This window comes from Thalassophryne amazonica, chromosome 4 (genome assembly GCF_902500255.1).
Source record: "Thalassophryne amazonica chromosome 4, fThaAma1.1, whole genome shotgun sequence".
NCBI lineage: Eukaryota > Metazoa > Chordata > Actinopteri > Batrachoidiformes > Batrachoididae > Thalassophryne > Thalassophryne amazonica.
Window position 1 is genome coordinate 70,374,514 of NC_047106.1, and position 121,896 is coordinate 70,496,409.

Consider the following 121,896-nt stretch of genomic DNA (forward strand, 5'->3'; position numbering starts at 1 on the left):
GAGTTCATCTCATACAAAATGGGAGCAAAACCAAAAGTGTTGCATTTATATTTTTGTTGAGTGTAGATTTAAATCTGATGCATTTGTTTTAAATGTTTTTTAAACGTAAGCGAAGGATCCAGGATAACGCCTAAGTATTTATATTCTGTTACATTTTCAATCTGTTCCCCATTTACATACACATTTGGAAAGTTACACTTTTTTGGTTTATTGTAAAAATACATGGTAGATGGTTTCTTTATATTTAAAGTTAATTTTGACTCTAGTAGCCACGCAGCTACCTGCTCAACGTCTCTCCCCCAAGTTGTCAACTGCGTACATTTGAATATAAATATCCTCCTGCATCACAGATGGCGAGTTGTTTACATATAGGGAGAAGAGCAGAGGGCCCAAATTGGACCCTTGAGTCAGCCCACTATCAGAGGCTAGATTTTGATAGCTTTCGTACTAATAGCGTGACATTATGATCACACATTGCTGTTAGGAGGTTATAAGTTTTTGTGATGTGGTCCGGCCTAGATGTGAAAATTAAATCCAATAAAGTTTGAGAGGTACTGCTTATCCTTGTCGGTTTATTCATTCATTCATCAAAAAATGAGGTGGGCTTCATAGATAATTGGCAAAGCTTCTGGGAAAACCTGGTCTTGTTAGGAGAGACGGCATCCATCCCACTTTGGATGGAGCACCTCTCATTTCTAGAAATCTGGCCAATTTTCTTAAATCCTCCAAACCGTGACTATCCAGGCTTGGGACCAGGAAGCAGAGTTGTAGTCTTACACCCCTCTCTGCAGCTTCTCTCCCCCTGCCATCCCCTCATTACCCCATCCCCGTAGAGACGGTGCCTGCTCCCAAACCACCAATAACCAGCAAAAATCTATTTAAGCATAAAAATTCAAAAAGAAAAAATAATATAGCACCTTCAACTGCACCACAGACTAAAACAGTTAAATGTGGTCTATTAAACATTAGGTCTCTCTCTTCTAAGTCCCTGTTAGTAAATGATATAATAATTGATCAACATATTGATTTATTCTGCCTTACAGAAACCTGGTTACAGCAGGATGAATATGTTAGTTTAAATGAGTCAACACCCCCAAGTCACACTAACTGCCAGAATGCTCGTAGCACGGGCCGAGGCAGAGGATTAGCAGCAATCTTCCATTCCAGCTTATTAATTAATCAAAAACCCAGACAGAGCTTTAATTCATTTGAAAGCTTGACTCTTAGTCTTGTCCATCCAAATTGGAAGTCCCAAAACAAGTTTTATTTGTTGTTACCTATCGTCCACCTGGTCGTTACTGTGAGTTTCTCTGTGAATTTTCAGACCTTTTGTCTGACTTAGTGCTTAGCTCAGATAAGACAATTATAGTGGGTGATTTTAACATCCACACAGATGCTGAGAATGACAGCCTCAACACTGCATTTAATCTATTATTAGACTCAATTGGCTTTGCTCAAAATGTAATGAGTCCACCCACCACTTAATCATATCTTAGATCTTGTTCTGACTTATGGTATGGAAATTGAAGACTTAACAGTATTCCCTGAAAACTCCCTTCTGTCTGATCATTTCTTAATAACATTTACATTTACTCTGATGGACTACCCAGCAGTGGGGAATAAGTTTCATTACACTAGAAGTCTTTCAGAAAGCGCTGTAACTAGGTTTAAGGATATGATTCCTTCTTTATGTTCTCTAATGCCATATACCAACACAGTGCAGAGTAGCTACCTAAACTCTGTAAGTGAGATAGAGTATCTCGTCAATAGTTTTATATCCTCATTGAAGACAACTTTGGATGCTGTAGCTCCTCTGAAAAAGACAGGCTTTAAATCAGAAGTGCCTGACTCCGTGGTATAACTCACAAACTCGCAGCTTAAAGCAGATAACCCGTAAGTTGGAGAGGAAATGGCATCTCACTAATTTAGAAGATCTTCACTTAGCCTGGAAAAAGAGTCTGTTGCTCTATAAAAAAGCCCTCCGTAAAGCTAGGACATCTTACTACTCATCACTAATTGAAGAAAATAAGAACAACCCCAGGTTTCTTTTCAGCACTGTAGCCAGGCTGACAAAGAGTCAGAGCTCTATTGAGCCGAGTATTCCTTTAACTTTAACTAGTAATGACTTCATGACTTTCTTTGCTAATAAAATTTTAACTATTAGAGAAAAAATTACTCATAACCATCTCAAAGACGTATCGTTATCTTTGGCTGCTTTCAGTGATGCCGGTATTTGGTTAGACTCTTTCTCTCAGATTGTTCTGTCTGAGTTATTTTCATTAGTTACTTCATCCAAACCATCAACATGTCTATTAGACCCCATTCCTACCAGGCTGCTCAAGGAAGCCCTACCATTATTTAATGCTTTGATATTAATTTGATCAATCTATCTTTATTAGTTGGCTATGTACCACAGGCTTTTAAGGTGGCAGTAATTAAACCATTACTTAAAAAGCCATCACTTGACCCAGCTATCTTAGCTAATTATAGGCCAATCTGCAACCTTCCTTTTCTCTCAAAAATTCTTGAAAGGGTAGTTGTAAAACAGCTAACTGATCATCTGCAGAGGAATGGTCTATTTGAAGAGTTTCAGTCAGGTTTTAGAATTCATCATAGTACAGAAACAGCATTAGTGAAGGTTACAAATGATCTTCTTATGGCCTCAGACAGCGGACTCATCTCTGTGCTTGTTCTGTTAGACCTCAGTGCTGCTTTTGATACTGTTGACCATAAAATTTTATTACAGAGATTAGAGCATGCCATAGGTATTAAAGGCACTGCGCTGCGGTGGTTTGAATCATATTTATCTAATAGATTACAATTTGTTCATGTAAATGGGGAATCTTCTTCACAGACTAATGTTAATTATGGAGTTCCCAAGGTTCTGTGCTAGGACCAATTTATTCACTTTATACATGCTTCCCTTAGGCAGTATTATTAGACGGCATTGCTTAAATTTTCATTGTTACGCAGATGATACTCAGCTTTATCTATCCATGAAGCCAGAGGACACACACCAATTAGCTAAACTGCAGGATTGTCTTACAGACATAAAGACATGGATGACCTCTAATTTCCTGCTTTTAAACTCAGATAAAACTGAAGTTATTGTACTTGCCCCCACAAATCTTAGAAACGTGGTGTCTAACCAGATCCTTACTCTGGATGGCATTACCCTGACCTCTAGTAATACTGTGAGAAATCTTGGAGTCATTTTTGATCAGGATATGTCATTCAAAGCGCATATTAAACAATATGTAGGACTGCTTTTTTGCATTTACGCAATATCTCTAAAATTAGAAAGGTCTTGTCTCAGAGTGATGCTGAAAAACTAATTCATGCATTTATTTCCTCTAGGCTGGACTATTGTAATTCATTATTATCAGGTTGTCCTAAAAGTTCCCTGAAAAGCCTTCAGTTAATTCAAAATGCTGCAGCTAGAGTACTAGCTTTCCTTTTTGCTAAAGCTTATAGTTAGGGCTGGATCAGCTGACCCTGAACCATCCCTTAGTTATGCTGCTATAGACTTAGACTGCTGGGGGGTTCCCATGATGCACTGAGTGTTTCTTTCTCTTTTTGCTCTGTATGCACCACTCTGCATTTAATCATTAGTGATTGATCTCTGCTCCCCTCCACAGCATGTCTTTTTCCTGGTTCTCTCCCTCAGCCCCAACCAGTCCCAGCAGAAGACTGCCCCTCCCTGAGCCTGGTTCTGCTGGAGGTTTCTTCCTGTTAAAAGGGAGTTTTTCCTTCCCACTGTCGCCAAGTGCTTGCTCACAGGGGGTCGTTTTGACCGTTGGGGTTTTACGTAATTATTGTATGGCCTTGCCTACAATATAAAGCGCCTTGGGGCAACTGTTTGTTGTGATTTGGCGCTATATAAATAAAATTGATTGACTGATTGATTAATTGTAGCATTTGATATTTATTTGTGATATCCTTAAGTTTTTTCCGGCGTATTTTATTGAACCAGTCCAAATTGAAATCACCCATGAGAATGAGCTCTTTACCACTGTACGATTTCAAAATATTTGCCAATGATTCAAAAAAATATCTGTAGCTGTAAGCGGTCTATATATAGCAACTGCAAAGAAGGACATTTCAGGAGATAATGTTATTTTCATCCCAACACACTCCAGACAATTCACTGGTAAGGCCATTTCTGTGCTATTAATGCTTTCCTTAACATAGATCATAATGCCAACTCCTCTGCCACTTAGTCTGTCATTTCTGTAGGTTTTATATCCTGGTATTGTAAACAAGGCAGGAGAAGTTGTTGGAGTTAGCCAGGTTTCAGACAGACATAAAAAGTCAAGATTAGCATCTGATAAGAGGAGCTGGAGTTGTTCTGATTTACAGACAGCACTTCTGATGTTAAGATGCCTCCCAGAAGGTTTTAACTTGGGGTCCCATAATATCTTTGCATGATTCACAGTTTGAAATATTTTACACATCTGTTGTTTCTGCATTGCAACGTTTAATTATTACCACATACGAGGTCTATTAGAAAAGTATCCGACCTTATTATTTTTTTCAAAAACTATATGGATTTGATTGATATGTTTTTATGTCAGCCAAGCTTGAACCCTCATGCGCATGCGTGAGTTTTTCCACGCCTGTCGGTTGCGTCATTTGTCTGTGAGCACGCCTTGTGGGAGGAGTGGTCCAGCCCCCTCGTCGGATTTTCATTGTCAGGAAATGGCGGAATGATTTGGGCTTTTTTTCCATCATCATTTTTTCAGAAACTGTTAGAGACAAGCAGCTGGAAACCATTCGAAAAATTTATCTGGCTTTCGGTGAAAATTTTACAGGCTTCACAGAGAATAAGGACTGTTACTACAGCTTTAAGGACGCCCCTCAATGGCGCACGGCGCGCTGCGCCCGAGCTGCCATCGAGAGGCAGAAACCACCACATCATTTCTAAACGGATGGTTGTGTGGAGATGGGACCATCGTGTGCAATTTCTCTGGTTATCACAAGAGCTGGACATCAGCAATTTTCTGGCAGATTTCACTTTTAACAAGAGATTTTGTCATGGAAAGCTGCGCAGAGGCTTCGCGCATCACGACCGATTCACTGATGGAGCGAGACAAAGGGACACCTCCGTTTCGGAGTGTTAAAGGACAAGTTGGGACACGCCCAGCTCTCCACAATTTCCCTTATTGTTAAAAGTGAAATCTGCCGGAAAATGGCCACACAATGGCCATGCGCCATTGTGGGGTGTCCATAAAGCTGTAGTAACAGTCCTTATTCTCTGTGAAGCCCGTACAATTTTCACCGAAAGCCAGATACATTTTTCGAATGGTTTCCATTTGCCAGACTCTAACAGTTTCTGAAAAAATTCTGATGGAAAAAAAAGCCCAAATCATTCCGCCATTTCCTGACAATGAAAATCCGACGAGGGGGCTGGACAAGTCCTCCCACAAGGCGTGCTCACAGGCGAATGACGCAACCGACAGGCGTGGAAAAACTCACGCATGCACATGAAGGTTTAAGCTTGGCTGACGTAAAAACATATGAATCAAATCCATATGGTTTTTGAAAAAAATACAACCCCTGGCAAAAATTATGGAATCACCGGCCTCGGAGGATGTTCATTCAGTTGTTTAATTTTGCAGAAAAAAAGCAGATCACAGACATGACACAAAACTAAAGTAATTTCAAATGGCAACTTTCTGGCTTTAAGAAACACTATAAGAAATCAAGAAAAAAATATTATGGCAGTCAGTAACGGTTACTTTTTTAGACCAAGCAGAGGAAAAAAATATGGAATCACTCAATTCTGAGGAAAAAATTATGGAATCACCCTGTAAATTTCATCCTCAAAACTAACACCTGCATCAAATCAGATCTGCTCGTTGACATTGACCCTGTGCCATGACATTGACCCTACGTGTCTTCTTGCAAGGAATGTTTTCGCAGTTTTTGCTCTATGGCAAGATGCATTATCATACTGAAAAATGATTTCATCATTTTCAAACATCCTTTCAATTGTCCAAAATATCAATGTAAACTTGTGCATTTATTGATGATGTAATGACAGCCATCTCCCCAGTGCCTATACCTGACATGCAACCCCACATCATCAATGACTGTGGAAATTTACATGTTCTCTTCAGGCAGTCATCTTTATAAATCTCATTGGAACGGCACCAAACAAAAGTTCCAGCATCATCACCTTGCCCAATGCAGATTTGAGATTCATCACTGAATATGACTTTCATCCAGTCATCCACAGTCCACGATTGCTTTTCCTTAGCCCATTGTAACCTTGTTTTTTTTTTCTGTTTAGGTGTTAATGATGGCTTTTGTTTAGCTTTTCTGTATGTAAATCCCATTTCCATTAGGCGGTTTCTTACAGTTCGGTCACAGACGTTGACTCCAGTTTCCTCCCATTCGTTCCTCATTTGTATTGTTGTGCATTTTTCGATTTTTGAGACATATTGCTTTAAGTTTTCTGTCTTGACGCTTTGATGTCTTCCTTGGTCTACCAGTATGTTTGCCTTTAACAACCTTCTCATGTTGTTTGTATTTGGTCCAGAGTTTAGACCAGGGGTAGGCAACCTGTTCCAGAAAGAGCCATGAGGGTGCAGGTTTTCTTTGCAGCCACTGACTCCACCAGGTGATTTCACTGATTAACTGATTCCATCTGCTCAAAGTGATATTAATCAGTAAAATCACCTGGTGGAGTCAGTGGCTGCAAAGAAAACCTGCACCCTCATGGCTCTTTCTGGAACAGGTTGCCTACCCCTGGTTTAGACACAGCTGACTGTGAACAACCAACATCTTTTGCAACATTGCGTGATGATTTGCCCTCTTTTAAGAGTTTGATAATCCTCTCCTTTGTTTCAATTGACATATCTCGTGTTGGAGCCATGATTCATGTCAGTCCACTTGGTGCAACAGCTCTCCAAGGTGTGTTCACTCCTTTTTAGATGCAGACTAATGAGCAGATCTGATATGATGCAGGTGTTAGTTTTGGGGATGAAAATTTACAGGGTGATTCCATCATTTTTTCCTCAGAATTGAGTGATTCCATATTTTTTTCCTCTGCTTGGTCTAAAAAAGTAACCATTACTGACTGCCACAATCTTTTTTCTTGATTTCTTATAGTGTTTCTTAAAGCCAGAAAGTTGCCATTTGAAATGACTTTAGTTTTGTGTCATGTCTGTGATCTGCTTTTTTTCTACAAAATTAAACAACTGAATGAACATCCTCCGAGGCCGGTGATTTCATAATTTTTGCCAGGGGTTGTAATAAGGTCGGATACTTTTCTAATAGACCTCATATGCCCGGATAGAGTTACAATTATGAATATTTGATGTTGTTTTGCGAACCGGGACATTAATTAACGTGTGACGACTTTTAAACACTTACTGAAGAACAAAGCAGAGAGTAACTCACCGAGATGTTTGTTGTCTAATCCGTTGTGCTTCTCTGTGCACCTTTAAAACAGACAGATTTATAGTGCACGCAAAACACTTTGGCATAAATTTAAAATGCATAAATATGCAAAAACGTGCAAACTAATTCTCAGTCCTACAGATGTCAATCAAAAGGGATTTGTTATGTGTCGGACGCAGCTCCAGGAGTAATAACCACAGCCGAGGTCCCTCTGGGATCCAACGTCACCCACGGGGACTCCCAGCGCCTCCCAGCGACCACTCGTCAACCCCAGGAGACGCCTCCCCTCATGACCAACGGACCCAGCCCCAGCCGTCTATGGCTAGATGGACCCACAGCCCTTTCCCCCCCAGAGGACACCACAGTCAAACCCTGAGGGCGGAAACTGGGGGGAAAAACAAGAAGAGAGAAAAAAAAAACATACAAACAAAACAACCCCAACCCCACCCCCTTGGCGCAGTGGAAACTGGAAGCACGTCCAGTGTCACCAACCGTGACTATACCCCAGAAGCCAACTGGAAGGAGTGGAACAGCGGTTACGGCAAACAGCACAAACCGGCGCCACTCCTCCGACTTCTACACCAGCCACTAGCTGCGGGTATATCCCACTGCCCCAAACCTCAGCCACGCCGATGGCAGACGGCCAAAGGTGTGCTGAAGCCGGAGGTGGAACAGGGAATCAAAAAACACCCCCCCCCCCAGGTGCAGAGGTTACCCGGGAAATGCCCAGTATAACCAAACTGCACCACTCCAGCAACGCCGACACTACGGCTCACCCGGCTGGAGCCAGAGGAGAAGAGAGGGAAGAAAAAGAAAATACCCCAACCCCCCCCCCCCCCCCCCCCCGCTCCCGGGTGCAGAGGCTACCTGGGAAATACCCAGCACAACCAAACTGCACCCCTCCAGCAACGCCGAGACTACGGCTCACCCGGCTGGAGTCAGAGGAGAAGAGAGGGCATAACAAAAAACAAAAAAAAAGAAAAAACAACCCAATTACCCCCCCATGACCCCCCAGGGGACCGTCCCATCAAACCCTGGAGGCGAAACCGAAAGAAATAAAAAAGACTAACAGACTAACATAAGGTTGCTTGGCTCCTTTTTTTTTTTTTTTTTTTTTTTGACAGAACTGCAGGGTCACGACCCAGACACTAAATAGTGTAAAACAAAAAATAAAATCCCACACAAAAACCAACTCAAAAAACACCCACACAAAATGAACTAACACAAACAAATCAGTGACGTATACCGTTAAGCTCAAACAAGTCGAACACACCTGTTCTAACTTAAGAGCTTAACGGTAATGTGACTAAGTCACCAAAAGAGGGAGCCAAAGTGCTAACAATGAAAAAAAAAAAACCCTTTGGTGACAAAAAACAAACAAGCTGCATCTCCGTGCGCAGCTGTGTGCAACACACAACCAAAATGTGCTCAACTAAATAACGCCGGAGCTGATACAACAGACGCAGTAGTTATCTTTATCCGGGGAAACGGGGCTACAACTGTAACACAGGAAGCTCAGCGACCCGTGCCACAGAACTCCGCCGAGCGCGTGCACCCATTACAGACACACTCTTGCAGCTCCCGTTTAAACCTCTTATCCGGTCGGAGCATGACGCGAAGCCGTCGCCAGTCACACTCCACCACGACCCACGGATAAGGCACAAATACAGGAACACGGCTGCAAGAGAGCACAAATCAGTATTCAGTAATGGGTCTCAAAACACGCACCATCCGGGCGGAGAGCACCCGCAACTGATCCGGATAACTACTGAACGCCTGCTGCCGCCTTCCCGGCGCGTTACCGTCTCTGCTACCGCTGGGTCCGTGATGTTTGGCCAGAGACTACTGTTATGTGTCGGACGCAGCTCGGAGAACCGACCAGCGTTTGAAGGACCCAGTATGAAATAAGCAGAGCACGGTACAAAGGCTAACTGAATTTAATACATAACAGTGATGTGATACAAAACAACAAAAGAATGTGCGGTCTGGCGTGGTGGTGATATGGTGCGCTCCCAGCAGCGCTAACGGTCCGGAGCCAGAAGCCGTTCGGACCCAAGGACCCCGCCGACACCCCCCAGGTGGCCGCAACAAACCGAGTCTGTGAAAGAAGGAACCATTATGTGAGTCCACACTCTACACACAGAGAGACCACTCAAAGGTGTACATAAACAGCAAACACTTCCTGGCTTAATTACTAATCAGCTTCCCAACCTGCAGGCATGGAACATCCAGTTCACAAAACTCCACTGCAGTGGAAGCCGATACATGACTAACGTACAGCTCAATATAATAAGGTGTGAGGGACACCACATTTACTGACTGTATAAACGTTAGTCACAAAATCTAACGTACCTCAGGAAGTGTGCTGACGAGTGTGAGACCTCACCCCCCTCCTCTTTCACAGACCGTGCATCAAACCCTGGACGTTCTCTGCATCCACTGATGATGAGATGGCTCCCGAGACGACGATCTCACCCGTCTGGTCACAAGGTCGAGTCTCTGGCAAATACACACTGTATACTCCAGTCTTAAATGCCACCATGTTCCAATCCATATAGATGCACCACAGCTGTGAGTCCTGACGAGCCGCAGGTGATCAGGGTGAGGTCCTGATAACCTCAGCAACACAGCCACTCAGTCCCAAATGCAAGCCACCTGGAAGGAAAAACAAAAGACAGAAACAAAAAGGCAGCCAGGCCCCCCAGCCATACAACAGTACCCCACCCTCACGGGAAGCCTCCTGGCGACCACACAAACCTGGCCCAGGAGAAACACCCCCCTCCAGGGACCATGGCTGGAAACCGCATCTGCATTCGTCTTCCAACAGAATGGTTGATGTCCTCTCCTCTGGCTGCATCCTTGCCTTTGTTTCAGTCAGTCACTTAGCACAGGTGTGGCCAGGAGTTCTTAAACCTGTGCGGTCAGCCTTTATCCAACCATGTGCGGTCATTAGTCATAAAACAAAAAAGACAAACACAAACAACCAAACCACCCCCCCCTCCCCAGGGGACCGTCCTATCAAACCCCGGGAAGAGGAGAAAAGAAAAACCCCAAACTTAAGCTTACAAATAAAAGCGCTAAAACACCCCCCCCCCCCCCCCAAACGACATGTAGGGACCAACACCCCCCAGAGGACTTCCCGTCAGCTCCAGGAGTAATAACCACAGCCGAGGTCCCTCTGGGATCCAACGTCACCCACGGGGACTCCCAGCGCCTCCCAGCGACCACTCGTCAACCCCAGGAGACGCCTCCCCTCATGACCAACGGACCCAGCCCCGGCCGTCTATGGCTAGATGGACCCACAGCCCTTTCCCCCCCAGAGGACACCACAGTCAAACCCTGAGGGCGGAAACTGGGGGGAAAAACAAGAAGAGAGAAAAAAAAAAACATACAAACAAAACAACCCCAACCCCACCCCCTTGGCGCAGTGGAAACTGGAAGCACGTCCAGTGTCACCAACCGTGACTATACCCCAGAAGCCAACCGGAAGGAGTGGAACAGCGGTTACGGCAAACAGCACAAACCGGCGCCACTCCTCCGACTTCTACACCAGCCACTAGCTGCGGGTATATCCCACTGCCCCAAACCTCAGCCACGCCGATGGCAGACGGCCAAAGGCGTGCTGAAGCCGGAGGTGGAACAGGGAATCAAAAAACACCCCCCCCCAGGTGCAGAGGTTACCCGGGAAATGCCCAGTATAACCAAACTGCACCACTCCAGCAACGCCGACACTACGGCTCACCCGGCTGGAGCCAGAGGAGAAGAGAGGGAAGAAAAAGAAAATACCCCAAACCCCCCCCCCCCCCCCCCCGGGTGCAGAGGCTACCTGGGAAATACCCAGCACACCAAACTGCACCCCTCCAGCAACGCCGAGACTACGGCTCACCCGGCTGGAGTCAGAGGAGAAGAGAGGGCATAACAAAAAACAAAAAAAAAGAAAAAACAACCCAATTACCCCCCCATGACCCCCCAGGGGACCGTCCCATCAAACCCTGGGAGGCGAAACCGAAAGAAATAAAAAAGACTAACAGACTAACATAAGGTTGCTTGGCTCCTTTTTTTTTTTTTTTTTTTTTTTTTTGACAGAACTGCAGGGTCACGACCCAGACACTAAATAGTGTAAAACAAAAAATAAAATCCCACACAAAAACCAACTCAAAAAACACCCACACAAAATGAACTAACACAAAACAAATCAGTGACGTATACCGTTAAGCTCAAACAAGTCGAACACACCTGTTCTAATTTAAGAGCTTAACGGTAATGTGACTAAGTCACCAAAAGAGGGAGCCAAAGTGCTAACAATGAAAAAAAAAACCCCTTTGGTGACAAAAAACAAACAAGCTGCATCTCCGTGCGCAGCTGTGTGCAACACACAACCAAAATGTGCTCAACTAAATAACGCCGGAGCTGATACAACAGACGCAGTAGTTATCTTTATCCGGGGAAACGGGGCTACAACTGTAACACAGGAAGCTCAGCGACCCGTGCCACAGCACTCCCCCGAGCGCGTGCACCCATTACAGACACACTCTTGCAGCTCCCGTTTAAACCTCTTATCCGGTCGGAGCGTGACGCGAAGCCGTCGCCAGTCACACTCCACCACGATCCACCGATAAGGCACAAACACAGGAACACGGCTGCAAGAGAGCACAAATCAGTATTCAGTAATGGGTCTCAAAACACGCACCATCCGGCGGAGAGCACCCGCAACTGATCCGGATAACTACTGAACGCCTGCTGCCGCCTTCCCGGCGCGTTACCGTCTCTGCTACCGCTGGGTCCGTGATGTTTGGCCAGAGACTACTGTTATGTGTCGGACGCAGCTCGGAGAACCGACCAGCGTTTGAAGGACCCAGTATGAAATAAGCAGAGCACGGTACAAAGGCTAACTGAATTTAATACATAACAGTGATGTGATACAAAACAACAAAAGAATGTGTGGTCTGGCGTGGTGGTGATATGGTGCGCTCCCAGCAGCGCTAACGGTCCGGAGCCAGAAGCCGTTCGGACCCAAGGACCCCCGCCGACACCCCCCAGGTGGCCGCAACAAACCGAGTCTGTGAAAGAAGGAACCATTATGTGAGTCCACACTCTACACACAGAGAGACCACTCAAAGGTGTACATAAACAGTTCCTGGCTTAATTACTAATCAGCTTCCCAACCTGCAGGCATGGAACATCCAGTTCACAAAACTCCACTGCAGTGGAAGCCGATACATGACTAACGTACAGCTCAATATAATAAGGTGTGAGGGACACCACATTTACTGACTGTATAAACGTTAGTCACAAAATGTAACGTACCTCAGGAAGTGTGCTGACGAGCGTGAGACCTCACCCCCTCCTCTTTCACAGACCGTGCATCAAACCCTGGACGTTCTCTGCATCCACTGATGATGAGATGGCTCCCGAGACGACGATCTCACCCGTCTGGTCACAAGGTCGAGTCTCTGGCAAATACACACTGTATACTCCAGTCTTAAATGCCACCATGTTCCAATCCATATAGATGCACCACAGCTGTGAGTCCTGACGAGCCGCAGGTGATCAGGGTGAGGTCCTGATAACCTCAGCAACACAGCCACTCAGTCCCAAATGCAAGCCACCTGGAAGGAAAAACAAAAGACAGAAACAAAAAGGCAGCCAGGCCCCTCAGCCATACAACAGGATTCAGCCTTTCGACGGATCATCCAATCATTATGCAGAACTCCAGTGTCCAGACCCGCCCACAGCTCCATTCACCACCAGAGACGCTCAGCGTCCGGGGGCAGGACAAAATCGTGGCTTTATCCAATGACCGTCGCGTTTTGTGGCAATGAAAAAAACTTTCCAGGCAGCTCCATTGAAGTGACCGGACGCTCGTCTTCTACAGGAAAATGCATTGACCACAGACCCACACTCTCACGAGCACCACTAGCTTGGCTTATGACCAACTAAAAGTGGATGCTCTCATGATGGCCGAACAACTGTCCAGTTTCTAGGTATTCTGTGCTAGTACATGCCCACGGTCCACGTGCTTGATGAATTCCTGCGCAAAAAGTTGTTCCCACATAATTGTGATATACTGTATATTCTTGCGAGATAATGAGTATATCTCATCTAAATTAATTTCAAAATTTACCAGTAATAAAATTATAAAGATAAATGAAGTTTTAAGTGTGGCTGTAATAAATATTTAAGAAACAAAGTTTATGAGCACTGTAAACATTGACACAATGAAGTTTGATGCGGAAGAGTTCAGAAAGATAAGATTGGAATGGTTTGATTACCATTTACAGTTGGCGATAAAAGACTTGGGTGTTAACTTTGTGTTAAAGTCAGAACAAGAAGCTGCACTGAAAGAGATCTATCTGGGAAGAGACACATTCTGTGTTGTCACCAGTGTTGCCACAGTTACTTTGAAAAAGTAATCCAATTACTGATTACTGATTACTCCTTGAAAAAGTAACTTAGTTACTTTACTGATTACTCAACTGTAAAAGTAACTAAGTTAGATTACTAGTTACTTTTTTAGTTACTTTCCCCAGCTGCCGACAACAACTCACTTTATAGTCACCCTTTCTTGACTTCAATGAAAATAAATACTTGTTTTATAAAAAGTAAAATAAAGACCTCTTTCTTGACCTCATATTTAACTGTTGACAGCACTGTAACAGTAAAACTTGCAATTTCAAACCTACATTGTTTAGAAATGTAACTATTAAATTCTAACTCTCTAAACATTTTACTTGTCGAAATTATTATTATTTTAAGCAATATTAGTAGTTGTAGTAAAAAACGGCTTCAAAACTGGACCTTTAATCTAGGGGTGTTGTGGGGGAGGGGGGCACATCCCTGCCCCACGCCCCCATTCCATCTGGATTCGCCCCTGCTTTGGCGTTTGAGCACAAGAATGGATAACGTTTATTTATGTAGAAAACAGGACCAGATTTACAGGTAAGAAAGTTTTATTGCGTTTTCACATCATGTGGTCCTCAGAAAGAGAGTTTAGGTGCATTTGAGTGGAAAATAGTGTTAGTTGTTGACGCGTCGTGGAGGATCAGCTGTTTTTAACGAGACGATACGGAGCGGCTCAGCTCAGAATTCTAAATAAAGGAGGAAAAAAGTATAAAAATGTCTTTGTAAAGCTCAGTGCAGGTGTGCTGATCACCGCGCTTTAAGAGGTGAGGACGAGTCCAGCAGCTGCAAAAAACCGCGGATTAAAAGCTCACAGCTCACTGAAAGTGGGCAGTTCAGTCGAACCCCGACCTCCTGCCCACAGACCAAGTTTAATGCTGTTATCGACCCACAATGAAAAATAATAGTAATGCACAGTGGACATGGAGAAGTAACTTTAATCTGATTACTGATTTGGAAAGATTAACGGTTAGATTACTCGTTACTAAAAAAAAGTGGTCGGATTAGAGTAACGCGTTACTAAGTAACGCGATACTCTAATCCGACCACTTTTAGGTTCCTGTAACCTCAGCATTCCGTCTGACTGTCGTCCAACTTCATCCAGTCTCCCAAGTCTGATATAATGCACGAACATTGACGATATCTGAACAGATCAATAACTAAAGCTCCAACGAGCTGAACGTAACAGGCTTGTATCGCTGATGACTTGTCTATGTGTGGGATGAAAAGCAACGCTGTCATACAGAAACAATAGCGGTAAGAATTTTTTTGTGAACTACTCTATTTACGGATGTTCCACTCGTTTGTGGCTGGCCTGCATGTGCAGACACATTGTGAAGATAAACAACATTTCTCACCTGATGTCAAGACAACCAAATCCTGCACTTGAAAGTACTGCAGACATGAGGACAGGACTGGCTGAGCTCAGTCTCATACCCGCTGTCAGTCACATCATCGTGAATATTTCCTTTTGATTTTGTTTAAAGCATCAAGGTTGAGGTTCGCTTCATTTTTCTTTTTGTTAGTTTTGGTTTTGTTTCATTCCTTTTTTCACACTTGATTCACAGGCTTTTTTTGTGATGTGGAAGGTGCAGGATCATTCGTCCACCTTTTCTCAATGATTTGTGACTATGACTTTTATCAGTTAGCTCAGAATAAGTGTATTGGAGTGTGTTTATTTGTTTTGTTTAGACTATTTTGTTTGTTTGCAGTGCAGGGCCCCATTACACAAACGTAGGATTCAGAGATCCAGGATAAATGACTGAGTTGAGTTCACTTAATTCAAAACAGGAGCATTCAGGCATTTTGGATGCACAGAGACCAAGCCAGGATGAAGAAACACAAATCCAACGAGCCAGATGTAACCAGTCCTGGATAAGTGTGCACATGTGGATCCCTCAAACAGACCCCGCCATCGATCACAGATTCACTGATGCACCATGGCAACCAGAGCAGCATACTTCTCCCAGGTGGAGGTGGAAGTGCTCATGGAGGCACACAAGGAGCCAATAAGAAACAAAAGCAACACCGCCATGGTGTCTTATGCTATAACATATCCCACTTTCCACTATCCCGCTTTTGTGCAACTGGATTAATTGAGCTAGGATAACCACGATATCCTGGCCCAGGTCTCATGTCTGTGCTGAGGCACCCTCTGACCTCCATATGACCTCTGTCCCTTATGGGCACAACATATGATCACTCCTATGCTGTTTTGCTGTTTCACTGTTTCAAAATTCCCTCACGACACTTCAAAGTCCAGCAGGTCTTGTCTGTTTGGGAACATGGGCAAATGTGGTAGGAACACAGACAGTTCTCATGACCGTATCAAGGGCCCCTTGAACTCTGTTACCATTGTTATATGACGCATACACACAGACATGACATGCACAATTTCACAGCTTCAAGACCACAATTTTCTTTGATTTGGCCCACACAGGTGAATCTAAAAATCCATCTAACAAGATATGGGTCAAATTTGACCCGGAACAACAAGACTTAATGGACAAATATATACCTCTAAAAATATATAAATGTTTTCACAGTTTTAATTTTTGTGTATTTTTGGTCACTTTGTGAACTCCTCCTATTTCAGGTGCAAAGAATGAGACATTTAGGGTATATTTTTACAGCTGTCAAATGTGAAAATAAGTCAAATTTGACATGAACAGTATGTAAGGGTTCAAAGGGAGCACTGGTATTTTTGAAACTACTGTAGGATCGATAGATGATTTGGGATTGTCTTTGCCTACTGAGGTACAAGAGTGCATATTTACTTCAATATATGTAAATAAATGTTCTAAGACCAAACAAGCCCTTCATTGGCAATGAACTCGCCGTACCTCAGTGGACAGCAGCGCCAGTTGATGGTTAGGAGTGGGGCCCGACTGATAAATCAGTTATCCGATAATATCGGTCAATCGGTCAAAGAATGTTTCACAAACATATCTGCATTGTTTTTGCCGATATTAAAACTTTTATTTATCCAAAAAAAGGAACAAAAACATGTTGTCTGTGGGAAATGGTGTCATTATGTAGTTTGTCCAGCAGAGGGCACTCAACTCCCATTGTTTAAAATGCTGCCAAGCATGGCTGGGACCCCCATCAGCCCTTGTTCACATTAGCAACAAGCGACAGAGGAACAGTGACCAGCTGCCACTCATTTTCAATCAGAGTGAGTGTTTTACAGCAACAAGTGGTCTCCAGATTTGACAAAAAGTCTATTTTATGGGTATCACCCCCCCCCCCCCCCCACCACCACCACCACCACCACCGCCACCAAATTTGTATCAGTTGGGCACTCATAAGAAGGTGAAGGTGTGGTGCTTACTGTATAATTGTTAATTTTAAAAGCCTTAAACTAAAGAATGGACTAATGAAAGACAAGATAGGTTAAAACCTGCAAGGAGCACTCTGTGAGCATCTGTCTCACCAGTCTGGCTTAAACTAACTATCCAGCAGGTGGCAGACACATCTATGGGATATCACATAAGCCGAACAAGGTTGATTTTAAATTAACAACTTTTTTTACACTTTATATATATATATATATATATATATATATATATATATATATATATATATAGGGGTCATTCCATGTCAATTCAACGAGTATTTGAGGGGCCTCACACACTTTGTCTTAGATTTTCTTTCAGTTTTAATCAAATATTCCCAGACTATTCAGAAACAACAAATCTGAAGTTTGAGGCCTGTAGGCCAAGTAGTTTCTGAGATATGGCCAATTTAGTGTGCATGGGGTCTGCCGTTTTTTTTAGGCAAAATTATGGCCATCATTTCTGGAGCTATGGTCAAGGTAGAATTCTCAGCAAATAATGGACTTAGAGGCCTGAAATTTTCTGTGGCAGTTGTCATGGACACCCAGACTTGGACTATAGTCAAACAACAGACATTGACACTAAACTGTGAAGTTTATGTATGCTTAAACTATGGAAAATATTACATTGACTATTGCGATCATCCATGTTTGAGACACTGAAGCATACTATTACACCCAAAGAAGCCTTTCCATTTCTTGGCTCCTTAATGCTAGCTATACTGGCTGTGAAATCTGTAAATTGGTAAACACTTATTGTGGGAGAAACCTGAACAAAAAAAAAATTTGTGGTCGAATTTTATTAGAAGAAAAGCATGGGCAGTAAATAAAACTCTTCAAACCTATTCCATTTTCAAGGTATTGATATCTAATTTATGTGTTATAAATATGGCCTTCTTTATGAAACTCCTTCTTGGTTTATTTAAGCATCCAAATACAGCTAATTTGTGCACTCGCAAATGTATTTCTAGTGCTGAAATGACAATTTCATTTTAATTGTGTGCACACACTGCATTCATATGATTCATGGCACAACCCCAGAATGCTTGCACATAGATCTGCCAGGGGGATTCTCCAAAGTTCCACAGTTACTAGGCTTATATCCACCTGCATGATGAGCAATGCAGTGAATGGGGTTCTGCATGTCTGGACATGTTCAAAGCTGCTACTGTCAGTGTGGTTGGAGTAAGAATGGCTGCACATCTTCCTCCCTGTTCTTTTTGGTCTGATGAAAGTGAATGTCATCACACTTCTTTCTGCAGGTGAATATTTTGATGATCTACATTTCAAATTTCTTTAAACAGACCAATAAACACTGAATCCAATTTTTCTATTGGTATTGATCAGTCTTGTCAGAGTCATGTAATGCTTTGGAAAAACACTTTTCAGTTTCATGGTTTCTTGTAGGAAACAAGGGGTCAAGCCCATCACAGACTTAGATGATGCAACAAAAGAACTTCTGCTTTGCAGAACAGGCACGTCACACCTAGGGCTTAATTTTGGGTAGGGACGCTAGGGTCACGTCCCTACCAATATTCAACCCCCTACTGTGTAATCACGACCAATAAAACCACTGTCCTCCATTATTGTGGTACATAAAGGGTTAAATGTATGCCACTGCTCGAAGCCCCCCTCAGCTAGGCTACTGCACAGTTGCAGGGAACTTATTAAAAGACTGCGCGGGCAGAAACAATAACAGACAGACAAATGGGAATCAATTCATTCACGAATAGGGATGGGTATCGAAAACCGGTTCCTTTCGGGTATCGTTAAGAAATGATTCAATCCACCGACATCAATAAGCTTTTTGCTTAACGATTCTGTCACTGAGAAGGTTGACAAGATGCAACAGGAGGTGCAGCTCCAGCGCTTCGAACTCGACCGGCAGGAGCAGTACTCCAGGAAGGAGAACGTGAAGATCTACGGGCTGCTGGAGTCGGAGAGAGAGGACACCACAGAGAAGGTCGTGGAACTTGCGCAGAAGATCGGTGTCAACATCGACAAGCGGGACATCAGCATCAGCCACCGCCTCCCCGCCTAGCTCGCAAACCGCGACCCATCATCACCAGTTCGTCAGACGCGAGACGAAGGCAGCGGTGATGAAGGCGAAGAGGGAGCTGAGGAGGAAGGAAGACTGTCGAGACGTCTTCATCAACGACAACCTGACGCAGCTCCGCACCCAGCTCATGAAGACGCTGAAGGAGGATGAGCGTGTGATCAGGAGTTGGTCTATTGATGGAAAGTTATTCAGTGTGGTGAAGGAGAGTGATAGAGAGGTGTGGAAGGTAATTGACTCTCCCGAGGATCTCCACAAGCTCGGATGGAGTGAGGACAAAGTGGATAGCCTTGGAATATACTTCAAGTTTTAGGAACTCGAGGCTTTAGCCACAGACTTATCCAACAACACGGATATATCCCCGGATTATGCGATACTTGATCATGACTACTGTGCAAAATATGACAATGATAACCAATTAGTTTTATTGGACTAATGTTTGTGGATTACACTCAAAGTGGAATGACAGATTTTTTGAAAAGTAATAGATAAATATGACTTTATCGCCTAACCGAAACAAAGACAGACAATTTTACACACGTTATCGAAAGGTACAAATGTATTCAACTCGAGAAAAAAGTCAAGGACCATCCCTATGGCGGTATTCATGGAATCGCCTTTTTATATAAACAGCATTTTCTAAGTATATAAAGCAAATCGAGAATAATAGTGAATGTGTGTTATGGCTAAAGCTTGAAAAGGAAGTCCTTGGTTTAGAACTCATTGTTGGTGTTGTGTATATCCCCCATGAAGGCTCTAAATATTTCAACCCTGATGCATTTGACTTACTTGCTAATGACTGTCTTGATTTACACGTTAAATATGGGTTACCGTTTTCTTTTATTAGGTGATTGAACTCTCGCACAGGTTTACTACCTGACTTTCCAACTGTGGATGAACATCTTACAAACGTGTGGCTTAACAGAAATGTCGAATGAGATTTGCCATGTTAAAACCGACCTTAATGCACTAGATATATGCACTGACAGATATATATAATGAATATAATGAAGATATATAATGAAGATAAACAAGTCAACAACAATGGTTGTAAATGATAGATTTCTGTCAAAGTGTAGGAGTAAATATTTTTAACAGCCGCTTTGGTGCAGACCAAGGGATTGGCCGACAACATGCCATAACAAAAGTACAATTGATTACGCTGTAGCAAGCCCAGAGCTAATGCCATATGTTCTATACTTGTAGTAGACTTGTTCAATAGTTTCCTATCGGACAAACACAGGCCGATAATAATCAAATCAAGAAACATACCTTTATTGACACGAATGGCACAACAGAACTTTGTATCAGTAATGAAATGACCATGAATCCGACTATATTAAAACTAAATGGTTTGATGGTTGTAAACAGAGATATCTAGATTCTTTTAATATTAATCATGTGCATGACATAACTGGAAACTATTGCTAACTTTGATGAACCAATATGTCACAATCCAAAATGGACGAATTTTCACAAACGCTGTGTGATTTGTACCTGCTCCCTGCCAGATCTGAGAATATAACCAGAGAGACGAACATAAGTAACATGAAAGAAAAAAGGTTAGGACCAACCACAAACCTTGGTTGGAAAGGAAAATGAAAAATTAAGAGCAGAGTATTTTAAACTTAAAACGAATACAGAAAAGCCCTAACTGAATACCTGAAAAGTAAAAATGAAAGCTAAATGCAAAGAATTAAAGAAACTTAACCGTAACAAAGTAAGAATTCAGCCACGACTTTGAAAAACGCTTAAGAGACTTAAAACGCAGCAAACCCAAAGACTATTGGAATTTGCTAAAACATGCCCAAAGAAGTAAGGAAACAACGGGTAAAATATCAGTTGAAACTTTTAAAGCACACTTTGAAGAACTAGGACAGAAGCATGACGGAAACAATTCACCAGAATTTGATCAAGGAATATATGCCACTCTATAATGAAGATTTTGTTGTGTGGGCCGCCCGAAGAGGAGGTACTGCTGGCTCACCACCAGAAGGCACCCTGCCTGTTGTCGGGTTTCAGGCACCACAGGGCGCAGTTGCCGGAGGAGTCCACCAGGTGCTCAGAGCTGACAGCTGTCACACATCATCCATCATCACAACCATCCATAAAAACCTGGGAGAGACATCAGAACTCTGCCAAGTTATCTGCTTACCCTAAAGGTAAACCTACTCAGCCGCTTTGTGCCGTTCGCACATTTATTGCTACTGACCTTTGCAGTCGCAACCTCTGGTATACTTGCAGCTTGGTGCTGGGTTTGTGGAAGTTTGGAGGAGCTGGCGTTTCCACTCCTCACTTTCCTTATCTCAGAGTATTACTGTTGGTACTGCACGTTTTCAGTGTTCCTGTTTTCTGGGAGTGGTGGATTTTTTCCCTCAGGAAGGAACTGTGATTATTGCTGACTGTTTGCTGGGTGTACACACACCCACCTTAACCTATGTCCTGTTCTGCCAGCAGTACCCCGGATCTGACAGCTGGAAGCGGTGGCCACCTGGGACTCAGGACTTGGCGGCTAAAAGCATATTTGGTTGTTTGTGCACATTTGCAGATAAATTATTTATTCGGACTTCCTATTGGCCGTTTCATGTCACGCCCCCTGGCGTGGGTCCGTGTACTTCACTTTTCCAACAGGAATAACTCGGCCATGTCATGGACTCCGGGGGCGTTTTCCACCAGTTTGAACCAGCAATGGAAATGCAAGGTGCACAGGCTCCACCAGGAGGTGAGTTGGGTGAGCTGCAGCACATACTCACCAACTATCCTGCTCGGTTGGATCTATTAACCGAGCAGGATATTCACCTCACCCGTAGGATGGAGGCTCTCACCGCTCAGGTGGAGGCGCGCGCGTCAAGTGCGGCTGCAGCCACTCTCCTGCGGACCTGTCGCTAATATTGAAAATCCAGTGGTAGTTCAAAGGTCCCCCCCGTCGCCCGAGGCTTACATCAGTCCCCCGGAACCGTACGGGGGGTTGGTCGAAACGTGCGCGGACTTCTTGATGCAGTGCGCGCTCGTTTTTTCACAACGTTCCGTGATGTACGCGGTCAGACCACAGCCGGGTGGCTTATGTGATTAATTTGCTTTGGGGCAAGGTACGCGCCTGGGCTACGGCGCTCTGGGAGCAGAACTCACGGCTCCTGTCGACGTACACTGGGTTTATCAGGGAGTTTGACAGGTGTTTGATCATCCTTACAGAGGCGAATCCGCTTCAAATGTGCTACTGTCAATCCGACAGGGGCGCCGTAGTGCAGCCGAATATGCAGTCTGCAGGCTGCTCTCGGGCCTAAAGGAGCACCTGGTGGCGAAAGATCAACCGCGGGATTTAGATGGGCTGATGGATCTGGTTATACGATAGACAATTGATTAGCCGAACATCAACGGGAGCGAGACGAAGGACGTGGTTGGGTGTGTGCCGTCCCTCCCTCCTTCCCGGGTCCGAAGCAGGCCCCGCCCTCTTCCCGCTTCAAGGCCAGGGCTCGCCACGTGACACCAGCTCAGCCTGCTGACATTGCTATGGAAACGAGCAGGGCCAAATTGAGAAGGGAGGAACAAAGGAGACTGGCACGTGGAGAGTGTGTTTACTGCAGCTCGAATGAGCATGCGCAGAATCCGGGGCCCCAGGCAGTCCAAACAACAAGACTCAACCTTAGAGACTGGGTTAAGAGTGAGTCATACAAACCACACGGGTGTCCCACGCAAATGCCATGACTCCCAGTCACGATCCTCTGTGGGGATTTAACTCTTAATGCCCCAGCACTGATCGACACGGGTCAGAGGAAATTACTAGACAGTAGATGGGCTAAGGAGGTAGGGCTCCCTCTGGGGCCGTATCCTTCACCATTGAAGGTCCGGGCCACTAGATGGCACCCTCCTCCCAGTAATCACACACCAGACACAGCCTTAACCCTGGTTGGCTCTGTAATCACAGGGAGGAGGACTTGTGTGCTTAGTAACACCTTCTACCTCCAGGATTATTTTGGTTTTCCCTGGATGGTGAAGCACAATCCCCGGATCGATTGGCCATCCAGGTAGTGGCCAATGGAGCGAAACCTGCCACCGGGAGTGTCTAAGATCCTCGGTGCCAACCGGTGAGACTGCTAAAGAGGAGGTCCGAGTCCCCCCCAATCTTACAACGGTGCCGGCTGAGTACCATGATCTTGCTGACATTTTCAGCAAAGATCTGGCACTCACGCTTCCCCACACCGACTGTATGATGTGCCATTGATTTGGTTCCGGGCGCTGAGTATCCATCCAGCAGGCTGTACAACCTCTCACGTCCTGAGCACGAATCATGGAAACCTACATCCGGGACTCTTTAGCTGCCGGGTTAATCTGAAACTCTTCCTCCCTGTTGGGTGCGGGTTTCTTTTTGTGGGCAAGAAGGATGGCGGATTCCGTCCATGCATTGACTTTAGAGGGCTGAATGAATCACGATTCGCAACCGATACCCCGTTTGCCCTTATTGGATTCAGTGTTCACACCCCTGCATGGAGCCAAAATCTTCACCAAACTAGATCTGCGTAATGCTTATCACCTGGTTCGGATCCGGAAGGGAGACGAATGGAAGACGGCGTTTAACACCCACTTAGGGCACTTTGAGTACCTGGTCATGCCGTTTGGCCTCACTAACGCCCCCACGACATTTCAAGCATTTGTTAACGACGTCTTGCGGGACTTCCTGCATCAATTCATCTTCGTATATCTAGACGATATCCTCATCTTCTCCACGGACCCTGAGACCCATGTTAAGCATGTACGTCAGGTCCTGCAGCGGTTATTGGAGAACCGGCTGTTTGTGAAGGGCGAGAAGTGCGAGTTCCACCGTACTTCTTTGTCCTTCCTGGGGTTCATCATCTCCTCCAACTCCGTCGCAACCTGATCCGGCTAAGGTAGCAGCGGTGAGAGATTGGCCCCAAACGGCAAGCCGTAGGAGCCTGCAACAGTTCCTCAGCTTCGCAAATTTCTACAGGAGGTTCATTAAGGGCTATAGCCAGGTTGTTGGTCCCCTCACTGCCCTGACCTCCACAAAAGTCCCCTTCACCTGGTCGGATCGGTGCGAAGCCGCGTTTAGGGAGTTGAAACGCTGGTTCTCGACTGCACCAGTTCTGGTGCAGCCCGATCCCAAACCGCCAGTTTATAGTTGAAAGTGGATGCCTCTGACTCAGGGATAGGAGCTGTGCTGTCCCAGAGCAGGGAGTCCAACAAGGTTCTCCACCCATGTGCCTATTTCTCCCGCAGGTTACCCCCACTGAACGGAACTACGACGTTGGCAATCGGGAACTCCTGGCGGTGAATGGAAGAGGCCCGTGAGGAGTGGAGACACTTGATGGAGGGAGCTGTGGTCCCATTTATTGTTCTCACTGACCATCGGAACCTGGAATACATCCGGACCACCAAGCGTCTGAACCCCAGGCAAGCCCGTTGGTCACTGTTTTTCGGTCAGTTCAACTTCAAGATCACCTACCACCCCGGGACAAAGAACAAAGGTCTGACGCACTGTCCCGGGTGCACGAAGATGAAGTGGACCAAAGCTGTCGGATCCACCTGATACCATCCTGCCGGAGTCCCTATCATCGCCACCTCACGTGGGATGTCGAGGGAAGTGATCAGGGGACGCCCTGACCCGACATCCTGATCCCGGCGGTGGGCCACCAAACCGGCTGTCGTCCCACCAGATTGCTGGGACTGCAGTTTTGGACTTCTTTCAGGTTCCAAGCTCTCCTGCCATCCAGCGGTGCAGCAGAACCGTGGCAGTGGTCCGGCAGCGGTTCTGGTGGGCGTCAGTTGAAGTCGACACCCAGGATTACGTCAGGCATGTACAACCTGTGCCAGGGGCAAAGGCGGATCACAACCCGAGAAAGAGGACTCCTCCAGCCGCTTCCCGCTGCCTCATCGCCCCTGGTCCCACATCGGCCTGGACTTCGTCACGGGCCTCCCTGCGTCCCAGGGAAATGACCCACCATCCTGACGATAGTGGACCGGTTTTCCAAGGTGGGCCCACTTTGTGGCCCTCCAAAAGCCTCCCGACGTCCCAGGAGACCGTGCAGACCTCCTGGTCCACCACATCGTGGTGCGTCTGCAATTGTATCCCAGCGGACATCATCTCGGATCGTGGTCCCCCGTTCTCCGTGCAAGTCTGGAGGAGGTTTTCGGTAGGGAACGGGGGCCACCGTGAGCCTGTCGTCCGGGTACCACCCCCAGAACCAAACGGCCAAGCGAAGCGGAGCAAACCCAAGATCTGGAACAGGCCCTGAGGTGTGTTGCCACCTCCATGCACCCGACGGCCTGGAGCCAACATCTGGCCTGGATCGAGTATGCCCATACAGCCAGATCTCATCGGCGACTGCCTCTCCCCCCTTCGAAGTCTGCTTGGGGTACTAGCCCCCATTGTTCCCAGCCGTAGAGGAAGAGGTCGAGGTCCCCTTGGTCCAGGCCCATCTCAGGAGATGCCGTCGGTGTGGAAGACAGCCCGCTCTGCTCTTAATGAAGGCCCGATAGCGGCGAAGAGCCATGCAGATCGCCGACGAGCCCCGGCCCCAACTTATCAGCTCAGTCAGGAGGTGTGGCACTCAACCAAGAACATCCTTCTGCAGACGGACTCACCAAAGCTCACAGACCGGTACATTGGACCCTTTCCCATCACCAGATCATCAGTCCCGCCCCGCAGTGAAGCTCCAACTCCCAGCTTCACTGCAGATACATCCGGTCTTCCACGTTCAAAGATCAACCACACCACACCTCGGACCTCTGCCCCCACGGACCAGTGCCGCCTCCTGCCCCGCATCATTAACGGCGAGCCGGCCTGGACAATAAGAAAGCTGTTGGACATTCATCGGAAGGGTCGGGGCTTCCAGTATCTGGTGGACTGGGAGGGTTACGGACCAGAAGAGCGCTCCTGGGTGAAGAGGAGCTTATCTTTTATTACAGAGATTAGAGCAGTCATAGGTATTAAGGGCACTGTGCTGCAGTGGTTTGAATCATATTTATCTAAAAGATTACAATTTGTTCATGTAAATGGGGAGTCTTCTTCACAGACTAAGATTAATTATGGAGTTCCACAAGGTTCTGTGCTAGGACCAATTTTATTCACTTTATACATGCTTCCCTTAGGCAGTATTATTAGAAAGCATTGCTTAAATTTGCATTGTTACACAGACGATACCCAGCTTTATCTATCCATGAAGCCAGAGGACACACACCAATTAGTTAAACTGCAGGAATGTCTTACAGACATAAAGACATTCTAATTTCCTGCTTTTAAATTCAGATAAAACTGAAGTTATTGTACTTGGCCCCACAAATCTTAGAAACATGGTGTCTAACCAGATCCTTACTCTGGATGGCATTACCCTGACCTCTAGTAATACCGTGAGAAATCTTGGAGTCATTTTTGATCAGGATATGTCCTTCAATGCGCATATTAAGCAATATGTAGGACTGCTTTTTTACATTTGCACAATATCTCTAAAATTAGAAAGGTTTTGTCCTCAGAGTGATGCTGAAAAACTAATTCATGCATTTATTTCCTCTAGGCTGGACTATTGTAATTCATTATTATCAGGTTGCCCTAAAAGTTCCCTGAAAGCCATCAGTTAATTCAAAATGCTGCAGCTAGAGTACTGACGGGGACTAGAAGGAGAGAGCATATTTCACCCATATTGGCCTCTCTTATTGGATTCCTGTTAATTCTAGAATAGAATTCAAAATTCTTCTTCTTACTTATAAGGTTTTGAATAATCAGGTCCCATCTTATCTTAGGGACCTCTTAGTACCATATCACCCCAACAGAGCGCTTCGCTCTCAGACTGCAGGCTTACTGCAGGCTTACTTGCTTACTTGGTTGGCTCTCACTGCGGTACTGTATCATTTCCTGCTCCGGAGCACAGCAGTGTTTTGCTGTATCTGTTAGCTGTTTAATCTGCGCAGTTAGATTGATCTAGTTAACTAGATAATGATTTGTTTCACAGTGTAATCTTCATGTGCCTTAACTAAAGCACTCCCTCTGCTGAATCACCTCTAAATTATTTACACATTATTCACTTTGTGTGTTTTTAGGAATCCGCTAGCTTAGCGCAGCTATTAGCTCTTAGCCGGTTTAGCATGGCGGCTTCTCCTGTCTCTCCCGCACTTTTCTGCTCTGGGTGTGAAATGTTTAGTTATTCTTCGGCCTCCTTTAGCATTAATGGTACTTGTAATAGGTGTAGCTTATTCGTAGCTTTGGAGGCCAGGCTGGGCGAATTGGAGACTCGGCTCCGCACCTTGGAAAATCCTGCAGCTAGCCAGGCCCTTGTAGTCGGTGCAGACCAAGGTCGCTTAGTTCCCCTCCGGCAGATCCCGAGCAGCCGGGAAAGCAGGCCGACTGGTGACTGTGAGGAGTTCTAAACAGAAAGCCCCGTGTACACCGCCAACCCCGTTCACATCTCTAACCATTTTTTCCCCACTCTGCGACACACCCGCCGAGGATCAAACTCTGGTTATTGGCGACTCTGTTTTGAGAAATGTGAAGTTAGCGACACCAGCAACCATAGTCAAATGTCTTCCGGGGACCAGAGCAGGCGACATTGAAGGAAATTTGAAACTGCTGGCTAAGGCTAAGCGTAAATTTGGTAAGATTGTAATTCACATCGGCAGTAATGACACCCGGTTACGCCAATCGGAGGTCACTAAAATTAACATTGAATCATTGTGTAACTTTGCAAAAACAATGTCGGACTCTGTAGTTTTCTCTGGGCCCCTCCCCAATCGGACCGGGAGTGACATGTTTAGCCGCATGTTCTCCCTGAATTGCTGGCTGTCTGAGTGGTGTCCAAAAAATGAGGTGGGCTTCATAGATAATTGGCAAAGCTTCTGGGGAAAACCTGGGTCTTGTTAGGAGAGACAGCATCCATCCCATTTTGGATGGAGCAGCTCTCATTTCTAGAAATCTGGCCAATTTTATTAAATCCTCCAAACCGTGACTATCCAGGGTTGGGACCAGGAAGCAGAGTTGTAGTCTTACACACCTCTCTGCAGCTTCTCTCCCCCCTGCCATCCCCTCATTACCCATCCCTGTAGAGACGGTGCCTGCTCCCAGACCACCAATAACCAGCAAAAATCTATTTAAGCATAAAAATTCAAAAAGAAAAATAATATAGCACCTTCAACTGCACCACAGACTAAAACAGTTAAATGTGGTCTATTAAACATTAGATCTCTCTCTTCTAAGTCCCTGTTAATAAATGATATAATAATTGATCAACATATTGATTTATTCTGCCTTACAGAAACCTGGTTACAGCAGGATGAATATGTTAGTTAAATGAGTCAACACCCCCGAGTCACACTAACTGCCAGAACGCTCGTAGCACGGGCCGAGACGGAGGATTAGCAGCAATCTTCCACTCCAGCTTATAAATTAATCAAAACCCAGACAGAGCTTTAATTCATTTGAAGGCTTGACTCTTAGTCTTGTCCATCCCAAATTGGAAGTCCCAAAAAACAGTTTTACGAGGTGTATTAGATAAGAAACCAACACTTTTATTTTTTTTTTAAACTATATGGATTTGAATGACGTGCGATTACACCAATCATGCTTGAACCCTCATGCGCATGCGTGAGTTTTTTTCACGCGTGTTGGTGACGTCATTTCCCTGTGGGCAGGCCTTGAGTGAGATGTGGTCCAGCCCTCTCGGCTGAATTCCTTTGTTTCACACGCTGCTTGAGACGGCGCGCGTTGCTTTATCAAAATTTTTTCTGGACTTGTGAGGAATATCCGAGGTGGACACTATTCGAGAAATTAAGCTGGTTTTCAGTGAAAAGTTTAACGGCTGATGAGAGATTATGGGGTGTTTCTGTCGCTGTAAGGACTTCCCACGGAGCGGGACGTCGCGCAGCGCTTCCAGGCGCCGTCGTCGGCCTGTTTCGACCTGAAAAACATCCTAATTTAAGGCTTAATTCACCCAGGACATCGTGAGAGAACAGAGAAGATTCAGAAGAGGCCGGCATGAGGACTTTATGTGGACATTCCACTGTTTAAGGACATTTTTTAATGAAAGACGTGCGCGCAAATTCGTCACGGAAACGACTCGGCGAATCTGTGTGCGCCGCGACAGGAAAAACACCTCCGTGTTGAAAACCATTTGTAAAATTCAGACGGCTTTTGATGGCTTTCAACAAGTGAGTAACTGAGAAATTGTTTAACAGCTTGGGCATATTCCAACTTGCCCGTTAAGGTTTCCAACGGAGGTGTTTTTTCCTGTCGCGACCCCCCGCGGTCGGGTCCGGCCCCGACATGCGACTCTGCCCGCACGTTCTTTCATTACAAAATGTCCGTTAACAATGGAATGTCCGAATAAACTCCTCATGCCGACTTCTTCTGAAAGTTCTCTGTTCTCTGACGACTTACTGGGTCAACAGAGCCTGAAATGTGGAAGTTTTCAACTTGAAATGGCGAGACGCTGCCGCCTCGAAGCGCAGATCGCCGTCAGGCGCCGTGGGCCGTCCTTAAAGCGACACTTACAGATTAAAATCTCTCAGCAGCCGTTAAAATTTTTACCGAAAACCAGCTGAATTTATCGAGTGGTGTCCACTCAGTTGTGCCTTACAGTTTTGAAAAAATTTTGATCAAACAAAGCAGCAGTCTCTGAGCCATTCCTAAACAATGAAAAAATTGACGAGAGGGTGGGCGACTCCTCACTCAAAGACTGCCCACTGGCGAATGACGTAACTGACAGGCGTGAAAAAACTCTCGCATGCCCACGAGGGTTCAAGCATGTCTGATGTAATCACACGTGATTCAAATCCATATGGTTTTTGAAAAAAATAATAAGGTCAGATACTTTTCTAATAGACTTTGTATTTGTTGTTACCTGTCGTCCACCTGGTCGTTACTGTGAGTTTCTCTGTGAATTTTCGGACCTTTTGTCTGACTTAGTGCTTAGCTCAGATAAGATAATTATAGTGGGCGATTTTAACATCCACACAGATGCTGAGAATGACAGCCTCAACACTGCATTTAATCTATTGTTAGACTCGATTGGCTTTGCTCAAAATGTAAATGAGTCCACCCACCACTTTAATCATACCTTAGATCTTGTTCTGACTTATGGTATGGAAATTGAAGACTTAACAGTATTCCCTGAAAACCCCCTTCTGTCTGATCATTTCTTAATAACATTTACATTTACTCTGATGGACTACCCAGCAGTGGGGAATAAGTTTCATTACAGTAGAAGTCTTTCAGAAAGCACTGTAACTAGGTTTAAGGATATGATTCCTTCTTTATGTTCTCCAATGCCATATACCAACACAGGGCAGAGTAGCTACCTAAACTCTGTGAGTGAGATAGATTATCTCGTCAATAGTTGTATATCCTCATTGAGGACAACTTTGGATGCTGTAGCTCCTCTGAAAAGAGAGCCTTAAATCAGAAGTGCCTGACTCCGTGGTATAACTCACAAACTCGCAGCTTAAAGTAGATAACCCGTAAGTTGGAGAGGAAATGGTGTCTCACTAATTTAGAAGATCTTCACTTAGCCTGGAAAAAGAGTCTGTTGCTCTATAAAAAGCCCTCCGTAAAGCTAGGACATCTTACTACTCATCACTAATTGAAGAAAATAAGAACAACCCCAGGTTTCTTTTCAGCACTGTAGCCAGGCTGACAAAGAGTCAGGGCTCTATTGAGCCGAGTATTCCTTTAACTTTAACTAGTAATGACTTCATGACTTTCTTTGCTAATAAAATTTTAACTATTAGAGAAAAAAATTACTCATAACCATCCCAAAGACATATCGTTCTCTTTGGCTGCTTTCAGTGATGCCAGTATTTGGTTACACTCTTTCTCTCCGATTGTTCTGTCTGAGTTATTTTCGTTAGTTACTTCCTCCAAATCATCAACATGTCTATTAGACCCCATTCCTACCAGGCTGCTCAAGGAAGCCCTACCATTAATTAATGCTTCGATCTTAAATATGATCAATCTGTCTTTATTAGTTGGCTATGTACCACAGGCTTTTAAGGTGGCAGTAATTAAACCATTACTTAAAAAGCCATCACTTGACCCAGCTATCCTAGCTAATTATAGGCCAATCTCCAACCTTCCTTTTCTCTCAAAAATTCTTGAAAGGGTAGTTGTAAAACAGCTAACTGATCATCTGCAGAGGAATGGTCTATTTGAAGAGTTTCAGTCAGGGTTTAGAATTCATCATAGTACAGAAACAGCATTAGTGATCATTACAAATGATCTTCTTATGGCCTCAGACAGTGGACTCATCTCTGTGCTTGTTCTGTTAGACCTCAGTGCTGCTTTTGATACTGTTGACCATAAAATTTTATTACAGAGATTAGAGCATGCCATAGGTATTAAAGGCACTGTGCTGCGGTGGTTTGAATCATATTTATCTATCCATGAAGCCAGAGGACACACACCAATTAGCTAAACTGCAGAATTGTCTTACAGACATAAAGACATGGATGACCTCTAATTTCCTGCTTTTAAACTCAGATAAAACCGAAGTTATTGTACTTGGCCCCACAAATCTTAGAAACATGGTGTCTAACCAGATCCTTACTCTGGATGGCATTACCCTGACCTCTAGTAATACTGTGAGAAATCTTGGAGTCATTTTTTTATCAGGATATGTCATTCAATGCGCATATTAAACAAATATGTAGGACTGCTTTTTTGCATTTGTGCAATATCTCAGAGTGATGCTGAAAAACTAATTCATGCATTTATTTCCTCTAGGCTGGACTATTGTAATTCATTATTATCAGGTTGTCCTAAAAGTTCCCTGAAAAGCCTTCAGTTAATTCAAATGCTGCAGCTAGAGTACTGACAGGGACTAGAAGGGGAGAGCATATCTCACCCATATTGGCCTCTCTTCATTGGCTTCCTGTTAATTCTAGAATAGAATTTAAAATTCTTCTTTTTACTTATAAGGTTTTGAATAATCAGGTCCCATCTTATCTTAGGGACCTCATAATACCATATCACCCCAATAGAGCGCTTCACTCTCAGACTGCAGGCTTACTTGTAGTCCTAGGGTTTGTAAGAGTAGAATGGGAGGCAGAGCCTTCAGCTTTCAGGCTCCTCTCCTCTGGAACGAGCTCCCAATTCGGATCAGGGAGACAGACACCTCTCTACTTTTAAGATTAGGCTTAAAACTTTCCTTTTTGCTAAAGCGTATAGTTAGGGCTGGATCAGGTGACCCCGAACCATCCCTTAGTTATGCTGCTATAGACTTAGACTGCTGGGGGGTTCCCATGATGCACTGAGTGTTTCTTTCTCTTTTTGCTCTGTATGCACCACTCTGCATTTAATCATTAGTGATTGATCTCTGCTGTCTTCCACAGCATGTCTTTTTCCTGATTCTCTCCCCTCAGCCCCAACCAGTCCCAGCAGAAGACTGCCCCTCCCTGAGCCTGGTTCTGCTGGAAGTTTCTTCCTGTTAAAAGGGAGTTTTTCCTTCCCACTGTCGCCAAGTGCTTGCTCACAGGGGCTCATTTTGACCGTTGGGGTTTTTCTGTAATTATTGTATGGCTTTTGCCTTGCAATATAAAGCGCCTTGGGGCAACTGTTGTTGTGATTTGGCGCTATATAAATAAAATTGATTTGATTTGATTTGATCTTGGATCCCGCCCTCCTGGCGGACTTCTACCAGCGTCACCCGACAGTTGAGGGGGGGGTCCTGTTGTGTGGGCCGCCCGAAGAGGAGGTACTGCTGGCTCACCACCAGAGGGCGACCTGCCTGTTGTCAGGTTTCAGGCACCAGTGGGCGCAGTTGCCAGAGGAGTCCACCAGGTGCTCAGAGCTGACAGCTGTCACACATCATCCATCATCAACCATCCATAAAAACCTGGGAGACTCAGGACTTGGCGGTTCCGGCGTATTTCAGGTGTCCGTTGGCGGTGGAACATCGTGGGTCCCGGCTCTTCTCTGGTTAGGCGTCTCCTACCCTCGGGCCTGCCCACGCGTCACTGAGTTTTGTGATTGACAGACTAAAAGCATATTTGGTTGTTTGTGCACATTTGCAGAATAAATTATTTATTCGGACTTCCTATTGGCCGTTCATTCACGCCCCCTGGCGTGGATCCGTGTACTTCACTTTCCCAACAGATTTAAACCAACCTTTTACAATTGATGAAGTTCGACGCCAAATAAGAAAACTCAAAAACAATAAAGCACATGGAATAGACCATGTAACAAACTAGTTCATAAAAACAGTCCTGAATGCATGGAACTACTACTTGTAGATTTTTTTTAACCTTGTGTTAGAGACAGGCTGTATCCCATCTGATTGGACGATAGGCCTCATTAAGCCTCTATATAAAAACAAGGGATGTCCTAACAGTCCTGATAATTACAGAGGTATAACCCTACTTAGTTGCATTGGTAAATGCTTTACAGCATTTGTTAACGCTAGGCTAACCAGTTACCTAGATGCTATCGGGATTATTGGGGAGGAGCAGGCTGGTTTCCGCGAAGGCTATTCTACAATGGACCATATCTTTGTTTTACATTCTATCATCAGTCTCTACCAGCAAAAAAATCAGAAGGTGTATTGCACTTTTATTGATTATAAAAAAGCCTTTGATTTAGTCGACAGATCATCTCTGTGGTCTAATTAATTGCACATATAAACGGGAAGCTTATCTCTGTGATATATAATCTTTATGAAAATGCAAAGTCATGTGTACTAAATAACCATGTCAAGTCTGAGTTCTTTTCATGTAACATTGGAGTAAGACAGGGTGAGAACTTATCACCATTATTGTTTGCTATTTACCTGAACGATTTTGACTATTTTATCAGCAGGAGATATAGCGGTCTAAAGGAGCTCGCAGGCGACTTTAGGACGCATCTTAGTGATGATGACATTGAAGTTTATTTGAAAATATTCTCATATGCTGATGACACCATTGTCATGGCAGAAAGTGCCAAAGAACTGCAAAAAGCCCTAGATGCAGTGTCTTTGTACTGTAATGAGTGGCATCTTTCCGTGAATACAAGTAAAACCAAAATAGTAATTTTCTCGTGGGGCAAAGTAAGAAACAAACCAGAATTCAATCTTGGTGAGGGTAAACTAGAAATAGTGGATGATTATACATATCTGGGATGCAAGTTTAATTACAACCATTTTCAAAAAACCATGGCCAAACAAATTTCTCAGGCAAGGCGAGCAATGTCAGTTTGTTGAGCAAAGCCCAGGCATTAGAATTACCTATTGATATCCTTTCTGAACTCTAATCAACTTGTCCTACCTATATTAACATATGGCAGTGAGATATGGGGCCACGAAAATTTCCAAGCCATTGAAACTTTTCACCTCAAATTTTGCAAGCATATTCTCAAGGTACATAGTATAACCAAACTGCACCACTCCAGCAACGCCGACACTACGGCTCACCCGGCTGGAGCCAGAGGAGAAGAGAGGGAAAAAAAAAAATACCCCAAACCCCCCCCCCCCCCCTCCCGGGTGCAGAGGCTACCTGGGAAATACCCAGCACAACCAAACTGCACCCCTCCAGCAACGCGAGACTACGGCTCACCCGGCTGGAGTCAGAGGAGAAGAGAGGGCATAACAAAAAACAAAAAAAAAGAAAAAACAACCCAATTACCCCCCCATGACCCCCCAGGGGACCGTCCCATCAAACCCTGGGAGGCGAAACCGAAAGAAATAAAAAAGACTAACAGACTAACAATGGTTGCTTGGCTCCTTTTTTTTTTTTTTTTTTTTTTTTTTGACAGAACTGCAGGGTCACGACCCAGACACTAAATAGTGTAAAACAAAAAATAAAATCCCACACAAAAACCAACTCAAAAAACACCCACACAAAATGAACTAACACAAAACAAATCAGTGACGTATACCGTTAAGCTCAAACAAGTCGAACACACCTGTTCTAATTTAAGAGCTTAACGGTAATGTGACTAAGTCACCAAAAGAGGGAGCCAAAGTGCTAACAATGAAAAAAAAACCCCTTTGGTGACAAAAAACAAACAAGCTGCATCTCCGTGCGCAGCTGTGTGCAACACACAACCAAAATGTGCTCAACTAAATAACGCCGGAGCTGATACAACAGACGCAGTAGTTATCTTTATCCGGGGAAACGGGCTACAACTGTAACACAGGAAGCTCAGCGACCCGTGCCACAGCACTCCCCCGAGCGCGTGCACCCATTACAGACACACTCTTGCAGCTCCCGTTTAAACCTCTTATCCGGTCGGAGCGTGACGCGAAGCCGTCGCCAGTCACACTCCACCACGATCCACCGATAAGGCACAAACACAGGAACACGGCTGCAAGAGAGCACAAATCAGTATTCAGTAATGGGTCTCAAAACACGCACCATCCGGGCGGAGAGCACCCGCAACTGATCCGGATAACTACTGAACGCCTGCTGCCGCCTTCCCGGCGCGTTACCGTCTCTGCTACCGCTGGGTCCGTGATGTTTGGCCAGAGACTACTGTTATGTGTCGGACGCAGCTCGGAGAACCGACCAGCGTTTGAAGGACCCAGTATGAAATAAGCAGAGCACGGTACAAAGGCTAACTGAATTTAATACATAACAGTGATGTGATACAAAACAACAAAAGAATGTGTGGTCTGGCGTGGTGTGATATGGTGCGCTCCCAGCAGCGCTAACGGTCCGGAGCCAGAAGCCGTTCGGACCCAAGGACCCCGCCGACACCCCCCAGGTGGCCGCAACAAACCGAGTCTGTGAAAGAAGGAACCATTATGTGAGTCCACACTCTACACACAGAGAGACCACTCAAAGGTGTACATAAACAGTTCCTGGCTTAATTACTAATCAGCTTCCCAACCTGCAGGCATGGAACATCCAGTTCACAAAACTCCACTGCAGTGGAAGCCGATACATGACTAACGTACAGCTCAATATAATAAGGTGTGAGGGACACCACATTTACTGACTGTATAAACGTTAGTCACAAAATGTAACGTACCTCAGGAAGTGTGCTGACGAGCGTGAGACCTCACCCCCTCCTCTTTCACAGACCGTGCATCAAACCCTGGACGTTCTCTGCATCCACTGATGATGAGATGGCTCCCGAGACGACGATCTCACCCGTCTGGTCACAAGGTCGAGTCTCTGGCAAATACACACTGTATACTCCAGTCTTAAATGCCACCATGTTCCAATCCATATAGATGCACCACAGCTGTGAGTCCTGACGAGCCGCAGGTGATCAGGGTGAGGTCCTGATAACCTCAGCAACACAGCCACTCAGTCCCAAATGCAAGCCACCTGGAAGGAAAAACAAAAGACAGAAACAAAAAGGCAGCCAGGCCCCTCAGCCATACAACAGGATTCAGCCTTTCGACGGATCATCCAATCATTATGCAGAACTCCAGTGTCCAGACCCGCCCACAGCTCCATTCACCACCAGAGACGCTCAGCGTCCGGGGGCAGGACAAAATCGTGGCTTTATCCAATGACCGTCGCGTTTTGTGGCAATGAAAAAAACTTTCCAGGCAGCTCCATTGAAGTGACCGGACGCTCGTCTTCTACAGGAAAATGCATTGACCACAGACCCACACTCTCACGAGCACCACTAGCTTGGCTTATGACCAACTAAAGTGGATGCTCTCATGATGGCCGAACAACTGTCCAGTTTCTAGGTATTCTGTGCTAGTACATGCCCACGGTCCACGTGCTTGATGAATTCCTGCGCAAAAAGTTGTTCCCACATAATTGTGATATACTGTATATTCTTGTGAGATAATGAGTATATCTCATCTAAATTAATTTCAAAATTTACCAGTAATAAAATTATAAAGATAAATGAAGTTTTAAGTGTGGCTGTAATAAATATTTAAGAAACAAAGTTTATGAGCACTGTAAACATTGACACAATGAAGTTTGATGCGGAAGAGTTCAGAAAGATAAGATTGGAATGGTTTGATTACCATTTACAGTTGGCGATAAAAGACTTGGGTGTTAACTTTGTGTTAAAGTCAGAACAAGAAGCTGCACTGAAAGAGATCTATCTGGGAAGAGACACATTCTGTGTTGTCACCAGTGTTGCCACAGTTACTTTGAAAAAGTAATCCAATTACTGATTACTGATTACTCCTTGAAAAAGTAACTTAGTTACTTTACTGATTACTCAACTGTAAAAGTAACTAAGTTAGATTACTAGTTACTTTTTTAGTTACTTTCCCCAGCTGCCGACAACAACTCACTTTATAGTCACCCTTTCTTGACTTCAATGAAAATAAATACTTGTTTTATAAAAAGTAAAATAAACCTCTTTCTTGACCTCATATTTAACTGTTGACAGCACTGTAACAGTAAAACTTGCAATTTCAAACCTACATTGTTTAGAAATGTAACTATTAAATTCTAACTCTCTAAACATTTTACTTGTCGAAATTATTATTATTTTAAGCAATATGTAGTTTAGTAAAAAACGGCTTCAAAACTGGACCTTTAATCTAGGGGTGTTGTGGGGGGGGGGCACATCCCTGCCCCACGCCCCCATTCCATCTGGATTCGCCCCTGCTTTGGCGTTTGAGCACAAGAATGGATAACGTTTTTATGTAGAAAACAGGACCAGATTTACAGGTAAGAAGTTTTATTGCGTTTTCACATCATGTGGTCCTCAGAAAGAGAGTTTAGGTGCATTTGAGTGGAAAATAGTGTTAGTTGTTGACGCGTCGTGGAGGGTCAGCTGTTTTTAACGAGACGATACGGAGCGGCTCAGCTCAGAATTCTAAATAAAGGAGGAAAAAAGTATAAAAATGTCTTTGTAAAGCTCAGTGCAGGTGTGCTGATCACCGCGCTTTAAGAGGTGAGGACGAGTCCAGCAGCTGCAAAAAACCGCGGATTAAAAGCTCACAGCTCACTGAAAGTGGGCAGTTCAGTCGAACCCCGACCTCCTGCCCACAGACCAAGTTTAATGCTGTTATCGACCCACAATGAAAAATAATAGTAATGCACAGTGACATGGAGAAGTAACTTTAATCTGATTACTGATTTGGAAAGATTAACGGTTAGATTACTCGTTACTAAAAAAAAGTGGTCGGATTAGAGTAACGCGTTACTAAGTAACGCGATACTCTAATCCGACCACTTTTAGGTTCCTGTAACCTCAGCATTCCGTCTGACTGTCGTCCAACTTCATCCAGTCTCCCAAGTCTGATATAATGCACGAACATTGACGATATCTGAACAGATCAATAACTAAAGCTCCAACGAGCTGAACGTAACAGGCTTGTATCGCTGATGACTTGTCTATGTGTGGGATGAAAAGCAACGCTGTCATACAGAAACAATAGCGGTAAGAATTTTTTTGTGAACTACTCTATTTACGGATGTTCCACTCGTTTGTGGCTGGCCTGCATGTGCAGACACATTGTGAAGATAACAACATTTCTCACCTGATGTCAAGGACAAACCAAATCCTGCACTGACAAGTACTGCAGACATGAGGACCGGACTGGCTGAGCTCAGTCTCATACCCGCATGTCAGTCACATCATCGTGAATATTTCCTTTTGATTTTGTTTAAAGCATCAAGGTTGAGGTTCGCTTCATTTTCTTTTTGTTAGTTTTGGTTTTGTTTCATTCCTTTTTTCACACTTGATTCACAGGCTTTTTTTTGTGATGTGGAAGGTGCAGGATCATTCGTCCACCTTTTCTCAATGATTTGTGACTATGACTTTTATCAGTTAGCTCAGAATAAGTGTATTGGAGTGTGTTTATTTGTTTTGTTTAGACTATTTTGTTTGTTGCAGTGCAGGGCCCCATTACACAAACGTAGGATTCAGAGATCCAGGATAAATGACTGAGTTGAGTTCACTTAATTCAAAACAGGAGCATTCAGGCATTTTGGATGCACAGAGGACCAAGCCAGGATGAAGAAACACAAATCCAACGAGCCAGATGTAACCAGTCCTGGATAAGTGTGCACATTGTGGATCCCTCAAACAGGACCCCGCCATCGATCACAGATTCACTGATGCACCATGGCAACCAGAGCAGCATACTTCTCCCAGGTGGAGGTGGAAGTGCTCATGGAGGCACACAAGGAGCCAATAAGAAACAAAAAGCAAACACCGCCATGGTGTCTTATGCTATAACATATCCCACTTTCCACTATCCCGCTTTTGTGCAACTGGATTAATTGAGCTAGGATAACCACGATATCCTGGCCCAGGTCTCATGTCTGTGCTGAGGCACCCCTCTGACCTCCATATGACCTCTGTCCCCTTATGGGCACAACATATGATCACTCCTATGCTGTTTTGCTGTTTCACTGTTTCAAAAATTCCCTCACGACACCTTCAAAGTCCAGCAGGTCTTGTCTGTTTGGGAACATGGGCAAATGTGGTAGGAACACAGACAGTTCTCATGAACCGTATCAAGGGCCCCTTGAACTCTGTTACCATTGTTATATGACGCATACACACAGACATGACATGCACAATTTCACAGCTTCAAGACCAACAATTTTCTTGATTTGGCCCACACAGGTGAATCTAAAAATCCATCTAACAAGATATGGGTCCAATTTGACCCGGAACAACAAGACTTAATGGACAAATATATACCTCTAAAAATATATAAAATGTTTTCACAGTTTTAATTTTTGTGTATTTTTGGTCACTTTGTGAACTCCTCCTATTTCAGGTGCAACAGAATGAGACATTTAGGGTATATTTTTTACAGCTGTCAAATGTGAAAAATAAGTCAAATTTGACATGAACAGTATGTAAGGGTTCAAAGGGAGCACTGGTATTTTTGAAACTACTGTAGGATCGATAGATGATTTGGGATTGTCTTTGCCCTACTGAGGTACAAGAGTGCATATTTACTTCAATATATGTAAATAAATGTTCTAAGACCAAACAAGCCCTTCATTGGCAATGAACTCGCCGTACCTCCGTGGACAGCAGCGCCAGTTGATGGTTAGGAGTGGGGCCCGACTGATAAATCAGTTATCCGATAATATCGGTTCAATCGGTCAAAGAATGTTTCACAAACATATCTGCATTGTTTTGCCGATATTAAAACTTTTATTTATCCAAAAAAAAGGAACAAAAACATGTTGTCTGTGGGAAATGGTGTCATTATGTAGTTTGTCCAGCAGAGGGCACTCAACTCCCATTGTTTAAAATGCTGCCAAGCATGGCTGGGACCCCCATCAGCCCTTGTTCACATTAGCAACAAGCGACAGAGGAACAGTGACCAGCTGCCACTCATTTTCAATCAGAGTGAGTGTTTTACAGCAACAAGTGGTCTCCAGATTTGACAAAAAGTCTATTTATGGGTATCACCCCCCCCCCCCCCCCACCACCACCACCACCACCACCGCCACCAAATTTGTATCAGTTGGGCACTCATAAGAAGGTGAAGGTGTGGTGCTTACTGTATAATTGTTAATTTTAAAAAGCCTTAAAACTAAAGAATGGACTAATGAAAGACAAGATAGGTTAAAACCTGCAAGGAGCACTCTGTGAGCATCTGTCTCACCAGTCTGGCTTAAACTAACTATCCAGCAGGTGGCAGACACATCTATGGGATATCACATAAGCCGAACAAGGTTGATTTTTAAATTAACAACTTTTTTTACACTTTATATATATATATATATATATATATATATATATATATATATATATATAGGGGTCATTCCATGTCAATTCAACGAGTATTTGAGGGGCCTCACACACTTTGTCTTAGATTTTCTTTCAGTTTTAATCAAATATTCCCAGACTATTCAGAACAACAAATCTGAAGTTTGAGGCCTGTAGGCCAAGTAGTTTCTGAGATATGGCCAATTTAGTGTGCATGGGGTCTGCCGTTTTTTTAGGCAAAAATTATGGCCATCATTTCTGGAGCTATGGTCAAGGTAGAATATCTCAGCAAATAATGGACTTAGAGGCCTGAAATTTTCTGTGGCAGTTGTCATGGACACCCAGACTTGGACTATAGTCAAACAACAGACATTGACACTAAACTGTGAAGTTTATGTATGCTTAAACTATGGAAATATTACATTGACTATTGCGATCATCCATGTTTGAGACACTGAAGCATACTATTACACCCAAAGAGCCTTTCCATTTCTTGGCTCCTTAATGCTAGCTATACTGGCTGTGAAATCTGTAAATTGGTAAACACTTATTGTGGGAGAAACCTGAACAAAAAAAAAATTTGTGGTCGAATTTTATTAGAAGAAAAGCTATGGGCAGTAAATAAAACTCTTCAAACCTATTCCATTTTCAAGGTATTGATATCTAATTAGTGTTATAAAATATGGCCTTCTTTATGAAACTCCTTCTTGGTTTATTTAAGCATCCAAATACAGCTAATTTGTGCACTCGCAAATGTATTTCTAGTGCTGAAATGACAATTTCATTTTAATTGTGTGCACACACTGCATTCATATGATTCATGGCACACCCCAGAATGCTTGCACATAGATCTGCCAGGGGGATTCTCCAAAGTTTCCACAGTTACTAGGCTTATATCCACCTGCATGATGAGCAATGCAGTGAATGGGGTTCTGCATGTCTGGACATGTTCAAAGCTGCTACTGTCAGTGTGGTTGGAGTAAGAATGGCTGCACATCTTCCTCCCTGTTCTTTTTGGTCTGATGAAAGTGAATGTCATCACACTTCTTTCTGCAGGTGAATATTTTGATGATCTACATTTCAAATTTCTTTAAACAGACCAATAAACACTGAATCCAATTTTTCTATTGGTATTGATCAGTCTTGTCAGAGTCATGTAATGCTTTGGAAAAACACTTTTCAGTTTCATGGTTTCTTGTAGGAAACAAGGGGTCAAGCCCATCACAGACTTAGATGATGCAACAAAAGAACTTCTGCTTTGCAGAACAGGCACGTCACACCTAGGGCTTAATTTTGGGTAGGGACGCTAGGGTCACGTCCCTACCAATATTCAACCCCCTACTGTGTAATCACGACCATAAAACCACTGTCCTCCATTATTGTGGTACATAAAGGGTTAAATGTATGCCACTGCTCGAAGCCCCCCTCAGCTAGGCTACTGCACAGTTGCAGGGAACTTATTAAAAGACTGCGCGGGCAGAAACAATAACAGACAGACAAATGGGAATCAATTCATTCACGAATAGGGATGGGTATCGAAAACCGGTTCCTTTCGGGTATCGTAAGAAATGATTCAATCCACCGACATCAATAAGCTTTTTGCTTAACGATTCTGTCCACTGAGAAGGTTGACAAGATGCAACAGGAGGTGCAGCTCCAGCGCTTCGAACTCGACCGGCAGGAGCAGTACTCCAGGAAGGAGAACGTGAAGATCTACGGGCTGCTGGAGTCGGAGAGAGAGGACACCACAGAGAAGGTCGTGGAACTTGCGCAGAAGATCGGTGTCAACATCGACAAGCGGGACATCAGCATCAGCCACCGCCTCCCCGGCCTAGCTCGCAAACCGCGACCCATCATCACCAGGTTCGTCAGACGCGAGACGAAGGCAGCGGTGATGAAGGCGAAGAGGGAGCTGAGGAGGAAGGAAGACTGTCGAGACGTCTTCATCAACGACAACCTGACGCAGCTCCGCACCCAGCTCATGAAGACGCTGAAGGAGGATGAGCGTGTGATCAGGAGTTGGTCTATTGATGGAAAGTTATTCAGTGTGGTGAAGGAGGAGTGATAGAGAGGTGTGGAAGGTAATTGACTCATCCCGAGGATCTCCACAAGCTCGGATGGAGTGAGGACAAAGTGGATAGCCTTGGAATATACTTCAAGTTTAGGAACTCGAGGCTTTAGCCACAGACTTATCCAACAACACGGATATATCCCCCGGATTATGCGATACTTGATCATGACTACTGTGCAAAATATGACAATGATAAACCCAAATTAGTTTTATTGGACTAAATGTTTGTGGATTACACTCAAAGTGGAATGACAGATTTTTTGAAAAGTATAGATAAATATGACTTTATCGGCCTAACCGAAACAAAGACAGACAATTTTACACACGTTATCGAAAGGTACAAATGTATTCAACTCGAGAAAAAAGTCAAGGACCATCCCTATGGCGGTATTCATGGAATCGCCTTTTTATATAAACAGCAATTTTCTAAGTATATAAAGCAAATCGAGAATAATAGTGAATGTGTGTTATGGCTAAAGCTTGAAAAGGAAGTCCTTGGTTTAGAACTCATTGTTGGTGTTGTGTATATCCCCCATGAAGGCTCTAAATATTTCAACCCTGATGCATTTGACTTACTTGCTAATGACTGTCTTGATTTACACGTTAAATATGGGTTACCGTTTCTTTTATTAGGTGATTGGAACTCTCGCACAGGTTTACTACCTGACTTTCCAACTGTGGATGAACATCTTACAAACGTGTGGCTTAACAGAAATGTCGAATGAGATTTGCCATGTTAAAAACCGACCTTATGCACTAGATATATGCACTGACAGATATATAATGAATATAATGAAGATATATAATGAAGATAAACAAGTCAACAACAATGGTTGTAAAATGATAGATTTCTGTCAAAGTGTAGGAGTAAATATTTTTAACAGCCGCTTTGGTGCAGACCAAGGGATTGGCCGGACAACATGCCATAACAAAAGTACAATTGATTACGCTGTAGCAAGCCCAGAGCTAATGCCATATGTTCTATACTTGTAGTAGACTTGTTCAATAGTTTCCTATCGGACAAACACAGGCCGATAATAATCAAAATCAAGAAACATACCTTTATTGACACGAATGGCACAACAGAACTTTGTATCAGTAATGAAATGACCATGAATCCGACTATTATTAAAACTAAATGGTTTGATGGTTGTAAACAGAGATATCTAGATTCTTTTAATATTAATCATGTGCATGACATAACTGAAACTATTGCTAACTTTGATGTAACCAATATGTCACAATCCAAAATGGACGAATTTTCACAAACGCTGTGTGATTTGTACCTGCTCCCTGCCAGATCTGAGATATACCAGAGAGACGAACATAAGTAACATGAAAAGAAAAAAGGTTAGGACCAACCACAAACCTTGGTTTGGAAAGGAAAATGAAAAATTAAGAGCAGAGTATTTTAAACTTAAAACGAATACAGAAAAGCCCAACTGAATACCTGAAAAGTAAAATGAAAGCTAAATGCAAAGAATTAAAGAAACTTAACCGTAAACAAAGTAAGAATTCAGCCACGACTTTGAAAAACGCTTAAGAGACTTAAAACGCAGCAAACCCAAAGACTATTGGAATTTGCTAAAACATGCCCAAAGAAGTAAGGAAACAACGGGTAAAATATCAGTTGAAACTTTTAAAGCACACTTTGAAGAACTAGGACAGAAGCATGACGGAAACAATTCACCAGAATTTGATCCAAGGAATATATGCCACTCTATTAATGAAGATTTTGTTGTGTGGGCCGCCCGAAGAGGGAGGTACTGCTGGCTCACCACCAGAAGGCACCCTGCCTGTTGTCGGGTTTTCAGGCACCACAGGGCGCAGTTGCCGGAGGAGTCCACCAGGTGCTCAGAGCTGACAGCTGTCACACATCATCCATCATCACAACCATCCATAAAAACCTGGGAGAGACATCAGAACTCTGCCAAGTTATCTGCTTACCCTAAAGGTAAACCTACTCAGACCGCTTTGTGCCGTTCGCAAATTTATTGCTACTGACCTTTGCAGTCGCAACCTCTGTATACTTGCAGCTTGGGTGCTGGGTTTTGTGGAAGTTTGGAGGAGCTGGCGTTTCCACTCCTCACTTTCCTTATCTCAGAGTATTACTGTTGGTACTGCACGTTTTCAGTGTTCCTGTTTTCTGGGAGTGGTGGATTTTTCCCTCAGGAAGGAACTGTGATTATTGCTGACTGTTGCTGGGTGTACACACAACCACCTTAACCTATGTCTGTTCCTGCCAGCAGTACCGGATCTGCAGCTGGAGCGGTGGCCACCTGGGGACTCAGGACTGGCGGCTAAAAGCATATTTGGTTGTTTGTGCACATTTGCAGAATAAATTATTTATTCGGACTTCCTATTGGCCGTGTCATTCACGCCCCCTGGCGTGGGTCCGTGTACTTCACTTTTCCAACAGGATAACTCGGCCATGTCATGGACTCACGAGGGGCGTTTTCCACCTGTTGAACCAGCAATGGAAATGCAAGTGCACAGGCTCCACCAGGAGGTGAGTTGGGTGAGCTGCAGCACATACTCACCAACTATCCTGCTCGGTGGATCTATTAACCGAGCAGGATATTCACCTCACCCGTAGGATGGAGGCTCTCACCGCTCAGGTGGAGGCGCGCGGGGCGATCAAGTGCGGCTGCAGCCACATCCTCCTGCGGACCTGTCGCTAGATATTGAAAATCCAGTGGTAGTTCAAAGGTCCCCCCCGTCGCCCGAGGCTTACATCAGTCCCCCGGAACGTACGGGGGTTGTGGCGAAACGTGCGCGGACTTCTGGTGATGCAGTGCGCGCTCGTTTTTTCAACAACGTTCCGTGATGTACGCGTCAGACCACAGCCGGGTGGCTTATGTGATTAATTTGCTTTGGGGCAAGGTACGCGCCTGGGCTACGGCGCTCTGGGAGCAGAACTCACGGCTCCTGTCGACGTACACTGGGTTTATCAGGGAGTTTGACAGGTGTTTGATCATCCTTACAGAGGCGAATCCGCTTCAAATGTGCTACTGTCAATCCGACAGGGCGCCGTAGTGCAGCCGAATATGCAGTTGCAGGCTGTCTCCGGGCCTAAAGGAGCACCTGGTGGCGAAAGATCAACCGCGGGGATTTAGATGGGCTGATGGATCTGGTTATACGATTTAGACAATTGATTAGCCGAAACATCAACGGGAGCGAGACGAAGGACGTGGTTGGGTGTGTGCCGTCCCTCCTCCTTCCGGGTCCGAAGCAGCCCCGCCCTCTTCCCGCTTCAAGGCCAGGGCTCGCCACGTGACACCAGCTCAGCCTGCTGACATTGCTATGGAAACGAGCAGGGCCAAATTGAGAAGGAGGAAACAAAGGAGACTGGCACGTGGAGAGTGTGTTTACTGCAGCTCGAATGAGCATGCGCAGAATCCGGGGCCCCAGGCAGTCAAACAACAAGACTCAACCTTAGAGACTGGGTTAAGAGTGAGTCATACAAACCACACGGGTGTCCCACGCAAATGCCCATGACTCCCAGTCACGATCCTCTGTGGGGATTTAACTCTTAATGCCCCAGCACTGATCGACACGGGGTCAGAGGGAAATCTACTAGACAGTAGATGGGCTAAGGAGGTAGGGCTCCCTCTGGTGGCCGTTCCTTCACCATTGAAGGTCCGGGCACTAGATGGCACCCTCCTCCCAGTAATCACACACCAGACACAGCCCTTAACCCTGGTTGTCTCTGGTAATCACAGGGAGGAGATTGTGTTCTTAGTAACACCTTCTACCTCCAGGATTATTTTGGGTTTTCCCTGGATGGTGAAGCACAATCCCCGGATCGATTGGCCATCCAGGGTAGTGGCCCAATGGAGCGAAACCTGCCACCGGGAGTGTCTAAGATCCTCGGTGCCAACCGGTGAGACTGCTAAAGAGGAGGTCCGAGTCCCCCCCAATCTTACAACGGTGCCGGCTGAGTACCATGATCTTGCTGACATTTTCAGCAAAGATCTGGCACTCACGCTTCCCCCACACCGACTGTATGATTGTGCCATTGATTTGGTTCCGGGCGCTGAGTATCCATCCAGCAGGCTGTACAACCTCTCACGTCCTGAGCACGAATCAATGGAAACCTACATCCGGGACTCTTTAGCTGCCGGGTTAATCTGAAACTCTTCCTCCCTGTTGGGTGCGGGTTTCTTTTTTGTGGGCAAGAAGAGGATGGCGGATTCCGTCCATGCATTGACTTTAGAGGGCTGAATGAAATCACGATTCGCAACCGATACCCGTTGCCCTTATTGATTCAGTGTTCACACCCCTGCATGGAGCCAAAATCTTCACCAAACTAGATCTGCGTAATGCTTATCACCTGGTTCGGATCCGGAAGGGAGACGAATGGAAGACGGCGTTTAACACCCACTTAGGGCACTTTGAGTACCTGGTCATGCCGTTTGGCCTCACTAACGCCCCCACGACATTTCAAGCATTTGTTAACGACGTCTTGCGGGACTTCCTGCATCAATTCATCTTCGTATATCTAGACGATATCCTCATCTTCTCCACGGACCCTGAGACCCATGTTAAGCATGTACGTCAGGTCCTGCAGCGGTTATTGGAGAACCGGCTGTTTGTGAAGGGCGAGAAGTGCGAGTTCCACCGTACTTCTTTGTCCTTCCTGGGGTTCATCATCTCCTCCAACTCCGTCGCACCTGATCCGGCTAAGGTAGCAGCGGTGAGAGATTGGCCCCAACCGGCAAGCCGTAGGAAGCTGCAACAGTTCCTCAGCTTCGCAAATTTCTACAGGAGGTTCATTAAGGGCTATAGCCAGGTTGTTGGTCCCCTCACTGCCCTGACCTCCACAAAAGTCCCCTTCACCTGGTCGGATCGGTGCGAAGCCGCGTTTAGGGAGTTGAAACGCTGGTTCTCGACTGCACCAGTTCTGGTGCAGCCCGATCCCAACCGCCAGTTTATAGTTGAAGTGGATGCCTCTGACTCAGGGATAGGAGCTGTGCTGTCCCAGAGCAGGGAGTCCAACAAGGTTCTCCACCCATGTGCCTATTTCTCCCGCAGGTTAACCCCACTGAACGGAACTACGACGTTGGCAATCGGGAACTCCTGGCGGTGAAAGAGGCCCTTGAGGAGTGGAGACACTTGATGGAGGGAGCTGTGGTCCCATTTATTGTTCTCACTGACCATCGGAACCTGGAATACATCCGGACCACCAAGCGTCCTGAACCCCAGGCAAGCCCGTTGGTCACTGTTTTTCGCGTCAGTTCAACTTCAAGATCACCTACCACCCCGGGACAAAGAACCAAAGGTCTGACGCACTGTCCGGGTGCACGAAGATGAAAGTTGGACCAAAGCTGTCGGATCCACCTGATACCATCCTGCCGGAGTCCACTATCATCGCCACCCTCACGTGGGATGTCGAGGGAAGTGATCAGGGACGCCCTGACCCGACATCCTGATCCCGGCGGTGGGCCACCAAACCGGCTGTCGTCCCACCAGATGCTGGGACTGCAGTTTTGGACTTCTGTCACGGTTCCAAGCTCTCCTGCCATCCAGCGGTGCGCAGAACCGTGGCAGTGGTCCGGCAGCGGTTCTGGTGGGCGTCAGTTGAAGTCGACACCCAGGATTACGTCCGGGCATGTACAACCTGTGCCAGGGGCAAGGCGGATCACAAACCCGAAAGAGGACTCCTCCAGCCGCTTCCCGTGCCTCATCGCCCCTGGTCCCACATCGGCCTGGACTTCGTCACGGGCCTCCCTGCGTCCCAGGGAATGACCACCATCCTGACGATAGTGGACCGGTTTTCCAAGGTGGCCCACTTTGTGGCCCTCCCAAAGCTCCCGACGGCCCAGGAGACCGCAGACCTCCTGGTCCACCACATCGTGCGTCTGCATGGTATCCCAGCGGACATCATCTCGGATCGTGGTCCCCAGTTCTCCTTGCAAGTCTGGAGGAGTTTCTGTAGGGAACTGGGGGCCACCGTGAGCCTGTCGTCCGGGTACCACCCCCAGACCAACGGCCAAGCAGAGCGGGCAAACCAAGATCTGGAACAGGCCCTGAGGTGTGTTACCTCCATGCACCCGACGGCCTGGAGCCAACATCTGGCCTGGATCGAGTATGCCCATAACAGCCAGATCTCATCGGCGACTGGCCTCTCCCCCTTCGAAGTCTGCTTGGGGTACTAGCCCCCATTGTTCCCAGCCGTAGAGGAAGAGGTCGAGGTCCCCTTGGTCCAGGCCCATCTCAGGAGATGCCGTCGGGTGTGGAAGACAGCCCGCTCTGCTCTTATGAAGGCCCGGATGCGGGCGAAGAGCCATGCAGATCGCCGACGAGCCCCGGCCCCAACTTATCAGCTCAGTCAGGAGGTGTGGCACTCAACCAAGAACATCCTTCTGCAGACGGACTCACCAAAGCTCACAGACCGGTACATTGGACCCTTTCCCATCACCAAGATCATCAGTCCCGCCGCAGTGAAGCTCCAACTCCCAGCTTCACTGCAGATACATCCGGTCTTCCACGTTTCAAAGATCAAACCACACCACACCTCGGACCTCTGCCCCCACGGACCAGTGCCGCCTCCTGCCCGCATCATTAACGGCGAGCCGGCCTGGACAATAAGAAAGCTGTTGGACATTCATCGGAAGGGTCGGGGCTTCCAGTATCTGGTGGACTGGGAGGGTTACGGACCAGAAGAGCGCTCCTGGGTGAAGAGGAGCTTAATCTTTTATTACAGAGATTAGAGCATGTCATAGGTATTAAGGGCACTGTGCTGCAGTGGTTTGAATCATATTTATCTAAAAGATTACAATTTGTTCATGTAAATGGGGAGTCTTCTTCACAGACTAAGATTAATTATGGAGTTCCACAAGGTTCTGTGCTAGGACCAATTTTATTCACTTTATACATGCTTCCCTTAGGCAGTATTATTAGAAAGCATTGCTTAAATTTGCATTGTTACACAGACGATACCCAGCTTTATCTATCCATGAAGCCAGAGGACACACACCAATTAGTTAAACTGCAGGAATGTCTTACAGACATAAAGACATTCTAATTTCCTGCTTTTAAATTCAGATAAAACTGAAGTTATTGTACTTGGCCCCACAAATCTTAGAAACATGGTGTCTAACCAGATCCTTACTCTGGATGGCATTACCCTGACCTCTAGTAATACCGTGAGAAATCTTGGAGTCATTTTTGATCAGGATATGTCCTTCAATGCGCATATTAAGCAAATATGTAGGACTGCTTTTTTACATTTGCACAATATCTCTAAAATTAGAAAGGTTTTGTCTCAGAGTGATGCTGAAAAACTAATTCATGCATTTATTTCCTCTAGGCTGGACTATTGTAATTCATTATTATCAGGTTGCCCTAAAAGTTCCCTGAAAAGCCATCAGTTAATTCAAAATGCTGCAGCTAGAGTACTGACGGGGACTAGAAGGAGAGAGCATATTTCACCCATATTGGCCTCTCTTCATTGGATTCCTGTTAATTCTAGAATAGAATTCAAAATTCTTCTTCTTACTTATAAGGTTTTGAATAATCAGGTCCCATCTTATCTTAGGGACCTCTTAGTACCATATCACCCCAACAGAGCGCTTCGCTCTCAGACTGCAGGCTTACTGCAGGCTTACTTGCTTACTTGGTTGGCTCTCACTGCGGTACTGTATCATTTCCTGCTCCGGAGCACAGCAGTGTTTTGCTGTATCTGTTAGCTGTTTAATCTGCGCAGTTAGATTGATCTAGTTAACTAGATAATGATTTGTTTCACAGTGTAATCTTCATGTGCCTTAACTAAAGCACCTCCCTCTGCTGAATCACCTCTAAATTATTTACACATTATTCACTTGTGTGTTTTTAGGAATCCGCTAGCTTAGCGCAGCTATTAGCTCTTAGCCGGTTTAGCATGGCGGCTTCTCCTGTCTCTCCCGCACTTTTCTGCTCTGGGTGTGAAATGTTTAGTTATTCTTCGGCCCTCCTTTAGCATTAATGGTACTTGTAATAGGTGTAGCTTATTCGTAGCTTTGGAGGCCAGGCTGGGCGAATTGGAGACTCGGCTCCGCACCTTGGAAATCCTGCAGCTAGCCAGGCCCTTGTAGTCGGTGCAGACCAGGTCGCTTAGTTCCCCCTCCGGCAGATCCCGAGCAGCCGGGAAAGCAGGCCGACTGGGTGACTGTGAGGAGTTCTAAACAGAAGCCCCGTGTACACCGCCAACCCGTTCACATCTCTAACCATTTTTTCCCCACTCTGCGACACACCCGCCGAGGATCAAACTCTGGTTATTGGCGACTCTGTTTTTGAGAAATGTGAAGTTAGCGACACCAGCAACCATAGTCAAATGTCTTCCGGGGACCAGAGCAGGCGACATTGAAGGAAATTTGAAACTGCTGGCTAAGGCTAAGCGTAAATTTGGTAAGATTGTAATTCACATCGGCAGTAATGACACCCGGTTACGCCAATCGGAGGTCACTAAAATTAACATTGATCATTGTGTAACTTGCAAAAACAATGTCGGACTCTGTATTTTCTCTGGGCCCCTCCCCAATCGGAACCGGGAGTATGACATGTTTAGCCGCATGTTCTCCTGATTGCTGGCTGTCTGAGTGGTGTCCCAACAATGAGGTGGGCTTCATAGATAATTGGCAAGCTTCTGGGGAAAACCTGGTCTTGTTAGGAGAGACAGCATCATCCCATTTTGGATGGAGCAGCTCTCATTTCTAGAAATCTGGCCAATTTTATTAAATCCTCCAAACCGTGACTATCCAGGTTGGGACCAGGAAGCAGAGTTGTAGTCTTACACACCTCTCTGCAGCTTCTCCTCCCCCTGCCATCCCTCATTACCCCATCCCTGTAGAGACGGTGCCTGCTCCCAGACCACCAATAACCAGCAAAAATCTATTTAAGCATAAAAATTCAAAAAGAAAAAATAATATAGCACCTTCAACTGCACCACAGACTAAAACATTAAATGTGGTCTATTAAACATTAGATCTCTCTCTTCTAAGTCCCTGTTAATAAATGATATAATACTTGATCAACATATGATTTATTCTGCCTTACAGAAACCTGGTTACAGCAGGATGAATATGTTAGTTTAAATGGATCACACCCCCGAGTCACACTAACTGCCAGAACGCTCGTAGCACGGGCCGAGACGGAGGATTAGCAGCAATCTTCCACTCCAGCTTATAAATTAAATCAAAAACCCAGACCAGAGCTTTAATTCATTGAAGGCTTGACTCTTAGTCTTGTCCATCCAAATTGGAAGTCCCAAAAAACAGTTTTACGAGGTGTATTAGATAAGAAACCAACACTTTTATTTTTTTTTTAAACTATATGGATTTGAATGACGTGCGATTACACCAATCATGCTTGAACCCTCATGCGCATGCGTGAGTTTTTTCACGCGTGTTGGTGACGTCATTTCCCTGTGGGCAGGCCTTGAGTGAGATGTGGTCCAGCCCTCTCGGCTGAATTCCTTTGTTTCACACGCTGCTTGAGACGGCGCGCGTTGCTTTATCAAAATTTTTTCTGGACTTGTGAGGAATATCCGAGTGGACACTATTCGAGAAATTAAGCTGGTTTTCAGTGAAAAGTTTAACGGCTGATGAGAGATTATGGGGTGTTTCTGTCGCTGTAAGGACTTCCCACGGAGCGGGACGTCGCGCAGCGCTTCCAGGCGCCGTCGTCGGCCTGTTTCGACCTGAAAACATCCTAATTTAAGGCTTAATTCACCCAGGACATCGTGAGAGAACAGAGAAGATTCAGAAGAGGCCGGCATGAGGACTTTATGTGGACATTCCACTGTTTAAGGACATTTTTTAATGAAAGACGTGCGCGCAAATTCGTCACGGACACGACTCGGCGAATCTGTGTGCGCCGCGACAGGAAAAACACCTCCGTGTTGAAAACCATTTGTAAAATTCAGACGGCTTTTGATGGCTTTCAACAAGTGAGTAACTGAGAAATTGTTTAACAGCTTGGGCATATTCCAACTTGCCCGTTAAGGTTTCCAACGGAGGTGTTTTTCCTGTCGCGACCCCCCGCGGTCGGGTCCGGCCCGACATGCGACTCTGCCCGCACGTTCTTTCATTACAAAATGTCCGTTAACAATGGAATGTCCGAATAAACTCCTCATGCCGACTTCTTCTGAAGTTCTCTGTTCTCTGACGACTTACTGGGTCAACAGAGCCTGAAATGTGGAAGTTTTCAACTTGAAATGGCGAGACGCTGCCGCCTCGAAGCGCAGATCGCCGTCAGCGCCGTGGGCCGTCCTTAAAGCGACACTTACAGATTAAAATCTCTCAGCAGCCGTTTAAAATTTTTACCGAAAACCAGCTGAATTTATCGAGTGGTGTCCACTCAGTTGTGCCTTACAGTTTTGAAAAAATTTTGATCAAACAAAGCAGCAGTCTCTGAGCCATTCCTAAACAATGAAAAAATTGACGAGAGGGTGGGCGACTCCTCACTCAAAGACTGCCCACTGGCGAATGACGTAACTGACAGGCGTGAAAAAACTCTCGCATGCCCACGAGGGTTCAAGCATGTCTGATGTAATCACACGTGATTCAAATCCATATGGTTTTTGAAAAAAATAATAAGGTCAGATACTTTTCTAATAGACTTTGTATTTGTTGTTACCTGTCGTCCACCTGGTCGTTACTGTGAGTTTCTCTGTGAATTTTCGGACCTTTTGTCTGACTTAGTGCTTAGCTCAGATAAGATAATTATAGTGGGCGATTTTAACATCCACACAGATGCTGAGAATGACAGCCTCAACACTGCATTTAATCTATTGTTAGACTCGATTGGCTTTGCTCAAAATGTAAATGAGTCCACCCACCACTTTAATCATACCTTAGATCTTGTTCTGACTTATGGTATGGAAATTGAAGACTTAACAGTATTCCCTGAAAACCCCCTTCTGTCTGATCATTTCTTAATAACATTTACATTTACTCTGATGGACTACCCAGCAGTGGGGAATAAGTTTCATTACAGTAGAAGTCTTTCAGAAAGCACTGTAACTAGGTTTAAGGATATGATTCCTTCTTTATGTTCTCCAATGCCATATACCAACACAGGGCAGAGTAGCTACCTAAACTCTGTGAGTGAGATAGATTATCTCGTCAATAGTTGTATATCCTCATTGAGGACAACTTTGGATGCTGTAGATCCTCTGAAAAAGAGAGCCTTAAATCAGAAGTGCCTGACTCCGTGGTATAACTCACAAACTCGCAGCTTAAAGTAGATAACCCGTAAGTTGGAGAGGAAATGGTGTCTCACTAATTTAGAAGATCTTCACTTAGCCTGGAAAAAGAGTCTGTTGCTCTATAAAAAAGCCCTCCGTAAAGCTAGGACATCTTACTACTCATCACTAATTGAAGAAAATAAGAACAACCCCAGGTTTCTTTTCAGCACTGTAGCCAGGCTGACAAAGAGTCAGGGCTCTATTGAGCCGAGTATTCCTTTAACTTTAACTAGTAATGACTTCATGACTTTCTTTGCTAATAAAATTTTAACTATTAGAGAAAAAAATTACTCATAACCATCCCAAAGACATATCGTTCTCTTTGGCTGCTTTCAGTGATGCCAGTATTTGGTTACACTCTTTCTCTCCGATTGTTCTGTCTGAGTTATTTTCGTTAGTTACTTCCTCCAAATCATCAACATGTCTATTAGACCCCATTCCTACCAGGCTGCTCAAGGAAGCCCTACCATTAATTAATGCTTCGATCTTAAATATGATCAATCTGTCTTTATTAGTTGGCTATGTACCACAGGCTTTTAAGGTGGCAGTAATTAAACCATTACTTAAAAAGCCATCACTTGACCCAGCTATCCTAGCTAATTATAGGCCAATCTCCAACCTTCCTTTTCTCTCAAAAATTCTTGAAAGGGTAGTTGTAAAACAGCTAACTGATCATCTGCAGAGGAATGGTCTATTTGAAGAGTTTCAGTCAGGGTTTAGAATTCATCATAGTACAGAAACAGCATTAGTGATCATTACAAATGATCTTCTTATGGCCTCAGACAGTGGACTCATCTCTGTGCTTGTTCTGTTAGACCTCAGTGCTGCTTTTGATACTGTTGACCATAAAATTTTATTACAGAGATTAGAGCATGCCATAGGTATTAAAGGCACTGTGCTGCGGTGGTTTGAATCATATTTATCTATCCATGAAGCCAGAGGACACACACCAATTAGCTAAACTGCAGAATTGTCTTACAGACATAAAGACATGGATGACCTCTAATTTCCTGCTTTTAAACTCAGATAAAACCGAAGTTATTGTACTTGGCCCCACAAATCTTAGAAACATGGTGTCTAACCAGATCCTTACTCTGGATGGCATTACCCTGACCTCTAGTAATACTGTGAGAAATCTTGGAGTCATTTTTTTATCAGGATATGTCATTCAATGCGCATATTAAACAAATATGTAGGACTGCTTTTTTGCATTTGTGCAATATCTCAGAGTGATGCTGAAAAACTAATTCATGCATTTATTTCCTCTAGGCTGGACTATTGTAATTCATTATTATCAGGTTGTCCTAAAAGTTCCCTGAAAAGCCTTCAGTTAATTCAAAATGCTGCAGCTAGAGTACTGACAGGGACTAGAAGGGGAGAGCATATCTCACCCATATTGGCCTCTCTTCATTGGCTTCCTGTTAATTCTAGAATAGAATTTAAAATTCTTCTTTTTACTTATAAGGTTTTGAATAATCAGGTCCCATCTTATCTTAGGGACCTCATAATACCATATCACCCCAATAGAGCGCTTCACTCTCAGACTGCAGGCTTACTTGTAGTCCTAGGGTTTGTAAGAGTAGAATGGGAGGCAGAGCCTTCAGCTTTCAGGCTCCTCTCCTCTGGAACGAGCTCCCAATTCGGATCAGGGAGACAGACACCCTCTCTACTTTTAAGATTAGGCTTAAAACTTTCCTTTTTGCTAAAGCGTATAGTTAGGGCTGGATCAGGTGACCCCGAACCATCCCTTAGTTATGCTGCTATAGACTTAGACTGCTGGGGGGTTCCCATGATGCACTGAGTGTTTCTTTCTCTTTTTGCTCTGTATGCACCACTCTGCATTTAATCATTAGTGATTGATCTCTGCTGTCTTCCACAGCATGTCTTTTTCCTGATTCTCTCCCCTCAGCCCCAACCAGTCCCAGCAGAAGACTGCCCCTCCCTGAGCCTGGTTCTGCTGGAAGTTTCTTCCTGTTAAAAGGGAGTTTTTCCTTCCCACTGTCGCCAAGTGCTTGCTCACAGGGGCTCATTTGACCGTTGGGGTTTTTCTGTAATTATTGTATGGCTTTTGCCTTGCAATATAAAGCGCCTTGGGGCAACTGTTGTTGTGATTTGGCGCTATATAAATAAAATTGATTTGATTTGATTTGATCTTGGATCCCGCCCTCCTGGCGGACTTCTACCAGCGTCACCCGACAGTTGAGGGGGGGGTCCTGTTGTGTGGGCCGCCCGAAGAGGAGGTACTGCTGGCTCACCACCAGAGGGCGACCTGCCTGTTGTCAGGTTTCAGGCACCAGTGGGCGCAGTTGCCAGAGGAGTCCACCAGGTGCTCAGAGCTGACAGCTGTCACACATCATCCATCATCACAACCATCCATAAAAACCTGGGAGACTCAGGACTTGGCGGTTCCGGCGTATTTCAGGTGTCCGTTGGCGGTGGAACATCGTGGGTCCCGGCTCTTCTCTGGTTAGGCGTCTCCTACCCTCGGGCCTGCCCACGCGTCACTGAGTTTTGTGATTGACAGACTAAAAGCATATTTGGTGTTTGTGCACATTTGCAGAATAAATTATTTATTCGGACTTCCTATTGGCCGTTCATTCACGCCCCCTGGCGTGGATCCGTGTACTTCACTTTCCCAACAGATTTAAACCAACCTTTTACAATTGATGAAGTTCGACGCCAAATAAGAAAACTCAAAAACAATAAAGCACATGGAATAGACCATGTAACAAACTAGTTCATAAAAACAGTCCTGAATGCATGGAACTACTACTTGTAGATTTTTTTTAACCTTGTGTTAGAGACAGGCTGTAATCCCATCTGATTGGACGATAGGCCTCATTAAGCCTCTATATAAAAACAAGGGATGTCCTAACAGTCCTGATAATTACAGAGGTATAACCCTACTTAGTTGCATTGGTAAATGCTTTACAGCATTTGTTAACGCTAGGCTAACCAGTTACCTAGATGCTATCGGGATTATTGGGGAGGAGCAGGCTGGTTTCCGCGAAGGCTATTCTACAATGGACCATATCTTTGTTTTACATTCTATCATCAGTCTCTACCAGCAAAAAAATCAGAAGGTGTATTGCACTTTTATTGATTATAAAAAAGCCTTTGATTTAGTCGACAGATCATCTCTGTGGTCTAATTAATTGCACATAATATAAACGGGAAGCTTATCTCTGTGATATATAATCTTTATGAAAATGCAAAGTCATGTGTACTAAATAACCATGTCAAGTCTGAGTTCTTTTCATGTAACATTGGAGTAAGACAGGGTGAGAACTTATCACCATTATTGTTTGCTATTTACCTGAACGATTTTGACTATTTTATCAGCAGGAGATATAGCGGTCTAAAGGAGCTCGCAGGCGACTTTAGGACGCATCTTAGTGATGATGACATTGAAGTTTATTTGAAAATATTCTCATATGCTGATGACACCATTGTCATGGCAGAAAGTGCCAAAGAACTGCAAAAAGCCCTAGATGCAGTGTCTTTGTACTGTACTGAGTGGCATCTTTCCGTGAATACAAGTAAAACCAAAATAGTAATTTTCTCGTGGGGCAAAGTAAGAAACAAACCAGAATTCAATCTTGGTGAGGGTAAACTAGAAATAGTGGATGATTATACATATCTGGGATGCAAGTTTAATTACAACCATTTTCAAAAAACCATGGCCAAACAAATTTCTCAGGCAAGGCGAGCAATGTTCAGTTTGTTGAGCAAAGCCCAGGCATTAGAATTACCTATTGATATCCTTTCTGAACTCTAATCAACTTGTCCTACCTATATTAACATATGGCAGTGAGATATGGGGCCACGAAAATTTCCAAGCCATTGAAACTTTTCACCTCAAATTTTGCAAGCATATTCTCAAGGTACATAAAAACACCCCAAATTACATGGTACTCTGTGAATTGGGTAGAACAAAAGTCCAACAAGTAATTGAAAACCGAATGTTAAACTTCTGGCTAAGGCTGAAGTCAGGCAAGATTTCTAAACTTTCCTGCACTGTTTATCGCCTTTTATTTAATATGTCAAACAGTGATGTTTATACCACCCCATGGATATCAAATCGCTGTTAGATAATTTTGGTATGACCTTTTATGGCATGAAGAAGATATTAATCCCTCTTGGTTCAAAAAAAAGTAGTTGCACAAAAAAAAAAAAATCTAACATTTTTGAACAAACCTTGTCTGAAATTAATTCAACTGCCTACTTATACAGAATATTCAAGCATACCCCAAGGTTAGAGCAATATCTGCGTTTACTAGATTTTAAGGAAAGGATAAATTTGACCAAATTCAGATGTAATAACAAGTTGCCATAACAGGCTGTTACACCAATATTCCTAGACATGAAAGGTTGTGTCCACTTTGTGTCAGGCATCAAATTGGTGATGAATTCCATTATATTTTTGAATGTATTTTCTTCAAAGCGGAACGTAAAAAATTTCTTAAATATTTCTTTAAGAGACCCAGTACCCTGAAAATGGAAGAACTATTTAACTCAAATTGCACCTCAGAGCTTTCAAGCCTTGCTAAGTTCTGTCCCATTATTATTAACAAATTTAATGTTGCCCTAAACTAGTCCTATCACCTCTCTAGAGATAATCTCAGCTGTTGGTTTTGTCTAATCTCACCCAAATGGCTCCTTTTTTCTGTACATAGTTTACTATATATGCTTAGCTCTCTGTAAATACTTTGGCTAGAGTGTTGCTAGTTATTTGTTGGGAAAGTGTAGTGACACGGACCCACAACAGGGGGCGTAAATGAACGGACAATGGAAATACAAAAAGATAATTTAATGTTGTGAAATGTGCACAACGGTATACAGATACGATCTTAGACAACAGTCAATTAAACAGTCGGTGACGTGTGGGCAGGCTCGAGAATAGGAGACGCCTGTCCAGAGAAGAGCCGGGCCCCCACACGATTTCCACTGCCAGCGGAGACCTGAAAAACACCGGAGCCGCCAAGTCCTGAGTCCCCAGGTGGCCACCGCCTCCAGCTGTCGGATCGGGTACTGCTGGCAGGAAGCACAAATAGATCAAGTGGGTGTGTGCACACCCAGCAAACAGTTCAGCACAGATAAAGTCCCTTCTGGTGGAAAACCTCCACCTCCTGAACACAGATATTCAGAGTACGTGCAGATCCTTCTGAAACACTCAAGTTTTTGATTGAGGAGCGGGAACGCCGACTCCTCCAAACGTCCACAAACTCAGCAACCAGCTATGTGTTTACAAAAAGGTTTCAGCTGCAAAGACTCAGATGCAAAGAACATACAACTACGGTTCAGATGTAAAGACGTTACAACTGGCAAGTTTAGCTGTACAAAGGCGCGCATACGGCACTGAACGGCTGAGAGTTTACCTGTCGGGTAAGACGAATTCTCGGCAGGGATCTGACGTCTCTGCCAGGTTTTTATGGTGGGCTGATGAGGGGTGATGAATGACAGCTGTTGTGATGACTGACAGCTGTCTGAAGGTGTTCCAGGGAGGCGGCTCTGCCCTCTGGTGCCTGAAGCCCGCTTTCAGGCAGGGCGCTCTCTGGTGTTGGGCCAGCAGTACCTCCTCTTCTGGCGGCCCACATAACATTATTTCTGGTCGTGCCATCTCCTAAACCCTGATTATGTGGCTAAAGCCCATAAAAACACTAATTCTCTGACCTATTTCTTTTTTTTTCCTTTCTTTTTCCCCCTTGTATAAAGTTCTTCGCACAGGCATAATCTACTTATATTTTATTATTATTGTATATTCTGAAACCGTACTTTATGTAATTAACATCTACTTGAACAAATTTGGTTCCCCCTATAGAAAGTGTAAACTAAATATTATTATTATTATTATTATTATTATTATTATTATTATTATTATTATTATTATTGTTGTTGTTATTATTATCATTATTATTATTATTAATATTATTGTTATTATTTTATTTATCTATTTATTATTTTATTTATATTTATTTTATTTTAATTTATTATTACTATTATTTTAATTTTTATTATTACTATTATTTCCTTTTTTCATTCCTTTTATTTTTTATTTTTTTATTTTTATTTTTTTATTTTATGTTTTCTATTTTATTTTATTATTGTGTATGTCTGAATCGCCTGTACCCTCTGTGATTGCATGCTTCTATTTGTTATTTTATATGTATGTACAGTATTGTGTACCTTATGTAGTTCTCTCATACCCCACGAGGGGTGCCTTTCTAGAGAATAAATCATTGTCATTGTCATTGTTATCGGTCCTTCAGAGTCGCCGTTATATTGGGGGGTGTTTGTCAGAAAAATGATAATTTCTCTACATTGATTACAGACCCTGTAGTATATTGTTGGAATGATCTGGGATCATCATTGATCGATTAGTTCACCTGAGGGGGCGCATCAGTATTTGATATGTCGAGTCTGTTCTTCAATGTAGTGTGTGCGCGGCAGAATAAAGGTTACATACAAAGTGTTCACCCAAAAATACGCCTCACCGTTTAATTTTATAGTGTAACAAGTACATAACAGACCCTGCAGCGATGCGGGTCCGTAATCAACTTTTCTGCAGCGCGGCTTTGCTTTGAACCTGGAACCAATCGAAGCAGTGGTTCGCAGATTGAAACAGTGCTTCGATTGCTGCGTTTATTCATTCTTTCGCTTAATTTTCCCCCGCTAAAACCCTAAAGAGCATACGTCTGTGAGTATTATTGACCTTTTTTATGTTAAACCGACCTGTTATGGTCTTCTGAAACAGTTGATAGATGTATTTTATAACTTAAAACGGGAGCGATGCTAACGCGTTAGCATGTCTATGGCATTTTCAATGTTAAAAGAATTAAGCAGTTGCAGCTGTCATCACGTTTGGGTGCATTTGTTTTCAGATTGTAATATTTTTTAAATTTATTTTTGTTTATATATTAATAATCTAATGATTATTATATACAATATATACTTATTATATACAGTTTTAGAGAAAGAGACAAAAAGAACCTGAATAGAAACACAACAGAAAATATAAAACCAACTAACAATGAACATACATAAATAAATACATACATACAGAAATAAATTGTTTCCTGTGAACACCTAGTGACTCTTACACCTCCACTTCATCTCTGTCTTATTTAAGTTTAATGACAATTTGTTTTGGTCAAACCATGTTTTCAGTTTGTTAATTTCTTCAGTGGTTTCCTCCAGAACTATCTGCCAAGCTAGAAAACTGCTGCATCCTAGTAAGAGCAGAATACTACTAGAATGAATTTGAATAAGGAAAGTTGGGGGTTTTTTCTCACTAAATGGATGCTGCACTCACTGCAGTTTATTATCTGGAATAGTCCCAGATTGCATTTCACAGCTTCTAGAATTCATTTTCGTGCAGGTGGTGTTGGGGGGTAATTTGGGGTTTCAGCTTTTTTGTTTTTCGTCACTTTCATCCCTGAATATGTCAATTGTGAGTCACTTTTGTGCGGAATAAAGTTACTAACTGGGACTCCTGTCTTGTTGCGAGAAAGAAACGAGAATCGTCCTCCGTTCTGTTCACACAGCTCCAAACGCTGCGCGGCTGTCTGCCAAGTCAAGTTAGAACGATAGAGTCCAGTCGGAATTAATAACTTCAAAGCGAAACACCGTTTTGTTTATTTTTATTTATGTCCAGAGATAAAGGATACAGTGACCAATTTCATATTTATTTACTTTAAGACTCAATGAAATACATAGAAAACCTGTAAAGCCTACTTTTAGTACAAAATTCACGAGGTATCGATAAGGAATCGGATCGATAAGCAGAATCGATAATGGCATCGATAGATAAAATCTTATCAACACCCATCCCTATTCACGAACATCACAACACTAGCAGATAGGGTCATTGCAATACTTCGTGTTAAATATCCATCCTCTATGAATTCAATTTAAATGTATAGCTGGAGCAATGTTGGGTTAGTTGCTTTGCTCAAGGTCACTCCAGTCATGGATGGAGGTGTAAAGAGAGGTAAGGTTGGGATTTGAGCCTGCAACCCTGTGATTGAAAGGACAACTCCCTAACCATTGGGTTGGCTCGTTAACCTATAACATCTGCATGACATGAACTTATGATTGGTAATGCAAAAAAAAAAAATCTTTGTCTTGGAGCACTTTTGTGTCCCCACCAATATCAAAATCAAAGTTACTCCCTTGCGTCACACAACACCACACTCATGCACTGTAGTTATCAAGTTAATACATGTGAGAAGATGAACTTAAGAGGATCTGTTCCTTAGCTTTTCCAAATCAAAGGAAAAATAATTAACACATTCTTACGTTCTACTTCTTTCAATAAGAAAAATATTTCCGTGAAATGTCATTTCTTTTAAGCTTATTTATTTTTCGAGTCTTGAAAAGCTTTCAGGGCGGAAGTTACTATGTGAGCGTCTCTTATTTTGTAGGAAATAACTACGCGTTGTGTTGTGGTTAGCTTGACGGCGGCGCAGCAGCGAGACTTGTTGCGGCAGAAGTGGAGGCGCAGCCAAAGTTTGTTTTCTGCGTGGGTTAGACTGTTTTATCTGAATGCTCGGCTTGTTTTTGGCGTGGCAGTGTTTCTACCATGGCTTTTGTTTCAGCTCACACGTTACTAGGTGGACATTCGAGGAACAAAAATTGAAGACATTGCAGTCTTTTCCGTCGAGCTCTGACGTTAGTACTTGACGTTTTTGAAAGTTAAAACGATGGCGTTTGGCATTTCTCTCTTCGTTTGGGTGTCCACTTTTTCTTTGTTCTTCTGCCCGTCCAGTTGTCACTTTTCTATACCGCTGAAGGTCTCCTCGGGACAGTATAATGTGTCGACGTCGAACCTGACTGGTCTTCAACAAGAACAGACTTCTGATGGTAACGGCCTCTCTTTGGCCTCTGATCCTGCCGGCAAAGTTAACTTTTTAGACATGGTCAGTAACCTGCAAGGTGATCCTGGACGAGGCTACCACATAGAAATGTTAATTGGCACTCCCGGTCAAAAGGTACTGTATCCTGTCTGGATTTATTTATACACGTAGTTGACGTATTTGATCAGTTTCTGTATCACTTTATGTCACTGTCTTTCCTTTATCTTTAATCTGGCTCCATTAACTTTACACACGCATGTGACCCATTAGGAAACTAGGCGGGAACTCAGAATGTACTTAGGCCAGGATCCAACAGTCCTCTGTGTCCATGTTGGCATGTCCTTCTATCTCAGTCTTTTGCACATCTCTCTCTACTTCAGACTTTAACACCTCACCCCTTGAGTTGAGCTCCCCCATATAAGTTTTGTTTTTACATAAAAATGCAGTAATCAGTGTCTTTTCAATTTAAAAAAGAAAAAAGTGAAGATTTGCATGTACACACTATGTTTTAAAGCAGAATATTGTCATTAGATGTCGGTGAGTTCTTCTCGACAGGACAATGTGTATGTGCAGTTGCGCGGTAAAGAGAGGTAGCTCAACTCGACGGGTGAAGGCGTTAAAGTCCGAGGTAGTTAGATGTGTTCATCTCCACGGGACACCGGTTCAGTAACACCTGTGTTAACTCATGTTAAAGTTAATTAGGGCTGAAATGATTAGTCGAGTAACTCGAATAATTTGTTTACAAAAAAATGATCGAGGCAAATTCTGTGCCTCAAAGCTCCATTTAATGTTGTAGTACATATGCCAGGCCTGTGTGTGTCGCTGTAACAGAAAAAAAACAAAAGACTAGAGCATGCGCATAAGCTGTGTAATGCTGCGTTCACACCGGGCGCGACACGAGCAACTGCAGCCACAGGTTGCCATGTAATCCCTATGTAAGGACGCGTTTTGGCGCCAAACCGTGCAGCGCGACGCGAGTGAAGCGATTTTGAGCATTTTGCGCGTTTGTGGCGCGATATTGCGCTGCGTCACGTCGTGTTGCCCTCCTCGCCAAGTTGAAAAATCTGAACTTTTTTGTCGCGCCGCGATGACCAATCAGGCACTGAATATGTAGTGACGTGGAGATGTCTGGAGTTTGACTGAAGATGTGAACATGTCCTGTATCTGGTAGCAGCCTGTGAGCAGGACTTATGTCTCTTTTGTCCTTTATTTCACAATCATGACAGAGTTTTGAGTTTTGCTGTGGTGTTGCAAAACACCACAGCAGCGGGAGCGGAGTTTCTTTTATTTTTATTTTACGTGCGCATGCGAGTTAATCATCTGTGGAGATTATTTTACTTATTAACTACACAGATGTATAATAAAACAAATGGTGACTGGTTTCTAAATACAATTATGACAGAGTTTTTTGGGGGAAGAGCGAGCTGCAGTCCACAGCAGGCAGCAGAGTTTTTTTTTTTTTTAAGTGTTTACATGTGCGTGCGTGAACGGGACAGGAGGTCCTCAAGCTGGGTCCCGCAGAGGAGGAAAGACCGCTGAAAGCAGCCGTCATCCAGACGCAGCTCCTGCAGCAAATACTCCCTGTATTGGGAGCTTTCCACAACAACTCGCTCCGTGTGATCAAGGTCCGTCATGTTAACTTGACTGACAACCGGAGCCGGCGAGCGGAATGGAAGCTCCTCCTATTTGATGACGCACCGGGGCGAATTTTTGTAGCAAAAGCAGAGCGACACACCGAGCGAAGGAGGAGCGTCCGTTGCCTGGCGACCCACACAAATTTGTAGTGTCTGATCGCGCCCGGTGTGAATGCGGCATAAGAACTAACCTGTAGCACCAAAAACTACACCTTTCCAACTCGACACACAGAGTAAAATAAAGCCTTTTAAGAGAAAGAGGATCCACGTTGATCATCTGAAATAGACTGACTGCGGTTCACTTATAGGCAATACACATTTAAAGCAAACTGTGGTCAGTTGTTTAATCGGCACTCGCCTTTGCAGACATACAGCGGGACGCACTGCTGCCTCATCAGGGCTCATAACGTGAGATCTTAAAGTTCAGAGTCTGTTGTATGTTCCCCCTCCCCATCTTGAATGTGATGTTATGATGACAAATAACAGAGAACATTTGAAATGTCTGTAGCTAAAAATGTAAACACCCTTGTTGCAACTTATGGACTCATGGTTTGGTATAATTGTATCTAGCTGAGTCAGAAACAGCATTCGGCAGGGATTTTTATTTTGGTGGTCCATGAATCCCCCCCAGATCTCCAGATCTGCCCCTGCACTCCGTGAAATATCTGTCAAATACTTTTTATACCAAGGTAACTTGCTTTAATAATTATCATTGTTGTATCTTAAAGCCGAACCAGCATTTTATGCAAAAGCCCGCATTGAACAATCTTTAATTAATTTGGCACAGGTTTATACTAGATGTCCTTCTTAACACAACTCCAGTACATGGAGAATCAGGCACATGTGGCATTGAAGCAGTGACCTTCTGTTTGGGATGCAAGCACGCTAACCCTTGAGCCACAAGGCTGCCCATATTGTCCTAAAACAAATATTACCTTTATTTTATTCTTATACGGCAGCACGGTGACTTAGTGGTTAGCACTGTTGCTGTTGGGAAAGTGTAGGGGCACGGACCCACAACAGGGGGCGCAAATGAACGGACAATGGAGGAAGTCAAATGCAATGCTTTTACTGTTGTGAAACACGCACAACAAACACAACAGATTACAATCTTGAGATCAAGTCAAATTACAGCGGTGTCGTGTGGGCAGGCTCGACGATAGGAGACGTCTGTCCAAGCCGAACCGGAACCACCCGATTTCCTCTGCCACCGAACCCCGGGAATACTGGAGCCGCCAAGTCCCGAACTCCCAGGTGGCCACTGCCTCCGCTCGTCGGATCCGGTACTGCTGGCGAGGAACAGAAACAGTCAGGTGTGGGTGCGGATGCACCCAGCAAGACGTAGGGTGGAAACACCACCTCCACCTCTCGTCAGAAAAACAAATACTGTAGTGTAAGAACGTGAGTACTTATCCAAAAAAAGTCCAACACAGTCTTCAACTGTACTACTGTCTGCAAACAAGCAACACAGATTTTACTGTCAAAACGACAATTCAATTGGCTGAGCACGTTACCTCTTTGGTAGAGCGATATCTCGGCAATGAGGTGGAGATGCCGTCCTGCTGATATACCTCCCTGGTGATTGATATCAGCTGTCTCAGGTGATGGGTGACAGCTGTCACCCTGGCTGCTCCTGTGAGGCGGCAGCGCCCTCTGATGCCTGGAGCCCGCACTCCAGGCAGGGCGCCCTCTGGTGGTGGTGGGCCAGCAGTACCTCCTCTTCAACGGCCCACACAACAGTTGCCTCAGCATGAAGGTCATGGGTTCGATTCCCACCTGTGGCCTTGCTGTGTGGAGTTTGCATGATCTCCTCGTGTTTGCGTAGGTTTCCTCCCACATTTAAAGACATGCAGGTTAGGTGAATTGGAAACTTTATAATTGCCCAGGTCTCCCTTGCAAAAGAGGTCTTGATCTCAATGAGACTAACCTGGTTAAATAAATAAAATAAATTATAAGACTGTTTTATGTCTTTTATATTGGAATTGAAAAGTGGAAAAATATGAAAGTATCCTAAATACATAAATATAAACAAACAACCAATGTCGTGCAAAAATTGCACTTAAACAGCCGGCATACCAGCTTGTTCATTTGAATGTGGTCTTCTCTCTCATTCAGTTTAAAGCCAATACATGGACTTACAAACAAGGATTTTTCCGTTTTAGAGGTGCTCAACTGGTTTGAGACAGGTTTTTTTACTTCCTGCATCCTGGCAAATACTTGTAGAAGGTCTAAAACCCAACCCTGCTTTTGTGTAACACAGAGAAAGCACCAGTTTATCACATTTTAGAAGCAAGCTGTGTGGCATTTGTATTTTTCATGATAAATTAGTTCAGCATTGAACTGATGTTAAATTTTATGGTGGTTTCAGTCATAAAGTAGAGAAAGGAGGCTGTGGTCAGGAGCTGGCTCGATTGGGGTTTGTAAAGTTGACTGAACTGCACTCACATGCACTCACATGATGTGTGTGAGGTTTCTCACTGGGCATCTGATGAGGATTATAACACTCCCAAAAAGCAAAGAGCATCCCCTGAGTTCTGCGTAGCTGCGATTCAGATGTCATATTTGCTACATCCATACTCATGAAGGCTCTGAAAGTTGCATGTGTTTTTTAAGTTGCACATTATGTAAACTTTCTCACAAAATATACTGATTAAGAAGGATTAAATATTCCCTGAAGGATTAGGAAATTGTTCCTTGCCACTGTTTAAAAAGTCCTTGAAATTTTATGATGATGTACGTTTAAGCCTGTGGTTTACCATTGTGTCTGAAATAAAGCTTAAACCACAGGTGACTTAACTAGTTTGTTTCTTGAGCTCCTGTTCTTCAACCTCTAAAGGTTTTTAAAAGACAGAGTTCTTAACTCTTGGGCAGCACTGGTGTTCTCAGGCTCATGCAGGCTTATCGGTCTTGGCTGCCATTCCAATGGCCTTTGTTAGCCTGTGAGAGGGATGTAGCAGCACTTGCCAAAATACACTTTACAAGAAAGGATACTTGGAACAGTAACATGTATGGATATGTGAAATATACAGCCCCTGGAAAAAATTATAGACTCACCACATGCTGAGGATGTTTCATAGCAAATAAATCACAGGTATGACCAGGGCTGGTATGATTCAGATCATAAGACTAGGGCTGCAGCAATCGATTATTTTAGTAATCAAGTATTCTATTGATTATTCTGGCGATTAATCGAGTAATCGGATAAAAAGTACTTTTGCGTTTTTAAACATCAGTAGTCCAGGGCTCTTCCTAAGCAATGTCACTGTGCCAAAGTCTTGACATTTTGCTGAAATGGCGATGGGATGTGGCTTTCTGTTGTTGTTTTTTTCCCCCAACTTGTAAAATTTAACCATTTTGAGTTTTTTTTTTTTTATTATTATTATTATTATTTTTAAAGGTTGGTGGACTGAGTCCCTACGTGATTTTTTATTTTTTTTATCTCTTTCTCTTTGATCCAGCAGATGCATTTCAGCTGGAGGTTGAACATGCAAGCCTCGCAGTCACTGTTTTTTTTTTTTTTTGTTTGTTTTGTTTTTTAAGTTACCGTGTTTGTGAAGCATTGTGTGTTGCCCAAAAAAAGTGAAAATTAAAAAGTGAAACACTCAGTCAGCGCAAGTCTGAACAAAACAGACAGCAGCCGGCTTCGACTGTGGGTACCCGGCCGTCACTCACCACATCGAGCAGACTGTGTGTTTTTTAAAAATAGACAAACACACTGCTTCACTTTAAATGTGCAGTAAGTCTATTTCAGATGATCATTGTGGAGCCTTTTTCTCTTAAAAGGCTTTATTTTACTCTATGTCGCATTGGAAAGCGGTAGCTTTAAGGGCTAAATTATTAGCTGTTACACGGCCTGAGCGCATGCTCTAGTCGTCTTCAGTTGTTTTTCTGGGGACGTTACAGCGCCACACACAGGCCTGGCATATGTACTACAATGTTAAATGAAGTTTCGGGCACAGAATTTGCCTCGAACATTTTTTTGTAAACGAATTATTCGAGTTACTCGACTAATCGTTTCAGCCCTAATTAACTTTAACATGAGTTAACACTGGTGTTACTGAGCTGGTGTCCCGTGGAGATGAATGCATCTAACTACGTTGGTCTTTAACGCCTTCAACCGTCGAGTTGATCATTTTTTGTTTTGTTCGTTTTTTTTCTATTAATAATAGAAAATGTGAAGTTTGAAAATAACTGTAAAAATTTGTTTTATTTAACACTTACAATGACACTATTATACTAAAGATTTTTTAAAGAGGTCTGTTTTTAATTGGTAATTTTAGAATTAATAGTATAATTTTTTGGATATCAAGTAGCAGAAAAAATTATGGAAACACTGTTAAGGAAAATATTATGGAAGTACAATGTAATTTGCACTTCTAAGACAAATAGAGACACGAGTCTAAAAATCCAAATCCATCTGCAGGTAAGGCCCCGTTTCCACCAAGCTTTTGTGTTTGCATCAGTGCAGGCATCGGCATTTGAATCACTTCTATGTTGAGACACTTGAGTGTTTCCACCAAGCATCCGTGTCAGCTTCAAAGTCAGTGTAGGATGCGACTGACGCGATCGCAAGGAATTATAATCTCAACGTGAATGTTTTCTGTGTTGTGACACCATCTGATTGGTCAGCTTCCGCTGAAAGTCCACGTGCCTGTTCATCAGTAGTATAGTAGTAGTAAACTATTCATGTGCTTAGCACGTAGCAGAAAGTTTGTTCATCCTGCAGAAAAATGAGCAATACTGTAGACACAGGAAAACTAATTCAAGTTGTAAAGATGGCGTGCCAAACCAGTCGATCGCAGTCGACAGATCGATCGCCGGCTGAGTTCTAGACGATCGCATAACACTGGTGCTGTAATGGACAGTGCTACTATAACAGATTGATGCAGAAGGTGGCAGCACTGCACCAATAAGGATGCTGGCTGCCATTAAATGCCATAAAAGAAGAAGAGGGTTCTCCTCTTTCTTCTTCTGTGGTGCAGGATGCAGAAGAAAAAAAAATGAAAACGAGAAAAAGCATTTTTTTTAAGCAACATAACAGCTTAAAAAGCCAAAATAAATTACACTGTGGCCAAAATGGTATGTAAATTGTTCAAAAGTCAGTATTTTTATTAATTTATTTTTTGTGCATTTGTTGAAAATATTGAGCCCTGAGCTCAGTTAAACTGTGACTATTAATTCTGTGATTTACTGCTTTTGTTAAAGATGATGACCATGTTTGGGGTTTTATTTTTTATTTATTTATTTTTTATGCATTCATTTTGTGTAATGTTTGTGAAAGCGACATGGGTGAACCGTTCCTGTAACAGTTTATAAATACAACACAGAGATAAATTGTGACTATTAATATAATGATGGGTCTTTCAGTGAGCCATTTGTTTTTTTGTTTGTTTTTTTTTTTTTTTTTTTTTTTTTTTTTTTTCTTCATTTTTTGCAACTTCATCGGTGACTGCAGCTGAAAACAAAACAGTACACCATTTTTCCGTTAGACCTGATGCTGTTTGTGTGGAGAGACTAATCCCTGGGCAGAATGTGGGCGTGTCGGCACAGACCATTCGGAGGATGGGGGTTTCAGTGGAAACCATTTTAAACTGGCTTGTCTTCAGCTGACATGTCTTAAACCAGCACATCCGTTAGGTGGCAGCGAGCATGCTTTTACGCTTACCGAGCTGGGCCGAATGGGGATTAGTCTCTCCCATGTTGGTGCAGGCTGTCCCCGGATGTGGTCAAATCCCGCAATATCACGCAGGGGTTTAAATGAGACTGTACTACCTTATGCTTCGGCCTTTCCATATCCTTGGGATGTTAAACCTTTGAAATTTAAACATTAACGTGTCAGTTAGGTGTGTCACAGATAATACAAACCGTGGTTCCAATTGGATGTGGGTGTTTTTAAGCCCTGGATCCTATCATTTTTCAGATAGACAAAAAACAAAAAAGACTACTATTATTTTTAAAAATAGAAAGCACTTTCTATTTTTAAAAATAACCCAATAACTTATGAAAATAATTAACTTTTGCCCGTGGTCCTGGATGAAAACAAGCTGTCCAGTGTTTTACAGGATATTTAAAAATACTTTAGTTGTATGAAATTGCAATATTAACAGTATCAATGAATTAAAAAAACTGCATTTGTCAAAATCATTAGAAGTACAAAAAAGAGAAAAGAAGCAAAACTGATCTGAGTTCACAAATTTTAAGAGTTATTTATTACCATGAGAACATGTGATTGGAAAAGGTTATCTGATCACAGCTGTGGAGTTTCAGCCAGGAAAATCATTCAAAACCAATCTTTGTTTTATGGGATCATTTAAAGTGTGTGTGTGTGTGTGTGTGTGTGTGTGTGTGTGTGTGTGTGTGTGTGTGTGTGTGTGTGTGTGTGTGTGTGTGTGTTGCGATTTTATTATAGTTAGAAAAAAAACGAGTTAATAGTGAGAAGACATTGTCTTTTTTATCTTGGATTTAATAGCTAACATCCTCATTAGTATGAGACAGTGGTGGGCACAGTTCAACTAATCCGATAGACAATTATCGAAGCAAATGTTTTTGCTAGCAGATTAGTTTTTTAGATAAGTTTTAAAGCCATCATCATCATCTTCCGATGAATTTAGTTTTTTGGTAAAGTGAGCAAAGTTTAACGGTCAAAAACGTTTGTATCAGCAGGTCGAAGTACTTTCTGATATTGTGCTGCTTTTCGGTGAATTAGCCTGAGATAAGTCTGTCCATTTCCACTAAGACCTCTAAATCCAATCTGAAGATGCATCTGTTAAAACACATGCACATGTAATTTAAAAAAATAAGTACGAGGCAAATAATCATTTGATCCAATGTAAATTTTGTAAGTTTTCACATCTACAGTAAATGGAGAGGTCTGGCATTTTTATCATAGGTACACTTCCAACTGTGAGAGAGACTCCTTAAAAAAAAAAAAATCAGAAAATCACATTGTATGAATTTTAAATAATTAGTTTGCATTTTATTGCATGAAATAAGTATTTGATACAATAGGAAAAAAGTCCTTAACATTTGGTACAGAAACCTTTGTAATTACAGAGGTCAGATGTTTCCTGTAGTTCTTGACCACATTTGCACACACTGCTGCAGGGATTTTGGTCCACTCATCCATACAGATCTTCCCCACATTTTTCAGGTTTGGAGTTTCAGCTCCTTCCAAAGATTTTCTATTGAGTTCAGGTCTGGAGACTGGCTCAGTCACTCCAGGACCTGCAAATGCTTACTGGGCCACTCCTTAGTTGCCCTGGCTGTGTGTTTGGGGTCATTGTCATTTGCCAAAATCTCACAATACATGACCTCATCCATCCTCCCTTCAATACAGTGCAGTCGTCCTGTCCCCTTTGCAGAAAAGCACACCCAAAAATAATGTTTCCACCCCCATGCATCACAGTTGGGACGGTGTTCTTGTGAGTGGAGTTGATACCAAAAAGCTCTATTTTGGTCTCATCTGACCACATGACCTTCTCCCATGCCTCATCTGTGACAGCGTAGTGTGTTAATAATGTAATCTTTGCAACTGTGGTCCCAGCTCTCTTCATGTCCTTGACCAGGTCCTCCTGTGTAGTGCTGTGCTTTCTGAGAATCATCCTTATCCCATGAGGTGAGATCTTGCATGGAGCCCCAGACTGAAGAAGATTGACAGTCATCTTGTGTTTCTTCCATTTTCTAATAATTGCGCAAACACTTTCTCACCAAGCTGCTTGCCTGTTGTCCTGTAGTCCATCCCAGCCTTGTGCAGGTCTACAATTTTGTCCCTGGTGTCCTTAGACAGCTCTTTGGTCTTGACTATAATGGATAGGTTGGAGTATGATTGATTGTGTGGACAGGTGTCTTTTATACAGGTAACAAGTGCAATCAGGTGCAATTAATACAGGTAAAGGGTGCAAAATATGTGTTAAAATAGGTCTGTGAGAGCCAGAATTCTTGCTGGTTGTTAGGTGATCAAATACTTATTTCATGCAATAAATTGCAAATTAATTATTAAAAAAAAATCATACAATGTGATTTTCCATTTTTTTGTGTTTGTTTGTTTGTTTTGTTGTTTTTTTTTTTTCTTATAGTCTGTCTCTTAGACTTGAAGTGTACCTACGATAAAAATTACAGACCTCTTCCATTCTTTGTAGGTGGGAAAACTTGCAAAATCAACAGTGGATCAAATACTTATTTACTTCACAGTATGTACAGAGATCAAGGATCCAGTGACCAATTTCATATTTATTTACTTGAAGACTCAATAAAATGTTGTTGACATAGAAAACCTGTAAAGCCTATATTTAGTACATAGAAAATTTGCAAGAGGCATTGATAAGGGAATCGATAAAGAATCTGAATGATAAGCTGCATCAATATCTCTAAAATTTTATCAATACCGTCCCTAATCACAGCCACAGAAGCCTACAACGTCTTCTGGGTTGTCTGGGTGTCTTGGCTTTCCTCACTCTTCTCCTTCTTGCACAGTCACTCAGTTTTTGAGTCTGTCTACTCCATGCGGATTTACCATAGAGTACCATACTGTTTGTATTTCTTCATAATTGATGTAAATAAAGTCCAAGACATAGTCAGTGACATGGAAAATATTTATGTATGAAGAAAAATGGCAATAAAACTGATTATTTACAGGTATTATACCAAAGGGGCCCATTACATATGCAACCCATCATCTTGGCTTTTATATTTTTAATTAATTTCTATGAAGTTGTAGAGAACTACTTTCACTTTGAGTTTAAGGAAGATAATTTTAGAAAGTTTTATTTTTTGTGTTTGAAATGTTTAGTTATTCCTCGGCCTCCTTTAGCAGTAACGGTACTTGTAATAAGTGTAGCTTATTCGTAGCTTTGGAGGCCAGGCTGGGCGAATTGGAGACTCGGCTCCGCACCGTGGAAAATTCTACAGCTAGCCAGGCCCCTGTAGTCGGTGCGGACCAAGGTAGCTTAGCCGCCGTTAGTTACCCCCTGGCAGATCCCGAGCAGCCGGGAAAGCAGGCTGACTGGGTGACTGTGAGGAGGAAGCGTAGCCCTAAACGGAAGCCCTGTGTACACCGCCAACCCGTTCACATCTCTAACCGTTTTTCCCCACTCGACGACACACCCGCCGAGGATCAAACTCTGGTTATTGGCGACTCTGTTTTGCGAAATGTGAAGTTAGCGACACCAGCAACCATAGTCAATTGTCTTCCGGGGGCCAGAGCAGGCGACATTGAAGGAAATTTGAAACTGCTGGCTAAGGCTAAGCGTAAATTTGGTAAGATTGTAATTCACGTCGGCAGTAATGACACCCGGTTACGCCAATCGGAGGTCACTAAATTAACATTAAATCGGTGTGTAACTTTGCAAAAACAATGTCGGACTCTGTAGTTTTCTCTGGGCCCCTCCCCAATCAGACCGGGAGTGACATGTTTAGCCGCATGTTCTCCTTGAATTGCTGGCTGTCTGAGTGGTGTCCAAAAAATGAGGTGGGCTTCATAGATAATTGGCAAAGCTTCTGGGGAAAACCTGGTCTTGTTAGGAGAGACGGCATCCATCCCACTTTGGATGGAGCAGCTCTCATTTCTAGAAATCTGGCCAATTTTCTTAAATCCTCCAAACCGTGACTATCCAGGGTTGGGACCAGGAAGCAGAGTTGTAGTCTTACACACCTCTCTGCAGCTTCTCTCCCCCTGCCATCCCCTCATTACCCCATCCCCGTAGAGACGGTGCCTGCTCCCAGACTACCAATAACCAGCAAAAATCTATTTAAGCATAAAAATTCAAAAAGAAAAAATAATATAGCACCTTCAACTGCACCACAGACTAAAACAGTTAAATGTGGTCTATTAAACATTAGGTCTCTCTCTTCTAAGTCCCTGTTGGTAAATGATATAATAATTGATCAACATATTGATTTATTCTGCCTTACAGAAACCTGGTTACAGCAGGATGAATATGTTAGTTTAAATGAGTCAACACCCCCGAGTCACACTAACTGTCAGAATGCTCGTAGCACGGGCCGGGGCGGACGATTAGCAGCAATATTCCATTCCAGCTTATTAATTAATCAAAAACCCAGACAGAGCTTTAATTAATTTGAAAGCTTGACTCTTAGTCTTGTCCATCCAAATTGGAAGTCCCAAAAACCAGTTTTATTTGTTATTATCTATCGTCCACCTGGTCGTTACTGTGAGTTTCTCTGTGAATTTTCAGACCTTTTGTCTGACTTAGTGCTTAGCTCAGATAAGATAATTATAGTGGGCGATTTTAACATCCACACAGATGCTGAGAATGACAGCCTCAACACTGCATTTAATCTATTATTAGACTCTATTGGCTTTGCTCAAAAAGTAAATGAGTCCACCCACCACTTTAATCATATCTTAGATCTTGTTCTGACTTATGGTATGGAAATAGAAGACTTAACAGTATTCCCTGAAAACTCCCTTCTGTCTGATCATTTCTTAATAACATTTACATTTACTCTGATGGACTACCCAGCAGTGGGGAATAAGTTTCATTACAGTAGAAGTCTTTCAGAAAGCGCTGTAACTAGGTTTAAGGATATGATTCCTTCTTTATGTTCTCTAATGCCATATACCAACACAGTGCAGAGTAGCTACCTAAACTCTGTAAGTGAGATAGAGTATCTCGTCAATAGTTTTACATCCTCATTGAAGACAACTTTGGATGCTGTAGCTCCTCTGAAAAAGAGAGCTTTAAATCAGAAGTGCCTGACTCAGTGGTATAACTCACAAACTCGCAGCTTAAAGCAGATAACCCGTAAGTTGGAGAGGAAATGGCGTCTCACTAATTTAGAAGATCTTCACTTAGCCTGGAAAAAGAGTCTGTTGCTCTATAAAAAAAGCCCTCCGTAAAGCTAGGACATCTTTCTACTCATCACTAATTGAAGAAAATAAGAACAACCCCATGTTTCTTTTCAGCACTGTAGCCAGGCTGACAAAGAGTCAGAGCTCTATTGAGCTGAGTATTCCATTAACTTTAACTAGTAATGACTTCATGACTTTCTTTGCTAACAAAATTTTAACTATTAGAGAAAAATTACTCATAACCATCCCAAAGACGTATCGTTATCTTTGGCTGCTTTCAGTGATGCCGGTATTTGGTTAGACTCTTTCTCTCCGATTGTTCTGTCTGAGTTATTTTCATTAGTTACTTCATCCAAACCATCAACATGCTTATTAGACCCCATTCCTGCCAGGCTGCTCAAGGAAGCCCTACCATTATTTAATGCTTCGATCTTAAATATGATCAATCTATCTTTGTTAGTTGGCTATGTACCACAGGCTTTTAAGGTGGCAGTAATTAAACCATTACTTAAAAAGCCATCACTTGACCCAGCTATCTTAGCTAATTATAGGCCAATTTCCAACCTTCCTTTTCTCTCAAAAATTATTGAAAGGGTAGTTGTAAAACAGCTAACTGATCATCTGCAGAGGAATGGTCTATTTGAAGAGTTTCAGTCAGGTTTTAGAATTCATCATAGTACAGAAACAGCATTAGTGAAGGTTACAAATGATCTTCTTATGGCCTCGGACAGTGGACTCATCTCTGTGCTTGTTCTGTTAGACCTCAGTGCTGCGTTTGATACTGTTGACCATAAAATTTTATTACAGAGATTAGAGCATGCCATAGGTATTAAAGGCACTGCGCTGCGGTGGTTTGAATCATATTTGTCTAATAGATTACAATTTGTTCATGTAAATGGGGAATCTTCTTCACAGACTAAAGTTAATTATGGAGTTCCACAAGGTTCTGTGCTAGGACCAATTTTATTCACTTTATACATGCTTCCCTTAGGCAGTATTATTAGACGGTATTGCTTAAATTTTCATTGTTACGCAGATGATACCCAGTTTTATCTATCCATGAAGCCAGAGGACACACACCAGTTAGCTAAACTGCAGGATTGTCTTACAGACATAAAGACATGGATGACCTCTAATTTCCTGCTTTTAAACTCAGATAAAACTGAAGTTATTGTACTTGGCCCCACAAATCTTAGAAACATGGTGTCTAACCAGATCCTTACTGTGGATGGCATTACCCTGACCTCTAGTAATACTGTGAGAAATCTTGGAGTCATTTTTGATCAGGATATGTCATTCAAAGCGCATATTAAACAAATATGTAGGACTGCTTTTTTGCATTTACGCAATATCTCTAAAATCAGAAAGGTCTTGTCTCAGAGTGATGCTGAAAAACTAATTCATGCATTTATTTCCTCTAGGCTGGACTATAATAAAAAAATAAAGCTTGAACTTGATTTTAAGGTACTTGAGCAGTTCTTGTCATAACTTAAGACTCTGACATTATCTTTTACAGAGACTGAAAAGCTTTGAATTTGCTGAATTTACATTCTCAGACTAAAATACCATGGTCATTAGGGGTGTCATAGTTCACATATTTGTATTGAACTGTACAGTACACATGCAACAGTTTGGTGCGCAAGACTGCACACAGAATACATGGTACGATGCTGCGCATTATGATTATACACACGTGCGTATTTACATTTCAGCCATAGAGTTACATTATTTCAGCTCATTTCACTGGCCTGTGTGTCACTCTAGTTTCATGATCTGTGCAGGCAGGCGGGGCAGGGCTGGTATGATTTAAATCAATGTAGGAAAAAGAATTTAACAGAAATCATCAAAATAATTTTTTTTTAGTACTTTAAAACTCGGGCTGCAGCTATCGAATATTTTTGGAATTGAGTATTCTATCAATTATTTTATCGATTAATCGAGTAATCGGATAAAAAAAGTACTTGTATTTTTAAACAATATCAGTAGTGGCAGGGCTCTCCCTATGCAATGACACAATGTCGCTGTGCCATCATGCAGATTTTTAAGTTTAGAATGTTCCCTCTCTCTGCTTTTCCAGGTAATTATTTTTTCACATTATTAAGTTTTGGAGCTTTGCCAAACCATAAGCCCAGGCGCTCTGTGAAATCTTCAGTCTGTAGAAATGCCATTCTTCTTTTTTTTCTTATTGCACATTTCATTTGCACTTTTTATTACTCTGATTTATTTAGTGTTTAGTGTATATTTCTACATGCTGTACAGAGCAGCTCAAACCGAAGTCAAATTCCTTGTTTTCTACTTGGCGAATAACAAAGCCTTTGAAAAAACGTCTGTGGAGTGCAACATTTCCACAACAGCTGCACTGATAAATTAACTCTACAGCCTGTTGATAAAAACGCTTATCAAATGTGAAAAAAACAATTTTTTTTTTTTTTTTTTTTTTGAATAGTTAATTTAAAGTGTGCTTCCTTTCGCTTCATCTGTGGAGGTAGAGAGCAGCCAATGGAGCAAACCACATTTAAAAACAATATATATATAAACACACTGCTTCACTTTAAATGCATAATAAAGCTGAGTCTCAATTCTACCCCTTGGCCCTTCCCCTTCCCCCTTTCCCTCCGTTTTGCGTGGGCACGAGAGACAGAGGGGTGTCTCAATTCTCTTTTTGAAGCGAGGCGGAGGGGAAGGCGGAGGGCTTCAAACCCCTCCGTTTGGAGTGAATCTGGATGCACACTATGAAGGGGTAGGAGGAGCTTACTGCTGTCTCAGAAAAAACAAACATGGCGCCGAAAGAGCCACACAAATGAAGCAGCTTTCATTACAAATTACGCTGTTTAGAAAGTTATAACTTGCCAAAAAACTTTACAGATAGTTGTCTATGACAGCAACATGTATGCTGCTGGATGCATGTTGCATATATTGTCGTTCTGAAGAATATCATAACTTCGCTCGTGCGCTGAGGCGTTATAATGCACACGAACGCTACGATAATATACTTTTATATCTCACAACGGAGAAAATCATGATAAAGGATAACCACGTTAATTTGTATGTTCATAAATCCTTGGATAATATTGATCCCTGCTGTTGGATTTCAAGGTCTGTAATGTGTGTGTATTTTGTAAACAAACAGGGAGCCCTGAGCAGACTCATCTCCTAATAAGAAAATGAGGCAGAAAATGAGAAGTTTCATCAATGGGAATAAGTTGGAAAATATATACAGTGGTCCCTCATTTATCGCGGGAGTTACGTTCTAAAAATGGCCCGTGATAGGCGAAATCCGCGAAGTGGCCAGCGTTATTTTTTACAATTATTATAGACGTTTTAAAGCTGTAAAACCCCTCACTACACACTTTATACACTTTTCTCAATCAGACATGAACATTTTCTCACTTTTCTCTCATGTGTAAACACTCAAAGTTCAAACCTTAGTAGAAAAATAAGACCAACTTGTTTTCAGGCCCAAACATTTGTTTGACAAATAAAAATAGAACGTTTTCCTATAAATAATTATGATGGCTTTTAGAACTAACAAATTTAATTTTAATGATCAACGTACGAGGTTGGACACATAAGAAATTATTAATAGTGACTCACCAGTATTTCACAGTTCCTCTGATCGCGCCTCTTCGTCCTGGCGCCGCTGCGCTGTCACTTCTTTTTCCACTGACTCACACCTCGCTGCAGCTGTCTTTTTCCGAGTGTAGAACACAGTTATGGGTAGTTGTTGGCGCTCTTTTTTCTTCTGGGTGAGAAGATTCTTATAAACAGACATGCAGAACACAATACGCGTGCTCTCCCTTCGCGGTGTCGCGACCGGCTGCTTGATGAGGCCGCGGAACACAATGCACTGTTAAAAAAAAAAAAAAAAAAATCTGCGAAATAGCGAGGCCGCGAAAGGTGAACCGCGTTATAGCGAGGGACCACTGTACACACACGTATATGTGTAACACATAACCTGATGTCCTAATAGACTGTTATTATTTGTCAAGGAAATTTCTAAAGGAAATAGTGCTGGATGGAAAAAAAAATGGGAGAATTTGAAAAAGAAATATAAGGTTAACAGAACTAGATGCAGCCCATAACATACATACAGGTGCTGGTCATATAATTAGAATATCATGAAAAAGTTTTATTTCAGTAATTCCATTCAAAAAGTGAAACTTGTATACATTCATTGCACACAGACTGATATATTTTAAGTGTTTATTTTAATTATTAATGAATTACTAATCAATCAATGATTAATCAAAATTAATTATTACTAATATTGATTAATTATTATTCGTATTAACATTAACCAGTTACTAATTAATTAATTATTAATGCCATTAATTATTATTATTATAAATTACAAATTAATTAAATTAATTAACATGACATGATTGCGATGCGTAGAAGAAATCTGCGACTTCTATTTCTTTGCATTTACGCAGAAAGGCAAGAAAATAAAAAGAGCAACCAGACTACTGCAACAAGTTGTTTCGGTTGCCATGTTAACAAACAGTGAAGACGGCAGTTTGACACGGGCAGTTTTTTTTTTTTTTCTTCTTCTTCTAAGGTGGAGGGGTGTCTCAATTCATAGGGCTAGAGGCATACCCCTTCGCCTTACCCCTTGTTTTAAAGGGGTAAGGCGCCCCCCCAAACTTAAAATTGACTAAATATTAAAGTTAATCTGGCTCCACACATCGCGCGACATTAAAAAAACAAAAACAAAGCACTTAACACGATGCACAGTAAATGAATCCCAATGCAAGTGACAAGAGAGTAACTACAATTTACAAAGGTTTCATGGAAAAAAAGTTTATATTTACACTGTCTTGGTGTTAGTGTCTCGCGGTAGCTCTCATGCTGCTCACTGATTGAAGCTACTGCATGTAAAAACTGAACTCGTATTGAAGCGTGACATCTAACCACAAAAATGAACCAAACTGTGACTTCTGTGTACTGTAGCACCTTTTTAAAGGTCATATATCCATATAACCCTGTGGAAAGGATTTTTATTTGTTTTTCTGCAAAAGCTAATTTCTTCTTTCCCTGTCTGTGTCAGTCAGAACTGCCCAATTTGGTCCAGTAATGGAATAATTATTTAGAAATTTTATTTTATGTTTAGAATATAATGCAATTAATTTTATCATATGGTAAATGTATGTACGTAATTACCACAAAATCAACATTTATGTTTTGATTGTGGTCTTCAACAGGGTTTGCCTTTTAGAATAAATAGTTGTGTGCCTTAAGGGCACCAAAATCTGAAAAGTTTGGTGCCCCTCAGAAAAGTTTGGTACCAAACCTACCGCTACGCAGCATAGCGGCAAAGCAACTAGGGGGTCTGGGGGCATGCCCCCCACAAAATTTTGATATAAAAGGATGCAAATTGTGCATTCTGGTGATATCTGGGGCAGATTTGGGGTGAAATTATGGAAGAACAAAAAACGAAAGCTTCTTTGCTTTTATTATACATCTGTGTAGTTAATAAATAAAATAATCTTCATGGATGATTTGCTCGTGCGCGGACGTAGAGAAATATAAAAATTCTCCGCTGGCTGCTGTTCGCTCTTCCCTCAAAAACGCTCCATTTGATCTGTGTATAATAAAACGCAGCATTACAAACAGAGGAGAAGAACATTTTTTGATGACGTTTTGTGTATGTGTCGGTCTCAGAAAGTCAAATTCTGCGCAAATTTTGTCCAAATTTGATAGATTTCTGTACAGTTATGAAATAAAAAAGGTGGGTTCCAGTCGGGAATGCAAGTCTAAAGAGTTGTGTGCCCGCCCCCAAAGTAGGGTGCCACGGGTTCCCGGGTAACCGCTAAAATCGAACCCTGGTCTTCAAGAGATTAATCTGTGCGTCTTTAAAGGAAAGGGAAATAAATACTCAAACATTTGCAGTTTTGTTACTTCATTGTGCCGGAAAATGAGCAGTACACTCTAGTTCTGCCCAAGTTGGAGAGGATTAAAAAGGTAGGGCTGAGCGATATGACTTAAAATTCATATCACAATATAAATTGAATCCCTTCACGGTAACGGTATATATCACAATATAAACGTAAGTGTAAAAGTTATAATGGAAGGGTTTCTAAATGGTTCATATAGTCCTTTTGCAAATCTAAATTGAATAAAATAAACAAATAAAAAACATAAACAGATGTAATTAATTCTGAGCACCTGATTCTCTGACTTGTTAGACATGTATTTTTGTGCATTGGAATAGTGTCATTTTGCCATTCCTGCTTCTGTCCAGCAGGAGGCAGTGTTAGTTTGTCTGCTTTTGGTGCCGTTTTGTCCAGAAAGACACCCCCATACCTCACAGATGCTGGCTTTTGAACTTTGCGCTGGTAACAATCTGGATGGCCTTTTTCCTCTTTTTGTCTGGAGGACACGATGTCCAAAAACAATTTAAAATGTGGACTCATCAGTCTACATCACACTTGTCCACTTTGCCTCTGTCCATTTGAAATGAGCTCAGGCCCAGAGACATTAAAAATTACGTAATTAACAGGAAATAAAAGGGCCGAGTTCTTCTAAAAACTGTTGAGGTCTAATGTTCTAAAAACATTCTGGACTTGTACCATTCCAACTCGTTCTAGAAACTTTGCACAATTTATTATCACCCTTGAAAAATGACAGCTACCTGTTTTATAAACACTACCCAATCTAGAGCCCATGGATCCCCACGGGCAATGCGCTAGTTGACATTTATTCTTTTATTATGAGATTATTTTGTTTGATTTGTTTGTTTGAGAGAGCTCTCTTCCTCAGTGTTCTAGCTGCGGTTAGCGGGAAATTTCTGCTCGGCTCTTGGGTTCAAATTGCCTGTTCGTGGAGCAGATTAATTTTCTGTCACGCTTTGGTCCTGTTTGGGTTCCTGTTTTATTTGTCCCCTTTTCTTTTCCTTCCGTTTACCCCGGTCTTGACTTTATTGTTGTTTTTTATTTTTGACATTTGATTATTTCCATTCTTGTTTGGTTGTGATTATTCATCTTTATGTATTATTCTGTGGTCCCTGGTTTGGTCCTTTATTGTATTCTTTGTTCACTAATGTACTGCATTTTCAGTTATTCATTATTCTCTCGTCTCTGGCTTTATTTTCTGTTTAGTGTGTATTTTCGGTTGTCATTTAATGCTTTTCTTTCGGTATGCTTAAGTCACTAGGTTCGTTCTCAGGTATCTTTTGTTTTATTATCCTCTATGTTTTATTGTCCTCTGTCTTATTATTCTGATTGTTCTGATAGTCATGAGTTTTACTTTCTGTTACAATTCAGTTTGTATTCAGTCTTAGTTTAGTCTGTTTCACATTGTTTGCATTATGCTTTAGTCACAAGTTTAGCTTATGGTTTATCTTCAGGGTGTCATATCTAATTATGTTATTTATAGGGATGGGTATCGAGAACCGGTTCCTTTCGGGTATCGCTAAGAAATGATTCGATCCACCAACATCAATAACCTTTTTACTTAACGATTCCCTTATCGGTCCTTCAGAGTGGCCGTTGTTTTTGGGGGTGTTTGTCAGGAAAATTATAATTTCTCTACATTGATTACAGACCCTGCAGTGGGTCTGTAATCAGCTTTTCTGCAGTGCAGCTTTGCTTTGAACCTTGAACCAATCGAAGCAGTGATTCGCAGATCGAAGCAGTGCTTCGATCATTGCTTCATTGATTAATTTTTTCTTTCGCTTTCCCCTGCTAAAACCCTAAAGAGCATATGGCTGTGAGTATTATTTACCTTTTTTATGTTAAACTGACCTGTTATGGTCTTCTGAAACAGTTGATAGATGTATTTTATAACAAAAACGGGACCGATGCTAACACGTTAGCATGTCTATGACATTTTCAATGTTAAAGTTAGCATTAAGCAGTTGCAGCTGTCAAGAGTTTGTTGTCGTAAAAGAGTCAAATGTATTACAAATTGTAATATTTTTTTAATTTATTTTTGTTTATATATTAATAATAGCAAGCACAACAATAATAGTAATAATAACTAATCTAATGATTATATACAATTTTAGAGAAAGAGACAAAATAAACCTGAATAAAAACAGAAAACACAAAACCAACTAACAATGAACATACATACATACATACATACATACATACAGAAATAAATGTTTCCTGTGAACACCTAGTGACTCTTACACCTCCATTTCATCCCTGTCTTATTTAAGTTTAATGACAGTTTGTTTCGGTCAAACCATATTTTCAATGTGTTAAATTCTTCAGTGATTTCCTCCAGAACTATCTGCCAAGCTAGAAAACTGCTGCATCCTACTAAGAGCAGAATACTACTGGAATGAATTTGAATAAGGAAAGTTGTTTTGTTTTGTTTTTTTCTCACCTAAATGGATGCTGCACTCACTGCAGTTTATTGTCTGGAATAGCCCCAGATTGCATTTCAGAGCTTCTAGAATTCAAACATTTTTGTGCATGTGGTGTTGCGGGTAATTTGGGGTTTCAGCTTTTTTTTTGTTTTTCTCCACTTTCATCCCTGAATATATCAATCGTGAGTCACTTTTGTGCGGATTAAAGTTATTAACTGGGACTCCTGTCTTGTTGCAAGAAAGAAACGAGAATCGTCCTCCGTTCTGTTCACACAGCTCCAAACGCTGCGCAGCTCTCTAGTGAGTCAAGTTAGAACGATAGAATCCAGTCGGAATTAATAACGTCAAAGCGAAACACTATTTTGTTTATTTTTATTTATGTCCAGAGATCAAGGATACAGTGACCAATTTCATTTTTATTTACTTTAAGACTCAATGAAATACATAGAAAACCTGTAAAGCCTACTTTTAGTACAAAATTCACAAGAGGTATCGATAAGGGAATCGATAAGGAATCGGATCGATAAGCAGAATCGATAATGGCATCGATATCGATAAAATCTTATCAATACCCATCCCTAGTTATTTATTGCATTATCTGTTTATCACTTATTTTGTATTGTCATCAGCCATTGCATTTACTTTTATACTTTCTTCACTGTCAGTTCTAGTCCAGTTTCCATTATTATTATTGATCTCCTACTTTCCCACTTTGTAGATTAGTCACATTTTTCCCCCTTTCTTGTGCTCACTTTAATTATTGTCTGCCTTAAGCACGTCACATTTTCCACTGTTAATTTTCCATTCACTTAGTTCTCTTGGTTCTGTTTGCATTGTTTTGCTTCCCTCACTCTCTTGCACCTGTTCCTCATCTGTCAGCCACGCCCTCTTTCCAGATCCTTCATCCTCACATGCGTCTTGTTTTCTTGTCACCGCCTTCCTTATTTAAACTGCGTCTGTTCACTCCCTCATTGCTCGTTTGTTGATTGTTATCACTTACCAGCACTCCGTCTCCACTCTGTTTTTGCCAAGCCATGTTTTGACTCCGCCCTGTTTTCCGGATCCTACCTTTAACCTCAGCTCTGATAACCCAGTTTGCTTGTGTACTGACCCTGCTTGTTTATGACCACCTCCTCTGTCTCGCCCCTGCCTGGTACTTTTGCTCCGCAGACTGCCTTCCTGTTTACCGGAGCCCCGCCTGTAATAAAAACCTATATTTTTACTCATACGTCCTGCTTGAGAGCCTGCATTTGTGTCCAGCCTCTGTCTGTGCCTCACCTCCACTCAGCCTGACATTTCCCGAAAAATTAACTGAATTGTTGATGAAAATGTGTGCTAAAAGGTTAACCGCTTCACTGTCCCGAGGCTGTAAAACGCCAGCTCAGCGTGTAGCCACGGAGGAGAAGCCAAACAGAGATTCTATTCGCTGAAAGGGAAAAAGTCTCCATTAAAATTCTGTGCGTGATCATTGATAATGATACATTTATTTTACAGGCTTTGTTCTTCCAAAAAGCTCAAATTTTCTGCAGCACGAAAACCGCTGTCTACCATGCAAAGCGAAAGCCATACATCAACAACATCCAGAAGAACAAGAGAGAGACACGGAGGGAGAGAAAGCAAGTGAGAGAGACAGAAAGAGAGCAAGCAAGCGAGAGACAGACAGAGAGAGAGTGCTGTCTTTTCTCTTTAAGTCTATAAAAATAAGTCTATAAAAGTCTAAAAAATTAAAGTACTTAATTCTTTCACCAAAACATCAAATCTAGGCTTTCATTTTAGATACACCTTCTGGCAAATTGTAGCTGAACTTTCAGGTATCCTTTTTTAAAAGTCCTCATATAAAATCAACAGTAATGATGATGATAATAATATTAAAACAAACAGAGCTCTGGTATCGGATCGGAAATCGGTATTGGCAGATATCCAAATTCAGGTATCTGGATCAGATTGGAAGTGAAAAATTGTGGATCGGTGCATCCCTAACTCACAGTTCAAAGAATCTATGACAATAAAGTGACATAGTACTTGCTATCAAAGTTCTCAAAAACACAGAAATTATGAAAATAATCCAGAAATAATACAGACGGTTGCCCAGTTCCGGATCACCTTCTGTAAAGTCCCGCTATACGGAGCCATAATGCAACTGAATGTCCTTTAATTGTGTATTGTTGTATTGGGTATTTGGATGTTATATAGCTGAAAAAGTCTGGGTGGAGTAGCCCTTCTACTTAAAGTGTGAAGCTACATTATGTGTAGTGCAAACATTTGCCAGAAATGGATCACTTTTGCCAGTTCCGGATCACGACACTCTGCGTCACTTTTGGGGCATTCCTGGCATCTGGCTGGAGCCCTTCTAATACAGAATGATACACACTGTGCCCGAGAATATGTTTTGAACACAAAATGATATAAATTATACTTATTAAATGAGAATTTACTTCATTTCGAAAAGCGCCGTTATACGTTTTTACAAGCAAAAAATGAAGTGTGGAGGTGAGATTTCTCCCGATTTAAAAAGTAAAATCCCCATATTCATGCCCATTCGTGATTTTGAGATGACCTCCAAAGTACACATGACTCACAAGTACTGACACGAGGCTGCTGCTTCAGTGACCCACAACCGGCAAATTTTTGCGTCGGAGATAAATGTGCGCAGCAATTAAACAGCAAGACATAACACACTGACATTTTCTACCCAAGTAAGTAAGTATTTTCCCACTCTAGAACCAAAAACACCGAACGGCTAACTCACCTTTGCTACGTTTTAGAGATCGTTACTTTAAAACTTGCAGGAATGAGTGAGTCAGAAAAGGCGCGCACATCGCAGACACCGGGATGTTTTGATTCTTCTGCTGGTCACAAGGACGGCTGGATCCGGTCGAGCTTGTGGTCGTTTGTAGACAAAACATCAGTCTTTCCATTGGTACCAAGTATTAGCTTATTCGTGCTGATTACGAGAAACGGCGGCGCAAAAACTACAGCAGTGATCTGGAACTGGCCATGATCCGGAACTGGGCAAGTGACTGTATTTTCTAATAATCATTTAAACCCTTAGTAACACATCTGGGAGAAACTGATACAGTTGGGTTATAAATTGTCTTCCACAGAATAAGTTCAAAGTGTGAAATTAAACTTCTCAAAGTAGATCCCCCCTCCCCCCCCCCAAAAAAAAAAAATCACAAATCCATGACCACCATGTCATATCTAGTCTCATGTCATATAACAAACATATATGTATCATCCCTATCAATTCCAAGGGCCTGTTTGAGGCCGTATCAAGAAGCACAGTATGGTCTCGCCTGCCGCCGAGCTTGCTCAGTCCCTATTACAGGCATCGACATTAACGCTTGTCCGATTGTCCGGGACAAGTGTAAAATCAAATCAATTTTATTTATATAGCGCCAAATCACAACAAACAGTTGCCCCAAGGCGCTTTATATTGTAAGGCAAAGCCATACAATAATTACGGAAAAACCCCAACGGTCAAAACGACCCCCTGTGAGCAAGCACTTGGCGACAGTGGGAAGGAAAAACTCCCTTTTAACAGGAAGAAACCTCCAGCAGAACCAGGCTCAGGGAGGGGCAGTCTTCTGCTGGGACTGGTTGGGGCTGAGGGAGAGAACCAGGAAAAAACATGCTGTGGAGGGGAGCAGAGATCAATCACTAATGATTAAATGCAGAGTGGTGCATACAGAGCAAAAAGAGAAAGAAACACTCAGTGCATCATGGGAACCCCCCAGCAGTCTAAGTCTATAGCAGCATAACTAAGGGATGGTTCAGGGTCACCTGATCCAGCCCTAACAATAAGCTTTAGCAAAAAGGAAAGTTTTAAGCCTAATCTTAAAAGTAGAGAGGGTGTCTGTCTCCCTGATCTGAATTGGGAGCTGGTTCCACAGGAGAGGAGCCTGAAAACTGAAGGCTCTGCCTGCCATTCTACTCTTACAAACCCTAGGAACTACAAATAAGCCTGCATTCTGAGAGCGAAGCGCTCTATTGGGGTGATATGGTACTATGAGGTCCCTAAGATAAGATGGGACCTGATTATTCAAAACCTTATAAGTAAGAAGAAAAATTTTAAATTCTATTCTAGAATTAACAGGAACCCAATGAAGAGAGGCCAATATGGGTGAGATATGCTCTCTCCTTCTAGTCCCTGTCAGTACTCTAGCTGCAGCATTTTGAATTAACTGAAGGCTTTTCAGGGAACTTTTAGGACAGCCTGATAATAATGAATTACAATAGTCCAGCCTAGAGGAAATAAATGCATGAATTAGTTTTTCAGCATCACTCTGAGACAAGACCTTTCTAATTTTAGAGATATTGCGCAAATGCAAAAAAGCAGTCCTACATATTTGTTTAATATGCGCATTTTTTTTTTTTTTTGCCAGCTTGCACTCGACCGAGACGGACGCACTTTTCTCCTCTCCCTCCCTCCTTATCTTTCCTGCTTTTGTGGCGTGTTGTCTGTGAGGCTGCAGCTTTGCTCTTCTGGAAACGACAAAATGGATCTGTTAAAGTGGTCTCTGAACGCAATTGACACTATTTTTTCTACAAGACCTTCGGGAGCGGAGGACCCGACCTGTCCTGCTGGGACGCATGTGATGGGTTACGTGATGGACTCGTGGAGGAGATGGCAGGTCATGTGCCTTTACATGCTTTATGTGGAGGACGTCGAAGATGTGTACATATTCGGCTTGGTGGTGACCGGCTTTCTGATGTGTGGAGCGGGCACTCTGCTGGTTTACCGGAAAATCAAGAAAGTGGAAGCAGCTTTGATTGGTCGTTCCAAGCTGCCCTATATGATTGATTCGATAGGGAAGGCAGTGGCTGCGCAGTCGGCGGGGGTTAACCGCGCGTTGGAAGACATCTCGAGGAAGATCGCAGCCCTGGAAACCCGCTATGACCGTCTGTGAAGACCACATTCTACATTTCAGATGCATTGAGAGCCACTCTGTTCTCAGAACTGTGGAATCTTTCAGGCGTCTGTTAATCTGGCTATTCATTTGGCTTCCCCAAATACAGCTGCACTTCAAGGTCGCTGTGATAAGAACCTCCTCAGAAGATCAACACTTAAGCCTCGCTCCCTGGTCTTCCCCCCCTCCCCTCAGCTTCTCCAGCTCTGACGTGAACTGTGTTAGAACTGTCCAGGACTTTCTCAGACTGCGCAGGGCTGCTCCCTTCCCCCTCCAGACTGTCGGACAAGGCCGTTGACGGCGCCGAACTGGCTGCCTTCCGGAGTGTTCTGATAAAGTGGTCCTTTCAAATCTCGGTTGTCGTCCTGTGTCCTTGTTTTGTCTCTGTGATTATTGTTTTTTTTTGTGCTGATGGGATTTTTTTTTTTTCCTCATTGCCGCTGTGTAATGCAGCAGCTATGAGGGTTTTTTTTTTTCTTCTCCTTTTCCCTCATGTTTTGCTTTCATATATGTTTTATTTACCGGGCCGGCCTATGTGTTGTGTGTGTTGTTTATGGGTCGGTGTTGGTTTGCTCAGCCCTGCTGTTGACCAAGGCAGGCATGTACATCTGGAGCTGGTCCCCGGGCGCCTAATGGCGACCTCTGCTCCTACTGGCAAATAGGATGGGTTAAATGCAGTAGCCACATTTCATTATGCAGGAAAGATGTTCTTCTGTTCTGTGCATATGACAAAATTTCCTTGATTCCCTTGATTCCTTGATGACATATCCTGATCAAAAATGACGCCAAGATTTCTCACAGTATTACTAGAGGTCAGGGTAATGCCATCCAGAGTAAGGATCTGGTTAGACACCATGTTTCTAAGATTTGTGGGGCCAAGTACAATAACTTCAGTTTTATCTGAGTTTAAAAGCAGGAAATTAGAGGTCATCCATGTCTTTATGTCTGTAAGACAATCCTGCAGTTTAGCTAATTGGTGTGTGTCCTCTGGCTTCATGGATAGATAAAGCTGGGTATCATCTGCGTAACAATGGAAAATTTAAGCAATGCTGTCTAATAATACTGCCTAAGGGAAGCATGTATAAAGTGAATAAAATTGGTCCTAGAACAGAACCTTGTGGAACTCCATAATTAACCTTAGTCTGTGAAGAAGATTCCCCATTTACATGAACAAATTGTAATCTATTAGAAAAATATGATTCAAACCACCGCAGCGCAGTGCCTTTAATACTTATGGCATGCTCTAATCTCTGTAATAAAATTTTGTGGTCAACAGTATCAAAAGCAGCACTGAGGTCTAACATAACAAGTACAGAGATGAGTCCACTGTCTGAGGCCATAAGAAGATCATTTGTAACCTTCACTAATGCTGTTTCTGTACTATGATGAATTCTAAACCCTGACTGAAACTCTTCAAATAGACCATTCCTCTGCAGATGATCAGTTAGCTGTTTTACAACTACCTTTTCAAGAATTTTTGAGAGAAAAGGAAGGTTGGAGACATGTTGATGGTTTGGAGGAAGTAACTAATGAAAATAACTCAGACAGAACAATCGGAGAGAAAGTCTAACCAAATACCGGCATCACTGAAAGCAGCCAAAGAGAACGATATGTCTTTGGGATGGTTATGAGTAATTTTTTCGCTAATAGTTAAAATTTTATTAGCAAAGAAAGTCATGAAGTCATTACTAGTTAAAGTTAAAGGAATACTCGGCTCAATAGAGCTCTGACTCTTTGTCAGCCTGGCTACAGTGCTGAAAAGAAACCTGGGGTTGTTCTTATTTTCTTCAGTTAGTGATGAGTAGTAAGATGTCCTAGCTTTACGGAGGGCTTTTTTATAGAGCAACAGACTATTTTTCCAGGCTAAGTAAAGATCTTCTAAATTAGTGAGACGCCATTTCCTCTCCAACTTACAAGTTATCTGCTTTAAGCTGCGAGTTTGTGAGTTATACCACGGAGTCAGGCACTTCTGATGTAAGGCTCTCTTTTTCAGAGGAGCTACAGCATCCAAAGTTGTCCTCAATGAGGATATAAAACTATTGACGAGATAATCTGTCTCACTCACAGAGTTTAGGTAGCTACTCTGCCCTGTGTTGGTATATGGCATTGGAGAACATAAAGAAGGAATCATATCCTTAAACCTAGTTACAGCGCTTTCTGAAAGACTTCTACTGTAATGAAACTTATTCCCCACTGCTGGGTAGTCCATCAGAGTAAATGTAAATGTTATTAAGAAATGATCAGACAGAAGGGGGTTTTCAGGGAATACTGTTAAGTCTTCAATTTCCATACCATAAGTCAGAACAAGATCTAAGGTATGATTAAAGTGGTGGGTGGACTCATTTACATTTTGAGCAAAGCCAATCGAGTCTAACAATAGATTAAATGCAGTGTTGAGGCTGTCATTCTCAGCATCTGTGTGGATGTTAAAATCGCCCACTATAATCTTATCTGAGCTAAGCACTAAGTCAGACAAAAGGTCCGAAAATTCACAGAGAAACTCACAGTAACGACCAGGTGGACGATAGATAATAACAAATAAAACTGGTTTTTGGGACTTCCAGTTTGGATGGACAAGACTAAGAGTCAAGCTTTCAAATGAATTAAAGCTCTGTCTGGGTTTTTGATTAATTAATAAGCTGGAGTGGAAGATTGCTGCTAATCCTCCGCCTCGGCTCGGGGGGTGTTGACTCATTTAAACTAACATATTCATCCTTCTGTAACCAGGTGATCGGACAAGCAATATGCTCTAATCGTTGTCTGACCGGACAAGTGGCTTTTTTTTTTTTTTTTTTTGGTTTAAAACGTTCAAATTCTTTATTTTCATCACTCAGAACCAAAATACCTGACCGCGGCCTTTTTGTTTTCTTATTTACATCACGTCTTGTCTCACACCTCGCAAAAAACCGTCGTCGGTTTTTCCCGCCACTCTCCACGCAGCAGACAATCGGAAAACATATCAATGTGTGCGCGAGACCACTGTATGGAGTGTGCATTCGTAGTAGAGGCTGACATTTTTTCGGGAATCCCACAGGGTGGGAGTCAACTTTACTATTTATCACGTGATTGGGACGATACAGGATTAAAAATTCATGGGAGTAGACGGGAGCGGGAACCAAGGTTTTATGCAGCGAGCCGTCCTGCCATTTGAGCAGTCAATTTTCGAAAAAGACGTCTAAAAATAGCGGGCGGCTTTGCTTAAAGCTGTCTAAAATTAACACTGGGTTCGATCACTGCAGCCGTGTGTGTGTGTGTGTGTGTGTGTGTGTGTGTGTGTGTGTGTGTGTGTGTGTGTGTGTGTGTGTGTGTGTGTGTGTGTGTGTGTGTGTGTGTTTGCGTTTGCGCGCACGCGCGAGTCGGCTGGCTGCGGGGGGGGGGGCGTTAAGCGCAGAGTGAAACGCAACACAAACTGAACTGTGGCGCTGCCTTTATTTCTCTCTGGACTGTTCTGTCGGTACGTCCTGTTCACACCGTGTGCGCGTGTCGGTGACAGTTACACTGAAATTATGAGATGAAATAAATTGGTCAAAATTCCTTAAAATGAGAATATATGAATGAACAGAATAAAAATCACACACGTGTGTTTAAAAAAAAACCTGATGTGGAGAAACTCTGCAGTGATGTTCAGAAGCAGAAATCACATAAAGCAGCTGAGAACTCTGAACTTTAACAGGGTGTTATTTTCCAAAGATATTTATTTTAGAGGGCTTAATGTAGTTGTTTAATGTTCAAGCACAAAACGTGACTGAGGAGGAGGAAAAAGAGGAAATGAAGTCTAGTCTGAATAAAAATACAAGCTGCTGATTTTTATTTTTCAAAATTATTAGGCTGCAGTTCTGAGTTTAATTTATTTCAAAGTAAGCTACCGCTTATTATTTTCAAAAATCACGAGTCAGATCAGTCTGCATTGTTCAGTTTTTCTTGCACGTTTGTGTATTTTTTTTCCTTCTTTATAAGAGTTTGGTTTTTGTGTTTGTTCTACTAAAATTTAAAAAAAAAAATAAATAAAATGTTAACACTTTTCCTTATAGCAGTTCTTTAATTTCAGAAATGGAACAGAAACAACCACAAATAAAAAATAAAAAAAAGTACGGACTGTATGTAAAATGAAGATAAAATAAAAATGTTCCCAGTTTCTCCACTCACACCCACAGAAGCCAAACATTCTTCCAAAGTTGTGTCTTGGTGGCTTCTCTCACTTGTTTTCTTCCAGCATGGACATTTAGTTTTTGAGAACTGCCTACCTGACACAGATTTACCATAAAGTACCACACTGTTTGTATTTGTGAATGATTGATGTAAATAAAGTCTAAGAAATATTCAGTGAGTTGGAAATGTTCATGTATTCATCCTCTGACATTTCCCAAGAAAACTGGCTGTAAATATTATAAACTAATTCTTCCATTAACAATAAACTGCCCTGTCCCAACCTTTTTTCTTGGAAAATGCTGCAGTCCTCAAATGTAGGAATGGATATATATTAACAAAAAATAAATAAAAATAAAGCTGATCTCACAAAACATGAAATATGTTGGTTTCATACAGTCTGCAGTTACAGAAGTAGAAGACAAAGTAAATGTCAGGATCATATGTCCATCACCACCACATTTTGAAAAACTATAAGACCACAGGCCATGCATTATTTAAGTTTTGTGTCTTTTACTTTGATGTGGCGCTGCTCCAGTCGTTCCGTCTTTTTCCTTGAAATGAAAATCCGCCGAGCGCACTGCAGATGCCCCACACAAAGGCTGCTTACCAGAAAATGACGTAATCGACAGGCGTGAAAAAGTTCACGCATGCGCACGAAGGTTCAAGGTTTGCTCATGCAAGCACACGTGATTAAAATCCATCAGGTTTTTGTAAAAAATAAATAGGTCTGATAGTTTTCTAACAGATCTTGTATTTACCCCAAAAATACACATGGGTATAGCATAATAACAATACATCATCTAGTAATCATCCAGACAAAAGATGCTGCCACATATGGAATCTCCATGTCCACACTTAGTGAAACTATAGTGCCTGGAAAAACTTTGTAGGGTCCACGTGCATAACGATGACGACGAGAGACGGATTATTCATTACGTAGACTCACATTGCATTGCATAGGGTCAAAAATTATAGCCCGGTTGATAAATCGACAAGCCTATATAATGAGCTTTATGCTACTTGCCAGTAAATTGTTATCAGTGTTTATAACTGCCGATAAGACAACTAGAAAGAAATGGAGAGACTGAAAATTCAGTGATTCATAGTTCGGCGTGGCCCACGCTACTGATGCATTAATTAAAAAAAAAAAAAAAATGCACCAAAAAGTTCCCAAACATAAACGTATCTTTATTTCAAAATATTAACCTAAAGGTTTATGATTCACATTTTTTATTGAAGTGCTGTCACTGTATTCAGTCTGCTGTACTGCCATCTGCGGTAAGTAAAAACGTTTAATGAAGATATAAAGTTTACATTTAAACTAACGCACGGTAGAGAGAAAAGCTCTCGTGCCTGATAGACAGCCGTCTTCCTGCTCTGTGCCTCACAAGATTAAAGCTACTGTATGTAAGTTTTGAAGACGGGACCATTTTCTTTTTCAATACAAATTGCCTACTACTTAAGCCACTGAGGTGCCTTTGGCCCATACCACCCTTTTGAAATATGAGTCACTATGTCAATAAACCAAATTCAATTTCAAACTGCATTATGTCATGTTGTCTTGATGTCGACTCATTACACAAACGACACAAAATACAGTGTATCCAGAAAGTATTCAAAGTGTTTCACATTTTATGTTACAGCCTTATTCTTCTTCTAAAATGGAGTAATCCCCCCCCCCCCCCCCCCCCCAAATTCTACTCACAAAACCCCATAATGATGACATGAAAATCGTTTGGCTTTTTGTTTTTCCAAATTCATTAAAAATAAAAAACAAGAAATTGTATGTACGTAAGTATTCACACCCTTTGTTCAGTACTTTGTTGATGCACCTTTGGCAGTAATTACTGCCTCAAGTCTTCTTGAATATGATGCCACAAGCCTGGTGCACCTATATTTGGGTAGTTTTGCCCATTCCTCTTTGCAGCACCTCTCAAGCTTCATCAGGTTGGATGGAGAGCGTCCCTGCACAGCCATTTTCAGATCCCTCCAGAGATGTTCAATCGGATTCAGGTCTGGGCTGTGGCTGGGCCACTCAAGGACATTCACAGAGTTGTCCTGAACCCACACCTTTGATATCTTTGCTGTGTGCTTAGGGTCATTGTCCTGCTGAAAGATGAACCTTTGTGCCAGTCTGAGGTCAACAGCGCTCTGGAGCAGGTTTTCATCCAGGATGTCTCTGTACATTGCTGCTTATGTACATGTGATTTTATTTTTTTTTTATGTTGGTGGAGGTAATATTTTCACCCCTGTTTGTTTGTTTGTTTGTGAACAGCCTGGAATCCACAATTTTTCATATAAAGTTATGACATTTTTACTGAAGATTTATATTCTGATAGGCAAGAACTGAATTAATTTTCAAGGTCAAAGGTCAAAGTTGGGGAAATCTTGGAAAAATCGCTTTCCTTTAACATTAAACAAATTTTCAAAAACTGAAAAAATATTGAATTTCTTTCATATTTGAGTGCGTTATGTAGGATGGTATCCTTTATCGACTGACAGTTTGATGCAGATTACAGATATTGTGGCCATTTAAATTTAATATTGAAAACCCCATTTAACGTATATTTTACATTATATCTTAAGCTTGTCTGTTTTTCTATCTTCCAGTTATCAGTCAGAAACCAAGTGCCAAAAAAGCAAATTTTACACAGCAGAGATGACCAATGTTCTGTGAAATTATCTGAAAAAGAATTCAGAATCTGAAACATTTGAAAGAAAAAACAAACAAACCTGACAACACCACAAAAAAAAAGAAAAAAAAATTAAATTCAAGTGCATAAACTAAATACATATTTCTGACATTTGGTCACATCTAATTTGGCTTATGAAAAGCCACTTCTAACAGGACTTTTGACCTCAGACTTTTGCCATTGGTAAAAATTTGTGGAATTGGAAACAATTGTTGGTGGAGCTCTATGAGCGTGGTGCTGTAGTTTTTAATAAATTTGCAAAAAAAAAAAAATTTATTTTGCATTGTCATTATGGAGTATTGTGTGTAGAGGTTTGAGGAAAAAATGAATTTAATTTATTTTGGAATAAGGCTGCAACATAAAATGTGGAAAAAGTGAGGAACTGTGAATATTTTCCAGGTGCACTGTAAATGTTGCTTATGTTTCTTTGGGGAAAAAAAGAATATCATGTCCATTTAAAGTGTAGGTGACACGATATGTAACTTTTTTTTTTATTTATTTTTTAGTGTTTAAGACTAAAACAGTTTGAAATTTATCCTTTCGTGGTGCGCAGTTACCAAAGAAATAAATATTCGGATGTTGAACTGGGTGTTACTAAAAACCGGGAACTTCCTGGGTTGTCCCAACAATGGAGAAGGAGGAGGAAGTGGCATCACTGCCAGAACCATTATCTTAATAGTTAAGATTAATTTATGGATTTTACAGGCTACTGCCAGCCCCGTTTCCACTGAGTGGCTCGGATCAGAGCTGCACCGCGTTTTCAGTGTCAGAACGGTTAATTTTTGCTGGCAGAATCCTTTTGATTGGCAGGTGGAACACTTTTATATTGACGAGCGCGCACGGTGTCATGCGAATTCTTCGCTCCACACTGAGGCAAAACTGAGTATTTTCTGATTCTTTTATTTTATTGTTTATGGGATAATTTCATCGCATGCAGACTGAGACGTTATAAGCAGACGAGGAACTGGGAGACTTTCAATTCGCAGCGCAAAGCGGATTATTAACAACAGAGACTTATCCGCAATAACGGATGACAGCCAGTGCTGTAACCTGGCACCAAACTCCCATGTGACAAATGGACCTTTCTTCAACCAGGACAGAAGGAATTAAATTATTTTCAGATGTCGTTTTGTGAAAGTGGATAAGTATTCAGATCTCACTGAAACAGACAGGTAAGACATTATTTACTCCTTGTGTGAATGGTTTTAATATTTAATAACATGTTACACTACTAACATACAATAGAAGGAAATTATATTTATTTTAAAAATAGCTGATATTTTCAGTCCCCTGTGCCATTTTTGAGATTTGAAATGCATGTAAGTGTTTCTAAGAAATAAAACAAAAATAAAATCCACACTTCCTCATGACTTTTTTCCTGATGTCACAGATAGTAAAACTATTTTCTTTAATCAGTTTATTATGACCATAGAACTGGCAACCCCCCCACCCAAAAAAAAACAGTTTATCATCATCACTGGCATGCCCAAATCGCTTGCATTATTTATTTTCTAATCACCATTTTGTGTTCTGAACTGCCAATATCATCACTGTTGTCAGACTGAAGGTTTTCCTCCAAGGTTCTTTCTCCCTCATGGTCATTGAAATAAGGTTCAAAACCATAAGTCTGTGCCCCCACAGTTTTTTAAAAACACCTTCAGACTGGACTTAAAAAAAAAAAAAAAAAAAAAAAAAAAAAAAAAAAGCTCCACACTAGAAAAAAATTGTGTGAAAACAGCTTGACCGCCGCCATGTTTAGAATTTATTTGGGCTTGAATCAGCAAGTACCATTCCGGTGATGATATAGCAACAATATGGCCGCGGCTGAGGACTGAAATAGAGTGCAGGCTTCAGACAGATGTTTATCATTTACCTGCGCATTATCATAGACTTTTATTGTTCAGGATTATTTAAAATATCAACATTTCATAATTTTTAGTGATTATTTGTGCAAACCTTTTGGTGTCGCCTACCTTTTAAATGACCATGCCTTCTCAAATGCTGATTAGCTATTTCGGGTGTTTGTGAGCTCTTGATTGGCTGAGCACACCTAAATGAGATGATTAGCTTGTAGCAGAGCATGGACAGATGGAAAATGTGCAAGTTTAGATTGTGTGCTGTTAGCTGTTGGCTAGGATCCAGTTTTTTGTTTTTTTTAAAAGCACTGTGAATGGCGTTGGGCATAGCTATGTATTTTAAAAATAACAGACCAATGATAACAAAAGGAGTACATATATGTTGAAAGCAAAGAGGATTGTAAGGTATCTACAGTGTCTTGCACTGCAGTGTGTTTGTCCTACCAACAGTCACATGGTGTGATGTCAGCAGAGCTTTATTTCACACAATGAAACTTTGAGAGAATTGTGAAGTCCCAGAGTAATCTACTGGCGATACATCAGCTATAAACCAGTGCATGGTGAAACATGAACTTCCACCAAGATAAAGTATGGCTGCAATAAACACATTTTTGAGTGGCTCTTATAAGGCAACTCATATTATGACTTGTACTCTGGAAAATTCTGTTACAAAGCAGTGTAGCTTCCAATTGAGAACATGTACACAGTGTGGCCACAGTAGTGTCTTTGAAGATGTTTAAGTACTCTGGTTGCTAAAGCACAACTCAGTCATGGACTGTGACAGTCACAAGGCTGCATGGATGTTCAGATGGATTTTTTTTTTTTTTTTTTTTTTTTTTTAGTGTCTGTGGCTGCTGTGTCAGGAAACACAGTTGTTGCTAATTTAATTTTCTAGTTTCAATTTCTATGCTGCAGACTTTGTCAGCTTTATAAAAACCTCCGGCTCTCCCACATAGCAGTGAATAATCTTTCTCACGTTACAGCTGGTTCACCATTTAATTAGAATATTCCTGGATTCGCTCCGGTATTTCACATGGACTCAATACATGCCTTCATTTTGTCAGGTTTTGTTTTTATATATATATACATACATATACATATACTCAACAAAAATATAAACGCAACACTTTTGGTTTTGCTCCCATTTTGTATGAGATGAACTCAAAGATCTAAAACTTTTTCCACATACACAATATCACCATTTCCCTCAAATATTGTTCACAAACCAGTCTAAATCTGTGATAGTGAGCACTTCTCCTTTGCTGAGATAATCCATCCCACCTCACAGGTGTGCCATACCAAGATGCTGATTAGACACCATGATTAGTGCACAGGTGTGCCTTAGACTGCCCACAATAAAAGGCCACTCTGAAAGGTGCAGTTTTATCACACAGCACAATGCCACAGATGTCGCAAGATTTGAGGGAGCGTGCAGTTGGCATGCTGACAGCAGGAATGTCAACCAGAGCTGTTGCTCGTGTATTGAATGTTCATGTCTCTACCATAAGCCGTCTCCAAAGTCGTTTCAGAGAATTTGGCAGTACATCCAACCAGCCTCACAACCGCATACCACGTGTAACCACACCAGCCCAGGACCTCCACATCCAGCATGTTCACCTCCAAGATCGTCTGAGACCAGCCACTCGGACAGCTGCTGAAACAATCGGTTTGCATAACCAAAGAATTTCTGCACAAACTGTCAGAAACCGTCTCAAAGAAGCTCATCTGCATGCTCGTCGTCCTCATCGGGGTCTCGACCTGACTCCAGTTTGTCGTCGTAACCGACTTGAGTGGGCAAATGCTCACATTCGCTGGCGTTTGGCACGTTGGAGAGGTGTTCTCTTCACGGATGATGCGAAGGAGATGTGTTGCACTGCATGAGGCAAATGGTGGTCACACCAGATACTGACTGGTATCCCCCCCCAATAAAACAAAACTGCACCTTTCAGAGTGGCCTTTTATTGTGGGCAGTCTAAGGCACACCTGTGCACTAATCATGGTGTCTAATCAGCATCTTGGTATGGCACACCTGTGAGGTGGGATGGATTATCTCAGCAAAGGAGAAGTGCTCACTATCACAGATTTCGACTGGTTTGTGAACAATATTTGAGGGAAATGGTGATATTGTGTATGTGGAAAAAGTTTTAGATCTTTGAGTTCATCTCATACAAAATGGGAGCAAAACCAAAAGTGTTGCGTTTATATTTTTGTTGAGTATATATATATATATACATGCATACACAAAACGCCTCGTCCAATATAACTTTTCTTCATCCAATATTTCTCTGTTGGACTCCCTACCATCCATTATTTGTATAATGTTCTCCACCCCACTCCCAAATTAAGCAAAGAGCCAAGTAAATTAGATCAATTTATTTTGTTGTGAACAATTTCTATTTCATTTATATAGCGCCAAATCACAACAGAGTTGCCTCAAAGCGCAGCATATGAATGCTTCTAAAACGTCAGTAGCGTGCTTGTCTACCTTCTTAGTGTTTTTGGCAACCTTGGAGTTCAATATTTCCACCAGTTCCTCCTCTGTGAACTCAGCAAACCTCGCTGGCAGACGATTTTCTGCTGTTGTTGACATGTTTGTTGCCATTTTTTCAACCAGCGTCTGTCAGCAAGTTCCTGACCTCTGCTACATCATTACTGATGTCATCTCATGAATAATTGTATGCCGCGCTCTGATTGGCTAGCTGTTGACAGTAAGCTCTAACGCTGTTGGTCAGTGGGAACCAATCCAATATAACTTTTGGTCCTAACTTTTGGTCCTTTTTGGATCCCTTTGGATCCAACATAACTTTCTGGCGCCAAGCATGCCAAAATACAGGTAAATCATGGACAGAAAGGCTAATCTGTGATTGGCTATTGCAATCTGAGTGGAGAACACATATATATTTGTCTGTTTTGTCATACCAATAAAAAATTTAAAATAAAGATCAGTGTCCTGTTAAAACCTTCACTTTGATGCTGATTTTGGCTTCTTAATTGGTGCAAACAAATACAAACAGTTAACTGCACTCTTGGGTTGTTGTAGTAGAAAACGTTTCTAATCCTTAAAGGAATCATCAATTTGTGTTTTACAGCTGAACATCCTGGTGGACACGGGCAGCAGTAACTTTGCCGTGGCTGCAGCTCGTCAGCCGTACATTTCTCACTACTTCAACACAGCACTGTGAGTGGCAGAAACACTTTGTGGAAATCATGTTTTTGAAACGCGACAGTATTAAGTATGGCATGTGAATCGCATCATCTTTGTCAATTACTTTGTGTGAAAGTGTTCAGTCTCAGTTCTCCCATCCTGAACTTTGAGGTAACAGTTCTTTCAGTGCACTTCCAGGTCTGTCATTAATCACTTTACAATTCATTAAACAACTGCAGGTGTCTGGAGCTGTTCAAAGTTTGTGTCTGAAGAACATCTTGTCTTCTGCTTCTGTGTTTAGCTCCAGTACGTTTGTGCCATCTGGCCAAAGTGTGAGTGTCAAATATACTCAGGGCAACTGGGAAGGTCAACTGTGCGTAGACCGCATCTCCATCCCCAAAGGTCCTAATGGGACCATCACCGTCAACATCGCTGCCATCCTATCATCTGAAGGCTTCTTCCTTCCTGCAGCCAACTGGCAGGGAATCCTGGGATTGGCCTACCCCTCACTGTCACGGGTAAGAGAAATGCATTGCTGTATGTTTTGCTAATCTCAGGCAAAAAAAAAAACCTTTTGAAAGCCTTTTAGGCTTCTGAGAATTGGCGTGATATACTTTCCAAAGGTAATGTTCCAAAGACTGCTGTTACTTCAGTGCATTACAGTGCATATGTAATGCTTTCTTATTTAATCAGCTGTAACAACACTAATTTGACATATTGTGTTTTTATTCTGGCTTAGTACATTTTTTAACCCTGTGTATCATGATAATTACATTTCTGGTCAGAATTATTGCCACTCATGAATTCAAAGTACCTAATTTAAAATATATTCAGAAATAGAATGCAAGTATTTGCTAAAATGCCTCTGAACAACAATAAAAAAAAATTTAATGAATGAATGAATTTAGTGTACAATAAATCATCACTTTTAGAGCCACTTTAGACAACTCTGCAGATGGATGCATAAACATATCCAGGCCACTGAAGATCTCTTGGACTTTATTCATATCAAGCATTAAGAAATAGAAACACTATTTTTCCATTTAACCCAAAATTATACCAGTTAATGTTCCAGACACTTTTGAAAGTAACTCCATCATTTTCTGGAGTCTTTCCTCCTGGGTACAGAGGCAGTTATTTTGGTGTATGTGATTTATTGAGACACTGTTGATGTAGTGAAGTTTGGTTGATTTTTATGTTAAGCCCACAACATGCCTGTGACTAATGAATAGGATAAATCTAATCCCTTTCCACCAAGCATCCAACATTGTGCTCAGTTTAAATGCATACTACACAGCAAAAAAAAAATTGGGACGAGCCGCCAATTACACCTGTGCCATGCATTTCAGACCACCAACAAAACCAGATTAAAAGAAAAAAAAAGAATTTGTGCGTTAGGGGAAACTGAGGGTGAAAGTTTTTTTTTTTTTTATCATTATTTAGCTAAGGTGTATTTAAAATTAACTCCACAACTGTACATGAGATTTGTCTTCCTTTGCTTCAAAGTATTAGTAGCACCAACCTTGAATACAAGAAAGAAACAAATGAGTCAGCTTTGAGGAACAGGGAAGTATAATTTTGATGCTGCATAAATGACGCGATGGCAAAACCAGCACAGTAGGTTCTTTGATTGTGTGCAGTTTGTAAGATCACATACCACTGGTTAGAGGGTGGATGCGGTCACATGGATCACTGTGTCCTGCCTGAGAGTTGAAGTCTAACATTATCTCAGGGGCACGGTTTACAGCTCCATGCATTCACATATAAACTCTGATTAGTTCTGTGAACTATTTTATGTTTTATCACTATATATTGGTAAGGTAACCAATAGTTTCATTGGTCTGCAGTATTGCTGCATATTTGGAGTGTAACTTTGAAAATCTTGATGGGCACTGAAATTTAACACCCTGCCAAAGTACACTGACAATTATGACACTTTTTTCCTCATGTTTTCAGATGTAATCAGGCATGTAGTTCACATTCATCAGGATGTAATTTTGAGTTGTTTAAACCTTTTAATGCTGTGTTGCTTTTGGTTTATTAAATTTTCAGTCTGGGAAACATTTAAATGAGTCTGTGTGGCCATAAGAGTGACTGTGTTATGGTGAAATGTTGATGTGTAACATAATCTAATCACATGTCGTCTGCGGTTCAGCCCGACTCGTCTGTGGAGCCGTTTTTCAACTCTGCTGTCCAGCAGATGGGAATTCCAGACATCTTTTCCCTCCAGATGTGTGGGCAGTCACCCAGCAGCATCGAAGACTCTGCTGGTGGTAGTTTGGTGAGTGACGATGGCCTGCTTTTCAAGTTTGTTCAGAGGCGCTAGGGAGGGCAGTATACAGTGAGTATTCACAGCACATCCCTTTTTCCACATTTTATGCTACAGCCTCAATCCAAAATAAATGACATTTTTTTTTTCCTTAAAATTCTACACACAATACCCCGTAATGAAAATGTGAAAAACGTTTCTTTGAGATTTTTTTTTTCTTTTTTTTCAAACCAGGGATGAATCCAGACAGACAGGGTGTTGTGAGGGATATGTGCCCTCCACAACACGCCTTGATTAATGGTCCACTTTTGAAGCCATTTTTTATACTACTACTACTAATACTTAAAATAATATATAATAATAATAATAATAATAATTTTAACAACTAAAACGTTTAAACCAGTATTACTTTGGGCCTGTTTTACTACAGTTCTAGACTAAGTTTAATTGATGGGCCATATAAAAATAAGTGTACTTAATTTAACTTTTCTGCATGACTAAAGTGGGATGTATATATATATATATATATATATATATATATATATATATATATATATGTAATGTCTAAGCTCTGGCATTACTGGATGTGTTTGGGGTTCGTCAGTTAGGATGAAGGAAGTCAAAAATATGAAAATGATTACAGCTCTTGTTGTTTGTTAGCAAACAAACATGTAGATTTCTCAATTCTGGTTAAAGGCAAAGGAAAGGTGAAAATGTGCAAAAGAAAATGCAAATACAACACACATTAAGCAGTACAACTAAATTGTGGGGGGGGGTTGCCTTGTGTGAGAAAATAGTAATAAAAAAAAAAAAAAACCCTCCAGAATGCATCCCTGGACATCAAAAACCCAAAATTTTCTTTCACCAAAAGGTGAAAAGTACTTAATTGTTTCACCAAAACATCAAATCTAGGTTTGCATCTCAGATGTACTTTCTGCCAAATTGTAGGTGAACTTTCAGGTCTTCTTTTTAAGAAAATCCTCCTCTATGTGACTTCATCATGAAGCTGTTCGTTAGTTAGCCTGGAACTAATTAAACTGTAATAGTATCTTGGTGAGAGCAGATCTGTCTCTGTGCTGTACTTATGGTGACATCATATCACCCAGGGACAGAGGAGTGCGAAGGCTTGGAGGTGTTTGTGTTTCGGTGTTTAGTTGATCGTCCTGTATAGGGACAAACCTTTGAGTCTTCACCAGAGACTCTGGTTGTTTGGTTGAACCATTGTTGATCTTCTGTTCTATAGATTCTGGGAGGGACTGAACCAACGCTGTACCGGGGGTCAGTGTGGTACACACCAATAATAATGGAGTGGTATTATCAAGTGGAAGTTTTGAAGCTGGAAGTTGGTGGCCAGAATCTGAATCTGGACTGCCGAGAGGTAAGCATGGATCTCTGTAGGTGATAATGACTGTAACATTCTTGCTGATTGTATGAAGCCTACAGAAGAGAAATGAAAAGGTTTCTGTGTCGCAATGGAACTGAGGAATATAATCCCGTTTGTCTGCTCACAGATGAATTTCCTCTTTTTTTTTTTTTAATTCTTTTGTTTGCTTAAGGTTGTTGATAAGAGCTTGTTGTGATAAGAGCTTGTTGAACTGAGAAACACTCACAGTAATTCTCTTTTGGTTTTTTTTTGCTTTTTTTTTTGTCAGTACAATGTGGACAAAGTTTTGGTTGACAGCGGAACAACGCTGCTACGACTACCCGTCAACGTCTTCAATGCAGTTGTGGAAGCCATCACTCGCAGCTCTTTGGTATGCTACCATCTGAACAATGATGAAATGTGTAGCCAGCATAGAAGCACTCACACTCACTGCTGAAGGAGATAGTAGCTTTACAAAAGGCAAAATGTCAATCAAGGTTTTGTTTCTTTAATATAAATATGCATGTGTCCACATATCTTTTCCTCTTCTTTACTAATCTGCTCATTTTCTTCCTTTTGCAGCTGAACAAATATGCAAAGATTCCTTTAAAGGTCTTTGCAGATTACTCAAATGCAGATTAGGTGTAAAATAAAATACAGGTAGACCCAGAGTTGTTGTTTTGGAAGAAGCAAATAAACATTTGTACATGTTATAAATGTTTTCAGAGCCAGCTGTCTGCAGCAGTTTGCATACACAAATACAAAAAATTAATTTGTGCATGAATAAAGTGGAACTGTTTGTACACTGCAGCTCCCATCTTGTTCAATCTTTGTGCTGTGTAACAGGGTGTGTAGACAAAAACACAGTGGCTGGATGTAACACGTGTTTATATACTGCTCAAAAAAGGAACACTTTGAAAACACATCAGATCACAATTGGTGGGGGGTGGGGGGGGTCATGCTGGATATCTTTCCTGATGTGGACTCGGTAATGTATTAGGAATGACAGAATGCCACATCATTTGGAAATGAAAATTTTCAAGTTAGAGACGGCTGAACTCAAAGCGAAAAAATGATGTAGCAGGTTTGTCCATTTTCCCAAAATTTCATTGCAGCAACTTGAAATGGTACTCAGTTTGTATGGATCCTACGTGCTTGTATGCATGCTCCTTAAGAGACGACAGATGGTGTCCTGGGGGAATCTCCTCCCAGATCTGGACCAGAGCATCACTTAGCTCCCGGACAGTCTGAGGTGCCACCCATCAGCATTGTATGAACTGTAACATGACGTCCCAGAGGTGTTCTATTGAATTGAGGTCAGGCAAGTGTGGGGGCCAGTTAATGTTATCAAATGCTTCATCCTCCAGGAACTGCCTGTATACTGTTGTGCATCAGGAGGTACCCAGGACCCATTGCACCAGTGTAGCGTATGACAATGGGTCCAAAGATTTCATCCTAATACCTAATAGCAGTCAGGGTGTTGTTGTCTAGCCTGTAGAGGTCTGAGCGTCCTTCCAGGAATATCCCTCCCCAGAGCGTCACTGACCCACCACCAAACTGCTGAATGATGTTGCAGGCAAAATAACATTCTCCACAGCGTCTCCAGCCCCTTTCCAGTCGGTCACATGTGCACAGATTGATCTGCTTTCATCTGTGATAAGTAGAGGACACCAGTGGCGAACTTGCCAATTCTGGTGTTCTATGGCAAATGACAGTCGAGCTCCACAGTGCCGGTCAGTGAGCACAGGGCCAACTACAGGACGTCAGGCCCTCAGGCCAGCGCCATGAAGTTTGTTTCTGATTATTTGATCAGAGACATTCACACCAGTGACCTGCTGGAGGTCATTTTGTAGGGCTCTGGCAGTGCTCATCCTGTTCCTCCTTGCGCAGAGGAGCAGATACTGATCCCTAGAGTAACTGTCTCTCCTGGAGTCTCCTCCATGCTTTTGAGACTGTACTGGGAGACAGCAAATCTGGCAATGGCATATATTGATGTGCCATGCTGGAGATATTGGACTGCCTGTGCAAACTCTGTAGGGTCCAGGTACTGTACCATGCTATCAGCAGTGACACTGAAAAACTAGTGAAAAAAATCAGTCAAACGATGAGGAGGGACAAGATGTCAGTGGCCTCCACCATTCCTGTTTTGAGTGAACAGTGGTACATACGCAGACCTCTGACTCGTTACAAAAGACTAAAAGCAGGTCTAAAGTTTGTTTTCGGTGGGCTAGTTTCTACATGTATGGTCAGAGAATTGTGGAACTTTGCAGATGATTAACATGAAATTTCAAACATATTTCAATTTAAAAGTTAAGTAATTTTGCACAATATGACCCCTTTTATAAGTGTACCATTGATTTACATTTTCTGTCCTTCATGTCTTCCTCTGTCCCCCCATCTGTGTCCAAGATCCAAGATTTTTCTTCTGGGTTTTGGGACGGCACAAAGCTTGCGTGCTGGAAGAAAGGGGAGAACCCCTGGATGTTTTTTCCCAAGCTCTCCATCTATCTGAGGGCTACAAACATCAGCCAGTCCTTCCGTATCACCATCCTTCCTCAGGTTAACATGGACACACAAAACCAAAAAGTTCTTCATCAAAGAGACGCAGTCTTCCTTTATTCCATATATTTTGCCTCCCACACACAAATCCAGCAATGCCTGTGAGACTGTTCATTTCTGTCATCCCACAGCTGTACATCCAGCCTGTTGCAGACGTGGAAGGCATTCTCGACTGCTTCCGTTTCGGAGTGTCATCCTCGGCTAACGGACTGGTGATCGGTGCGACATTCATGGAAGGCTTCTATGTGGTGTTCGACCGCTCCCAGAGGAAACTCGGTTTCGCCCTCAGTAACTGCGCAGGTGAGGGTGCTGACAGTTAACATGCCAAATCTCTATGTATTATTCATTTTATTTACTCATTCATCAATTGCAGCGAAATAAAAGATCATACATAATCACCATCTGTCTATTACAGACATATTATCACTTTACCGAGGCGTTGCTAGGCCGGTAGCGTAGATTTACGTCGATGCTACCTGACTATACCCGCCTGCTGTGCGTAAACAAATGACATCATAGCGCGCGCAGCCCAAGAACTGTCCGCAGAGGAAAAGATAAAAAGGCGAGAAGTGTGTTGGTCCCAATATGGATATTCCGGATGATTTTCTCATGGATAGTACGACAATGAACAGCAGCCAAATTAAGCAGCCAGCTTGATGAGGACGCACTGCCGAATTTGGAGAGCAGCGTGCGCCAGCCGACACAACAAAAGTTAAAGTGAGCCAACTTTTTATGTACGCGTTACATGTTGTGTATCTCAGTAAAAAATGATAATAATGTATGGGTTAAAGTTCTCCGTCACCACGGCGGATTTCCATCATTTGGAAAATTTATCCATGCATACACGTGCGCATGTGGTGTCGTGTGTTTTGGGGCCAAAATATGATACTCACTGTCAAATCAATATCCCATTCTACACTAATCAAAGCAGCAGCAATGTCTGCGTGGACTGCGGAGGAAGGGACTGTGTGAATTTTCCTTCCTCTCCACTCTGTTTACTGCTTGCCATGAGCCACGGTCCTTCTCTTCCCTGTCTTTGTGGGAACATTGACAGACCTTCCCCAAGTAGAGCAGAGCGTGGCTTTGCTTTGAACCAGTGAAGCATTGATCTTTCTCACTGCTTTGATGGTTTGTTGTATTATTTTGCTTTATCTTAATTTTCCCCGCTAAAACCCTAAAGAGCATATGTCTGTGAGTAAAATTTACCTTTTTTATATTAACCCAACCTGTTATGGTCTTCTGAAACAGTTGATAGATGTATTTTATAACTTAAAAACGGGACCGATGCTAAGGCGTTAGCATGTCTATGGCGTTTTCAATGTTAAAGTTAGCATTAAGCTGTTGGCATCTCAGCACAGTCTGTGCATTTTTCTGTATAATAATTAATGGCTTAGCGTTTGTTGTCGTAAAAGAGTCAAATGTATTACGAATTGTAATATTTTTAATTTATTTTTATTTAAATCCTGCTAAACTGCAGGATTGTCTTACAGACATAAAGACATGGATGACCTCTAATTTCCTGCTTTTAAACTCAGATAAAACTGAAGTTATTGTACTTGGCCCCACAAATCTTAGAAACATGGTGTCTAACCAGATCCTTACTGTGGATGGCATTACCCTGACCTCTAGTAATACTGTGAGAAATCTTGGAGTCATTTTTGATCAGGATATGTCATTCAAAGCGCATATTAAACAAATATGTAGGACTGCTTTTTTGCATTACGCAATATCTCTAAAATCAGAAAGGTCTTGTCTCAGAGTGATGCTGAAAACTAATTCATGCATTTATTTCCTCTAGGCTGGACTATTGTAATTCATTATTATCAGGTTGTCCTAAAAGTTCCCTAAAAAGCCTTCAGTTAATTCAAAATGCTGCAGCTAGAGTACTGACGGGGACTAGAAGGAGAGAGCATATCTCACCCATATTGGCCTCTCTTCATTGGCTTCCTGTTAATTCTAGAATAGAATTTAAAATTCTTCTTCTTACTTATAAGGTTTTGAATAATCAGGTCCCATCTTATCTTAGGGACCTCGTAGTACCATATCACCCCAATAGAGCGCTTCGCTCTCAGACTGCAGGCTTACTTGTAGTTCCTAGGGTTTGTAAGAGTAGAATGCGAGGCAGAGCCTTCAGCTTTCAGGCTCCTCTCCTGTGGAACCAGCTCCCAATTCAGATCAGGGAGACAGACACCCTCTCTACTTTAAGATTAGGCTTAAAACTTTCCTTTTTGCTAAAGCTTATAGTTAAGGCTGGATCAGGTGACCCTGAACCATCCCTTAGTTATGCTGCTATAGACGTAGACTGCTGGGGGGTTCCCATGATGCACTGTTTCTTTCTCTTTTTGCTCTGTATGCACCACTCTGCATTTAATCATTAGTGATCGATCTCTGCTCCCCTCCACAGCATGTCTTTTTCCTGGTTCTCTCCCTCAGCCCCAACCAGTCCCAGCAGAAGACTGCCCCTCCCTGAGCCTGGTTCTGCTGGAGGTTTCTTCCTGTTAAAAGGGAGTTTTTCCTTCCCACTGTAGCCAAGTGCTTGCTCACAGGGGGTCGTTTTGACCGTTGGGGTTTTACATAATTATTGTATGGCCTTGCCTTACAATATAAAGCGCCTTGGGGCAACTGTTTGTTGTGATTTGACGCTATATAAAAAAATTGATTGATTGATTGATTGATTGATATATATTAATAGCAGCAACAACAAAAGTAATAACTAATATTGCTACAATACAACTTTAGAGAAACAAACAAAAAGAACCTGATAAAACACAACAGAAAAGGTAAAACCAACTAACAATGAACGTAAATAAATCTAGAAATAACTGTTTCCTGTGAACACCTAGTGACTCCACTTCATCCCTGTTTTATTTAAGTTTAATGACAATTTGTTTTGGTCAAACCACATCTGTGTTTTTACACAAGAAAAAAATAAAATGCAGTAAACTGCACATGTCTTTTTTCATGAAAATAACTTATTAAAGATCACATTTTACACTTTAGTCAGGCCTTTAAAATTCTTTTGTGGACTCTTGCTGTAATGTTGTTAGTGGTTGAGATAATTGATGTCGGCATCTAAAAATGCTCATAATCGGGTTAAACCTGATGGACATCTCTTTGTGGTGTGTTGGTGATGTATGTATGTGCAAAATAAAACAAAACACTACTCCAGGTATGTTTTTGACGAGAATATAACATCATAACTTTATTACAAGCTCAAACATTTATGTTGCATGACAAAAGCCTTTTAATAATAACTCACTTCAAGAAGTAATGGCAAAACTCACATGTAAGTAAAAAAAAAAAAAAAAAGATTAATCGATTACTAAAATAATTTAGTTGCAGCCCTAGTTTGTTTTACGAGTGAGAGCATTTTACCGATTAAATGTGAATACGCCAGTTTTGAGTTTCTCAGTGCGCATGTGTTGTCAAAACTGGTGACAGTGTTACTTTGTGCACAGCAGAACAACGTTATCAGTTGCTTTAGGCCCAAATTTTGTATTTTATCGAGTGTACAGCCAGCAACACAGCACCCATTTGGTGCATTTACTGGATTACAACTGATCAAAATACTACAGAAGACAAAGAATTTTTACTTGACAGTTTGAAGTGAGTTTTCGCCCCAGACCCCCCCATAATCAATAGTGTGTTTTTACTTCACAGATTGAAGTGACTTTAATTTGTTTCAGAGGGCTTCATACTCATTAAAATTCACCAGAATATACAAAATTTGACTTGCTCTTTTAAAAAATTTCTGTGGGAGATCCCCCAGACCCCCATAGTTTGAAGTGAGTTTTCTTTGTTTGAGGGCTTCACACTAGGGATGTCCCGATCAGGTTTTTTTGGCCCCGATCCGGTTCCGAGTCATCTGATTTTGAGTATCTGCCGATACCGAGTCCCGATCCGATATTTTAAAAAACTGAATGAACAATGAACAAATGCTAAATATATAATAATTTCATTTTAATCACCTTATTTTATTATTTATCACTTAAACAGTGCACTTCTCCTTGAGGTAGCTTGAACAATCAAGTAACAATGTACCAGACTTAAAAAAAAATGTACAAATTTCCATGTTATTTGTCTAAAAATAAATGTCCAAGGTTCCTTATGTTAAACAAGAAATTATCTAATCTGAAATAACAGGTGTTTTTAATTTATAGATGAAAGGTTTCTAAAGAACCATTTATTGATTTAGCTATTTTAGTTACAAGTGTTATAAACTTTTTTAAACAGTAATCAGAAATTTTGAGGTAACAACAACAACAAAAAACATTTCCAAGGATTTTTCTTCAGACACGTGGTTTCTGCACTGATCTGTGGTTCAAATCCCAGCCTGACTGGAAAATCACTAAGGGCCCTTGAGCAAGGTCTTTAATCCCCTATTGCTGCCGGTGTGTCGTGAGCACCATGTATGGCAGCACCCTGACATCGGGGTGAATGTGAGGCATAATTGTAAAGCGCTTTGAGCGTCTGATGCAGATGGAAAAGCGCTATATAAATGCAGTCCATTTACCATTTGTACAGATCAGTGGTTTCTGCCACTGGTCTTCCATGTTTTGGCCCAACGCGTCATTCTATTGGACAGCGCGAAGCTACATCACAGCTCGGAGCGTCGGAAGTTCAAAAGTCAACTTGAAAAATAAAAGGAAAAAAAAACAACTTACATTTGCATCCTAACAGTCCTCAATGTACCCCTCTGATGCTTTATCGGTGTTCAACAAGTTCAGAGCAGCGCAGTGGACGTGAATGAAGACGGAAGCTCTTTAAGATGCGCTCCTAAATGTGATGAGTGTGCACGTCGCTCGTGCGCACACCATCTCTCGCTCCGTTTTGTAGACAAACGATCACAGGACAATTAATTTTTTTTCTTTTTGTTAATCAGATGACAGATCATTGTCCTGAGGACTTGGTCAGCACCGGGTCCTGCTGCGCACGGAAGGATGACTGAGCAAGAGTTTCGGTGGGAAAGTGTCCATCATCCTCTTGTCATTCCATCGAGGCGTCAGGCTGAGCGCATAAACACACAAACAGCAACTCTGCGAAAGAAACTTTGCGCGGATAACTCCCCCCACCTCTGTCCAGGTTACAATTCCATCTCTTCTTCCCAAATTCACTGCGCAACTCTTGTTCCCTTTTCTCCTCTGGAATCGGTTTCAGCCACACGCGTGTGCGAGAATGTCCGGTTGAACTTCTGTTTTTTCTTTTGTTCATTTAAAAAAAAAAAAAAAAGATTGGGTTGAACTTTGACCATGTCAGCCTGCCAACGAGCGGCAATGTGCGCTCCCGTCAGAAGTGTTGCGTCAAAAGCAGAGCTAAAGCGACACTTCTGACACCTCGAAAAAGCAACGCGTCTCACGCCTCTGAGGCTTCCGACGCGTGAAAGGCCCATTAATCTGCAGTGATGATCTTGAAATAGTGCTGATCAAAATAATGAGGATAAAATCTATATCGGATTCCTGATTGGGATGCAACGTCCGATTTTGTTCAAGTCTGACACCACGTGATCGGGCCCGATTTCCGATCACGTGATCGGATCGGGACATCCCTACTTCACACTCATTCAAATTCACCAGAATGTACAAAATTTGACTTGCTCTTTTAAAAAAATTTCTGTGGGAGATCCCCCAGACCCCCATAGTTTGAAGAGAGTTTTCTTTGTTTCAGAGGGCTTCATACCCATTAAAATTCACCATAATATACAAAATTTGACTTGCTCTTTTAAAAAATTTCTGTGGGAGATCCCCCAGACCCCCATAAAATTCACCAGGATATACAGTAGTGTTCAGAATAATAGTAGTGCTATGTGACTAAAAAGATTAATCCAGGTTTTGAGTATATTTCTTATTGTTACATGGGAAACAAGGTACCAGTAGATTCTCACAAATCCAACAAGACCAAGCATTCATGATATGCACACTCTTAAGGCTATGAAATTGGGCTATTAGTAAAAAAAAAATAAGTAGAAAAGGGGGTGTTCACAATAATAGTGTGGCATTCAGTCAGTGAGTTTGTCAGTTTTGTGGAACAAACAGGTGTGAATCAGGTGTCTCCTATTTAATTTAATTTTAATTTAATTTTATTAATTTATATAGCGCCAACTCACGACAAAGTCGCCCCAAGGCGCTTCACATAATTCACAACACCACAAATTAATCTAAAATCAAAATTAAAAGCAAGAAAAGCACAGTAAAAAGATAAAACACAGTAGAATAAAAAGAAATTACAAAGCAAACAAACAGATTAAAAAATTAATGATAAGACAGTCTAAAAAAAAAAGTGGATCTTCAGTCTTGATTTAAAAATCTCCACCGTGTCAGACTGCTGAATAACAGCAGGTAGATCGTTCCAAAGAGCCGGACCACAGTAGGAGAAGGCTCTATACCCCACAGACTTTTTGTTCATCCTCGGAACACACAGAAGCCCTGTGCCCTGCGAACGCAAGGGCCTCGCAGGTACGTAGGGCTTAACCAAGTCCGCCAGGTAGGAAGGTGCCAGTCCATGAACAATTTTATAAACCAACAATAAAACTTTAAAATCCGATCTGGCAGAAACCAGTAGCCAATGAAGGGATGCCAGGATGGGAGTAATGTGGTCAAACCTTCTACTTTGTGTCAAAAGTCCTCGAATGCTAGACTGTGGCAGGCCAGAAAATAAAGCATTACAATAATCCAATCTAGAAGAGACAAACGCATGAATCAGAATCTCAGCATCAGCCATAGACAGGATGGGGCGAATCTTCGCTATATTTCTCAGATGAAAGAAAGCAGTCCTCGTAATTTCCCTAATGTGGAGGTCAAAGGACAACGTAGGATCAAAAATTACCCCAAGGTTCCTCACTTTGTCAGTATGATGTATAACACATGAACCTAAGCTAAGCGCCAGCTGATCAAATTGATGCCGATGTCAAGAACCATCATTTCAGTCTTATCAGAGTTCAAAAGTAGAAAGTTGCTAGACATCCAACTTCTCACTGCTGCGAGACAGTCCTGTAAAGATTTTATGTGGACAGGATTTCCAGCAGCTATCGGCATATACAACTGAGTATCATCAGCATAACAATGAAAAGCAACCCGGAAACGCCGCAAAATGTTCCCAAGGGGTGCCGTATACAGGGAAAAAAGCAGGGGACCCAGAACGGATCTCTGCGGAACCCCGAACTTCATGCCCTTAAAGTCAGAGGTAGTGTCATTGCACAAAACACAGTGGGAACGGCCAGACAGATAAGACGTCAGCCACACAAGAGCAGTTCGAGTAATCCCAAAACAGTTTTCTAGCTTATCAAGTAGAATATGATGATCAACTGTGTCAAACGCAGCACTGAGATCCAACAACACCAATGCTGTAGTAGTATCCGAGTCCATTGCTCGCAGAAGATCATTAACTACTTTAGTAAGTGCTGTTTCTGTGGAGTGATGTGTTCTAAAAGCAGACTGCAGTGGCTCAAAAAGGTCATTCTCAGTAAGATAGTCCACAAGCTGCCGTAAAACCACCTTTTCCAGAATTTTAGAGCAGAATGATAGATTTGATATCGGCCTATAATTTTTCAATACACCAGGATCAAGATTAGATTTCTTGAGTAGTGGTTTAACCACAGCAGATTTGGAACAGATCCAGAGTTTAAAGAAAGGTTAACAATTTCCAGCACAGTCGGCCCAAGAATGGGCCAAAGATCCTTAAACAATTTTGTTGGTATAGGATCAAATAAGCAAGTTGTGCTTCTAGTAGACATCACGAGTTTCGTCAGCACACCTTGTGAGATACTGTTAAATTCCATGAATTGAGGTAGCACCTCAGTGGTAGTCCCCAGCTCAGTAGCTGAATACAATGACTGGACCAAAGTATGCTGAGATGTGCTCAACCTAATATCTTCTATTTTCTTTTCAAAATAGTCCAGAAAGTCCTGTGCTGAAAAAGGAGAACGACCAACAGGTGGCTGTCCATGAATAAGAAATGCCACCGTATCAAACAAGAACTTTGAGTTATGCTTGTTTTTGTTGATCAATTCAGAATAATACGCCATAATTCCAATGAAGTTGGGAAGTTGTGTAAAATGTAAATAAAAACAGAATACAATGATTTGAAAATCTCTTCAACCTATATTCAATTGAATACACCATAAAGACATTTAATGTTCAAACTGATAAACTTGTTTATTTTTGTACAAATATTTGCTCATTTTGAAATGGATGCCTGCAACACATTTCAAAAAAGTTGGGACGGTGCAACAAAAGACTGGGAAAGTTGATGAATGTTCAAAGAATGTCTAATTGGAAACGAGTGTCATGATTGGCTAAAAGGAGCATCACGAAAAGGCTCAGCCATTCACAAGCAAAGATGGGGTGAGGATCACCACTTTGTGAACAACTGCATGAAAAAAATAGTCCAGCAGTTTAAGAACAATGTTTCTCAAAGTTCAATTGCAAGGAATTTAGGGATTCCATCATCTACAGTCCATAATATAATCACAAGATTCAGAGAATATGGAGAACATTCAACATGTAAGCGGCAAGGTGGAAAACCAACATTGAATGTCCGTGACCTTCGATCCCTCAGGCAGCACTGCCTTAAAAACCAACATCATTGTGTAAAGGATCTTACTGCGTGGGCTCAGGAACGCTTCAGAAAACCATTGTCAGTAAACACAGTTCATCGCTACATCTACAAGTGCAAGTTAAAACTCTACCATGCAAAGCAAAAGCCATACATCAACAACATCCAGAAATGCCGACGCCTTCTCTGGGCCCGAGCTCATTTGAAATGGACAGACGCAAATTGGAAAAGTGTGCTGTGGTCTGATGAGTCCACATTTCAGATTGTTTTTGGAAATCATGGACGTCATGTCCTCCAAACAAAGGAGGAAAAAGACCATCCAGACTGTTACCAGCGCAAAGTTCAAAAGCCAGCATCTGTGATGGTATGGGGGTGTGTTAGTGCCCATAACATGGACAACTTACACATCTGTGATGGCACCATCAGTGCTGAAAGGTACATCCAGGTTTTGGAGCAACACATGCTGCCAACCAAGCAATGTCTTTTTCAGGGACGTCCCTGTTTATTTCAGCAAGACAATGCCAAGCCACATTCTGCACGTGTTACAACAGCGTGGCTTCATAGTAAGAGAGTGCAGGTACTAGACTGGCCTGCCTGCAGTCCAGACCTGTCACCCATTCAAAATGTGTGGCGCATTATGAAGCGCAAAATACGACAACGGAGACCCCGGGCTGTTGAACAACTGAAGTTGTACATTAAGCAAGAATGGGAAAGAATTCCACCTACAAAGCTTCAACAATTAGTGTCCTCAGTTCCCAAACGCTTATTCAGTGTTGTTAGAAGGAAAGGTGATGTAACAGTGATAAACATTACCACTGTCCCAGCTTTTTTGAAACATGTTGCAGGCGTCCATTTCAAAATGAGCAAATATTTGCACAAAAACAATAACGTTTATCACTTTGAACATTAAATATCTTGTCTTTGTGGTGTATTCAATTGACTATAAGTTGAAGAGGATTTGCACGTCAATATTCTGTTTTTATTTACATTTTACACAAGGTTCCAACTTCATTGGAATTGGGGTTGTATTATTATTATTTTGTTTTATTACTACTTCTGTTTTGTCTTTTGATTTTTAAATGGACCACAATAGGAATAAGTGTTTTCACTTTCTTGTGTCATCCATGTATTTTTATTAACGTATTTACAATTATGTCATGTACTTACATTGAACTTATAAATAAAAGCATCCCCACATGCACTCACACTTTTAATATCAAGATGATTTACCGCCCCCTGCTGGGGGCATGTTAGTCCGTAATGCAATTAGCAACTTTAGCTAATATCCGTAGTTTCTCCAAAAATGTTAGTTCGATCAACATTCTGTTTTTGCAGCATTCATCCTTGACCCAAAATAGGTAAGCATACCAAACGGCAGCTCTCGACAGTTTGTCCATGATCGAAGCCATACGCACACACACAGAGGCCACTTAGCTGTGTGCCATGCATGATTTTAACCCATGACGTCTTAGTTACCCACAGTAACCTTGGAAACAGTGGTGCCAGCTCTCTTCAGGTCACTGACCAGCTCCTCCCGTGCAGTTCTGGGCTGATTCCTCACCTTTCTTAGGATCATTGATACGCCACGAGGTGGGATCTTGCATGGAGCCCCAGTCCAAGGGAGATTGACAGTCATGTTTAGCTTCTTCCATTTTCTAATAATTGCTCCAACAGTTGATCTTTTTTCACCAAGCTGCTTGGCAATTGCCCCGTAGCCCTTTCCAGCCTTGTGGAGGTCTACAATTTTGTCTCTGGTGTCTTTGGACAGCTCTTTGGTCTTAGCCATGTTAGTAGTTGGAGTCTTACTGATTGTGTGGGGTGGACAGGTGTCTTTATGCAGCTAACGACCTCAAATAGGTGCTTCTACTTTGGAATAATAAGTGGAGGTGGACTTTTTAGAGGCAGACTAACAGGTCTTTGAGGGCCAGAATTTCTGCCGATTGACAGGTGTTGAAATACTTATTTGCAGCAGTAACATACAAATAAATAAAAAAAATCATACATTGTGATTTCTGGATTTTTTTAAATTTTTAGTTATTTATTTTTATTTTTGGGGGGGATTACGTCTCTCACAGTGGACATGCACCTAAGATGAAAATTTCAGACCCCTCCCTGATTTCTAAGTGGGAGAACTTGAAAAATCACAGGGTGTTCAAATACTTATTTTCCTCACGGTATATATGAGAGAGAGAGCACTCTGTACAGTTGTGAATTTTTCAAATATTTTCACTTTAGATGGAATGGAGCCAGGCACAACTTGGATCTGCAGCTATGTATTTTGTATTTGTCTGCAGTGAGGGATGGCGTGGCGCTGTCAGAGATTGCAGGACCCTTCCCAGTTGAAGATACGGAAGATGACTGTTCCAGCAGGATGGCCAAGCAACCCGTTTTGTGGATCATCTCATATGCTTTGATGTCAGTCTGCGCTTTGGTCCTCATCATCCTGCTGCTGCTGCTGGTTGTGCCTTGCCGACGCAGAAACAGGTTTGAGGAGATGTCAGACGAGTCCTCTCTAGTCCGTAACCGCATCAAGTGACTGAGAGGAGACTCATGGGGCAAAGGGTTTGAGCACAGAAGCCATTAACAGCTGGAGAGGGGGATCAGGCTCGGCTTAACATGTCTGTCAGACTCCAGACCGCACCCATCAGCTCAGCCCGTGAAGGGAAAAACAAAGTACCCCCAATAATTGTCTTATTGATTTGCTATGCAAATATGATTTGAGATTTGAAGGTTTGGGGTTTTTATTGTTATCTTGGAGTGGAGTAGTGCAGATATTCCTTTTCCTCACTCCACCCACATACAGTTAGCTCTGTCATGTATTCAGCCTTTCAGTTGCTGGGAAACACCACACTTTGCTAATTGTACATGTGCAGAGATGGAAAATCCTTTTTTTTTTTTGTTTTTTCCCAGTGCTACTTTGTCCTCAGAGGGGACAAAGGAGCACCAAACAGTCATGATTTTCCATCATTATATAATGTCAATGGGTCACTGGACTCAAAATGTGTAGAAGTCAAGTCTGGGAACATGCGCCGTGCCGTGCTTCACCGCATCCACGGTACCGTAGAATTACCTTGGGTCCTGGATAGCAACCACACAGGCAAACAATTAATCCATCCCCACCTCTCTAAAATAAACATGAAGCGTGGGCACCCCCTTGTCCTTCTCCAGTGACTAGAGTCCTCAATACTCAGCCACTTGTGTGCTGGATCATGCCCATTGAAAAAAGCCACATGGCCAAAATGTTGAAGCTGACACTCCCTCATGCTGTAAATGATACTCCTTGTTTTAGTTTGCCTACAAGTCATCGCTCATTTGTCTCCTTGGAGGATCCTTTGATACCACTGGAATGACTTTGCATCAAAATACCAATGACATCCACTCATTACTGTAGTTTCTATGTCTCACAACCATAGAGTAAGACAAGTAGTACCAGGACCCTAAAGACTTGGACCTTCGTTGTCCTGTAAAGCTATCAGCATGTCACACCCCTCTGTCCAGCAACCTCATGATTGTATAAGCTCTTCCAAGGCGTCTTTATCTCAAAGGTAGAGGACCCAGACATGTGAATGTCGCTGCTGAGACAAGTGAATGTCCTGGATGAAGCCTGGACAATCACAAACCCAAACACTCCAATGTTTAGAAGGTACTGCTGAAATAACAGGTGGTGACTGAGAACTGCTGAACAGTTCTGTTTTTGTTGCTGCTGGCAGTGAAGTGAAATGTGTAAAGCCACTCCTGTTGATGCATTTTCCTCAACGCACTTCACAATAAATTTATTTTTAACTGTAAATGCAGGAGGACCCATGCAGAATAGTTTTACCGTCTGTGTTGGTGCATCATTACGCCAGCATTTCTCGATTACGGGCAACATTAGCCAACATTTCCAAAATGATATAAACATAATCTTGTTTTTTGACGTAGATTACAAACATTGAGTGCAAAATAATCCCCCCCACACACACACGTGACAACAGTAACTGACATTATTGCCAGTGAAATCCTGGAGCTGAAGTGAACAGGTTTTCTGCATTTAGAAGTGGTCTGGATAACATCTTAATCTAGGACCTAGCTGAAACATGTATGCACATCATTTAGGAGAGGATAATACAACTGTTCTAGAATAATATGACACAATGAACAATTTGGGATATGTGCCATAATCTCTATTCGGGATGAACAGCCCAAAAATGACCACGCCTTTTTTCATCCAGAGTGTTACTTCAAATACAACTGTGTTTTCTAAACCGCAGCAGCAGTAGATTTTCCAGAGTATTCAAAATCTTCAGAATGACCACGACATGTTTAGAAGGGTCATAGAAGAGTGACTTTCTAATTTTTATATTCTAAGAGAAAACCACTAGAAAACATTGGTCAAATGACCTCCATACAGTCCAGAATCGACACATTTAGTAACACACTTTCTGGGCTATTGGCTTTTGGGGAAATTTCCATGATAATCTTTAAAACATTTAAGATCTCTAGATACTGCTGTCCACTTTGTTTTCACTTTAAATCAATATTCCATCGATAACAGTAAGACTGAAAATAAAATTTAATTGTATTTGGCAGTTGTATAGTAATGAGTTGACCCACTGATTTCAGCTATTTTCTCTTAAAATATCAAAATTGGAAATTTTACACTTTTCTATGACCCTCCCAAACATGTATTCATCATTCTGGACATTTTGAATACCTTGGAAAATCTATAGCTGCTGCAGTTTACTAAATACACCATACAGCTGTATTTGAAGTAACACTGGGGACTAAAAAGGGTGTGGTCATTTTCAGGCTGTTCATCCCCGATAGACATTTTGGCACATATCCCAAGTTGATCATTGGGGTCATATTAGTCTAGAACAGTTGGGTTATCTTCTCCTAAATGATGTGCACACATCTCAGCTAGGTCCTCTGCTATCTGTAACGGACTTGTTTGTGCAGGATAGCAAAAGAGAAGTTCACTTCAGAATTGTTAGTCATCAAGACTCCAGGTGCCACTTGTTGCACTTGTGCTTTGGGGTTTGCATTTTCTATATATAGCCTTCTTAAACTATGTTTTTGATTGGTGAAAAGAGAGAACATTATTTGGAAACTTGATACAGACTTGAAACATTTGACAGTGATCTTGTACAGGGACATGGTCACTTGTGTAATCAATGTTTAAAAGGGCTTATCTGAGCATTTGTACAGTTACAGATGCTTATGTTAAGATCATATATGGTTTGTACTGTTAGTCCGTGGGCTGAGTGGGCTCACCTTGCCCCCCCCCCCCCCGAAATTGACAAAAATGTATGTACATTGTAGTATTTGATCTATATTTTCATTTTTTCCATGTTACCACTGAAAATACAGGGACTCGATACCACTACTGGTGTGCTGAAGTTGGACGGCCCTCCAAATTTTGCTGTGCCTCATTTTGGGGTAGGGGAAACCTAAATTGACACAACTCTGGACTGGGTGGTGATAGGAAAGTGATTGACCCATCAAAATGTTTGTCTTGAGCCCCTCTATAGGTTGAAATACGAAATATGCAAATTACGTCCATAATTAGGTCAGAGGTCAAAAGGTCACCAACTTTATGGAATGCCCAAAATCTGGCACCCAGGTGTAGAACTTTTCACTGGAGCTCTAAAATGGAGAATAAATCATCTAGGGGCCTGGAATATGTTGTAAATGTATCCTTTTGCATATTTAACCTGCTAATATTTAATTATTCTTCAAATGGATGACCCTGTGATTAATGAAAAAAGGTCAGATTTCGAAAATACGAAGAAAATAAGTGGTAAGGGTGTAAATGATTCCAAGCAAATTGAAACAACTAATCAAGGATTACCATGAACTATTTACTTTGTCAATGATTAATGATTCACTTCAAAACAGTCATATTATGCAAATTAGTTCAATAACAAAGGCTAAAATGGTCAGGTGCCAAGTATTAGGAATGACGTTCAGCAAACCATCTGCAAGGTGTTGATTGGAAATGAAAAACAGGACAATTTGGAGGCCCGTCCAACTTCAGCACACCAGTAGTGGTATCGAGTCCCTGTATTTTTAGTGGTAACATGGAAAAAATGAAAATAAATATCAAATACTACAATGTACATGCATTTTCGTCAATTTGGGGGGGGGGTGCAAGGTGAGCCCACTCAGCCCACGGACTATGTGTGGTGTTTGAGAGTTCCTTCACGCCACATTGGCACAAAATAACACCAGTAGTGTTTATGCTTCAAAATGTCTAATTTGAAGATGAAAATTGATTTGTTGACAGCAGCACCTGCAGGGTCTTTGGGGGCGATACTGAGGGAGATACTGTGCCCTGATGTAAAAGAATCCTCAATAATGTGTGTGTAATTTGTTGACTGCAACTTCAGTCATTCTTGATGTCTTTGAGAACAGTGTGACTTTATTATTCTTTAAGACAATCGCAAGAAAATGGAGCAGAGGACATGAATTTAAAATTCCTTTTTTGTGTGTAACTGATTTTGTAAGGGTTATTCCCATTGTGCCTTTATCACATTCTAATATGTGATGGAACTTTGTCAGTGTTGTATTTTGAAAATCTTATGTTGAATTTAGTGTGAACAGAGCCTGTTGTGTCTGTAAATCTGCCAAATTGCACTTTGTTTCTGAAGTTGATCAAAACTAATGCTCATCACACTGAAGAAATTCCTCAGAGAAAATCAATGCAGTTTGTTTTGTTGATGGAATTTTACTAATTTTGGTA

The 121,896-nt window shown here is 42.0% G+C and overlaps 1 protein-coding gene across 1 annotated transcript; it reads left to right on the forward strand.

Moving 5' to 3' along the window:
* Positions 1–62,533: 62,533 nt before the first annotated feature.
* bace2 (beta-secretase 2) lies at positions 62,534–120,398 on the forward strand. The gene is made up of 9 exons (XM_034168082.1): positions 62,534–63,058; positions 100,379–100,467; positions 100,736–100,952; positions 102,590–102,715; positions 103,947–104,081; positions 104,356–104,457; positions 106,476–106,625; positions 106,757–106,925; positions 117,470–120,398. Exons 1-9 carry the CDS (start codon positions 62,771–62,773, stop codon positions 117,709–117,711), a joined length of 1,518 nt encoding a protein of 505 aa, XP_034023973.1. The 5' UTR covers positions 62,534–62,770; the 3' UTR covers positions 117,712–120,398.
* The last annotated feature ends 1,498 nt before the right edge of the window (positions 120,399–121,896 follow it).

Coding starts and splice junctions, on each gene's coding strand:
- bace2 (XM_034168082.1), top strand. CDS start 62,771: ATGGCGTTTGGCATTTCTCTCTTCGTTTGGGTGTCCACTTTTTCTTTG. Junction 102,716..103,946: donor ACTCTGCTGGTGGTAGTTTG/GTGAGTGACGAT, acceptor TCTGTTCTATAG/ATTCTGGGAGGGACTGAACC. Junction 104,458..106,475: donor CCATCACTCGCAGCTCTTTG/GTATGCTACCAT, acceptor TCTGTGTCCAAG/ATCCAAGATTTTTCTTCTGG.